Source organism: Aulonocara stuartgranti (assembly GCF_965226115.1).
Source record: "Aulonocara stuartgranti genome assembly, chromosome: 7".
NCBI classification, from domain to species: Eukaryota; Metazoa; Chordata; class Actinopteri; order Cichliformes; family Cichlidae; genus Aulonocara; species Aulonocara stuartgranti.
The window spans coordinates 52,067,591-52,211,769 of NC_138945.1; the positions used below are offsets into that span (position 1 = coordinate 52,067,591).

Consider the following 144,179-nt stretch of genomic DNA (forward strand, 5'->3'; position numbering starts at 1 on the left):
TTAGCACAGCTTTACTTTTCATCACGACAATTACCCAAAAGACAATCCCAATGCAATAAAAGCGTTGGAAAGAAAAATGCACAATAAAACAGTCACCGATTGGACTCCCAGAGCCCGAACTTCAATGTTATTAAAGCACAGTTTATTCAAAGATGAACTTTGAATATCCTTCAAGAAACTATTCCTGAAATCTTGCCCAAGAGGGTTTTGTTGAATAATAAAGGTAGTCGGGCCAAATATTGACTTTCAAGCTTGTTTGAATTTCACTTTACTTTTGCCTTAAATACTGTATTTCCATGCATCTTTGCACATTTCAATAAATTCCTGCGTTTGTGTCCCATTTTCCTTGCAAAAAAATAAGAAATGAGGGGTGATTCAAGACTTTTGCACAGTGCTGTGCACCTTGAGATCCATCATGAGAAACTGAACAATGAGTTTAAACATTGTTCCAGCACAGGCAGGGAACATCTGCTGATAGTTTAGTGGTTTGGAAAGCATTCCAGCAAGGTGATGCTTGGATGATGACACACAAGGAACTAGAATATCCTCTGTTTCTGTAAGATGAAGTCATTAAATCACTCCCTTGCTTTCTCTCTATATATTTACACACTATAAGGTTCAGACGAGAGCAACTGGGGAAGGGTACTGGGAACAACTGCTATTTGAAAAAACTCAGGTTTTTCCATTTAACGAGGCCACTTACTCTTTTTTGGACCTTTCAGGTTCTTTCTCTTTGATAATAGCATTCTGGCTGTCTGGGAAAGGCTAAGGTGCAATGGTGAATAACTGGCCTGAAGACCTGGCAAGACCAGAGGCCATAAACTATCCCCTTGATTCATCGAAGAAGGCTGTCCTGGGTATGAGTGGGAGCTCTGGCCAGACTACAAGAATACTAGCTGGCCTTAACTCATGTGTCCTCCTCCATCGACTTCCACATGTGCATTTTTGTACTGATGAAAAATCACTTGGTATGCAGTTTATGATAACCCGATGAAGTGCTGGGTTAGGCCGGAGATGTATGGGTCAAATTTTTCCAACACGTGGGTTATTGTGGATCTAAAACACTCTGTATTTTCCTTCTAATTCTCAGTATAAATATTGTCCAGTTCTTGATGAGCCCCATTAGAGCAGTTCCCTCTGTTACGTTTTAGCATAATGTACTCAGATATGTGCTTCTTATTCCCAAAGTGTAGCGGTAACAGTGGCGCAAATGTAGCGGTAACAGTGGCGCAAATGTAAAAGTAAGCAGACTTGGCCCATTTCAATCACTGAGCAGTTCATTAAAAACCCTCCCTCACATGGATGCACAGGGAATTCCTCTGCTCTGAGTTCTGTTTTGACCTAAATAGAAGACCACACCTACAAAAATGGAAACATGAGCTTCACAGAGTACATGTAGGAAAGTATATTCCTCAAAGTGAAACCATATGACTCAGTCCCTTGCAATTTAACTGCAACATAGCCGGTCAGAGGGAAAAGGTGTTATAGAACTCAGAACTGAAAATGTGTTATGGCCTTCATACATTTAGGCAATTCAGTCAATTCAGTCTTTGTCATTATTAATACCAGGTCCCCAGATCTCACTATGTGGACAGATTGGGTTCAGACTAAATTCTGACTAGCCACTGGTTTCTGTGTTTACATAGTTCACAAAGCCATTGAGAGATTCCTGTCAAATGCAGTTGAGAGGCAAAGCCACCATGTAGGTTCAGCTATTGCACAAGGACAGGGAGTATGTGCTACACGGTCCTTTAGCAAATCAAAATATCTGGCCAAAGTCTGAAGCATGTCTTCATTCAGCTGTTTTGTTATGTTCTGTTATGCTGGTAGCTTTAGCTGTAGGAGCAATAAAGGAAAAAGCTACAGTGATGCTAGGTTAGCATTAAGACTGGAAATGGGTAACTAGCTTATAAACTGTTTTAAAAGTTAAAAAAATATGCTGAAAATGATTTCTAAGGAACGTTGCATTCAGTATTTTAAGCAGAGTTCTCTATTATTGTTCACATGCACCAGTGCATTTTGAACAATTGAGCAACAATTGCTTTTACGAGTATCTTGCCATTACTCATCTGTGGCATTCAATTTGTCAGCGTGGTACTCAGAGTCATCTATTAATGTCTGGCTGCAGATGTTGCACATCTCCCTGAGCAGGGATTGCCTGCTCTGTCTCCTCAAAGTAGACAGAATCCCTTATCACAGCTTGCTGATCTCACCTCCATTAAGATGCACCATCTGCAGTACGACATCTCTTTTATTTCTTGCCGTCTATCGTCTGGCTCTGTTTGAGGCCGGATTTATGGGAAAGAGAAAAAGACTTAGACAAGCTAGATCACCACTGAGGAAGGTTTTTATTACTGCTCTCCTCTCCAAACTAAGTTTAGTTGTTCTGTGCTGATCAGCCTGATTCTCCAGCATTTTATACTGATGGCTGTCTATTTATATGTTGTTTTCTAATATAATTTTACTGCTATGAAAAATGCAAAACTCAGTGATGCCATTGGCCTGATAAATCAGCAGAATCACAGTATTGGCAGTGAAAAAAGTGTATTTCTGTAGATAAAGACATTTCAGACTAGGTTTTAAAGCAGCAAGTATTATCATGTTTTTCTACCTTTCCCTGTCTGCAGCAGCTGAGCTGTCAGGGAGAGGATAGATGGGCTCAGGGCCCCACATGTCAAAAGCAGAAGTTACTGTAGCGTGGAGAGCAAGCGCTTTTGGTACACCCTCAGATGGCCCACACTCTCACCCTCCTCCCAATACCGCCCTCCGCTTGTGTCTTTGAGCAGACACAAGCTGAGGGCGTGGGCTGTTTGGACACAGCTGGTGGACAGGGTTCTGACAGAGATCAGACTGAATCAAGCTTCATTGGTCAAGCAACTGGATCCCTCCCTTCACAAAACAAAGACAGCAGGATAACGTATTATTCTGCTTATTATGATTTCCTACAAGGATGACTCCATTGTGATGTTTTGGTCTTCTTCATACTGCTAAAATGTTTCAAGTGATTCATGCTGCTCTCTTGAAGTGGTACTGACCGCTTGAGGGCTTGGACCAGTCTGAGTTGTTTCAGCTGTGGTTTGTGTAGAGCAAAAGGGTGTAAATCCTCAGTGCAAGAACCCTACATAAATCTGTGCACATTCTCAAAGTTTGTTATAACTCCATTTTAGCCTTATGACACTGTACAGTTGGTGCTTTTATCGTGAAATAATCAGACCAGCAAAGACTATATTAATCTTAAAGTGACAAAAAAACAACATTTTTTTGTTGTTTAGTATGATACTCTACTCCACTCTGCAAGCTACAACTGGTCTTTTTTTTGGTTTGGCTTTTGGTGTTTTATTCACACTATGGTTTGGGGGAATCCCATTAGATAGCCCTCATGAACTGATGTATTCAGTTCACACACAATCACTTCTATTGTACATGTACTCTGGCGTCTACCTTATTTTCTTTTGTTCAGACTCATTTAAACAGACACTCTTCTGTTCTGCTACAATGTTGCTGACACGTTCTGTTTGGGCATAAGAGCCCAGATGGCTGCCTATAAGAAAGAACATTGAAGAAACAGTCTACAGGGTGACTCATGTCTCATTATGTCATTCATGACTCTGCTTCAATCCGCTCATCAGTGCTTAACTCATTAACAGTGACATCTGTCTACCGTTGAACTTTGGTGTCAATATAATAACAGACTGAAGGAGCACGTCGCGTTTTCCTCTGATGCCTTACTGTAAGGTTCACCAGGGTTAAACTGCCCCGAGGGCAGATTCATGAAGTGAAGCTTTTATGCAGAGTTTAAGTGTAAAGTCAAAAGTATCGCTGCTAAGGTTTGTTAGATTTTTTCTCTTCAGACAGTTTTTTGTCCATTTCATATGTTGGCATAAAGTGGATGAACAAAGCCCATCTTCTTGATGCATTCTCAATCATCCAGTTAAGTAAATCTCCAAAGGCTGATTCTGTTCATCTGGACGTAACGTTTTCAGTGGGAGAAACGTTTACGTGAAAAGGTAAAGACCATCTCTGAATTGAGGAGGGGGCCTAAGGGTACATCTTTCGGCCTAAGGGTACATCTTTCGCCATCTTACAATGCTCTGATTGCAGCCATTCCCCAACTTTCTGTGAATGGTACTCGTGGCCATTGATCAGTGGTTGTTGATCAATGGCCATGAGAATTTGCATAATCATGATGAAGGAACTGACTTCCCAGCCCATTGTTCCTTCATTGGGCTGGTTTCAGTCAGACTGTTGTACTGTTTATAAGATTGGGGAAACCTGCAGTCAGCTGAGACGGAAGAAGTCACTTGGATGAATGACGAAATGTTTCTCCCACTGAAAATGCTACGTCCAGATGAACAGAATCAACCTTCGGAGAAGCCCATCTTGTAAAACCTTTAGTTTAAAGTTATAATATGTAACATTTGCAAACAAATATTTCAGTCTGTAATGTTTTGTACGCTTACATCATCCCAAATGTCTCTAGTAACGTTAAAACCTTGAGAAAGTTTTTCTCAATACATGACACATTTTAATGGTCTTGTCTCTGGCATCATATCCACTTTAACCCAACCATCTACCAAGCTAACCATGAAGATGACTTAATCTTGCAGCATGACCACAGGTAGAAGAGTAGTTCATTAATGTTATCTAGTTGTAGCTGTATGGCCAGCTGACTCACGCAATAATATTTGGGGATACCACCAGAAATGACACTTATGATGCCTTTAGAAACCAAAATTCTTTTTAAAAAAAACAAGTGTTTGGGGGTTTTTTTCTTTTTGTTTTTTGTTGTATGGTGCTTACTGTTGTTAGAATATGTACCATGTAGAGCTGTCAAAATGTCAAACTTTGAAACAAATTGTCACCAACCTTTGCTATTGAAACAACACTGATACCAACATAACTTGAAACAGGCACACAGCCCCTCCCGCCACTAGCAGCTGAACAGTAGTGAACACTCTTAACTGATCACCTTAAACAGACATTGTCTTTTTGAGCAGTTTAGTGATGTTTGTAAGACCACTGTTTCAGCAACACTGAAGCACTGAAACAGTTATCATAAATGTTCAAATGTGTGCACACGTTAACATTAGGTGTTTAAATATTAGCAGTTAGCCACATTAGCCATCTGTTTAGTTAAGCTAGCAACTAGCATGTTGGAGCTACACAGCAAACTGTGATACTGTTAATAAACTGTTAATAGACAGTGTTAAATTCACAGGATAACATAGTTATGTTTTTCTTAAAGTCTCAGACTGAAGCTGGCGAACGTCTGCCAGTAGCTACACAGAATGAGTGGCCGTTTACCTTAACAATTCTATTTGATCAGCAACAAAATCATGGTGCCAAGTCACCAGAAACACGGGGAATAAACAGGGCTGCAGCTGAATATACTTGCAACACCCAGTGTTGTTGTCATTTTTCGTTTTAAAAAAATGCACTGACAATAGTATTGAGTATTTTCCTGGGTATCAACTTATCAGTATCAGACTGAAATTTTTAACATAGTGACAATACTAATTAGAATAAAATTACATTCCATAAAAAAATGATTTCGATGTATTGACATATCATCTTTACCATAAACAAATCACGATTTGCATTTGATGTGAAATCCTACAAAACCTATAACCAAAACCAAAGACCAAAACAAATGATTCTTGTCATCTTGGTGTAACAGAACTTTGCAAGTTTGATTTTTTTGTGTGCTTTTTTCTGTTTTTCATATAAAACTTATGCATATGAGATAATAACTGGATTGGCTGCGCTGAAGCTGTGAACAGAACCCTGTAATCTTCAAGCATGCCCCATACAAGCTTCCTCAACAACCCAGAGCTACACCTCTACACAAATTACACAATTTACAAAGGCTAAGTGTATCAGTTGCCACTTCCACACATTGCACCACTTTGTAGCTGACACTTGGTCTCTAGCAGTCATTACAGTTTTCAGTTGCATAGATAGCAAGTTTCATGAACGAAAAAAAGACAATGGTTGAGCATAAATAGAAGCTGAAACAATATGGAGGGAGAAACCTGTGTGGTTTCATCATCATAAGGGATTTCTTTCATATTCGACAGTCATTTAGCTCATTGTTCTCATAGAAATTTAGCATTGCAGCTTTAAAGCTTTGAACCTTTGAATGACATTTGAAGGGCAGCTTTATTTTGCTTTGTGCAATTGCAATGAAAGTTCCTGTTTAGGATGGATATTTTTTGCAGTCCCAACATCTCTTAGCTTGCTTTCACTCTCTAGAATAAACCACTGAATAATGTAGCCCAGGACAATACATATGTGCTGACAATGAATTATGCTCCTAGTTTATTCTGTATTTATGATCAGCCCCATTGTCTGACTCAAATGCAGTTTTACTGCTGGCTAAAAGAGGATAATATGTCTTCATCAAGAAAGGCCTTCAGAAAATACTTAAACAAGCTTCCTCCATCTGCAGCTGCGGGGAGCTTTTATTCTTCCTTCTTGGAGACATTATTTTAAATCACACCCTATTTAAATTTTGGCAGACATGTGTTCAGTGATGGACACAGCTTTTACACTAACCATCGCCTCACCAACTTGAGTGTGTGTGTGTGTGTGTGTGTGTGTGTGTGTGTGTGTGTGCGCGCGCACACACATAATCCACAGCTGAGTGCCCCAAATGTCTTAAGTAGGATTAAAGAGAGCAATGACAACCTCTTTTTCTCCAGGCTGATGTTCATCTCACACATTGTGTGTAAGACAGTGAAGGAGTGTCGAGTTAAATTGATGGATAAGCACTTGACCAAGAGAAAGGAGCAGATGACAGAGATGTATACACAGACGTTATGCTACACCAGCAGAGTAGCAACACCTTCTATTCCCCTGATGGATCCTCAGACTTGGCTGTAGCCAGTTATCCAATAAGCTTAAAGATTCTTGAGTGGTGGAGGACAACACCACCATCACCGATAGATCAAAATAACTGAGTGTATACGTAGTGTATCCGTACATTCATAATACAATGCTGGAAAACTATTGTAGGATTTATCTCTGGGTCTGGCTCATTATCAAGGCTCTGATCTTCCTGGGACTTTCTATGTGAAGTGAATGGGTGAACTTTGAAACAAAAAAAATACTGTTATAAATCAATTTACTTTAGAGTGCAGACTGAGAGATACACATTTGAGTTACTTGAGTTTATTTTTAAAAAATGTTGTTACACTAAAAAAAAGATTATTTGTTACTTATTGAACCAATAATTTGGAGTAAAATGTATCTGAAATCTAATTAATCATTAGGAAAAATATGCTTGTGATGAACTGAATGTATACCAGTCAAGTAAATTTGACCAACTTCTGTTAAATGTAAGTTTTACATTGTGCCTAAGTAACAAAATTATATCAAAATTTAACAAGTCGTCAAATTACTTAAAAGATATTTAGGCCCCAAATGTTGATTTTGTGTGATTTGAATGTGACCTATATTATATTTCTTTTAAAAAATCATTTTTAATTTAATACACAGTCTCATATTTAGCTTATTGACAGTATGCTCACATACCTTGATTGAATATTACTGTGTAAAACTTTGAATATTACCACTTCATCGCATGCTTAGCCATCAAAATCAGCTTCCCAGTTTAAACAAATTAAAAAGGAATAAATAAAGAATTTAAAGTAAACCAAGTGCACGTCTCAGGCACAGAAGTCATTTTGATAAAACCTGAAATATTAGCTGAGGAAAGTTAAAACCAGGAGCTGACTGATGCTTTTCATCATGCCCACATGATTCCGCTCTCAGTTGTAATCACCGATGTGTCATTTAACCAAAAAACATTTTCACACATGAGGCAGTTTTTGAAAATGAGTCATAAATATTCTAATGGTGTTTGTCTTTAACGTCACAGTAGACTGGCTCTTAATGGGCCGGCATGACCCTTGACTCTCTGAGTGTGCCTGCCTGCATGTGTGTGTGTGTGTGTGTGTGTGTGTGTGTGTGTGTGTGTGTGTGTGTGTGTGTGTGGCCACCTGCAATCCAGTAAAGCCTTCCACATGCAAATCAAAATGTGGCAAGTGTACAGGGACCTTGACACACAACAACACACACACACACACGATCAAAGGTAATGATTGCTTGGACTTCAGATTCAAGTAAATCCTTTCCTGGCCCAGGTGTTGGACAATATCCCAAATTACAAAAGATTCAAGTGTGTGTGGGTTTTTTTTACAAGCTCATCTCAAGGGAAAGTCCTATTTTGGGCTAATTAAAAGCTCAAAAGTTGGATTATTCCAGGCTACAGAAGTGAATTCTCTCTGGTGACACTGTTAATGAGCACAGTGTACAATAGAAGGCACGGTAGAAATGGTAATGGTGTGATGTGGCAGTAGAAATATCTCGATCATCAGGAGTACTGCACATGGCCCGGCTTTCTTTTATTGTTCCCACCTCATTAAATTTGAACTAAGATCATCCTGAAGGCAGCGGCGCCCAAATGACACCAGCCGACATTCACAGATACAGTGTGCCTAATTATTAGAGCGCTGACTGACAGGCAAACAGTCTTTGTGAAGAGACGCTCTAGGTCAAGCCTTTGTTACCACCTTGGTGTGTGTGTGTGTGTGTGTGTGTGTGTGTGTGTGTGTGTGTGTGTGTGTGTGTGTGCAAAACAGGGGTAGGCAACTCCAGGCCTCGAGTGCCGGTGTCCTGCAGGTTTTAGATGTGTCCTTGATCCAACACAGCTGATTCAAATGGCTAAATTACCTCTTCAACATGTCTTGAAGTTCTCCAGTGGCCTGGGAATGAACTAATGATTTGATTCCGTTGTGTTGACACAGGGTGATGTCTAAAACCTGCAGGACACCGGCACTTGAGGCCTGGAGTTACCTACCCCTGGTGTAAAACCATATAAAACAGAGAGCAAGAGCAAGCCGAAGAGACAGAGACTGAAGGACTGAGATATGCAATGTGTCACCCTCTATATTCAGGGATTTTTCCCCCCCAAAATCACATACAGTCGTCAGTCTTTGGTCAGCAAAACCAGCACTAGGACACGGTGTTTAACACAGTCAAGAAGAGGAGGGCATTCAAGTGTTATTAACAGAATCAAACATTTTTAGAAAGAGTTGAATTTGAGCAGTTGAGACCATCATCAACAACTCACAATAATTTTTGTTCAAATAACTTACTTGTGTATACATTTTCTTGCAAAGCTATTTCCTGTCCACCAAATGATGACTTTCTCTCAGGAAGAAACAGCCAAAAAACTGAGCTTTTGACAGCATTATAACAATAAGCAGTGAGATGTGCTAAAATCTTGGGAAATTGGTTTTAAATGGAAGGGGTAATTTCCCACAACTTCAGATTTACTTCTGTCATTCTGCCTTCATGTAACAGTGTGTGTACTATAATTCTTCTTCCTGCCCTGTTGTAGCAAAGTCACTGTGTTTCAAGATTTTTGTCTTTTCTTTTCTTTCCTTTCTTTGGCTAGAATAGTGTGTAAAAACGTTATCTTTCAAGGAGCTCGTATGGCTCATTTTGGTGTTCTGCTGTGGTTTGGTGAGGAGTATTTGTGGGAAATTATTTGAAAACAAAGAAACAGTTTAATGATTCTTGGCAAAAAGACAAATGAAATCATGCACAGTTGGTTTCACATATGGTGTCATGTAACTGCTGCCAGTAGAGAGCTCAGATAGATTAACACTTTGTTCTCAGTGTCCTTTCCACCCTTTAGAAGGCTGAGCACCCCCTGCTTCCTGGGTAATGTAGTGTAGTGGCCTGGTGAGAGCTGTTTAGATGGGTAGAACTAGTCCACTCCTGAGTAGGGATGGGTATCGTTTAGGTTTTATCCGATACCAGTACCAAACCGGTACTTTTGAAACGGTGCCGGTGCTTAAAGAATGAAGAACACACACTTTGTCCAAAAACCTCTCATGTTTAGCTGTTTTTTTGTAAAAAAAAAAAAAAAAAAAAAAAAGATAACAATGTTAGCCTTTTCTGCAGCTATAGGGGATTTATGGCATCACTCTTGGCTGGAAGCAGTGCTTAAACAATGGGAAAAAAACCACCAACTTTGTCTAAAAACCTCTCATGTTTAACTGTTTTCCACTTTTTCTTTGGTCATTTTAGCCTTTTTGGCCAGGGTGAAGCGAGTATCTGCCATCAAACAAGAAGACAGCCGCATGTAACTACGACGGTGTTAGCTAGTTCACCTTACATGCATTAATTTAATAACGTGGTTAGCCTACTCAACATAAATTACACACGAACAACATTAAGCTACTGACCCAGAGAAGAACGGCTGCTGCTGCCATCATCATCCGTCATCATTTCTGCTACACTGGCAGGGCTAGGGGCCAGGACTCTACTCTTTGGGTTCTTGGGGGATGTTGCAAACTCGGGGTCCGATAACAGGCACCACACCCGCAGTAGATTTGCTTGGTGTGAGGTCTCGCAGCAAGCTATCAAATACGGTGCATTTCTCGGCTTTTAAAAAACGCTATGCGTCGCCAGGTGTTTCATCAGATTCGAGATGTTACCTCCTTTGCACAGTATCAGCTTAAAGCACTTGTTGCAGGCTGCTGAGTTTGCATCTTTTGCTGTGAAGTACAGCCAGACTTTTGACCGCTTCACCTTGGGCATTTTTAATCTGTAGCTCTGCTCTAAAAGAACGTACGTACCCGCCCGCCTACTACGCTTGCAAAGGTAAAATGATTGGCTAGAATCCAAAGTGTATGACATCTCAGTAAAAAACAGCACCAAAATAAAGCACCGAAATGTGTGCTGCTTTTCGGTCTGGTTACTACCGTTTATGTCAGGTACCCATACCTCCTGTCCACAGTCTTGAGTTTTATACTCACTACTGGGGCGATTGTGGCTCGAGAGTTGGGCGTTCGCCTTGTAATCGGAAGGTTGCCGGTTCGAGCCCCGGCTTGGACACTCTGGGTCGTTGTGTCCTTGGGCAAGACACTTCACCTGTTGCCTACTGGTGGTGGTCAGAGGGCCCGGTGGCGCCAGTGTCCGGCAGCCTCGCCTCTGTCAGTGCGCTCCAGGGTGGCTGTGGCTACAATGTAGCTTGCCATCACCAGTGTGTGAATGGGTGGATGACTGGATATGTAAAGCGTTTTGGGGTCCTTAGGGACTAGTAAAGCGCTATATAAATACAGGCCATTTACCATTTATACACTGCTCAACATTCTTTCCATTCTCCATCATCATTTAATCAGACCACCGTGGACAAGTTGGAAGTTCTGTCATCGTGTCGTCCATATTTAGCTATGTGTTCTCTGCAATGTCAGTTTTTAACTTTTGTCTGCCTTTTGCACTTGTTTCACTGGCATATTTTTTACCCACTTTTTCTCCTTTGCTCCTGCTCTCCTTACTTGTCTGAGGGTTGTTTTGACATTCCCGCTGTTTATATCGTCCACAGGCACAACCATCTGCAGCTGACCCTGACCACACAGTGTTGTCCCTCAGGCGCAGACCCATGTTATTATCATCCACAGGAACATTCGTAGAGTGGAGAAAAAAAGAAGAAGAAAAAGGACCGTCAGGACCGCAGCAACACCAGTTTCGCATTAGGACTGCAGAGCTGCAGAAGGAAGTGTACACACAAATCCCTCATCCTGGCTCGGCGCTTGGTCGGTTAAATAAAACAAAGGCAAATTGCAAGCCCATGCTGGGATGGGTCTGCTGATAAAGATCTGTTAATGCCACATTTCCACAGGACAGACTGGTTGGAGGAACGGAGGAAAAAGAGAGTTTAATTGATTTCAGAGACAGCCCAAGTTTCCCAAAACTGTGCAGCACCTCCAATTGAAACATGCTCATCTGCAGCAGGTTTCTTAGCATGGAATTTAGGGAATGGGGCAAATTCCAGTAAGAGGCTTCAGACTACCTCCCCATTCCCTCATCAGCCCATCTTGCAGAGGTGCAGACAGAGTTGCACTGGCACAGCCCCAAGTTGATGATCCTGAGGATACTGATCTACAAGAACATGAAAAAGTCTGGAATGGAAAGAGTTTTTTTAGAGTAAATTCCACTGCCAACAAGGTACCACAAGTTTAAGTAAAATACAAAACAATCTTTGCCTGCAAATGCTGATAGCGCGAGCTTGGCTGTAAATCTGGTTATCTGGCTTTTTGCAGTCTTTAACAAGTCTTTAAAAAAAGTAATGTATTATATGTAAAGTGTCACCCAGAAGTGCAGCTGACCTCATTTCGGTAATGTATTCTTTTTGTGGTGGAACAAAGCTGTTGATGGTATTTTAGTGAAGCAATATGACCCTGCACTGAATTCCACTGGTGCACATTAAATTACAGCCTAGTGCCCCTGAAAGCTGCGGAGGATTGCAGTTGAAGATGTACAGCCTCTGTTATGAGGGAAACAGACTATCCACTGGGTCGGCACTTTGCAAATGGTTCCCATTGCCAAGAAATGACAGGATAAAGCTGGAAAGAGATTATATACAGCAAGCAAAGAATTTATGCATATAGCTTCCATCCAAAATCTTTCAACCATGGAAATTCTCAAGCTTGTTCGGGTAGTGTAGAGATGGGGGAATGTTCATCACTTTCTCTCTGGAAATTGAAATTATGCGATACCACTGTGTACAGTATATCTATACATGACAACTGCCACCAGCATAGTGTCAGTCTTCTCAAGTTCTTTCAACAAGAGGATAACTGCAGGCTTATGCAGGGTGAGATATCCCTCAGGACGGGTGCAGTCTGGAAGGCTGAAAGAGCAGAGTGTCAAAAAGCCACCAACAATGAAACCAGACACCAGAGCCGGTGTACTAGTTCGCATTGGACAAGGTCTGAAAATTCAGACAGAAAGTGTGATGGAGCAAATCCAGCACATCAGGAATCCTCAGTGAAGACAGAGGGGGAAAGGAAGGAAGGGAGACATTATGGAGACTAAATTAAAGCAGGGCAGAGTGAAAGCAGAGCTCCTCTTATGTCCCTTATCTGGGTAGCATAAGGAATCTTAATAGTAGTGCAGGTTGTGTGCTCTGTGCTATCTCACAGGCGACAGAAGACTGGACGAGGGAATGCAGCATGCCCAGTGGAGCCTCAGTCCACCCCTGGGAATTAATAGCAGAGGGATTGTAATGTCTGGGATAAGAATGAAAGGCTGAGGAAGGATACAGAGATGGGGAGGAAAAAAGCAACGGAAACTAGCTAACATCATGGTCTGATCATCTGACAACGTATGCCTTGACCATAACATTTAACAGGGAAACTTAGCCACACAAACCTACATGTGCAGGTCGCCAGCCAAAATGTGGGAAAAGAGAGCTAATGCTTTAACCTTAAATCTCTCTGCTGGTGTGGCACCGTGTTTGTCTTTCCTCCAGCGCTCCCAGCTGAAATTCTAAAACTCTTACCAACTCAGCGGCCCTTTTTGACTGGGAGGTATCAACTACTTTACCTTGTGCATGCATATTGCCTCTCCAAAGGGATTCAGTTAGAGACCCACAAACTGATCAAAGAACATAAGCCCTGGTATACAGATGCAAAAACACCATCTCTCTGATGGTTTGTTTTATGTTCAAAACCAAAACTGAATATATGTTTATGAGAAGGTGTAAAAATGAGGTAAATGCTGTTCATTAGAAATGGAAGAGCAGGCTTGAATGACTTCTTTATGGAGCTTTCCCTGTAAGTGAACATGACAAGTAGAATGTGTTGTTTGAGTCTTGTGTAACCGCAACAGCTGGATTAAAGGAATAGTTTTATTTTATTTTATTTTATTTTTTTGGCAGGGAGTGTAATATAATTATTCCATTTCTCTATGGTTTCTCTCTATAAGCTACCGCTGAAGGCTGGTTAGCTTAAATTAGAACCAAAAGTGGAGACCAGTTAATTGTACTTAATCTGTACAAAACTCTAGGTGAATATACAAAGAAAGGTAAACCTATTTTTACCATCTATTGTCCCATTTTATGCCGAGATAAGTTGCTGGCAGTGGATTTTTATGTATATTTTGAGCTGTAGTTTTCCTTATCTAGCTATCTGAAAGAGAAAAAACTGTACTTTGAAAAAGTTCTTTGAAATGTTTCCTCTATTACATTAACTTTTAGCTTTTGTCCAAGGTTGGCTCAAACAAAGAAAGCATGTAGTACCTCTCTTGAGCAATAGTTCTCCAGGCTTTCTGAAAGTTTTTCTTTAGACATTGGCTGCTTTTTGACTCACTGTCAGTCCATTTCTTTTACCTGGCCATTTTCAGAGGAATGCTTTTTTTTTTTTTTTTTTGGTCATTTTACAACCAATGTTGTGTCTACAGATAACAGGAAATCAATTTCAAACTGTATCTGTAGGCATTAAAGATATGCATAATTTGTTCCCATGTCTTCAGTTTAGAGTCTATGAAAATGCCAGCATGAACAGTTGACAGATATAAAATATTATTTTTGCATCAACAAAGTGATTCCAAAAGAGCTGTTAGCTAAAAACCTGCTGTGCAATGTATCCTTAAAAGGTTTGAGGAAGAAGAAGAAGACAAAGTTAGAAGTAACGGGCCTAAAAATCTATCTGCAGTATCTGAAAGTTTCCTTCAGAAACTGGAAAAATCCAGATAGGCCTGAGAGATACATCTGGTCCTTCAGTTGTTCCATCTATTGTTCACTGAAGCCTCGTCAGAAATGAATGATAAAAAGTTGAGTTATGACAAATAATACAAGAAATGGACTGAAAATTAGTGATAACAGGTCTTTCTGATTCAAATCATCATCAATATGTATAGAAAAAGTCAGAAGAGAGATACAACAATAAGTGTCAACAGAAATCTGTAAAACACGGTGGGGGCTGTGTCATGGTTTTGGGTTTTAGCTGCATTGTGGCGTCGGGGATCTTGGCAAAACTGACTAAGTTATGAACACAGAAAAGTACAAAAAGTACTTTGATTCACCGTACAAAAACATCTGGAAAGCATCTGATTGGTAAGGATAGCTTCATTTCTCAGCATGACAGTGACTCTAAACACAATGCAATGAAAACAAAGCAGGATAGAAAAACTCCTAATGTAACACAATCAGTTGTGAATTGGATTCCCAGAGCCTGGACCTCAACATTGAAGCAGTGTGGGACCATTTTGACAGAGAACAGAACAGAAGGCAGTCAACCTCCAAAGAAGAGCTTTGAATGTCATTCAAGAAGCCTGGAGAACTATTCCTGGAGACTATTTAAAGAACAATACAAGATACTGTATTAACATATATGTTTTCACATGTTTTTTTTTTAAATCCGATTTTCCATCCAAATACAAAGAAATGTAGGTGACTCAAAATTTTTGCATAATACTTAAAGTTAAACTAGATTTCCCCAAATCATTAAAATCACTACCACCATTAATGTATTTCAATTAACTGAGTATTTTTATTATAATACAACTTTAATCAGCAAGCATAAATAAATAAGGGCCCACTGTCAGTTTAGCCTATGAAGTTGCTTCAGTCAGCAATCTTCCAGAACACAGAGGAAAACGTGATTTATTATTATAACAAGAAAATTGCATCTCTGTTTGCTCACCGCTTCGGCTGAATGGTGTTTAAAAGCTTTCTTATCGATCAAAACTACTTGTACTTTGTAACTATATGTTACTATTCTTAGTGGAGATCACTGCTTAAAGCAACTTCGGGCAAGAAGATGGGCTTTATTACATAAACATTTTCTATTCTTAAAATCCTGAAAGTTAGAAATATAGTTTGGGGTGTATTTGGAAATTTGAAGTGAACCAAGAAAGGTAGAGTGGATTTAAAAATCTTCAAAACTGTGGAAGTTTTAGATGCATGCAGCTATAAACGACAGTTTGACCACAAATCTAATTAACTAGTTTATTTATTGTCACAAGAATTATTTGGTTAATGGGGGATGCTAGTGATACAAACAGGAAGTGCAGAGGTCACAGAGGACAAAGTGGAGCAATCAGTAACTACCAACTGTAGACCTGCGCCATTATGGAGCAAGAGGCAGTTAGTGACTAGAGGCTGTAGTAACTACCCACAGCCTGTTTCCTGACAGTGCATGTGGGCCATGAGAGCTGGGGGGGATACACCTTTGCTTAAAAAAAAAAAAAAAAAGGAAGCTTTTTCCAAGATAAGATTAAAGTTGTCAATGAAAAACAAACAGACTGCCTGCAGCCTCATGTGAAGTGGGAGCAACCGACTAAAATGTCCCAAGCCTCAGTCTCAGGCCGACGTGTGGATAAGGCCTGAGATTACAAAAGACTTCCAAAGTTTTTAAACGTGTGACTGTGGCTTGGTGGCAATAATTACACAAGTACGGAGAAAGCACAGAATCTGCTGAAAACATCTGCAGTTGAAGAGCCTGGTGGGCAATGGGTCACTACAACTTTTGATTAGCTATATCTTCATGTAATCTCTAATCATCAGAGATGAAGGAATCTGTACTTGAGGCAAAATATAATATTTCATCTCAATTTTCAAAATAAAATCAATAAAAACGTGATGAAGCCACAACAGCTAGTCTTGAGTTTAGTGGAAATCATCCCACCTCTATGAGAAGTTCGTCATTACTTCTGCTCATGTAACAGTTCCATAATTAACAGGTTGACAGCAAACAAGCCTTGTCTCATTTCTGTTGATGGTTATTTTGGGAGACTGTGAGCAAATTAGAGACTATAGAGGCTTTGACTACAAAGTGCAGCATGCCATTTACAACACTCTGGTATTAACAGGATGCGATAAACAAGTGAACTGTCATGACACCAACCAGAATTCCAATAATCTGTAGCTACTGTAGCAGTCTATTGCTGCTTCTCTATGGGTCAAGACAGGCAATTGGTATCTGAATAGCTTTCAGGAACTATAGCTTATTAGTTTAAAAAGGGATCCACGTGGATCCACTTTGTCAGGCTGTGATACGCTGTGCAAAAACCAATTCAAGTCCATTTTGGTGGCTTTTTGGGCCATCATCTTTTTGTCTCATATTTGATTACCACTTTTTGAGCAGCCATGGAAACTGGTCAAGGAGTAGCTTCTCTGTCTTCTAGTCCCACCTTTGCCTTCAGCCATCAGCTTTTGTTCTGGTCAACTGTTTATTTGTTTGTTTTTCCTGCCTTTGTTTGGACCGCAGATTTCCTGTGTAAACTCAAGGAAACTAGATCTCTTTGCAAAAAAAAAAAAAAAAAAAAGAATTCCCCTTCCAAGGTGTTTGAATGCATCTTATTGTGATTTTTTTCTCTCTCCATATGTTTGAATAATGTACCAGGAATAAGTGATTAAAAGATATCTCAAATTGAAGTTGAGGGGAATATCTGCATGCGATATGTTTATGGGGCACACAGTTTCCTTCTCTGTCTCTTATTCTCATGTATTCTAATATGTAAACATCCCAGTAGGTTGCAGGAAGTCATAACTTGCATCTCTGCAAAATAATTTTGCATAAAATAGACAAAACATGAAAACGTGAGCCACTTGATTAAGACCGTGCTTACACTACAGCAAATCCTCTCCTCAGCCATTCTTGCAACCGCACAACAACTATAATGCTGTTGACTTGTGGTCGCTCTAAATAAAAACTTGTACTTTTTCAGAAACTTAATTACTGTAATTTCAGACCAAAAATCAAATAAATCTAGTTTTATGCTCTTGAAAGTATGCCACTGTTTACTGCTCATCCAAATGCATTTACCCCTCAAAAAAACTATGCATGCAAGTGGGATTCACTGCAGCCAAACACAGAATTCCTGCAAGCATATAGAGCTGGATCTGTGGCTTGACTCTGCGACATGTTCAGTTATTATTTGTCCACTGAACTGAAAGTAAAGAAAAACAAAATATAAGTGGCTGCATATTAACAACATGAACAGTATGAAAGATCTGAGGGCTTCAGTTTCTTTAGTTCCTAAACTTGCTGATCCTATCGACACATGAACTGCTCCTCCATCACCCAAAAAAGGTTTTACATTACGAAAAAGTCAAATGTCACATCATCTGAGATAGTACCTGGAAAGTATGACAGGCATCTTTATGATCCACTTAATAAAGTAATGCTCCCTAAAGTGTTTTGTTTTAATTTTTTTTTTTTACAACACCACCATAAATATCTCATTATCCTCTAAATGCAAAGAGATATGTGACTAAAACAGGCTTGAACATTCAGGTCTAGCCAGTCCAACATTTTTGAACTCAGGCAAAAAGGCACTTCAAAAACAATTAGTTGGCTGAAATTCTATCGATCGGCTCTGGTGCCGGGCTAACAGTGGAAACATGCACGCTGTCTTCCTCTCACGTGTTGTGCTGTAACTTGTGCTTTCTTGCTATTTTTTCCTTCGCTTTTTGGCCTATTCTGTCCTATTTTCAAATCAGTTTTAAATGAGGGAGGAAAATATGGACCAGAAATAGATCAGAATCAGAATCAGAATCAGAATCAGAATCAGAATGGGTTTATTGCCAGATGTTGAGGTTTACAACATTAGGAATTTGCTGCGGTGCTTCAGTGCAAACAATAAGAATTAAAGTGCTATGTAGAAAGAAAGATATGTGCATGAGATATACATTAGATATATACATGAGAATAAGAATTAAGAGTGCTACGTAGAAGGATATATACATGAGTGCAGGTGGTGATCAGTGCCAGACATGAAATGATGCAGTGACACAGCGTAGGGTCATGTGTGAGTGGGGGGGACAGTCATGTGGTTATTGTTCATGTGTCCAACAGCAGAGGGGAAGAAACTGTTCTTGTGGCGAGAGGTTCTGGTGCGAATGGACCGGAGCCTCCTGCCTGAGGGGAGCAGGTCAAACAGACTGTGTCCAGGGTGGGAAGGGTCAGCTGAGATCCGGGCTGCACGCCGCAGTGTCCTGGAGGTGTACAGGTCCTGCAGAGATGGGAGTCTGCAGCCAATCACCTTCTCAGCAGAGCGCACAACACGCACAACAGATCAAATATCTCTAAATACATCTAAAACTCTTAAAATGAGCACTGATGCTAAAATGAGACACATCACAAATAAAGATAAGAAAGAAAAGTATTTTAAGGTTTCTTTTGTATAGGGACTAATTGGCTAGAGTGAGATCATATGATACCTCATTTAGATAAGCTTCAATCTATAATATGAAAACACATGCAGCTCTGATGGACAGACAAGCGACTGTGGAAAAGGGTGACATGAGTGTGATCCACTTGAGCTCACTGTGTTGTGAGAAGAAAGGTTGACCCGCTTTGAGCTCCCTAAACCTGTTCTTACTTTAGATGCTGTCAACTGTCAGAGCTACGTGCTGGTCACTGGGCCATAACCCTGGTTAGCCAAATATATAGTGTCAATTTGAATAAGAGCATGAGCCATAAAGGTGATAGGGCATGGAATTAAATTGATACAAGCTGTTGCATTTGTGTGTCATGTTTCCAAAGCCTCTCTAAAATATGAGCACTTTTAAGATTCAAATCTTTTTTAAGGACTCATCAGTTAAAAACCATGTCATAGTTCATGCATTAACATGTGTGAAACATAAGTATACTTAAAATTATTATTACAGTGATCAACCTTTTTGCATACTTTGAGCAGCACAAGCCTGAATTATTTACTGTTGTTTCATGCGTGTCCAAGCACCTGTGCATGGTTGGATGGCTAAGCAACAGCTTTTTGGGGTTATTAGGCTGATAGACTTACCTTCCATAAGTCTTTGTGGCGAGAAGGACAAACGAGTTTGTATCTACACCAACTTAAAGCTTGTACTTTTGAGTTGACTTACTTAATTATGTGCAGCACAGAAGTAGAGAAATTTAAAGGTGAGCTTTCTTGATTACTTAAAATAAAGACCAAAGTAAACTTTAGGTAAAGTCGACAAATCTTATTCAGTAGGTTTCACCCCCTAAACTAAGAGTTAAGGTAAGAGTTAAACTCCCAGGAGCATTTGTCCACCATGCTGGAGGGACTAGCCCGTCTCTGCTGGAATGGTGGGGGCTGCTCGTTTAAGCCAATAAGCAGCAAGCAACGCTAATGTCATTTTACTGTGACCGCTGAGAGGAGCACCGCAGCGCACCGCGCGCCGCTGAAACGACTGGGATGTGGTGACAGAGAAGTCAAGACCAAGCTCTCTCAGCGCTCCTCTCCAATGCATTCAGTATCTGGGGTTTAAGCTTATCGCTCTGCGCAGCTCTCGGTTCAGCTTTCCGGGACATCCTCTCTGGACTGTGCATCTAATACCAATGAGACGCAGCTTTTCTAACTTCGGGAATATTGGTTCTGGATACTTGGTTCACTGCGACTGAGCAATTTTGGAGGTGAGCAGACCAAGTCATTTAGAGCGTTTAACTCAGGTCTACCTAGTTTGTAAACAATCCCACCCACTCTGCTTGTTTTTTTGTTTTTGTTTTGTTTTTTATGATGGCTGTGTTATTTTTGCAGTTTTACGCTAATTACTCTAAATGCATCGGTGGAAAAGCTGACGATACTTTAATTTCAAACAAACAAACAAAAACTCCAACAACTTTTAAGCATTTGTGAAACACACGCACATACTCTGCAGAGACTATATGCCACTAGTGTCATCCACATAAAGTCAGCAAACCTGTTTTAATTTCCCTGCGCAGTTTTGGGGGCTTTTACGCAGCGACATCTCCAAAGAGACACGTTTCACTTTCCCTGCGCGTACAGTCACAGTAACCTCGTTTCTCTGACGCTGAAAAAACTTGACCAGAGACACTCGGACGTGGCGTCCCTTGGGCCTCCAGATGTATAGATTCAGCTGTCGCCTGTCACTTCGGTGACAACTGGTCGGCGCACCGTGACCGCTGCCTGTCCGCCGCCACAGGCTTCGCATAGCTGTCACGACTGTTGTTGAGTGAACCAGAACTTAGTCACACATGAGAAGTTAGTCCCACTTTTTTTTTAAACTCCCCCCTCTTCTTTACCATGATGTATGAGGTGAGAACGTCAACATTTAGGGTATTTTAACTGTATTTAAATAGCTACATGAAAACATCTGGAAACTTATTCTTGATAGCTTGTTTTGATCTGATATACTTTGTTTTGCTCTGTGTGGGTTTAAAACAGAGCCTAAAATATCGATTAAAAAAAAGCTTGAACTTAAAAAAGGGGGAAAGGACTCCAACCTTCTTGAGTGAATTCATCACTCCTAATGGACCTCTCACAGAGCTAAACATGCCATAAAGCCCTTCCTTTGGAGAAAAATGACACACCCTCAAGTTTCACATATTTCCATCCTCAGCTGTGATACAAAGAGCTAAACCTACGAGACACAGGAGAGCACATACTGTTTATATTTAACCAAGGCTGCCTGAAATAATAATTTGTCCTCAATGGACCAGGGGGGGAAGCCATTAAACCCTGAGCGTGTCTTTTTGAGGAGACCCACTTTCGACTAAGTGTAAAAGCAAGACTCAAACCTGAAATCTGTCACTGAGCACAGCGGATGAAAACAAAGCACTGCTGAGCTCGGGGCAGTTAGTCATGGAGAGCTAGGTGGAAGAGAGTGGTGTGGTCTTTATTTGGACACTAAATTGTTGGTTTGTGGACGTGATTTGAGACGTTGCATGGCAATTTAAGTAAGACTGGATTTAAAAGAATGGAGCACTTTGACAACACAAAGCAGGTATGTTTACTCCAGACTCTGGACAGTATCATCACAGTATGATTTCCAAGGTCATTTCCTGCTATAATTGTACCAGAAACTGTTTTCAGATATAACCCCACCCAGCCATTATTACCGCACTTTAAATATTTTTTTTCGCTCGCCAGTCCAGAAAAACATCAAACAAAGAAGTAGTTTGAGAGAGAACAGATATAAGTAGGAATAGAAACGGCAGCACAGAGAGTTAAGGTGGTGGTGTCACCTAGTGGCCAGATTGCAGGTTGACGGCTTCACTGCCTTGGAGTCAAGAGTTAACCAAATAAGGCAAACAATCTTTTGAATTTACATATAAATAAAAGTTTATTAGCACTTTAGTGCTCAGCACATAACAAAGACATATCAGTGTCACCACAGCCCACGTTTAAAGAAATTCAGGATCCAGTAGCTAATACATATTTTCATACTTTCAAATTAATGATTTACATTGTATTTCACTGCACATGGTACTTAATGTGTCAAATAATGCTGCATAGCCACTAAAATCTCTTACTTTACCGTACTGCAGGCATCAGTGTTTACTTGATTGAGAATGAAAAGGGGGCATGTGAGCTTATACTTTGAATGATCTGCTAAAGGTAAGAAGTCTCTCAGAATATTAGGTTTATTTATGGACTAAATGATTTACAAAGTGGTGCTTTTGGACCAGCACCACATGCCACACCATGCTTGTTCACGTCTCATTTGCAAAGCCTCGAGGTGCTTCAAAGGTGCCATTAATAGAATCAGAAGACTTTTAAAGTGCTTTGTGCAGGATTGTGTGTGAACATAAGGGGTGGGGGGTGTAGTTGGCCTCATCATCATTTTTGGACTCAGGAATGGGAACAGATTTGATCCTTCACAGCAAGCTTGATGTTTATGTGCACTTGCTTCATAACAGTAGATTATGTTGATGGTTTATTTTAGTACTACAATGCATTGCTAAGAAAAGGTGATGGTTTTTAGGAGAGAGAGAGATTGTAAGTAGGTGTTGGAGAGCGCTAGAGTCTGCAGAGCTAAGTGCGAAGGGGCAGAATTTAAGTCCTGGTGCCCATATGTATACGTTTCCAAATGTTGATTTAAAAGCCCAGCACTAGTGAAATTTACACAGAGGCCTGTTTGTGCGAAGCTAGAATGAATCACCTTTGCGTCCGCGTAAATTGCCTGCAAGCCAAACACTCTGGCAGCCTTTTATCCCCCAGACGTGGTCCAGCTCACCGCAGCGGGGCTAAAAGCAGAGCAGGACAGGGGCCGTGTGTTGTGAGGATCTGTCAGAGGAGGCCAGTCTTTCACGGCTCTGGATGGGGAGATGTGGCACTGGAGTCGAGTTGCCATAGACAAACTCCAGAGAGCAGAGTCTACTGACTGTAAACTGTTTGTGGTAGGTTGGCAGGAGATTGGAAGAAATATGGCTTGTTTAAACGCCGGTGGTCCCTGAAGCTGTGGTCACTGGGCCTGGCTGAATTGGACGGCGGCTCAGATGGTCAAGTTTAGGGCCCTGTGACAGTGTGATTGTGGTGTTTGGGATAACTATTGTGGATCCTGCTTCCTGTAGGACAGAATATAACTTTGTGCTTGCTATACGGTACAGTTCCCCTTGTGTAATTTTCAAACGGCATCATGTATAAGAGTGGGAAATGTGCCCGAAGCGGTGGCGCACATTGGATCCACATGTTAAGCATTATTCTAAAGTGATTAGAGGTAGTTAGTGATTTAGCGCTTCCAGGCACAACTCTGTTTATTGGGAGCTGCAGGATGATGTTAGAGGAAAACGGGTTTGGCTCGCAGACAGGAGTTTAATGCCCCAGCAGATCTTTTGCAACCACACAGCATAATTGTGCGACCAACCATCAGACCACCAAGATGATGAAAGTCATACTCCACACACACACACGTTTCTTTATCATCACCATGTATAGGCATGATGATCGGCTTTGGATGTATACTGCATGATAATCATGGTGCATTGCTAAGAAGCTGATTATCATCAACTGAAGGTGGAATAACAGATGTAAAGATACCAAATGTCAGCAACTTTTGTGGCTCTGGAAATTCATCTGCGCCAGACGGGAATGCTTGCAGAATGGTGTGATTTCTCTTTGTCCTCCACATCTATAGGGATCCATCCAAGCAATCAAAGCATCGCAGGACTAGAAGCAAAAGAAAACATATTACGCAGAGTTGTCATTAAAAAGCCCAGCTCACTTCCCCAGCACACAACGGGGGATTCAGTTAAAGCTTTCCGGACCCCCGGCTGAAAATATGCAAAACACACTCCCCCAACTCAGCCCCTTCCTGTGGCTCTTGTTCCTCCTGTTGGCATTGTCACAGGGGTGTAGTCAGTGAGCGTGGATGATATGGAAAAGGTCAGCAGGGTTTAAAAATGGACGCTGCAGGGCTGGGCAAGAGATTTTTCAGCTGACAACAAAGGTATTTCCGGGGAATTCCCCCCCCCAGAAAGGTTACAGTAGGGACAATCTGCCAGAATATTCCTCTAAGAAGGTTTAGTTAATAAAAGTTGCCATATTTTCCTCTACCAGTAATTAGGTTGGAAAATAAATGCATGCAGAGTGATGTATTCCCAAATTGCATAGTGCTGAAGTTGACTATAATAACTCATTTAAAACATTTCTTACAATATATCATACAAAGATTAAAAGGGACAAAAAGCAGTATGTCAATGCACTACCCCATTCCAGCTTTAGGCCTGTTTCACTTAAAGTTTTACATATTTTTGGCTTCAAAGCCGATCGTCCATTTACTGTAGTTTCAAGCAACACTATACTTCAGGGTGTCAGGGTTAGGGATATACATGGTAGCCAATTCCTAATCAAAGCCAATACTAAATGTTTAATAACTGAAAGTTCTTTCTCAAATAAACATGTAAGGTTTGAATATGGTAGAAACCCAATTACATTGCTATGCTAGATTCAATGCACCATACAATATTTGATAGAAACATAAGTGGATTTGAGGTTGGGTACAACATAAGATACAAGTGTCACAGCAATCAATACTTGCAAGGGCAAAAGGTCACCTAATGTATTGGCCAATCAAGTGCAACATTAAACCTGCCCAATATTGTGTATAAATCTTCCCCTAGCAAGCAAACATGTCTGGGCTTGGATGCAAGACCTCTGGGTGGGGGCCCTGTGCTGTATGGCAGTGGAAGCTTTGGGTCTTATGTGTTGCAGGGGTGGATCCTCTAAGCTATTTCTGGCATATCCCTCGCATTGTGCCATTGAAACAATGTGCAATTAGTGTCGATGTAGCATGGATATAGAATCCAGGACCCATAATTTCTCTGCAGAACATGCAGACAATGCTGATATTAATACTCTGATTAATTTTTGTTCAGTAAGAACTGAATTCAGTTGAAACATTGTATTAAAATGAAGAAAAAGATCCAGTATAGTTAAGCTGTGTAGCTTTAAGGGAGAAAAAAATGCCATATTCAAAGTTAAATCAAACTTCAAGTTGTTTAGCCAGACATTGTAACCAAAACCACATTTATTTTATATTTGTTAAAGAGTAAGAGCAAGAATTGCCTGATGTACTCATCATCCTCTTTATTTTGAGTCTGACCGCCATCTGACAGCTGTCATTTACGAAAATTCGATTTATGCATAATATGTGCTACCCGAATAATTTTCAGTAATCTGTTCACACTGAGAAAATGCATCACAGTAAAGGTGAGTAAATGTGGGTAACATACAAATGGGTTAATATTGGCAAAGGCCAGCTGAGGACATGTGTTGCAGAGGAGCAGCCTGAGGCCCGCAGTGGCTTCACCGAGCTGACGCAGAAACATTTCATTTCATTTGGCCACAACAACCCGATGGCAGCTCCTAGTGAGAGGCCAGTTCAAAGAGCCGGGTTTTTGTTTGCTGTGCTCACGCTGTCTTCCTGTTAGGGGCTGGGCTCCCAAAGAAAACAGAAAGCAGGGGCTCAGCAGATGTGCGCATCTTTGTATGTGACCTGTTTGTACAGAAGCACACTTCAGAGAGCTCGTTGGACATTTTTGGATCTGGAAAAGAAACATAACAGATATTATTAAACTCCTTCACGTGTTCCATCGCTGAAGATGGTTTGGTGTCATTAGTGACCTCAGTATTAGCAGCTCCAAAAATAACACGCTGATGCTGACAGTAACAGACACATTACATGCAAGGTTTCTAGGAATGGGATTTGCCCTAGAGGATTGGGATCTGTAATTTGGAGGGTGATAATGCAGCCAGTTTCGTCCCTTTTTCCATTCCACACATTTTGCCAACACACACACACACACACACACACACACATACACACACATACACACACACACAAGCTGATCCCAGCCACTAATGTCTGGTCTGTATAGCTGATAAACTGACCGAGGCTCCCAGAGGGCTTCAGATTGGACCTCTCCATGTTTACAGTGAAACATTCACACGCTCCAACTCATTTGTTGGTAAGCTGGACAGGTCATTAACTACTGAAAAGTTATACTTGCTCTAATACTCTAACAACTAATTCAAACCACAGATGTCAGCCTGACCCTAAAGACATGGCGACCAAAAATGGGTGTAAAGAATAAGAATTGATTTAATTCAGGGATTTAATCAGTGAGAGTCTTTTTATAATGGAAAGCAACCAATGGCAATTTTTTCAATGGGTCATGATGCACCAGCAAAATATCAGCCACTATCCTCAACACCGCTTCACACTTGACATAGACATTACATCACATTTCTATAAAGAAGTAGTCAATTCCTGACTCACATTAAGAGGAAAATAGAAATGTAAAAAGCACATATTGAGATGGTATAATTAAGGTTTTATGATTCTTAAAAATTAGAGTATTGGTTTGGGACGAGTATACAGTAACAGCAGAAAGCTTAACCTGGATACATGGCTGGAAAGAAGTCTTTAAAAGTTTCATGCTCATTGTTTCTCTCCTCCTTTTCTGCCTCAAAAATGCAATTTTCTTGTCTCGTAGACTGAAAAAGATCTGTATAGTCGAGTGATCATCTTTATGGAAAAGAGCATCTTTCATGCTTTAAGACAGCGTATGTATAGAAAGCCGGTATAGATTATGTCAACAAGCAAGATCAGGTAGAAACACAATGATCAATAATGCACAACAAGCGGAATACTAATAAAAGCAGCCCAATGTGGCAAACACATGCAAAGATACTCGTGTACAACTTTGCCTCATAGGATACAGGACCTCCAAACGTGTATAACCTCATGGTCTACTTCAGTTTTGCAACTACATTATACATGCTTAACTAACAAGCCAGTATGGGTCTTTCTGGACTGGATTTAACTTCAGCTGTACATTTTTTCCACCCCTCTTTTTTAATGTGAGTCACATGAGAAGGTGAAAGGGTCAACAACATCAGAGCAACGGGGAGCCTTACAGGGGAGATCATTGGGCCTCTCCTTTGCTCTTTCTGCTGTTTTACTACCACCTTAATGACTTAAATTGTGTCCAATTAAGCCGAGTTGGAAAGAAGCATCCCCGCTTGCAGTTGCAAGTTCCCTCTGTGCTGTGGCACTGGAGCATGTGTTTAATTAGAACGCTCTAAAAAGACTGTAACAGAGCGTTTCTTCAGGAATGTTAATCATTAGTGGGATCCTGACTGAGCAGCTCTTAACTGTTTCAGAGTATTGTTGGATTCCACGGTTTGCCTTTTGAAGCCAGGCTCAGGAAAATGCTTCCACGTGTGGGAGTTGTCAGCCACTTCTTCTTTGCTGGACCGCGTCGTCTCCTTATACACGAAAGCGCTTCATTTTAAAGTGTTGCCCGTGTTCATTCAGGTGACAGTTTGAACTGGTGGGAAGTTGGGAAGACAGGAAATAGTTCCATTTCCAGAGGAAGGATATACTATTGAACTTTGAGGAGAGTTAAGGAGAAAAGCCCATCAAGTGTGAGGGGCCGTGGTGCGTGCACGTGTGTTAGATTCTCTGAAAAATTGAGGTCATAAATTAAACCTTTTTGAAATTGGGTGCTGTTTTAAGAGGAGTAATTAAACCTTATCACGTGTCATATAAATTAACAGCTTTTAAGGTCACCAAGATCATATCAAAGCTCAGCTGAAGAAACAAGACGGTGTTAAAGCAGAGATTTTTTGGCCGAACATGCTGGTTTGAGGTGTTAATAGGACTGTTTAGCTATTTTATGTATATACTCGTCACAGTTTGCCCATGGAGACCACACATGAGTGGCTTTGCCCTTTGCTGATCCACCGCTTTTGTTAGCACAAGTGTGTAGTCTAAGAGCAGCCCATTCATCCTTAGCCTGCTCTGTGTGTAGACAGCCACAGGCTTTTGTTGAGTTATAGCATCCTCAAATAAAGGGGCTTCCTCTCTTTAACAGCCCCAGGAGCTCTGTCGCTCCACTTTCCATTGTTCCCAATGAGGTCCGGCTTTTACAACTGTGTGAGAGGGTGTCAAATTGAGGGTGAAAAACAAGGCGTCCCGATCGTGCGCGTCTGCAACGTTTGGCAAAGCACTAACGATAAAGCGGAGAAACAATGGGCTGATGCAGCATGCCGCGTACTGCTTATTGCAACTTGAGAACGTGTTGCATTACATCATACATGACACAACACCAGTGTGGCAAATTGAATAAAGCAGAAATTAATGAGTAAAGAAATAGTGTTTGTTCATAGATTGGTTCCATGCAGCCAGGCCCATTCATAGATCATCTGTTTCATCACTATTATATTATTGGTTTTAGACAATAGCATTACAGTAATCTAATAAATAAAACCAGGTGGCCTCTATTATCGACATTTTTTAAGCATCGTTAACTTTTGTGTTTCTATTTGGTTGATGAGGAAATTAGAATTTCAGCTGAAGTGGAAATGTTCACATGTAGTTGTAGCTCATTAGCAATAGAGTCCAATAAATGTTTTCCAATTCAGCACCCTTGAGAAACACGGGATCTTATGGGGTCAAGTATCAAATGAGCAGATATATCTCTTTAATTTTTACAAATGTCTCCTGTCAGAAACGAAGCTTAGATCTAAGCTTTGCCCTCAGCTGCCTCCAATGTGTCAGACTGAAACAGTAAAAAGGGGTTATGTGAGGGTTATAGGGCTAACAAGCCCACAGTCTGACCTGAGTTTGTCAGCGCCAATCTAGCTAAGTCAATATCAATGCGCTGACTGCTCCACCAGTTGACCTTTTCCTCCCTCTTTCAAGGCGTAAAAAGGATTGTTGTTACTGTAGGGTGATAGGCTTTTATTGGTCTTTATAACTGAAGCTTTTGTTGGGCCTGTGTCCTGCTAATACCCCTTGGCAAGTCATTTAAACCTTGAATGCCTACTTTTTATAAGGTGGCTCACACACTAGCGAGAGCAACTCTCAACAATAGTTCAGCAATAGCTGTGAGTTAGAGACTGACCTTCCATTTGCCTCCTTCGCTGGTAGTCCAAAACTTGACTAATACAAACAGTTAATAATGTTAATTTGTGCTAATTCCACTATAAGAATCACTAGTGGTAGATATAGCAATAATGTTTGACCAGATTCTTAGTTTTGTGTGTTCCCTGCTTTGGGATTGTGTTAAGAATGCAGATTTATCACAGGTGATGGTTCTGATGATCATCTTCCCTGTCCTGTCATTGTCAGGGCGTGCTAGTTCAGAACTACTTTGCCAGTAGCACAGGATGCTTTTTTTGTTTTGTTCTTCTTCTTTTACAGCAGTGAGAAGATACAGACCAGGTGTGAGATGCTGTTCAGGTCATTGTAAATATGACAGAGGAAAGGGCTGTAAATCCCTAGGGCCATAGATTTATGGGTCATCTGATGTTCTCACAGGTCAAGGGTCGGGGATCCGTGACTTGTCCGACTTTATATTTTTCAGCTATCTGCGGCGAACCTTGAACTGTGCAGCCGGCTACTTCTAACTTTAGAGTGGTGTAATCATAAATCGATACTCGCCACTCTGCACGTTCCTGGGTAGATGTCTTTGATGAGATGTCTGCACATTCATATCTGAGTTTCTCTCTTGTGGGAAATAAGCAGGTTATTAATTTCTGTATGTTGAGGAAATGAAAAACAATCCAGGTCTGGTGTTTTGCCCACACTAGAGGAACCATCTTAGCTTTGCATTTCATGAATCCTCCTTTTGGGGGACGGGGGTACATTGTGTTGTTCCTCTCCTAAAAGACTTGCTAATGGAGCATGGTGCTTAGGTCTTTGGATTAACACAAAGGCCTGAAGTTTGCTGTGAAAGGGCTCCTCTCCTCCCCGGCCTTGACTGCAACAATGGCTTTGTCCCAGTGCTCGACTGCAAGAGCACTGGCAGGGGTTAAATCCCGTACTTTATAAACAGAATATTTACAGATATAAGCTCCATTTTTTTCCATTGAAATGACAGCCATCATTCACCACCCAAGCTGTGATATTCTGGCACATAATGGTGTAAAGTATGTAGGCGTGTGGAGGATGGAAAAAGTGCTACTCAGATGGTGTCCATCATGTGCTAGAAATGAGTTGTTAGCCTTTTTTTAATATATGATTTATTTTTTTAAACAACTTTCTTTTTAAAAGGCCAACTGAGTATTTCGCATGTAGACAATGATTCTCCGCTTGATTAAGTTCAATGCATTACATAAAACGTTTTCTATATTAATCCTCAAAGAAAAACACCATTCACAGAGTTAGGTCCCAACATTGCATCTCCTAAGAACAAACAGCTTCTAAAATGTTTAGAAAGAAAGCAATCTGACCAGTTTAATAGATTCCTTGCTTCCTAGTAAAATGCCTTACTGCTTTGTTTTACAGTCTAAGTGTTTTTATACTCGACAGCAAAACCTCTCTGACGAGGAAGAACTTCTAGTGCTCTGGAAGTTATGTCCACCGTAAACATGTCCTTTTGGGCAAAAGTAACACTTTGATATTGCAATTAAACAACCACAAAAGGATGCAAAAGGTGCAACTGTCCAGAGTTTGACCTGAACCAGCAACTTTTATTTTCTGAGGCAAGAGGAAGAGGATCACATTCTGGCATTCCAGCAGAGGTGAAGGAGAGGCAGAGGTCAACAGTGTCCTCTCCAGGGAGTTTCACTGCGTGGGTGGATCTGTACGTTTGGGCTTTATAGATATCTGTCATTTTAATTCCTTCTCATTTGTGATAACGGAGTAAACATTAGGGTAATGATTGTTTTCACTGACAATACATATTATATTGCTAATATATAATATCTTAATTTTGAGCAACTATTAAGACCAGTTAATTCTGTTTATCAAATAGTGACCTAATCGTTTCATCTTGGAGATAACTTTGGTTACATGTGTGTGTTTAGTTTAGACAGTGTGAGGCTTTGTGGTTGGAGTAACTTGCATGGAGGACTCGTTTTGATTCACAACCGGATGACTGGTCTCATACAGAAATGCTGACATCACATTCAGGTAGTAGAAAAAGTTATTGTGATTCTTGAAACCAATCTTTCTATAGAATTAAAATACATATATATATCATTTGATCTAACAATAAGCCTACAATCAAAACTTTTGTTAGCAGACAGCTCTCTTTAACTTTACATGTAGGCACAAAGGAAATGTCAAACCACCAAATAAACCAAATCCTGACTCAACATTCACTGCCGTCCCCACATCTTTAAGCCGTTGATAGGGAAGAAGAAAGAAGAGCGTCATGTGAAAGCTGTTGTGGATACGGGGCGGTTAGCCTGGCAAAACAAGCTCTGCCATCACTGATGTGCTGCTTTAAAGCACGGTTTCTGCGAGCTCTACCAGCGATTCTCATTTGGGAGCATGTGTTTGAAGTACGAGAGGGGGGGGGCTGACTGAAGCAAGAGACGCCTCGCTCTGCCATACCCAGCCATGACTCGCTGCCTCTGAGTTTAAGGGCCGGGCTGAGGTTAAGAGGGCCGGGTTGGAAGAAAGAGGAGGGGAGGAGGAGGAGGAGTGTTTGACAGAGAGGAGGGTGGGATGACCATCTGGTTGGGCTCCTCCGTGTACACGCACATGCACACACACACCTCGCTCACTCTCTGACTTTATACAGTCTTAGCTTTGATATGGGCTGTTACTGTGCTGACAGCTCCGGTAGAGAAGCCTGGCTGCTGCTGTCCTGGATTTAGAGTTTAGAGGAGCTTACATAGATATGGAGTGCAGAACAATTTAGGACTGGATATAGTGGCGACAAGATCCGTTTTCTCTATTCACGTCAGGAGAGTTGGCCTACACTGAGGTAAGACCTGCAGGAAAATGAATGAGATGTAAACCGGTTCCTCTGAGAGCTTTGCTTTGGTTGTAGTGAGGCTGAAAGAAAATGGAAAAGTTGCACCGTAACTCCTTGATTAAATGTATTTGAATGAATGTGTGGATGGCTTGATTGCAAATGCATGTTTCGCCTGTAAAACATGTAGCACATCCCAAATACAGGCAATTTCTGGTCTTTGTGGAAGTTGTCTCTTATATACGAATCAGACTTGATTTTAGGTCTCATGCACGAGTTAGTGCATTTGAAGTCTGCTGCTGTGTGTTGAATCTTAGTCCATGCTGGCCAGCACAGTAGTGTATATCTCTGTGGGGATGTCACTCCCATCCATTTGGTCTTGAAAAAACACTCCCCGGCCACAAACAGAGGCCTCCATAAGCTGACCAAACTCCAACTCCTTATAGCACCTTTGCACTGCGTAACTTATCCTCCCGTCGAGCTCTTTTTTCAGTAGCATTTTGACCTTGACTTTTTCTAATCTGACTGGTATCAAATTTTGAGTCGCTTTTCCGGGTTTTGATTTGATGATGCTGTGTAGTTTTATTCATTTTTGAATCATAAATACTACTCAATTACAAGTTCAGCTTTTTAAAATGTGATTTATTTATTTATTTTATAGGCACGAGGCTTCTAGTTTAGCACAGGGGTGTCATTTTTCTAATGAACTTCATCTGGCCCAGAGGTTGGTTTTTTTGCTTCTTTTTTTTGACACTACATTAACGGCCAAAGGCTGACAGGCAGTGATTTTTAAATATTTGCGTGTGTGCAGGGAGATAAATAATATGCTGCATATTTTTCAATCTTGTTGGACATGAAAAATAAACTGAGTTTGTCTGACTTCAAGCTTAAGTATGCAGGGACAGTGAACAGAAATTCTTGTTTTTCTCTCCCAACTACAGCCTATCCTGCATTACCCAGCTAGCAGAAGCCAAGTTAAACAAGTAGGGCCAGCCTAAACTGACAGAGAACACTGTGTTGGGTTGTGTGCCTGTCCATCATCCACTTCCTAAAGAAATAGACAGTAATTCAGACCAGAAGTTGCTTATTTTTCCTGTGCACTCTCTCAAGGGCTGTTAATCCAAAGCTCCAGTGTCTGGATTTTTTTTGGAGGGGGGGGGGGGACTATGGTTTAAGTGTTGTCGAACACTATTTAAAAATGTCACTGTTGATTGTATTTATTGGTCAGTCGCTGCATGGGGTCCTTCAAGAGTTCTGTATTCAACAAAGCGATAAATAATGCATTGCACTGTAGTTAGGCGCACCACTGCTGTCGGGCATTACAGTCAGACAGGACGTTCTTCAGGGTGAACTCAAATAAGTGGTTGTTTTGTTCTTTAATGAAACACGTCTGAACCCACACAGTCACCGAGGTCCTGTTATGCAGCATTTGTGGGAATGTAAGCTCCATTGTCCGCTTTCCGTAGAACACGGGGCTCTTCCCTCCTTCAGTAAGTCGTGGGATGTTCTCAAATCAGCAATCACTGAAAACATTTCAAAGCAAGCGCGTCTGTTAAAGATTTCCCTCTTTCTCCTGGCATGACTTAACTTCCCTCTCCTTTGTGGAAAAAGGACATTAACATTTTCATACATGTCAGTCACCCCATTTTATCCTCAGTCTAATAGCACCCCCACTACCTTCTGTGGGTAGATCAGTCAGATATGCAGACCTGCAGCTCCCAAAGCCATGTTAACAAGCACCTTTACAAAGGAGTGAGGGGCTGTTAAACATTCGGGACTGCAGGGGTCTGGCTAGTGTGGGAGGAGGGCAGGGCAGGGGCTTGGGGGGTGGGGTGGAGGGTGAAAAGGGAAGGGGGGCAGAGGGTTAAAACTAATCTCACAAACCATAGATCCCTTGTTAGAGGAAAAAACTATAAAAGCCAGCCTGAGTGATGAGTCAGTCAGTATGAGCACGGTGAAGTTAGCTGGCTCAGTGCTTCTGTCATTCAAAATGTTAAGGAATTGTTTCGGGTAAAGCCAGAGGAAATGAACTGCATGACAGATAAAGGAAAAATTAGCATGCAACCAGCTGTAGATGTATGAGAAACTTTTTTTTTTGCTTAACACAGAGCTGCGTGAACGCCGTATTGCTTTCGAGAGCCTGGCTAAAGTTCAAGCCTGACATTCCTGTGAGTCAGGTTTGGCTGTGTGAGACATCCTTACAGATACCCAGCCAACATGTGAAAGCAAGAATTCCAGCAAATGTAGCACATGAGTGATTTTGTGCCTGATTAAAATGTGTGGCTCTGAAGTGAGCCTCTTGCCTCCTGACTGAACCTGCCTATAGTTAGCTATCTCCCACGTGAAACCCAAGCTGTTCTCAAACAAGGGCACATTTTTGTAGGTTATTTTGGTCTCATTTGCAAGTCAATAGATATGAATAGAACAACAGAGTGCCTTATTCCATCCCTAGCTCTCTCATCTGAAGACAGGTTATCTGGGTTCGAGGGCTTCGACTGTCATATGTGACAAGATAAAACGTGGCATCTTCAGGAAAAAAAATACTTGCAAAGGGATAAACAGACTCTTGATGGATAAAACCTTCAGTGACTTGACAAAGGCACCATTGTTTAGGGCATCAGAGGCATTTTAACGGGATATGTTATAAGCCAATCCGCCTGACCTGACACTTTATGGTACAAGGCAGCCTAAATTAACCCTCCCAAAAGCCCAGGAATCCTTTAACACCATTATCATCACACCTAACACTGATAGTCTATGACTGGATAAGCTTAAGGGGGGGGGCTTGTCAGTCATTAGTAGTAGCGATGCCACAGTGGCTGACTTGTCTTTGAGAAAGATGAGCTGATATGAACAGCCAGTAGCTGCCTGAACCTGCATGTCTCGTGGATCTGTTAATCATCAGAGAAAGGTCTGATATGCTAATATATCAGTCTTCACTAACACAGTGAATCGACACGAGCACCTGATTTTGACAAGGTATTGATAGTTATTTCTGTATTCTATGTATTTGTGTGTAGAGTAGCCTGTGTCTGCATATTCCTTACAGAGGTTAAGCAACATAAAATTATATAAAAAGCTTGAAGTACCTGCTGGAATGACCTGGATCTACTTTTTTACAACAGAGAGCAACGTTTTTCAAAGAGGTTCTGATCATCTTTTGTACTATGACGAAACATTTCTGTCGTGATGGGAGTGGTCTCTTCTGCGATGACAGTGCTTCCAGCCTCAGGACGGATCATTGAGTGGTTTGATGGACTATAAAAATGATATGGCTTTTGAGGTCAGCCAGCACCTATGGGAAATTTGAATTGTTAGACGGTGCTCTTTTACATCATCATCAAAACAAACAAAATATCTTGGAAAGACTGCTTTTCCATCCATCCGTTAGAGTTCCAAAGTCTCCCAGAATCAGTCTCAAACCTGTTGTGGTGGCACTGGTGGTCGATCTATTTATCATTTGAGCAGAAAGCAGATTTTAAGGCCCCTATGCTGTCATCTCTATGTTCAAAGGCTTGCCCTCGAGTGTATTTGGTTTTCTCAGCTGTCTCTCTGTGGCTCTCTGTACCTTTGCTGTCCATAGGGGTTCAAGGCTTGGGTAGGGGGGAAGTGGTGCAAGGGCCAGGCTGCTGGATGCTGGCTGGGCTCCCATTTGATCTCAGTTAGAGCTCTTGGCTAGTGAGAAATTACCACAACTGCACAAGCATTCATTATGACTGTGTTTTCGTGGTCCTAAATGCTTACAGGAGTCCAGGAAATAAAGTTATGGGATGACTGGAGAGGGATGAATAAAGATCAGGGCAGATGGGGTTGCCTAATGATTATTCCAAAACCTGGTTTGCTTGGAATTTACATGTCAAATAATCACTTTAAAGTTACTCTGGACATCCCTCCCTCCCTCCTTCTGTCCGGGTATATTCTGAACATTAAAGACAAATTAATAAATAAATTAAGTGATTTTATTTATTCGCTATTTCTTTAATTTTATCCAGCTTTGCACAGATTTAGTTTGTTTCTGCCTCATCACAACAGTCACGTCTGCAAAAGTTTGGATTTTCCGTAAGACATTAGTAACTGCAGACAAGACATATATAGAGGTCAGTACAGTTCGAGTCTTTTATCTCCCTGCTCTGTTTGTTGCCTCAGGTTATAGTGTCAGTATCAGTTAGTCCTATCCATCCATGTCAGCCTCTATTCATCTGCATTCATCCAGCTGCTTCACCTGTCTGGCACTGCGCTCACTGTCCATCTAAAAGATGAAAGAACGATCAGGCGCTCACTGTTTGTTTTCCAACCTGCTGCAATCCAAAGAAAAAGAAGAGATGAAGGAAGAGAGCAGGCTTGTGGACGCTTCCCATATGGTGGCCTCGTCTTAAAGCCAGGCTTGTGTTTATACAGACCTCGGGCTCAACTGATCAAGCTAGGATCAAATCCCATGTGTTGAACTCCACCCCCCTCCCTTGGGGCATAGCATCATCAGCTTCTCAGTAAAGTAAAATGATGACTCATACAGACATAAACCTAACAAATTATTTTAAACCTGCAGAAGATTAATAAGAAATGGTCACAGTTATAAGCAACTTCAAATAGTTTATAATTCTGAATAGTTTGTTATTGTCACTATAATGAGATAGAACATCACCTCATGAAGCTTTGGGAATTTCCTAACAATCTCTGCACCCCCAAAAACCACATGAGGAAGGCACGTGTTTAACTGCTACCATAATAGCGGTGAAAGGATGGAGTTGTCTTTATGAGTGCCTTTATGTAGTAGACTCATCACTAAAAGTAAACCAAAAAAGCTTGCTTAAATACCATTATGGGTTTTTGAGGGGTGCTGTGAGCCTCATGAAAGAGGTGGCAATGGTGTGACTCAGCAAGCGGTTAACAATCAGCGGAACAGCACTGACATGAGAGAGCTGGATTAAGATGTGAGGACGTAGGAACTGATGTCATGGCTTGATGACAAACATTTCTATTTTTTTTTCCTTTATATTTCTATCCTCTTCCCCCTTCTGTCCTCTCTCAAATCCCGGTACTTCCCATCTTGCTATCCTTTCATCTCACCTGTCTAGTAAAAAGAGAGCCCGATGAGCCTGGTGAGTGCAGCGGGGCTGGTGGCTGGCTTCCAGGGTGGGGCACGCAAGCGAGATTTCATGATGGAGCAGAAAATCAGTAAACTGACATCTGGCTTCCAGCGGAGCTCAACCTCTGATGACGACTCAGGCTGTGCACTGGAGGAGTATGCGTGGGTGCCACCTGGCCTGAGACCTGAACAGGTAAGCACAATGTGGCTTACAAATGCACCAGTTCAAGACGCTCTGAGCTAAGATTAATCAAGCCTGCTCCGTTTGGATACCGGGACACTGTTCTCTATAACTGTGGTATCAATTTCATTGGTTCGCAAATCATTTCCTCCCTAAATCAACACCACGAATAATGGTGTATCCTCCAGACAGCGAATAAAAACAGCCCTGACCTGATTTTAACTCCCTTATAGCCCATTTGCCTGGCCCAGATAAACGCTATTCACTGTGTGTTATACTGAATAACACACCAAGTCTCTGGAAAATGGCACCTATGGGAAGGACAACATATTTCATTAAGCTTCCTTGTTCTCACTGCTTGTGGCAGATTTCTCAGACTCTATGAGGTTGCCACTAAAGGGCAGCATGAGTATACCGCAGAGTTAGAAGCAGGACTTAGTGGGTCGAGCTAGGAATCGGAGTCTTCGCCTCCACAACCACAGGCAGAGCTGTTAGCCGTGTCCGTTGAGCAGTCGGTGAGATATGGCACTTTCCCAGATCCTCAGAATTTTTAAACTCTGCTCTCACCACTGCTTGGTGTTCTTTTCTCTCTCTCACTCAGTCTGTAGCCGTCCCATTGCCCTTGATCAACAACACACATGGAAGCAATGAGTGGGTGATGGGCAAGAAGGGAAGCGAATGCAGCAAAAGCCTTAACATGCAGGGTCTCTTGTTTTAGGAACCACATAGATCAACTGTAATGCCTTTACTGCTGCCAATTCCCTAAATGGGCTATGTATTACAGGTCACTACTACAGGGTTGAAACACCTAGAGCTTGGGTGCTTGCTAGCTGTTCCTCGGGCCTAGTGAGCTGGATAAGGGGTCGTAGCAGCATCGTGATGTGCATAATTTATGATGGTAGAGGTGGTTGTTGGGGTCTGAGGGTGATTGCCAGGGTAAATTGCTGTGCTGTTACCCCTCCTCTAGACAGTCAAAGCTGCTGGAAGTCCCCTAACACACAGGACTACGGCATCCCATCTCTTTATCTAGCTAACTGTGATGGGCCCTCCCTCATAAAGTTTAGTCTTTAGCAGTCGGCCCCAAGGGTCAGGGTGCTACAATTACAGCCTGCTTTGTCCTGTCCGTGTAGAGACAACCATATCACTGAAAAATATAACCCTTAAACTGATTTGACCTGTTGACCTGTCTTGGCTTGTTCAGCACAGATTTATGTAGACGATGATTCCTGCGTTTTTCATCGTCAAAGAGGATCACTGCTGTGTGTTGCACTTTTGAATTAAAGCTGATTTGGGGATTAGGGAAAAGTCTTTGATTCCACAAAGTCATTCTTCCATACATTCTACATAGCGCTATCCCAGAATGTGTCTCATCACAAATTAATGTGCTTGTTCTCTAGTTTCTTGGAAAAGAATTTGTGTTAATATTGGCATATTGAATCCGAGGCAATAATGATAATATATGGCTGCAATAAGACGGGTGAAAATTTGGGTTTAAAATTACTTTTGGGGCGGACCAAAACCAACTCTCTGCTCCTGCAAATAATAATTCTGAGCCATTGCTCAGTTGTTATATTAGTTGGAATGCATTTAGTTGTCCAACCCTAACCCTTTTTATTCAACCAAAAACATCATGTGTTTAACCTAATATTTCCCCCAGGTCCAGCTATATTTTTCGTGTCTGCCTGAGGACAAGATCCCATATGTCAACAGCCCAGGAGAGAAGTTCAGAATCAAGCAGCTCCTCTACCAACTCCCACCACATGATAATGAGGTGAGAATTTTTGGTGCCTGTGTGTGCAAATGCGTGTCTCGTAAAAATTCAGCCCTCACATTTGCACCAAAATTGCAGCAAAAACAAAAAAACAATTGTGTTTGAGTAGCTGCATTTGATGCTGCTCACTCATCCTGCAGTGCTCAAGCCTCACCATCTCCATTGCTATCCCACTAATGTGCGCCCATAGCGTCTCCATTGACATCACACTGGGGGATTTTTGTTCCGCAAGCTTGTAGACGTCCAGAGTGGGTACAATGTTACTTTTGACTTGATAATTTTATGATGTTTGCCGTGAGCCCCCACCAGCAGGATTCCTGCCATAGCAGTGGTTTTTATGAGGACCGCTCAGCGAGAGAGAGAGTGAGAGGGAGGCTGGTTGAAAGAGGCTTTATGTGATGCCACCACTGCAGTGGCACCACAGTTCGCCTCGGCTGTCTGTCTTCCTTTGTTGCCCACTGTCTTGATTACACTCTAAACACAGGCCTTGTTTGTGTAAACGTCTGCTTTCCCCCTTGTTAAGGACTGTTGTAAAAAAAAAAAAAAACTAAAAAAAAAAACAGGTTCTCAATCGGGGACTGTGGGTGGAGATATGTTGGGTGGTGTAGGAAGGGAAAGCTGGGGTCAAGAGTTCCTTTTGTTCAAACTGCTCTGATAAGCACTTCGCCCTCAATCCAAAAAGGTCACTTATATATACTATTCTCAGTAGCAGATTTTCAGGAAGCATTAATCATCCCAATTCTTATATCTATATCTATATATAGATATAAAAACCTGTGGTTGTGAAACTAGCCATCATATTCCTAACCAATTCCCTTCTTTCCCAGGTGCGTTATTGCCAGTCCCTGAGTGAGGAGGAGAAGAAGGAGCTGCACATGTTCAGTGTTCAGAGGAAGAAGGAAGCATTGGGGAGGGGCACAGTAAAACTGCTGCCTCGCAATTTTCTGAACAGCATTTGTGATCATGTACGTTGCATGCAGCCCATGTATTGTTTATAACACGATGATGACTGAGAAATAGACAGTAGTCTAGAGTTTTTGTGGAACTAAGGATATAAACAGTATTCTTATATAAAAATAATTATCCATGAATGGTATTAAACAAGGGTTTGCTACGTTTCCTATTTGCATCTCATTTTTGGCTATTTAGCTAATCTAGATCAGAAAGAAAGCTGGAAACGAGAGAAATGCTGTCATGGACTAAAAAGTGTTTGCTGTCTGGGCTGGAAAGGCTCAGTATAAAGTTCTTTTTTTTAAACAATAACCAGTGAGCAGCCAAGTGGGTGCCCATAAACTGATGAATCTCTGAGACTGCTGTTTTTCCTTTTCTTTCTCCTTTTAAATGACCTCTACCACCCACTCCTGTTCTTGTCAGTCAGAAGGACAGACATAAAATATGTTCTGCTAATCTGAGAACAACCTAGTGGGATTCCAGGTGCTGATGGAAGGCATGTTTTTTTGTAGCCAGACTCAGACTTTGTGTGAAGCTAAATCCATGCCCATGTAGGACTCAAACATTATTACAAAAGTATGACAATTGTTCAGTCTTAATGTGACTTGTGTTGTTTTTAAAAGTTGATAATTAGCGCTTTCAATTACAGTGCGGCGAAAACATCAACGGTGGAGAAATGGCCGTGTTTGCTTCAAGGGCGAGCGCTGGGCTGTGCTGGCACCCATCCTGCTTTGTCTGCTCCACATGTAGGGAACTCCTCGTGGATTTGATCTACTTCTACCATGATGGAAAGATCCACTGCGGGAGGCACCATGCTGAGCTGCTGAAACCACGATGCTCAGCCTGTGATGAGGTAGTACTAAGGAGAAAAAAACAGTGTTGCAAAGATAGATATTGCATCTGAAGCTTCTAAAGGTTGATGACCATTTTGTCTCAACTAATGCACATCTTTGTCCACAGATTATCTTTGCTGATGAGTGTACTGAGGCGGAGGGGCGCCACTGGCACATGAAACACTTCTCCTGTTTTGAATGTGAGACAATTCTCGGAGGTCAGCGTTATATCATGAAGGATGGCAGACCGTACTGTTGTGGCTGCTTTGAGTCTCTCTATGCAGAGTACTGTGAGGCTTGTGGAGAACACATTGGTAAGACAGTGATCTTCTGGAGTTAAAATACTATTTCAAGCAACAGAGAAATGTTAACTTGCTCTCCCCCTTTAACAGGTGTTGATCATGCTCAGATGACCTATGATGGGCTCCACTGGCATGCCACTGAGAGCTGCTTTAGCTGTGCCCACTGTAAGACCTCGCTACTGGGTAGTCCTTTTCTGCCATACCAGGGTCGTATTTACTGCTCCAAAGCCTGCAGTCTCGGGGAAGATGTGCATGCTTCCGATTCCTCTGACTCTGCCTTCCAGTCGGCGCGCTCACGTGAATCCCGCCGGAGTGTGCGCATCGGCAAAAGCAGTCGTTCAGCTGACCAGTGCCGGCAGTCACTCCTGTTCTCACCCTCTGTTAACTATAAGTTCCCTGGCTTGAGTGGGAATGCTGATGACACCCTGACCAACAAGCTTGCCCATATGAACTTATCAGATGAACACTTCTGGAGAGGCCGCGGTGATGAGAATGAGGCACCTGACGACCAGGAGGAAGAGTGGGCTGAGCACGAAGACTACATGACTCAGCTATTGTTAAAGTTTGGGGAACAAGGGGTTTTCCAGCAAGCCAGCGACTCTAGACCTACAGATTTCTGGATTGCAGAAAAGGACACCAAGTCAAAGCAGGTATCCTCAAAAGCTGGGAGTAATGGTGGGGGAGGAAGGGGAAGCCTTGCCAGCAAGAAGTACCAAGCTGACATGTACTGGGCACAATCACAGGATGGGCTAGGAGATTCTGCCTATGGTAGCCATCCAGGTCCAGCAAGCAGCAGAAAAATCCAGGAGTTGGAGCTGGATCATGGGGCTGGAGGAGGTTTTCAGGGAGAGGAGCCACAATGGTACACCGACTCTTTGGAGTGTATCACCGATGAATTTAAGAAGACAGACCAGAATGTCCGAGACTCTATGGACTCACTTGCTCTTTCCAATATTACTGGTGAGTAGATGGAACTCTAAAAATCAGATATGGAAAATAACATGATTTTATGCTATGTCAGTAGTTGGATTTTGATGTATTTTAGTGCAGAAATGTAATAAATTTTCTTTTCCTTTCTAGGAACCTCAGTAGATGGTGATAATAAAGAAAGGTCTATGGTATATTCCCTGCAAGGTTTCCATGAACTGGAAACAGAAGACTGTGAGAAAACCAGTAATATGGGAACGCTCAACTCTTCTATGTTACACAGAAGTGCAAATTCCCTAAAAAGTCTTGCATCTGAGCAGGAGGAGGTGGAGAATGTTCTAGCAGAAGCACCCCAGGAGGACAGACCCAAACCTCATGTCCCTGCCCTCAGAAGGACACGTTCACAGTCTAGGCCGCAGCAAGTCAAATTCTCGGATGATGTTGTGGACAATGGTTATTATGGTGACATTCAAGTGCGGCAGCCACCTATGAGTGAACGGACTCGGAGGAGAGTGTACCACTTTGAAGAACAAGGCCAGGACCTTCACTCTGGTCGCCAACAGCACCACCATAGGAGGCGTCGCAGCCGCAAATCCCGGTCTGACAATGCTTTAAACCTTTTGCCTAAGGAAAGGCCCCAGATGTGCAACAAAGCGGACCGCAGAGGGAATGCCCTCGGTTCCAAGGGGCACCAACCATTCCACGGTCACCCCCATTCTGCTGCCATGTCCGACTACAGGTTACAGGGCCAAGCAATGGGAAGGTTCTTGGGTCTATATGATGATGATGATGACTGGTGTTCTACATGCTCATCTTCCTCCTCTGATTCTGAGGAGGAAGGTTTTTTCCTGGGTCAGCCCATCCCTCAGCCCAGGCCGCACAGACACTATTACACTGATGACTTGCCAAGCTCTGTAGCAGGCATGTCCTCTGCTCCTTATGGCCAATGGACTAAATCCAAAAAGAAAAAAGGCCACAAAGGGAAAAACTGTATAATTTCATAGGCTTTACTCTGCTGAGCATTGGGCAACGATTTGCCACTCACCGATGCCCCTTTGTTCATCATTTAAAATATAAACAGTTTGCTTGCTATTAAATGCTTCACAGCACTCAATTTACCAAGGTGGTTGTGTAAGACACAAGTCCATATTTGGATTATTATAGGTGTGTACACTTGTATAGCATTACAAACTGATGGTAAAGTATAATACATATTTATAAAATATAATCTAAACTGTGTTTATTTAACAGTGCAGATATATTGTATATATTGTAGAAATTTTTTAAAGTAATATTTTTCTACCTTTGTCATTCTTTATACCAAATGGCATTAAAATTAAACAATTGGCTGTTGGTACAGAGTCATTTTTAAATATGGGTGTCAGAAATTTAAAGACAAACTGACATGACCCAGGCTCTGCAGATGTTTTTTCCAGGTTTGTGCAGCACCAACATAAAAGCACTGTGTATTAATAATTAGCCTGTTGGAACAATCTATTTATGGGTCACTGTACTGTAAGAAAATCATTGCAATCTGTATAAATGTATAAACTGGAATATAAGGCTAAAATAGGTATTAATTGCAATAAAAATCTCTATATATCATGATTTGATTGTGTTTGGTGTTGATTTTTTTGTGACCATTTTCTGAAAACACATTTAATTGATGTACTGTAATTGATGTAAACAAGGAAATACGAGACATCATTTATTTACAGGTCTCACATTTTATTTGCAAAAGTTTTAACTGCAAAGCAAAAAGATATTCACAAGCAGAAAAAAAGAAAATAAATGCATATCCTAAAAAATGCACTCTCCTGCACCAGTAAAACACATCATGAACTTGGACCCTTTGATAACTGGTGGATAATGCTTGTTTTTGTGTTGGTCTTAGCTGCACTTGTAGCCATAGCTAAAGGTAAAAATCATTCTATGTGCTACATTTCATGATTTCTTATTTTTTTTACATTTCCTTATCAGAAGATTTTAGCAGTAATGTTAACCAAGCTTCCAGCTGGTGTAAATGATGACATGTTTAGCTTTACATCAATTATAAATGCAATAACATTTTATGTTTCTGACAACACAATTCATGGTAAAAAAAAAAAAAAAAAAGCACTAAGTTATATGTCAGTTCACAAACTTGATTTTGACCCAAAATGCAATAGGCATTTCAGTCATTCAGTCTAGTTTTAAACATACCCCTTTCTATCACAATGATCCTGTTTGCACATAATACTGTACATGAGTGTTTTGTGTAAATAAATTGCCAGTACTGTTCTTTGAAGAACACAGTAAAAATATAAAATAGTTAAACACTTTAGATAAACTTTGCACATGGAACATTTTTCCACTTTTTTCAAATGGAAAGTGTTGAAACTCTATTCTATCTCCTCTTTGTTTTAGTGATGTGCGGCTTACGCTTTGGTGTCCGGCTGCTCTATTACTTCATCCAGCTCCTTCACAAAGTTCCTAAGAGCATCTAGGCAACGCTGTTTGATCTCCAGCAGGTTTTTGTCTAGTGGCGCTTGCAGCATTTTATCCAAGCTGGGCTCTTTTTCCACCAGCATATTCACCACCGTGCGAAACGTCTCACAGTCCTGTCTGTAATGCTGTAAACAAAACAATCACATCAAGAATGTCATTATGTATGCAATATCATAACACAACGAATAAAAAACAAAACAAAATCAAAGCCACATTATAAAGACATAATAAATTGTTCTATTTGAATGTTATAACTGTGCCCTTATCTTAAAGGGCTGATTTGTGAGAAGGATAGCTGCAAGAATGAAAAGAAAGTCTAAAAGGCAGAAGTGAATCCTGTTCTGATCTGAAACAGTGGCACTAAGAAGGAAGCTGAGCTGAGGTGGTAGAGTTGAAGATGCTCAGGTTTATACTGAGAGAGACCAGGATGGACAGGATTAGAAATATCAGAGGGACAGCTCAGGTCGAGCAGCTTGGAGACAAAATAGAGGCACAAGTCTGGTTTGAGCAAGTGAGGAGGAGGCATAGTGGATATATTGTGCAAAGGATGTTGAATATGGAGTTGCCAAGAAGGAGGAAAAGAGGAAGGTTTATAGATGTAATGAAGGAGGACATGTGGAAGGGTTGATGTGACAGAAGAGGATGCTAGCAATAGAATGAGATTGAGACAGTTTTTTGCTGTGGTGAGTAGTAAAAAAAAGAATATTATAGTCTTTGATTCTTTTTTTTCTCGTTGCCTCTTCAAAATAAAATCTTGAGTCTTTTGGCTTTAAAAGCAACGGATCTTTTTTTTTTTCAAATTACAAGAAAAGCAAAGGATGTCGTTTGGATGTGTAGTTACACAATGAAATCAATGAGAACTAAGCAGCAGCATTCTTTCACACCACATTGCAACAAGCTCTCATGTCCCATAGAGATTTTACTGCCAACCCAAAAGCTATTAAGTTCTTTATTGGAGTCCCAGGTGCACGCTGACAACATCTTTATCACCTGAGGGAAAATGGCAAAATGCAAGGCCCTTCACTGACTCTGCACAGAGGTTTAGGGCTACACCAGCCTGTTAAGGAGGACTATGGGACATCAGAGTCTTCCAGAGTTCAGCCGCAATCACATCTACAATCACGGTCACTGGAGAACTTGAAACAGCCACTCTGCAGGTGATCAAGCAGCAAATATATATCAAAATACAGCCAGTGCAAAAAAAAAAAAAAAAAATTTATATCATTTCCAGCTAGTTTTCAATTTTTTTGGTTATCTCAACTATTGATAACAACTTGATCAAACAGAAGACAGTCCTTGCTCAGTTTTGCACATGTCTGGAGACGTGACCTCTTTAAAGTAATGACTTAATTAAACAGTCTCAGCATCCTTATGTTAGAAGTACTACTTATCTGTGTCATGTTCAGACCACAAAGCCATTTTAGGACTGTGGGGTGTGCAGGCATTAGTTGCTGAACTAAAATTAGCCAACTGTATCTCATCTACTATTATCAGTCTGTTAAAATACAATAAAACACACACCATCAGCTTTGCTAACTTTGAAAAGAAAAAATGCTGCCTGTCAACTTAAATCAGTGTCCGTGCTTAAACAGAAAGTGAGGTTAACCGGTTAAACACTATATTCCAGGGTTCTGTCAGTGCTGGGGAAATTAAAAACCACAGCTGCTGTTTCTTTGCCTAGATACATATCATGTAATGTCAGGCTAACTCAAAATTGTGTATCCATCAGTCTGAAGCATTTAGAAATTTACTGCCATAACCTAACCTTACCCGCTGAGAACTTACCGTAATAAAAGTTATGTGTCTCCAATATGTAATTTGCTAAATCGTTTAACTGTCATTATTGTAAATCTAGAATATTTAAAAAATATAAATTTACCACAGTCAAAATCTGAGAGGGAGTTGAGCCAGGTGGGGCTTTAAACACGCGGAAAAGGTCAAAGAAACAAGAATAACATTCACTCCTGAACAATATGGATGGAAACAGATCACCACATGGGAGCCATTTACTGTGTTTTCAAGCAAAAGAGGCTACTGAGCGAACCTGTTAGAGAGGGGAAAAAATCCCAGGCGCTGGGTCTGGTTAAAACGTTATGTGAAAATTACACACAAAACTTGGAGAGTGAAAATGAACGGTCTTCATTGTATGCTGTTCTTGATAATTACAATTAAGTTAAAAAAAAACTGCCTACAGCCTCTTTAGTTATCCTTTTTATATCATTCCTCTCTCACTTCACAGCTGAACCAGCCACAGCATGTTCAGATGCCTAATACTCGCTTATTTGTTCATTCTCGCATCTTTAACACACCTTCTTCGCTTTAGACCATTTGAAACAAGGTTAAAGGAAAAATTAATCAAATATTAGGTGAGTAAATAACTATTATGAATGAATGTTGATGCAATATAGGTTATTATCACTGTATTTCAATATGCATTGTACACATACACACAAAGGGAAGGCTGTTTAGAATGAATCTGACAGAAATATCCCAGACTGTGGGAGATGTTTGGACTGCGGCGGATGTCTTAATGTCTGCAGATCATGTCATGTGAAATTTGCAACCCCACATAATGATAGACTTCAACCCGACCACAAGGAAGTGAGCGACTCACGACACGTGTGGCCACTAAGCTGAGGGTCAGCTTCATACAGCAACGCGTGGGCCCCTTTTCTCTGTCGACCTACAAAACCATTTGTCCTTCTAACAGTAGCAACTATTTTCTACTAACAAATTTATCTCCTAAGAAAAGATCTGTCCTCCTTGAACATTTGCACAAAGTAAAAATCATTTAGAAAAAAAGCCTGGTCCAAATGTGAGAGGAAACATGGGCTAAGTGAGACACAAACATGTGGTATAATGCCCAACGCACCAATCCCACCCCTTTAATCGCCTTCGGATTGATTTTGTTTGCCATCTTTCAAAACAAAGCCATGTCTGAGCTCTTCCCAAGTTACAGCCTTTCGTGGCAGTAATTACATTTTCACTTCATTATATCCCACAGACACTGTTTTCATGCTTGAAAGAATCAAAACAGACTTGAGAATGCTTCATTTGCTTCATTTTTCTGAAGGATTAACAACCGATGTATATGTACAACATACTGAACAACTGTGGGGAGACTATTATTTCTATAAGAAATGTTTCTATTTCGCATGAACTAATAGGAAGTGTGTTTCTGACCTCAGCATGCTCTTAATGTTGTGAGTAAAGGTTGCGGTGAGGTTCTGCCTAAGTTCCTTCTCTGGAGTGGGCGCTATGGGCTGATTTTTAAGCCTGATACTACGGGCCCACACAGGACGGACCGGAGCCCCAGGAGAAATGGCAACACTAGGGGCCTTAAGGAGGAGCCTTAAAAAGCAGGCTTCTGCCCAAATCGGATGTTTGTGGAGGTCCAGATTGTGAACATACAGACAGGAGTGTGCAGTGGAATAGTGTGTGGGGGCTGGGAAGTAAAGGCTTTGAGTGAAATTATACATACGGCTCTCACATGGATGTTTAGTGAGGCTCTGTTCAAATGAGCACTGATGCAGGCAGGGGTCCTGCATAATAAGGGAAGTAGGGTAATGACTTGAGGGCTGGTACACATTAGGGGATATTAAAAGAGCCATTTTAATCACTCAAGCTGCAAACCGGACCTCTCAATGGAGGGGCTAATAGTTGAAATGGATATGTTTCATTTGGGCTGATTGAGATGATGAATGTACTTCTAGGGAAAATCACTCCCAGGCACTTAGCTTTGGTGTGATATTGAAATATGGATGTTTTCTAAGTTTCTACTCTGTTGTTGTTATTTTACATGTTCAGACTTGTTCTGTGGTCACTTTAAAGAATAATAAACTGATCCTCTGCCCATCCGTTGCAACAGAAAAAAAAGAGAAGGAGTTATGCACTTTTAACTTAATGTTCACACACTCAGACTCTGATGGATGCAACTTGGTGTCCAGTATTTTGCTCAAGGATACTTCGACATGCAGGTTGGAGAATCCAGGGTTCGAACCACCAACCTTCTGAGAAGCACATTACCCACTCTACCTCCCAGGCCATCGCCTCCCTATGATGGCTTCAGACAGTATGTTATGGGATGCAATGAGTCACTGCATTAAATCTGTCTGTGACTGAATGAGCCTCATGCAGGGATGTCCACAAATGATTAAAACTTGTAGGAAAAAAAGCTCATTTTGAAACGACAAACATTTTTATAAAAAGAACACATTTTTTTAACCAGTGTATTGACTCAGTGGCCCGTCTCTGCTTGCTACCTGATCGGCTCATTTCGGCATTCCTTCAGAGTGACCGAGCACTATGTGGTTTTGACTGCGCCTGTGGCAGATGTTACAGTAAAGGCGCAGTTGAGGTTGCTGCCTCTCACCACGTCTTTAAATGGCAGGGTAAGCATGTGTGTGCTAATGCCAAGAGATGTACCACACTGTGTGTGGGCCGCCTGCATCCTGCAGGGCAATTCCTGCACTGCTTTAACTGGAATAGATAAGTAGTACTGTAGTGTAAAGTGATGAAGGGGATGGAAAAAGTGCAACTCCAAATAGCAGGCCGCGAGAGGCATCGCAAACTGAGGTGCTAAGCATTTTTCTGCTTACTCATCCTCTTTTTCTACAAGAAAAATATGATTCTCACATATAAGCTACAACAAGCCGAGGCATAGCTTGTACTTATTGCTCCATGACTTACAGTGATACATAAAGTCAAGCATAAAGTCACTCAAACATGTACAGCAACAGGCCACCACACATTGAGGTGAACCTATTAGCACGTCCCAGCTAAAAAAAGTGGTTCAATACGTTTGGTATTTAATAACTTAAGACATCAGCTTAGTTTCTTTCCTGAACCTGTGCCTATGTCCTCTGTAACTGGCTGATCTGAGTGGTGTATAAGTCAGTCATGAGTTGGCTTTAAAAAAAGTGAGAGAAACGAGTTACAGTGAGGCGAGTCTGAAGGTTTCACTGGCCAACAGGCGGTTCAGTACCCTGAAACAATACGCAATTAAGCTAATTTCTCTATTTCCTGTAAAATCTCAGAAATATAATCTCACCCTTTTAAGGTCAAAAAGATTTTAGTTGATGTCGTATTAAAGACCCAGTGATATGATGAATGAATAATGAAGGGTCAGCCTGAGCAAAGAGCCATATAGGTAGTTGTGGTTACCCTTAGTTACATTATCCAAAGCAACATATAAAGTAAAGTGAATTCACAGAAGGTAGACAGTTTCATGGAGGAAATTACTACCGTCTCAATTTCCAGAGCCTTCGCCTTAATGGCCTCCAACCGGCGAGCCTTGATGTCCTGCTCTGGTGTCAGCTTTGGCTCCATGCTGGCAGCCGCCGCCTCTTCCGACTCCGCTGCAGATGCTGAAGTTTTTTCCTGGCGGGCCAAAGGTTAAGGGGTTAGAGCCGAGGGCACCGCGTTTAGAAACTGGCTCTGATTTCAAAGTCTTTCAAATGGAGACAACTTTGCTCTCTTACAGGTGTTGAGTTCTTGTTTTCGTGTGTGTCTAATTATGCATGCCACATGTCAACAGTAAACAGAAATGAGGTTACCAGACAGGGTATATCGCTCTGATTACAGAGATAACCTAAAGGAAACCCAACCTTAATGTCCGTGAACCAAAGAGCAATTTTTGCTTATTATTTTTACAGTAACATGCTGATGGAGCTGCCAGATTTTTGCACAATATGTTTCACCCATAATAATCCAGATGCACACTTTTTGAGTTTTCTGTTAACTGAATTGAAATCTATTACTAAAATCATCATTTATATATTCTTTATCCTCCTTATCTGAGTAATGCATCCTTAAGATTGATAGGTTTCATTAACGCATTCACAGAACTTTTATTTGGCTCAATGTCCAAGATAAACCAAAAGAATATGTAGATCGTAATGGATATAAATTGTGAAGGATTACAGCCCCGAATGCAAATATTTTCCTCTTCTGTATTTGCAATGCAATAGTACAAGTGATATTCTGTAACATCTTCTCATAGCTTGTGTTACCTGCACTTTTTCCAGCTGTTACCACATTTGTCAGTGCATTCAGTTTAAGAGCACAACTATTTGAATCTTCTCAAAAATGTTTCTTTTACCTTTGAAGAGGCTGAACTGTGAGGGGACCCTTCCACAGAGCTGCTGGGAGTGTGGCTTGTCACCAGATTGGGTTTATCTGCAGAGAAAAGTAAAATTAGAGTAAGAAAATAAGCAGATAAGCATCCTGAGATAACTATCATACATCTGACTATTGTTACACAGAGGGACCCAAAAAATACATGTTAGTACCCATAAATACATGATTTAAAATCTGGTTTTTGTTGTTGTTTAGTCTTCTTTTTCTAAAGACACCAAACTCTCCCTACTATAATGCCCAATAATGGTAAAACACCACAAAATATTTTTAAAAGATATCCTGGAGGAAAATTTGTTTTTACAGTGAGACATGAGACAGTACCTCACTTATCACAGTGAACAATTTACCACAGCCTTATGAAGCAGCTGAAAAGTATAAGTCACAGTTTTTTTAATACTCCCTTGTTGGAGCCTCCTACACAATAGTGGTCATGGAGTTCAGCTGTGCCTAAACTGAAATATTGCCGTCTTTGGCTCCAGTGTGTCTAGAAAAAAAACAAACAAAAAAACAAATAGAAGCTAGCTGTTTATTTTAATGAAGGATACTTCTCATTTTGATTTAATTGATCTGAGATGAAAGCTAATTGGTGTTTTGCTGTGGGACTATGGAGTCTCCAGATGGCACCAACTTTCGCCGCAAAAAGGTTAGATACTGCGATAATGTTGCTCAGAGCAAACAGAAAAACTACAGTGTGAAAGTCAAGCACTTATAATAATAATGAACCATGTTAAGTGCAGAGCTAGTTATAACAGCCTAAAGCTATTGTGGGCTATTACACACTCTTACATGAGCGCCAGTCTGCCATAATCCATATGCAGTTTAATGTTATAACTGCTCATATAAACAGCACAAACATTCATGTAATGGAAGTAGTTTAATGCAGAATAGTTCTCATTTTTAGACTCACAGCCAAATGCTACATAAAGTAAGTGTACTTGTATTGCTTATTTCAGAATGTGAGAAAATTTGTTATATGTACCTGACAACAATTGACTGTAAAAATGTACTTGAACTAAACCTTTTGTGTTCATGACAAAGCCCAGTGTGCCCTATAATCAAACACACTTTTTGAGTACTTTGCTGTGCTGCTCTAATTAACATCCCAGATGGTAGTGGAGCAGGGAGGTGCATCTGTTTTCTCACTGTTTTATTACATTTTCAAAGGGCTGTAGAACATGAAGCTCAGCTTTTAACACATAAATACATTTAAGCCTCTCAGAAATCAAAGAAGTGGAGAAATTATTGTCCACACTTCTTGCTTTAAATTAATAACTCTGCTTGTGTCAGATCTCTTTAAAACATTCATAAATTTCACTGGCTCAGCACTGAAAATGATATTTCTGAAGCCTATAAAAGTCACAAAAGTGAAACTGAGTAAAATGACACACCCAGTGTGATTCTGAAGACAGTTTTAAGCTAGTGTATTTAATACATTCTGACTAAAAAAAGAGGTCAGGGTAGAGCCAAAGCCAAACCACCCCAAGCTAAGGGTACCCTTTTCCCAGCCTCTGAAAGTGTGTTTGGTGTTAGCCTAATTACCACCCTAACATTTTTCAGCACACCCTGACCCCACACATTACACACCACCTCTGAAAAACAGATGTTTCACCTGAAGCGGCTTAATTTGTTTAGACATTTTAATTATCTTTGTAAAATTGGGAGTGATTTCTAGTTTCACTTCAAAGGATATAACAGTTGCACAAAAAGTGCTGTATTAGGTAAGGCAACTTCACAACTCTCAACCTATCAATGGGCTTTTAGGTTTTTCTCATGCAAAATCAAAGAATGTGCTTTGTTATTAGATGTCCTACTATCTGCTGCCACACCGGGTCACACGAGCAAGTTCAACTTATAGGTCGAGGAGAAGAATTGATGTTGGACTATACACATAAAGTGGACTATGAGAAAGAGTTCAAATGCAAATGTGACGTTGAACAACCGGTGATCATCCATGTGAATATCAAGGTATTGTTTTCATAGACTGACCCTTGGTGACCAGTTCTCTCTACACACACTTCCTTTGGCATCTTTTAGCTAATCCCGCTGTGAATCGGTATGCGGGCATTATCAAAATCATTAAAATGAGCTATTTGGCATCCTCAGAGGATTTTACACTTACGCTTTTGCTGTCCCTGCTGATACGTGTAGCTTTTGTCCCCATCAGGTGAGAAGTTTTTGATGTTTGATCCGGAACGAAGAGGCGGCTGGCCTTCCCTTCTTCCAGGAGAGCGATCTCGCACAATAACTGTAGGCTGAGGGTTCCTGTACTCATCATGGTCCTTTCTATGGAGAGCAAACTAATGCCATAAATACTGGTGACCAAACAAACTGCTTACTGTATGCATAGAAAAGGATTACACAAAAGGCAAACTGAATTTCTCTTTATATAACTGATTGTAATGTATCCCACAAAGATATCCCAGATTGTGTTCATCTGGAAGTAGCATTTGGATAACAAAAAAGAAGCCACTTGGAAGAGTGACAAAATGTTTTTCCCACTGACAATGTTACATCCAGATGAACAGAATCGACTTTCTGTGGTTTCCTTATCTGAATAACTGAACATGCATCAAGACTGGATCGTAATTCATATTCCAAATTCAAGCTTTGTTTGCAAACAGTTAAGAGGATGTCAACACCCAGAAATGCACGTGAGGGCACTGACTTGGCTTTTCTGTCGCGCACTGACCTTTGAGTAGGGCCTCCCCGACCTCTGTTGCGAAAAGGGTGTCCTCGACCACTCCTTCTAAGACAGAACACAACAGGAAAAAAGGCAGATTTAAGCACTAGCAAATGAAGCAGTTTAGTTAGAAGCACATTTAACGTAATCTATGAAAGTTGAGTTCAAAATGCTGTTTTAGTTACGATTGCTGGTATTAAAAACAAATGTGCAGGTTATGCATCAGTGACTCCGTCAGATTGGTGATGGAAGCAGGAAAACTAATGAAAAAGACTTGAAAGACTCCGTGGGGTACTGATAAATTTCTGGAACTAAGGCAATCTTCCACTTTGGCAAAAGCAACTGTTGGCTGGAAAATGGACTGATTATGGTCTTCCCTCACTATGATCTGTCCTCAATTTCATGCAGCCTGTAGCTACGGTAAGAACGCACTGACACTAAATCTGTTCTTTATTTACCATTAAATACAATTTCGGAGCATTTTTGCAACATTTGATAGCCCCAGCATAATTAAATCACCATAGTTCCTTACACATCGACTTCACAATTCTCCAAACTCAAAGCTTGTGTTCAAATAACCTCCAGAACAATTTAAAGGCACCTGGCTGTCACGACCTCTGCTTGAACCCAATCCTCATCTCAAACAAAAAGCAGGTCTAACAAGGGCTCAAACTTTTACGACTCATGGCCTGTTTGAAGTAGCAGACTTAGCATGCCATTTGCCAAACACTGTCATTTTATGCCGTCCAAAACAAACATTAAAGGTAGAAAAAAGCTTGTGTATCTTATTTAGAAGTCAGAAAACAACAAAAGAGAGTAAAGCGTTTATCAGACATGCGTTCACAGACAAATGACATACATTCAAAGGTTCATGTCTGCACATGAGTGCTCTTCATTCTTATAGTCAAGAGTTAAATGTATAATTTCCAGTAAGTAATAATAGTAATTTGTATATTTATCCACGCAGGCAACTTTTAATTTAGAGAGCGACTAATTAGTGCCTGAGCTGTGTCTTTATTCCCCATCTGCATGAGTCCTGCTCGGTCTTACGGAGCAAAGAGTACCTAGAGTTTATATCTTGTGCTGGGATTGTAAGAGTAATTTTACATTTGTCAGCTTGGCCTCGTTAGTAACCTTTACATAAAACGAATCTGACTTCCAGCTCTTTGGTAATGATGAAATGACTCAAAAAAATGAGCTGTACCTTGGCAGAACAACCAGAAGCATAAACTTTCTCTAAACTAAACACTTCATTTACACAGTTCTGATTGTGGAGCAATATTACACCAGTGCTGCTGAGGAACTGACAGAACTCTTGGCTATGCATTGTGACACAAATAGGATCAATACTGAAATTTTTAGTCATTGCAATCTTTGTTTAAAATACCCTCCTTTTCTACTCACAGAAACACCTGACAGATCCAAAGTTCACATAAAGGCTCAGTAATTACACAAGCAAGTCAAATTAAATGGGCGTCTTCGTAATTTTACAGTTAAACAGTACAGAATTCCTTCTTTAGTTGTTGTGCAGTGGGTGAGACTGATATAAGTGGGGAATCTGGTAATTAACTGTGAAAATATTCACTTGATTTTAAAGTATTTTTTCATTAAACAAAAACTATAGATTTAGTTTAGAATTACACAGAAGGCAGGTTGTACTACATACTGTATGACCACTCTGTGCATTCTGGGTTTTTACAATTTTACCAAAATGCCTCATTTTAAAGTTCATCTACAATGTCACTGTCAGCATTTTACAAATTATGATAAATCTAACGTGGCAATCCAGCAGTGTCAGCATGAAAAAAACAGAAGGGGCAAATTTAAAAATGTGATATATGAGCTTACAATTTAAGCTGGCAAAATGCTTTTTTAATGCCAGGCATTCCTTCACAAGCTTTAAATAATATGCACCTAACAGAATTACTGCATCATACATATTCAAGATTAAATGACAACCTGAAATTATCTAATATTCATTTAGGAATATTAGGAACTTTAGGAAAATAAGGCCAGAAATTAAATAAGACCTGCTGCTCAGAGTGTCAGAGACATGTATGTGTATATGGGTGTGTGTTTGTGTGGGTGGGTGGGTGTTTAACTGTGGACAGAGTGTCCAGCTGTTTTTCCTCTCAGGGTGGGGTTGTCTGACTTAGTGAGTAGACACTAGTGGCCTTTGTCCCCTTCTGTAGCCTGGTATGACTCCTTGAAAGTGAGGCTTGGGCCTATAAACTGGTGGTATGTCGAAGTGGCCAACGAGAAAAGAGTGTCTGCTGATGTAGCTGCTAAGAAACCACTTTTAAGGAAAAGCAATAAGCAGGAGAGATTTGTTTGGGCCAAGAAACACAAAGAAAGGACATTAGACCAGGGGAAATCTGTGCTTTAATCTTATAAGTCCAAATTTGAAATCTTTAGCTCTACCCACTGTGTCTTTGTGCGACGCAGAAAAGGTGAAGGGATGGTCTCTACATGCATGGTTTCCACCATGAAATATGGAAGAGGAGGTGTGATGGTGTGGGGGTACTTTGCTGACGACACTGATGGGGATTTATTCAAAACTGAAGGTACACTGAACCAGCACGGCTACTACAGGATCCTGCAGTAATATGCCATCCCATCCGGTTTACGTTTAGTTGGGCCATCATTTATTTTTCAACAGGACAATGACCCCAAACACACCTCCAAGCTGTGTAGGGCTGTTTGACCAAGTAGGAAAGTGATGGAGTATTGCACCAGATGTGCTGGCCTTCACAGTCACCTGACCTAAACCCCATCAAGATGGTTTGGGATGAGATGGACCGCAAAGTGAAGGCAAAAGGGCCAACAAGTGCTCAGCGTCTCTGGGAACTCCTTCAAGACTCTTCGAAAACCATTTCAGATGACTGCCTCATGAAGCTCATCGAGAGAATGCCAAGGGTGTGCAAAGCAGAAATCAACGCAAAGGGTGGCTATTTTCAAGAAACTTTTTTGATGTTTTTCAAACTTTTTGTTTACTGCATAATTCCATATGTGTTCATTCATAGTTTTGATCCCTTCAGTTAGAATCTCCAAAGTAAACAGTCATGTAAATAAAGAAAAACCATGAAATGAGAAGGTGTGTTCAAACTTTTGATTGAGCTTACTTTTTAAAAGACAGAACTCTGCCACCATCTAGTGGTCAATAGAATGGATTACACAAAGAATTCATCAGAGTTGAGATCTGACACAAAGTAATGAAGACGAAATATAAAAAGCAAAAATTGTTGACAAATTGAATACCTTAAAAAAAACAAAAAGAATGAACATACTACCTTGAGCTTAACTGATGCCTCAAATCATCTTTGCTATAACACTGCTGAGAATACGGTGCCTCCTGAAAAAAAGAAAAAAAAATCACAATTTCAGTAACTTTAATGGCGAAAGGCCACAAATGCAGATTTAACACAACACAGATTCAGGTTTCTGAACCACACTTGCAAATCAAGTTTATCGTACACTTTGGTGGGGAGAGGAATTTCTACGGAAATTGCCCAAGTTGAGATTTTCATCAAAGCCTCGTTGATTGTTCGCTGGATAACTGCCGTCCTCAGAATAGCCTCTTCCATCATGGTAATCACGAGGACTTCCATACCATGGATCATCATTAAATCTTCTGTCTAATTCCACTCCCGGCCGTGGCATGTGGGACCTCTTTTCGACAATATTTACAACCCGCTGAACTGTCACCTGAAATAACAGCACAACACATTTGATATTTCAGAGCATACTATCCTTAATGCAGCATCAAATAGAATAAGAGAAACATGTCTAAAATTTCTGAGTGTCAAAAGACTTGGAAAGAACACTGACCTCCTAAAAAGTGGTCAAATACTCATCAACACATACATACTCTGTCTACAAGACTATAGTAATGATAACATCATAACACCAGAGATTCCTACTAATAAAATTCTTTTCACTAAATACAAATGAATTAGTCATGAAAAGCACATTCTCTCACCTCTCTTCCATCCACTGGTAAGAAGTGTTCTTCATATGCTTCTCTAATAAATGATTTTCGGCCATGTCGATATGCCACTGCAAAAAAACAACAACAAAAAAAAACATTTTAAAAAAGGGGATTAAATAGCTGTTTATCAATATAGACACTATTATAACATTGCTCTACAGTCAGCCAAAATAAAGACAACGTTTTAAAGAATGATCTTAATACATCAATGATCTCTCGTCATCACGGCCCTCACGGCCCCCCTCCTGGACCCCCTGCAGTTTGCATACAGAGCCAACAGGTCTGTAGACGACGCCATCAACATGGCCCTACACTTCATCCTGCAGCATCTGGACTCCCCAGGAACCTACGCCAGGATCCTGTTTGTGGACTTCAGCTCTGCCTTCAACACCATCCTTCCAGACCATCTCCGAGGCAAGCTTTCCCAGATGAATGTGCCTGATCCCATCTGCCGGTGGATCACTGACTTCCTGACGGACAGGAAGCAGCATGTGAGGCTGGGAAAGAATGTCTCGGACTCCCGGACCATCAGCACCGGCTCCCCTCAGGGCTGTGTTCTTTCTCCTCTGCTCTTCTCCATGTACACCAACTGCTGCACCTCCACCCACCAGTCTGTCAAGCTAATCAAGTTCGCAGATGACACCACCGTTATTGGGCTCATCTCGGACGGGGATGAGTCTGCCTACAGGAGGGAGGTTGAACGTCTGGTGACCTGGTGCAGCCACAACAACCTGGTGCTGAATGCCCAGAAGACAGTGGAGATTATTGTGGACTTCAGGAAGCACACAGCCCCACTCCCCCCCATCATCCTGACTGACACCCCCATCACCTCTGTGGACTCATTCCGCTTCCTGGGTACCACCATCACCCAGGACCTGAAGTGGGAGCCCACCATCACCTCCGTCATCAAGAAAGCCCAGCAGAGGATGTACTTCCTGAGGCAGCTGAAGAAATTCAACCTGCCAACACGGACGATGATGCAGTTCTACACTGCAATCATCGAGTCCATCCTCACCTCCTCCATCACCGTGTGGTACGCTGGAGCCACTATCAGGGACAAACAGAGACTGCAGCGTGTTGTGCGCTCTGCTGAGAAGGTGATTGGCTGCAGACTCCCATCTCTGCAGGACCTGTACACCTCCAGGACACTGGGGCGTGCAGCTCGGATCTCAGCTGACCCTTCTCACCCTGGACACAGTCTGTTTGACCTGCTCCCCTCAGGCAGGAGGCTCCGGTCCATTCGCACCAGAACCTCTCGCCACAAGAACAGTTTCTTCCCCTCTGCTGTTGGACACATGAACAGTAACCGTATGACTGTTCCCACCACTAACACATGACCCTACATTGTGTTCACTGCATCATTCCATGTTTGGCACTGATCACCACCTGCACTCATGTATATATCATGTATATATCTATCTATCTACTTAGCACTTTTAATTCTTATTCTCATTTTTATTTTCATGTCTATTTAAGCTTAATTTATAACAGTATTTATAACAGTATGTTTGCACTGAAGCACCGCAGCAATTTCCTAATGTTGTAAACCCGCTCAACATTTGGCAATAAAACCCTTTCTGATTCTGATTCTGATCAGAGATATTCTACTCTTTATGTAAGGCAGGGGAAAAAAGGTTTGATGATTACACACACGATTCTTTCACTACTCCTCTTAAACTCAGGGAACCCAGCCTGTAGACAACCCTTATCAGGTAGTGTGATATGAACAGGATATAGAAAACTAAAATTTTAAATTTTACTTTCTGAGCCCCGTTTTGCTGTTAGACACGAACTTTTCGGGTCATTTATGTGTGTGACATTGGAAGGATGTCCAAGGGAAGGAGACAAACTGAGAAAAACCTTACTGCCGAGAGTTGTGCTAATGCTGGCGCAGCAGAGGATGCTAGTGCATTCCCCCCCCCCCCCTCTTAATTTTTTTTTTATGAGTCTGTTTGTTGTTGTTTTTTGTTTTGTTTTTTTCTCTGCATTTTGCATTATTGTATGCTTTGCATTCAAACCTTTGTCTAATAAAAAGACTTTTGATAGAAAAAAAAAGAAAACTGAAATGGATGCCTGATGATCTCTCAAACTATTCTAGCTAGAAAAACTAGACTAGAACAAAAACTTCACTTCATGGTGTTTTGTGAGTTCTCAAAAGTGATGTTCTTGGCACAGACATCATTTCAAGCAGACTCTACAATAGGGCTGGGCCATATTATACCGTTCACGGTAATACCGGTATAATGTTAGGCAACGATAGGAAAATGAAATATCGCGATAGAATGGGAGTAAAACGCGCATGCGCAGTGCCTTTGTTTTCATACGCACATGGCCGATTGTTGAGTGAAACAGATGAACCAGAATTGGTTTGTAAAAATGGTGCAACTTCCGTGATGTGGAACTGGTTTGGTGTTTGTCCGTCAGATACACGACAAAGCACATTTTTTTGCAGAACATGCAAGCGGCCGTTGTTATTGTCGTATTTGTCGGACTAAGATGCTCTTAAATCTGGGAGTAATCTGGGTCCTAAACTCCGTATTCTTCAGGTCAAACAACACTGCAGCATCACTTAGAGTTAAAAACTGTCTAAATTCTTTCATCTTTAATAAAACGATCAGCATTGCTGCTTTACCAGGTGTAACTATGAAGTTTAACTTCCAGGCATCCATGAAAACTAAAGTTATTACATTTAACGGAGTTAGACGTTAGCAGGAAGCTAGCGGAAGTTAGCTCGCTAGTTTCGCTAGTTACCTAAGCATGATATAGCATGTTCTGACTGAGAGATTTCTGAAAAAATTCAAACGTACAGCTCTGCTATCACTTCCAACATAAATGAAGACAGGAAACTAAACAGCAGTGACGTTTGTAGGGTTACTGAAGTTGGGCTAGCTGGTATATAATGATGTGCTATGTGATCGCTAGCGACACAGCTATGTTAGCATAACATAAACAGTGAAGCTGGAGGACGAACACTAACACTTTTCCACTTATAAAAGTTAACGTGAAGGTTCTTCATGGTTAGAGACAAATGCAATCGCATGGCAGGATGTTGTAAACGGACCAAACTTCAGTCAGGAGAACAACTGAGATGATCCATCCACAATATGAGGTTAGTCATTAATAGACTGCAACAACATGGGAATAGAGCAGCTGCCAGAGAATTCAACATTAATGAATCAATGGTACAGAAGTGGAGGAAGCAAGAAGAATGAGTTTAATGAAACCAAGATGGCGCCGCGTATGGATGCCCTGGTGCTTCAGTGCGTTACTTTTGTTTTGATTTTGTGCATTTCTTCTGTGTCTGGGCACTCCTCTGGATACTCTTACACCAGAGAAGAGCTCCTTAACTGCAGGACTACAACGCCTGTGGATTTATTTCCAATATTTGTCGCATCTGCGGCAGATTTACTGCAGACTCTGATCAGGAAAGTGAGACGTCGAAAGAGAGGTAAGCGGGCCGGCGTACTCGTGCGTTTGAGGAGACGCGGACTGCGAACGGCCCTTCCTGGGATCTTCCTTTCTAATGTACGCTCACTCGGGAATAAGATAGACGAACTGGCCCTGATGAGAAGCATGAACAGAGACTTTGCCTCCTCCTGTGTCTTATGTTTTACGGAGTCGTGGCTCAGTGAGAACATCCCGGACTGCGCGCTCAAGCTGGAGGGCTTTCATCTGCTGCGCGCAGACCGGCAGGCCGCTCTCTCCGGTAAAACCAAAGGTGGAGGTGTCTGCTTCTACATCAATAGTGGCTGGTGCACAGATGTAACAGTGATTGCTCAGCACTGCTCTCCCTCTCTGGAATACCTTTTTATTCACTGCAAACCGTTTTATTCTCCGCGGGAGTTTGCTTCATTCATCCTGGCCGCTGTTTACATCCCGCCAGACGCGGATGCGCAAGCAGCTCAGTGCGCACTCGCAGAGCAGATTCTCCACATGGAGCGGACATACCCGGACTCTCTCATCATTGCTCTTGGGGACTTTAACAAAGCCAATCTGAGCCATGAGCTTCCCAAATACAAGCAGTATATTAAATGCCCGACCAGAGAGGAGAGGACATTGGACCACTGCTACAGCACGATCAGCGGGGCCTATCGCGCGGTGCCCCGCGCTTCACTCGGACTTTCTGACCACGTGATGATCCACCTGATCCCCGCGTACAGACAGAGGCTGAAGCTCTCCAAACCTGTCGTGAGGACCAAAAAACTGTGGAGCAACGAGGCTGTGGAGGAGCTTCGCACGTGTTTGGAGACCACAGACTGGGACACAATGAAGGCTGCTTCTAACAGCTTGGACGAGTTTACGGACACTGTCACCTCCTATATCCACTTCTGTGAGGACAGCATTGTGCCATCACGCACCAGGGTGAGTTATAACAATGACAAACCCTGGTTTACTCCTAAACTCAAAAAGCTGTGGCTGGAAAAGAGAAAGGCGTTCAGAAGCGGAGACAGGGACTGCTACAGAGAGGCCAAGTACAGGTTCACTAAAGAAGTGGACATTGCTAAACATCAGCACTCTGAGAAGATGCAGCAGCAGATCTCAGAGAATGACTCGGCCTCTGTGTGGAAAGGTTTTAGGAATATCACCAACTACAAGCCTAAAACCCCCCACTCCACTGATGACTTGCTCTTAGCCAACACCCTTAACGACTTTTACTGCCGTTTTGACGAGCCATCAGGCAGCCTTCACACCTCCAACGGCCCCAACAATAGAGACACTTTGGACACTCATTCCCCCACCTCTCCCCCCTCCATAGAGCCATCACCACCTTCAAACTGTTCACCTGCAACACCCGCCTCCTCACCCCACACAAAAGAGGATTTCACACCACCTCCTCCCACCACAACTCTTCATATTCATGAAGCAGATGTGAGGAAGCAGTTTAGGAGTCTGAATGCTCGGAAAGCTCCCGGCCCAGACGGTGTGTCTCCTGCCACCCTCAAGACACTGTGCAAACGAGCTGGCCCCAGTGTTTTCTGGCATTTTTAACTCCTCACTGCAGGCATGTCATGTGCCTGCCTGCTTCAAGTCCTCTACCATAATCCCTGTCCCCAAGAAACCTAGGATCACTGGACTAAATGACTACAGACCCGTGGCTCTGACATCTGTGGTCATGAAGTCATTTGAGCGCCTGGTTCTCTCCTATCTCAAGACCCTCACGGCCCCCCTTCTGGACCCCCTGCAGTTTGCATATAGAGCCAACAGGTCTGTAGACGACGCCATCAACATGGCCCTACACTTCATCCTGCAGCATCTGGACTCCCCAGGAACCTGCGCCAGGATCCTGTTTGTGGACTTCAGCTCTGCCTTCAACACCATCCTTCCAGACCATCTCCGAGGCAAGCTTTCCCAGATGAATGTGCCTGATCCCATCTGCCGGTGGATCACTGACTTCCTGACGGACAGGAAGCAGCATGTGAGGCTGGGAAAGAATGTCTCGGACTCCCGGACCATCAGCACCGGCTCCCCTCAGGGCTGTGTTCTTTCTCCTCTGCTCTTCTCCCTGTACACCAACTGCTGCACCTCCACCCACCAGTCTGTCAAGCTAATCAAGTTCGCAGATGACACCACCGTTATTGGGCTCATCTCGGACGGGGATGAGTCTGCCTACAGGAGGGAGGTTGAACGTCTGGTGACCTGGTGCAGCCACAACAACCTGGTGCTGAATGCCCAGAAGACAGTGGAGATTATTGTGGACTTCAGGAAGCACACAGCCCCACTCCCCCCCATCATCCTGACTGACACCCCCATCACCTCTGTGGACTCATTCCGCTTCCTGGGTACCACCATCACCCAGGACCTGAAGTGGGAGCCCACCATCACCTCCGTCATCAAGAAAGCCCAGCAGAGGATGTACTTCCTGAGGCAGCTGAAGAAATTCAACCTGCCAACACGGACGATGATGCAGTTCTACACTGCAATCATCGAGTCCATCCTCACCTCCTCCATCACCGTGTGGTACGCTGGAGCCACTATCAGGGACAAACAGAGACTGCAGCGTGTTGTGCGCTCTGCTGAGAAGGTGATTGGCTGCAGACTCCCATCTCTGCAGGACCTGTACACCTCCAGGACTCTGCGGCGTGCAGCCCGGATCTCAGCTGACCCTTCTCACCCTGGACACAGTCTGTTTGACCTGCTCCCCTCAGGCAGGAGGCTCCGGTCCATTCGCACCAGAACCTCTCGCCACAAGAACAGTTTCTTCCCCTCTGCTGTTGGACACATGAACAATAACCATATGACTGTCCCCGCCACTAACACATGACCCTACGCTGTGTCACTGCATCATTTCATGTTTGGCACTGATCACCACCTGCACTCATGTATATATCTTTCTACGTAGCACTCTTAATTCTTATTCTCATGTATATATCTCATGTATATCTCATGCACATATCTTTCTACATAGCACTTTTAATTCTTATTCTTACTTTTATTTTATTTTATTTATTTTTTTCACGTCTATTTAAGTGCTATTTATGACACTGTTTGCACTGAAGCACCGCAGCAATTTCCTAATGTTGTAAACCTCAACATCTGGCAATAAACCCCATTCTGATTCTGATTCTTTAATAAAGTTTGATTTATCTGACTGCTTTGTTTCGCTTAATGTGCCTTATAATCCCGTGCACCTTATGGTCCGAAAAATACATACTGCACACTGCAGTTTAATGTTGCAAAGCACCTCTTTTTAACTTCAGTGGATATTATACATGGTTATGCTCAGGATATGTCAGCCCATTTCTACTGGAAATGCCTTTTGGTTAAACTTTCAGCAAGGAATTTGCATTTGCACTGTTACATTTTTATAAAGCTTTAATGTACATAAAAACCAGCTTCTTGTTTAAGTGAAAATAAATGGAAGGTTGTCTTTTTGCGCTAGTAATGTTGTGGAGTTGTATTTTGTCTCGCATCAATTATATCGTCGGTTATATCGTTATCGCAAATTTTCAAATATATATCGTGATAAATATTTTTGGCCATATCGCCCTGCTCTACTCTACAATATATGTCTGAAAACCACACATGTAAACATTTAGGGTAGTTATAGCTCAGGAGGCAGAGCGAGTCTTCTGCTAATCAAAACATTGGTGAAAATAGGCTTTAAAGTCTATACTGATTCATGCAAATGTTCATTGCTTATGGATTAGATTTTATGGTTTTGATGGCCAAAGGGATGACTTATCACATAATGAGAATTTGTGCTGAAGCCTGCAGCTGCCATGCACAAGTGTCTCTCTTGTCTTCTCTCTTGTCTTTTTTTTTTAAAGACTAGAGTGCTTAAATCCAGAGATCTGATGGCTTTAAATCACTACTTGATGTTTGGCAAAATCCCATCTCATCAAACTAGAGGAAATAACAAAGGCATGTAAGTTAACACAGGGTGGCACTGTAAGTACTCTGGGATAAAACCCCAAGCTCAGCTCGAGCCTTTTGTGTGTGGAGTTTGCCTGCTCCCCCTTTACACCGGTATCCTGCCACAGTCAAGTCATCTGTTGAGTTAGTTGGAGATTAGTAAATGTGGATCTTAGAGTGTTTTGTTATCTGTAAATCTGTGTTACTCCTATTATGCCTGGTGACCTGTTCAGAGTCTCCCCTGCCTCTCATCCTCTGTCAGCTGGGACAGGCTCCACCCACCAGTGAATTGGTCAAGGGTTTGATAAGAGTTTAAGAAAACGGATGAGGGTCTACACAGACAGAGACAAATTAATCCATCCTTGGAAACTTAAGAGATTGAGAAACGCATAACAATATATCGCAGTCTCAAATGAACTTGCTCAGGGCACTGAACACAGTAGAAGAGCCAAAAACGTTCCCTTATGAGCTCAGATCTGTATTATAATGTACCAGTAACGCACCGAAAAGTTAGTATATTTACTTACTACCAAAAGAATGTTTTTGGTTCTCCGTCTGGTATTTTCAAGATGTTTCAGTTGCGAATGATGAACCTGTAAGAAAGAAAAAAGTATTTGGGGAAAGCAAACCATGCGAGACCACATCATAAGGCCATTTCTGTTAAATACTAAATACGTGACTCTGCCAGTTTTTTGTATTATGCTGCTCTAAATCAAGGACATAGCTGTTTTATCTATGTTATTACCAATGCTAACTAGCTAAGCTAACACATGAGGCGAGGTCTTCAGAAACTCACCAAGTAGTGATTTCTATGTCTCTCACCGCGACGTCCACATTATAGAATCCTCCTATCGCAAAAAGGCTCCCATAAATAGATACAAATTATACGAAAGTCCAAACTATTCAAAAGTAAAACCAAAACAACCCCAGCAACACTGCAAAGCACCACCCTGCACTGATTCTTGTTTTCTATTTTGAACAAATTTAATAACAACGTTCATGCCATCTCATAGCGCCACCTAGCGCGCCGGAGTATACAAATCAGAATACAATTTACGTTATATACAGTATAATAAGCCTAGTCCTACATGATAACCGTCTTTAATGGTCATTGATTTGTTTTATTCTTAAACTCTCTGCAATGTTTAATAAGAAAAATCATTTAAGCTATATTTTTGACTAAAATAAGACTAAACCAAACTTGTGACTAAAGAGTGTTTACTTAAAATGATACTACCCTTCCTTGAGTTTAAAACAGCTCCTCTTCTTACAGTAACCTCCAAAATCTCATCCTTACCAAACTCGTATATTTGTTGTTGCAAATATAACCTTCAGGACCCTACTTTCAATTAACTCTTCATTTTCATTTCATTTTCGTTTCATTGTTTTTTGAAAAGGGTTGTAAGTGTAAATGTGGATAAGTTCTAATGTTCTCAAGAAAACAACTTTTGGGTTGTTGTTTTTTTAACTCTGAAAGAGGGGACAATGGAGGTCTCCCCTCAGTTGTTATTATAATCACTTTTTTAAGTGTTGAGTTTTGAAGAAACTACTGAGATGTACATCTGAAATAATGTTTATTATTGTGTTGCTGCAGGAAACAAAATACGAGATGTATTACTTGACTTCGATGCAGCTGCTTTCATTTTGCCTTTTTTTTTAAATGTTTTTTTTATTAGTTGTGTGCATTGACTTTGCAGACTGGACGTGTGAAAAATGAAACAAAATCACAGAGTACAGTAACATAAACATTCACAAATACACTAAATAGATAAGTAAAACAGCCATTTACGAAAATGCACACTTATTTTGCCAACATAAATCATCATAGACGATGGAGATCATATTTTACTAGGGTTTGTGTGTGTGTGAGTGATTTTAAGAGATCATTTACTTCTAGAAAAAAATCAACCAATAATAAATAATGTGATGTATGTGTATTTGTACGTATGTGTTCAAGTACATGTCTATACTTATAGATATCTATTACTTACATAGTAGTAGAATAGTTGAAATGTATTACTTGCATATTTCCACAACCCTGTATCCATAATACATACTGTGTATGCGTGTACATAGAACCTCAGCTACCGTTGTATATATTGTATTGCATTGTATATTGTATTATCTTATTTATTTTGTATTTCTTGACTTTACATTCTTGGTTTACTCTTTTTATTCTTCTGCTATCTGTACCTGAGCTGTGGTAAAGTACACATTTCCCTGCCGTGTGTATTTTGTAGTTTGGGGGGGGGGGTATAGCAAAACAGATCGATAGGCTTTTTGGTTGAGTTTTATCTCATAAAATATTAACATTAAAGTGAATTACGCCTAAATATTTTTTTAGTCCTACTCTAAAAGATTCTATTCTTACTTAAAATCCTGTCTCGTACTATATTGAATATACCATAGCATTTATGCATTTCCATGCGGTTTACTGCAGTAATAAGACTTTTAATCACATTTATAGCGCTTGTGATTACATTTAAAGTGATTGGGTAAACCCGCAGCACGTGACCGCCCTTCGACAGGAGTTTCTCCGACAGCTGAGCAGCAGCTAAATGCGTCTTTTCACCTGTAACATCGATCCTTTTCAAGTCCTGTAAGACCGCGATTCTCAAAAAATGGGAGACAAGAAGAGTCCCACGAGGTAAAACTTTCACTAGTGTGTTTGAATTTAGACTTAAACGGACAATTCGTGAAGGCAAAGCACCGTGAATGGATGAAGCCGTTTTACTGAAGTGTTCATGGCGGCTGGCTGCTGGTTTAATACGGGGCAACTGCCTGTGTCAAGTGAAGACTCGCTTTGCTTCACTGACTGCCTTCTGAGCAGAAACTACTTCCTCGAAGGGTTAATTTCCACCAGCGGTAACCTTAGTCGCACACGTAGTTGGTGAAATCACCATTCCCGCTGTAAAACTGCCACTGTCCCTCTGTTTTTGTTTTGTTTCTGTCTGAAGGCCAAAGCGGCAATCGAAGCCCTCCTCCGACGATGGTTACTGGGACTGCAGCGTGTGCACATTCAGGAACAGCGCTGAGGCGTTCAAGTGCATGATGTGTGATGTCAGAAAAGGCACGTCAACTCGGTAAGAAAAACTGGACCTACCCCATAACTGCTTTAATTACCCACAGCTGTGCGAAACCTCATTCACGTAGTCGCTTTTCATTCTTTCCTTTTTTCCCCAATTTTTTTCTTTTTTACATTTGTGATGTTGACGCGTGACAACTTTATTTAGGCGTTTTTATTGGTGGCTGGGCTTACGACCTTAGTATTTCCCTTTGTTTTGTTTTATTACATTCAATTGAATTATACTTTAATTTGTAGTTGTAATATTGTGTCCACCTCATTCATAGTACAGAGGACACACCAAATTTTAATTATCTCTCATTATGGTACAGCTCTACAGCCTTACATAACCTTCCAAAATACTTAAATCAGAATAAAGCCAACCACTCTCCAATCAGATCAATATTTAACACATTGTCAGACTATGTCATATACTATATGACATATAGTATAATATGTCAATGTCATAGGCCCGTATGAGGAAGCAGGATTTCAATTTATTGGGGGGGGGGTTGGGTAGCTTTAAATAGGCTAAATTTTATTAGTCCTTTTTGTTCCAGTCTTTTTGACCAAAGCATTTGAAATCTTACCTATTGTGTCTGGTAGTCTACAGTTATTTTTTTATCTCACATCGCTGATTTTTTTCTAAAATTATAGTCTACTCTTCCTTTTGTACATCAACCGCTCAGTTGAAGTGTGACTGCCAGATCACAATGCCACCCCTTTCATGTAAGCACGCTTATACCTAAATCAGGAAACCTTGGACTAAATTTAGCAAGTTGATAATCAGTTTCCTGTGACCACTTATCTTGATCACCATTGTTAGGATAACTGAAATTAGGTAACGGATGGATACCATGGGTATGTTGAACTTGCTTCATAGTACTTTCCAGTTTCTACACTGGCCATGTGTCTGCAGGTGTAAACATAAAGCATAGGGTTTGTTCCTTGTGGGAAAGACTACAGAGGAAGAAAATTAATTGCAAAGGTGAGACTGTAAATGTATTTGCTTGGACCAAGAGTCAGGTCAATCCATTACTGAAGGTTACATAGAAGTCTAAAGACATCATGGCAAAAATAGATTGAGAATTGTCACAAAACAAATTCCACAGTGTATTAGAATTGTAACAAGTGCCTTTTTCACTGCCAAATGAAGCCATGGCAATTTGAAGAAGTAGTGAGAGAACAGCAAAAAGTCGCTAAATTTTCAGAGATTAAATTCTGTTGTGGGCGTGAACAGACAAGTCGTCATTCCTATTATACTTCTTAGAAGTCCACCTGATAGGGTGCAAGCGTGCGGCTGTCTGTGTCATTATAGTAAAACTAAAACGTGGCTGTACCATGAGAGCAAAACTCTTTACACGTTTTCCCAGCTGATGTAGACTGAAAGGTTCTTGGTGGAGAAGGAGGGTCTACAGTTGTTGCTCTGTAAAATACATTGCAGAGTTTATCAGAAATGTATATGAATCTGTGAATTCAATCACTGTCGTTTATGTAATATTCTATCTTTTTGTTCCAATGCTCCAGTTAAGCTTCAGCAGTTTAAGATTAAACCTTTGAATGATTCTACTTGCTTGGATAACATCAACTTGTGGAGCCCATTTTAACACACTGATGACAAGAGTTTAACACAAATTTGTTTTAATTACCTAATACACACAGTCAAGCAGTCTAAACCTCTCACTCACCCGACTTACTGGTTGAGTGATCTAAATATTCAGTTTAATTTTATTTATGTTGTACCAAATCACAACAACAGTCACCTCAAAGCATAAGAATATTACAAGGTAAAGACCCTACAATAATACAGAGAAAATCCCAACAATTAGGTAATCGTCCAGGAGCAAGCACTTGGCAACAGTAGGAAAGGAAAAACTCAGTTTTAATAGGAAGAAATCTCAGACAGAACAAGGCTCAGAGAGGGGCAGACATCTCCGTCGACAGGTTGGGGGGTCAGGGGAGGAAGACAGGGCATTAGTGACACTGTGGAAGAGAGGCAGAGATTAATAATTGATATAACTCCAAGTTTTGTTTTTTTTTTGTTGTTTTGTTTTGTTTTTTTAGAAAACCCCGGCCTGTTTCTCAGCTGGTTGCACAGCAAGTAAATCAGCAGTTTCCCCCACCAACACATCCCAAAAAGGAGAAGAAAGAAAAATCAGAGAAAGACAAAAGTGATAAAGAACCTACACTGAAAAAGAAGGGCTATAAAAAGATGAGGTAAAGAATTTGTTTTCCAAAGAAATCAATGAATAGGTCACTCTATTTAGTAATCCTTGATTTATTTTCTTTTTTGCTTTTCCTTTTCTTTTGCTACTGAAATGTTTTTTTACCCTTTAAGCTGTACTTAGACCCCATTTGTTTTGGGTTGCTTCAACAGGCCAAGGTTAAAAAACATAGACAGGAGCAGCGCCCAGCATCTGGAGGTCACAGTTGGAGACTTGACTGTAATAATCACAGACTTTAAGGAGAAAGCCAAACCCACATCCACTCCAGTAACCACTGCCTCAGGAGACCAACACAATCTGAGCGGCTCAAGTTCTGATAATACTGAACGAGGTGTCTCCAGATGCTCTTCGCCCCGTGGGGAAAGCTCGTCAGTTAACGGAGAGACTCACTAACATCCACAGCCCTGGTCAGCACAACCCATTCTCCTGCACTCTCAACAACCTCAGTCAGAGATTAAACTTCAAAATGCACATTATTTTAATAATACTATATATGCCACTATGATAGCATTCACTTTTTTTCCCCAGTGCCTTCCAATAGTAAAACAATTCAGGAGTCAATATGTAAGGTGTCTGCTTGGTTCAAAGACCTGTTGCAGCAAAATCTATCATGATGAACTGAGAAAAGGAACTGTAGCATTAAATCCTGGACGTCAGAGGAACTGCGCCACGTGCTGTGGCAACTTGCGTTTAACACCTCAGTGTCACACAAGCATCGCTTTCAGTTTGTCGTTACAGCACAGATTAAATGATGTATTGTGGAAGAAATGTGTCTTCATCTCACAATTGTAGCTCATCCTCTGAAAATTGTTGTGTTTTGCACTTAATGTCAACCTTTGTTGATGAGAATGTTTCTGGGTTTTTTTGTTGTTGTTGTTTTTTTTTTAAAAAAAAAAAAGCATTATAATTTTACCATTATCATAAATCATAACACTGTTGGTTTTTCTGGCCTTATCCGGCTGTCATTGTTTTTAATCCCGTTGAATGCAATAAATGTTTACTGTGTAACTTTTTAGTACAAATATTGATGAGCTATTCTCGGTATGCTTCTCCTTCACTTGGTAGAGTTGAGCATGATCTAATCTATAGACTGGTTTATATTGTAAAATGATGTTGAATAAAGTAAGTTGTAGATATTTGGCTATTTTTGTTTTTAATGATCAAAAAGAACTTAAATAAATTTCTGCAGTTAATGAACACAAATGCAATTTTGAGATGCTTTCATCTTTCCACCTGTTTATTCACACCCGCACGCACACACACGCCTCCCTGCTTTTCAGAGAAGTATTGCACATTTGACACGGATATAAAATATGGCGCATTAATGCATTAAAAATACTGCTTATACACCAGTAACTACAGGAGATTTAAATATGTACCACCACTTCATAAAGGAGACTATTTTGTCTAAGCTTTTAAGTTTAAAACTTCATTATTCGTGTATTCAGTTGGCGCTTTGAGCGTTCCCTGAATTTCGTTCAAGAAGGAATGATACTGATTGTAGAATCGTTATGGGTTTTTGGTTTTTTTTCTACAATGTGTGCTGTAATTGTGAATGACTCCACCTCTGCCCTGCATGTGCCACTTACTACTGTAAACTGTGGCGCAGTGTGGGTACATGGCTGATAAGACAAAACACGTGTAACAGAAGTGGGTGGGGCTGAAACTGTAAACACCAACTGTGCCTGTCTGCTTACTTTCTGACTTAATAATGCGATAAAGTAGCTAGCTGGTGATATGTCGTGTGATAGCTAGCTAAGCTTAACATGAAAATGTTTCTTTAACCTATAAAATCTGAAGCGCAAGATGCGATGCTATCTTCACACATTTCTCCTGTGCATGATCTTCGTCTTCTTTTCCTTTTTGTATGTGTTCAATCAGCTAGCCTCCACCTTAGAGGACAGAGACGGGTGGACAGTAAAAGAACACGGAATACCCGGCAGGAAAAGTCATGACACCGGGCACCTTCTCAGGAAAAGGCCAGGCCTGGAAGGCCTCCGAGACCGCGAAGAAGGGCTTGACAGGTAGCTTAGCTAGCTGTGTCAACCAATTTTACACTTAAACTACAAAAATTAGTAGAAGTTAGCTTTACCTGTTTGTTACAGCTTCATTTGCACCTTTAGCATATCGCTGCAGTTTAACGTTAGTTTACTTGCTTCAGCTAGCGTGTACGAGCCGATACATGTATTGTAAAACCTAGTTTACGTTAGCCAGCTACCAAACAAATAGTAATTTGGCGTGTTTTGGATAAGTTAAAAATGTTCAGTGTTTTAGTTGTGCTGTTTTTCACCACATAATCTGAAAACAACCATTAGCTACCACCTGTTAGCTTGCTAGATAACCGATAAGCTTAAGGTTAGCTTTAGGCTGGATTTAAAGAACCGCCACATGTTAAACAAATCTTAATGAAAATCGCAAAACACTACTGATATCCGAGAGAGAGATTTGATTCTGAGGATCCAAAAGATGATGTTTCTATTCTGTCAGGTGTAAGTCACAGTCAGTTTCTTACTGGAATCCATATTGGAGACTGCCTGCTGATGTTTGTGGAGTGAACTGCTTATTGGAATCATCTTTTAGGTATGCCTGATTTTGTGAAACTATGAATGATACATGTTGCAATAATCAACTGCCTCCAGCTTTACACTTTTCACCTACTTCTTAGATCCACAGTTCAGAGTACATGCTTGATAACTGCTGCATCCACAGTGTTCTGTGTGACTGTTTTTGAGTTTTTGCATTCCTGCTACTAGCACAGCATTAAAGCATTAAATCTTTCATTTTATGTATAATAAAAGGTTTTTTGTGGTATAATTTAATCAAGGCTGGAAACAACCAGTTCAAATTTGAGGTCTGAATAAAATATAACATTTTGCTTATTGTATTTGTGTTAATGGGCTTTCCATACAGTAAACATTTCTGTGCATACATGGAAATGATTGAATATGACAGGCTACATTCATTATGTCCAAACGTGAAAGCAGTAATTCACAAGAAGCACTTGAAGGCAGCAAAAAGTATGAATGACTGTTCTCTTCTGAGTCCCTCTGTTAAATCTAATGACAGTTCCAATCCTACAGGGCTGAGTACCAGTCAGCCGAGACTCACTTTTTCTTTTGCACTTGCCAGTGTATCCATTCTAATGTAAAAATAAACACCTAAATTTTTTTCTTCTTCCACCTCTCTCTTGACTCTTAGTGAGCGGTCAAACTCTGCAGTGAAGGCAGAAAGCAGGGATGAGAGGAGTCACCTGGCTGTTGTGGCCTGTGGCCCCAGGCTAGAGGAAACAATCACCATGTTGAAGTCTGCTGTTCTCTTCAGCAAAAAGCCTCTGCACTTTTACATCTTTGCTGAGGATGAACTTCACAAGAGTTTCAGAAACACTGTAAGCATATGTGGTTTCATTTGCTATGTTTCTCAACCCATCTCAACTCATAGCCCAACTGTTCCTTTGGAGTTTTTTTTATTCATGCTGTGCAACTTCACAACAATGGTCATCTCAGGCCCCTTTACAGTACAGAGAAATCTTTAATTGTGTTTGAGAAAACACTTGGAAACCAGCAAGTAAAAAACAAACAAACAAAAAGGATTAGCGTTACTAAATGTATCTTGAAAGGTATCCTAGCAGCCTTGGCCTGTAGAAACATACCTGAGGATTAATTCAGAGTCACCTTAGCGAGCTATAACAATACAAGGCTCAACAGATCTATGGCTTTTTGGCAGCTTAGCTACAATGCTATAAAGAAACCTGAGGTTGGTCTTGTTTTCCGGTGGAAATACCAGGTTTCCATGGCAGGTAACTTTTGTCACTTTCTGTTCCTGTTTTCAAGATATCTGCTTTAAAACAGCAGTCCCCAACCGTTTTTGCGCCACAGACTCGTTTATGTCCAACTATTTTTTCACTGAGTGGCCTTTAAGGTGTCGTGGATAAATACAACAAAATAAAACCAGTACCAAAAAAATTTTATTCATAACACATGGGAAAAGACCCAGGGAAACAGAGCTAATGATAAAAAAAACATAATGATAAAAACGCGGAAAACCATAAATTTCACACCCGAGCCTCAACTCTCGCAGCCCAGTACCAAACAACTCACAGACTCGTACCAGTCCGTGGCCCGGGGGTTGGGGGCCGCTGCTTAAAAACACACATTTGCAAACTGTATCAAGGAGCTAGTCTTCTACAATTCATTGTTTTCAGAGGAGAAACAGCATTAAGTGTCCAGTTATGACTAAGTAAGGAAGAAAGTAAAGTCTTTACCCAGTTTTTGGTGCTTTTTGTTCTAAAGACAAAGATGCATAATGAATGAAAGAGCTCAAAAAGAGATGCAATTAAACATTAGTGCTTTTCTGTTTTTTGTTTGGTTTTTTTTATTTTTTCAGCTGGAATCGTGGCCTCGGAGAGTTCGGGCAAGGTTTAATTCCAGCATCTACCCTATCACTTTTCCCAAGGAGAATGCAAGAGAATGGAAGAAACTCTTCAAACCCTGTGCCTCTCAGAGGCTTTTTCTGCCAGTAGGTATCTTTTTACATTCAGATAGCTTAATACAGTAATGCTTTTTCAGAATATACTAATCTTTTTTTTCTATATGTCTTTTGCAGCTGATTCTGAAGGAGGTAGACTCCTTGCTTTATGTAGATACAGACATTATTTTTCTGCAGCCAGTAGAAGACATGTGGGCTCTGCTTTCTCAGTTTAATTCAAGGCAATTAGCTGCCATGGCTCCAGAACATGAGGAACCACGTATCGGCTGGTACAATCGTTTTGCCCGCCACCCTTACTACGGCAAGACAGGCATCAACTCAGGGGTCATGCTCATGAACATGACACGCCTCAGGGAAAAATTTTTCAAGGTAAAGATAAATCTGTTGCTTATTAACCAGCCTAATGGTTATACCGCATTGTGTCATGATATATGTGAAAGTGTATCAGCTATTAAAAAGGGTTTGGTCATGATATACATTTATTTGTATTTGTTTTAAATGTTATATACCTATGTGGTATGTGACTTTTGTTGCCATGATGCCAGCTCTCTCTTGGAAATGAGATTTTTAATCTGAATGAGATTTTTTACCTGGATAAATAAAGGATTAATAAAATGGCCTTTAATATACAATATCTAAATAAGTACTGTTTTTAAAACAAGGACTGCATTAGGCATGTTTTTCTCAATTCCGTGTTAGTTTTGCATTTTGACTGAAACCTCTAGAGCTGTCTAATGTTCTTAAATCCTTAGAAGTAGCTGTTCTGCACCACTAAAATTGACCAGCTGAGGTCACTCTTGTAATTCAATGCTAAAGCTTCCTAGAGAGCTCGCTGACAGACAGTCCCTTTCCTTTGCGTGGATGGGAAGTGTTCCCCAAATGATTGATTGGCTAAAATGGCATGTTTATGGTTTCTAGAATCAAAATGACACACATCCCTTCTGCGTTTTGTCGTTCCAGAATGACATGACAACAGTTACACTAAAGTGGGAGGAAATGTTGATGCCCCTTCTCCAGAAGTATAAGCTCAACATCACCTGGGGTGACCAGGACCTTCTTAATATCATATTCCACCATAACCCAGGTTAGTGCAACCACATACATGGCGTTATTGTGTGTCATGATAGTTAAGTCAGACCAGCAGACAAAGATTAATTAAAGAAGCTTCTTCTTTTGGATGTTTACTGTCAAGTACAAATTTCAGGGATTTCAATGGTTTTCTTTTGAATCATTGTCAACCCACTCATCTTACTGTGTTACAGAAAGCCTGTATATGTTTCCCTGCCAGTGGAACTACCGTCCAGACCACTGTATCTATGGCAGCAACTGTCAACAGGCTGAACAAGAAGGTGTCTTTATTCTCCATGGTAACAGAGGAGTTTATCATGACGACAAACAGCCAGCATTTCGAGCTGTCTATGAAGCAATTCAGAAGGTACGGGCATCTTCACAGAAGTCTACCTTACCTTACAAGGGGAACAAATATTCAAGTGTCCTTCCTTCTTACGGAAAACTCTGTTCAGTGAAGTATATGAGACACAGCATGCAAGAAAGTCAGCCAAAGACGCAGATTGAGAATCCAAGCTGTACACTAAAGTAGCTAAGAAATGTTGCTACAAAGAACAGCTGCACTTATTGTCAGTGTTTCAGTGGTTCACAGTTTGCAAATATCCCTCAAAACTATGTCAAGAAATGTAATTTATTGAACGGTTTCCGAAGCACAGACTCCAAATAAACAGCAAATATTTTGCCCCGAGTCTTCATCAAGGAAACCTCTCGGCTGCGAGGGTAAACCCCCTGCTCGGGACAGCCGCACACGCCTGGGGGTGGGACCTGGCAGTCAGCCAGTGAAATTTGCCCGTTCAGTGATGCTGCCGACTCTTCCATCTTTGGCTTGGGGCGTTAACGTTGTGTGGATTGTGATCGATCAGTGGTTTCTTGTAAACCTAATGGGGTTTTTATCAGAAGTTTAATCATTTAGAAACACGTTACAAGTGTCTGTTTATTTCTTGGAATCTTTAAACCGCAATCATTCAAAGAACAGACACAGTTTTAATTCATAGAAAATAAACAGATCATGAAATCATTTTTATTTGCATGTTAATTTAGAAGTTTTCAAATGTAAGAAATATTTTAAAAAATCAAATATGAAAATTAGCCACATATCTGAAGGTATTAAAACATTTATTCTTCCAAAGGTTTACAACACATTCTTGAAATAACTGACTGGAAAAAGTTAGAAGATATTTAATATATCATGGGACATGTTTATTCTTGTGAGAAATTGCTTTTTGAGGGCAGTTTTGTAGGAAGACCAGATTATTTTGGAGAAACATTTGCCAGTTATTACATTATCAATAAGCACTGCAGGTCAGTGCTTTTCTCTTATAGATGCTTCCATCCACGAGTGCTTAATCAATAGCCTGTTAAACATTTTCATCATCCTGTCTTTGGTCTTCCAAACCAGGCATGTCGGCTCCATCCAGTTTTAGTCAGTGAAACGGTTGCTTGGTATCCTATTAACTGCAAGGTTAAAAATTCAAGCCAAAGTTGTTGCTTCTCAACATTTAAGGCATTTATTCAAACATTTTCACATGCAGTTTAGACAAAGAGGTCATTTCACTTAGATTTTATACCACTGTGAACACAAATGCCTGACAAATCTACGCAAAGCTGAATTTATTTAACTACTATTGAATGTGGCTGCTTTCCAGAAAAAGGCTTTTTGTCACTTTGTCCACAAATTGGGTGAAAGGACTGAAACCAATTGTCTGTCAATATTTTTCACTTTGTTAAGACTGACTGTATATCTTTAAATACAGGTCACAAACATGTATTTTAACCATCTAGATCATTTCTTCAGGGTTGTGAAGATTTACAGCTCCTCTGGCTATGCTGTGTTTGGGGTTTTTTATGTAATGGAAGACTCATGTCACAGAGTGTGATTTTTTTTTTTTTTTTTTCTTTTGTTCGGCACTGATGACACAAACAGTGTACACCAATCAGGCTTTAACACTGTGAGCACTGACAGGTGAAGTGAATGACACTAACAGTTTCTTTCAAGCCAGCAGAGGCAGTGTGATGCTCTGTGCAATGTTCTGCTGGGAAACCTTGGGTTCTGCCATCCAAGTGACTGTCACTTTGACATGTACTTAAGCAATACAGCAGACATTGTAAGCTCGTCATGGAAATGGCATTTCCTGGTGGCTGTGTCTTCTTTCAGCAGGATAATGTGCCCTGCCACAATACAAAAGTGGTTCAGGAATAGTTTGAGGTGCGTAATGACTTTAGGGGTTGACTTGGCCTCCAGAACTCAATCTATTCGAGCATCTGTGGGATGTACTGGACAAACAAGTCTGATCCATACAGGACCCACCTTTTAAAGGATGTGTTGCTAACATCTTGGTGTTAGATACCACAGCACACCTTCAGGGGTCAAGTGGACTCCGTGTCTCGATAGGTCTGGCCTCTTTCTGGCAGCAAAATATTAGGCAGGTGGTCATAATGTTATGCCTAATCAGTGTATGTTCGTAGGATTAGTCTGTTTTTGGTTTTTTTTGGTATTTTTTGGGCGTTTTGATGTAAATAACATAGGTGTGATTTTTACCCGTTTGAAACAACTGGCTAGGTCTGATTTTGATTTAACACCTGTAAAAAGTGTCAACATAGCATCTTTAAGTCTGGACACAGGACACCACCTGGAAATAAAGACTGAACAAAAAAGCACCTGGAAACTTGAAATGTGTTTAAGCTTATAGGCCTTGAAAGGCTAAAATGCAGCACTTGTATCATAAGTGAGCAAGCAGAAGAGCCTGAGAGCTCTTTCACTGTTTTGCTGGCAGCTCCCCTGCGATCTGCTCATTTTGATTTCAGCTTACCGTTCAACATGCAGGCAGCTATTGGGGGGAGCAAGGGAAGCTTCATTAGCTGGTCTCCATCCATTACCGCCACAGGGCCGAGCCAGGCCGCTATCAGTGCGGGCAATGTTCTCAGCCATTAAGAAAACGAGCAGGCTTCATTATGGGGGCACTCGGTCCTCATGCTTCCATCAGTCTCTCAGACAGCACAGAAACACATACAGCACATACCATATCCACAAGGATTTAGGAGGCAGAGGAGTGCTGCGGATTCTCGTTAGTAAGCAAAAAGTTGAGAAGATGTTTCTAAGATAAAGGGCCGTGTTTCACAGTCGCTGTATTGGAAGAGAGATCTGAAGATCTTTTAAAAATGATTCTCCTTTTGTTTTTATCTTTAGCTGTTCTGCTCAAGTTTTCTTTTCTTTTTTTTTTTTTATCAGAGCGTTCAGTTGCTTCAGCTCCACAGTCTCCTCCCACTTTGTTCCCACTCCAGTCTTTTGAGGCTATCATCCCAAAGCTCGGCGCAGGCAATTCTCGAACAAACTCTAATTTCGATCCAACCGAGACCCCCTTAGTCAGCCTAGTTCCCAAGGCAGGCTCTCTCTCAGCCAGCAGAGGAGCTTGCAATAAAGGGCACTACCATTACCCAGCCAAGCCCACAGAAGAGTTGTAAAATTTTTAGTGCTGATGCTAGTTTGAGACATCATGATGGCTGTGTGGACAACGCACCCGCCACATCCACATAAAAATCAATAGGAGGCTGTTAATGGTATTTTATTGCCTTCTGCACTATATGAAAGATAATAAAGAAAGTGCGCTTTGAGTAATGTAATACTTTGCCAAACTCGAGTCAAATAAGACATTGTAAAATAGTGATTTCCCTTATTTACTCGAGCAGTAAAAGATTGGTGCACCTCAATATAAAAGTGAAAGGCACACATTCTTATTTGCATACCGTACGTGACAAAAGCCTTGGCTGCCAATATTCATTCACAGAGGAGGCTGAAAGTTTCTTTTTAAAATTTTTTTCTCCCCCCCTTTGCTGTTTACTTGGCGATACAAAAGCGTACAATAATGAAGCATATCTGGAATGCAGCAGCTGTAGTTTTCCCCGACGCTGTCACGTCTTATTAAGCCCATTTGCGAATAGTTGGGGTAATAGATATTCATCACTCGAACACACTCTGAATTGACAGATACGAATCAAAAACAGAATGTTATTTTGTCTGGAAGTGACGGTGATAAATGTGGCACTTAATTCATGTGAGATGAATGTAGTTGTCATTGTGCTTTTTCTTTTCTTTAAGCTGTCACAGGAAACAACAGGTGTTAAAAACAAACACTTGTGCTGCTTTTATTTATTTATTTTAAAGGCATAAAGGCAGGAGAACGAGAAGAGCTGCATTTTAAGTTGGTGCAGCAGCCGAAAACGACGTGGGCATGGAAAGAATGCAATTAAAAGGCAGTTTTTATTGTTTCATGTCTGAAATGAGGAGTAGGAAAGCTGAACATGTTTACTTTTGATCCTAGTACCAATTCGGCGACAACTTGGAGACCTCGCTGCTTCGACCGCTGGAGACGTCGCTGCAGACAACCACCCACACCTACTGCGGCAGAGCAAGTCACTTGCTTACAAAGAGGTTAAAACAGAGCATCATGTCTGTTCAACAAGACGCCACACAGAGAAGAAGGTGATGATGGGGGTCAGCAGGTGTAACATCAAAGAAACGGTGCCTAACATCTCTTAGGTGAGACTAGCTCTTCCTTTGTTGACAGTGAGCTGGATCAAAAACAGACTCGGGTTAACAACGAGTCATCATTTGTTTACAAACAGTCTATCAAGACACTGGGAATGCAGAAGGGTAACCTGTTTTGAGATTGTATTTATTTTATTTAGTCATTTTATTCTAAAGCCAGTGTTGGTGCATATCCATCAAATGAACACAATGGGTGTTAAATGTGGTATAACTGTAGTGGACAGTGCACTGATGCCACTTTGCCCTGCAGAGATTTTTGGACTTCATGGCCAAAAAGAAAAAAATTTTTCTGTATGTCAGACAATCAGTTTGTATTTTTGTTTTATTTTAGAAGCTACAATCACTTTTCATTTCTGTACTGATTTTTATGAATAAAAAAAGACTTATCAAGAGTATTTTATTAGATTTTTATATTCATTTCTACTCCAGTTTATTTCACAGAAAAGGGATGCTGTCATTTTCAGGTACTATTTTCCGCTACTGTAGATGAGAATGTTCTTCTGAGGAAAGCACTCATTGAGAATATTTTAAACATTTTCATCAGTATTTATTTTTGTTGGATATGTGCATCTGGAAGAAATTTTGATGTCTGTCTTAAGTTTTTAACAGGGGTCTGTCATTTCATGTACTTTGATATGGTAGTTTTCAATACGTCGTGTATTGTATATTGTCATAGCATATCTTTCTTTTCATTAACTTTACAAGTAACGACACATTGTCTTATTACGGTACAATATATGGGACTGTTGTTTTTAATTAAACCAGCTGGCATGAATGTGTATGTTAAAAAAAACCGCACAGCTGATTTAAGAAAGCAATGATTGTAACAGATGTTTGAACATTTTACTGCAAAACTGGAGTAAATATTTTAAATGCATCTCAGTTGTATGCTAAATAAATGTTTTATAAATAACACCCTAATGGTGCCCCCATTTTATTTAGGCATATATAACCAAAACACTACAGTGCTCATAAACACATTACTCATAGAAACCTAATGATCCAGTGGCCCCCACTGAGCAAGCTCTTGGTGACCATGGTGAGGGGAAAAAACACTCTCTTTTATCAGGAAGAAGCCTGTCGCAGGACCAGGCTCGGGGAGGGTGGCCATCTGCTGTTACTGTTTGGGGTAAGAGGAAGGAGAAAAGAAGAACCTAGAGAGAGGACAAAGTCTTTGTAGTATCTGTGCTTGCGGTGGAATTCAATTGAAAATGCCATAACATTTTCAGTGTGACAAAGATTAATGGTGTGCGATTTTTAATTTGAAAGAGCCTATTGTTGATTTAAAAGTGCACAGTACACACTGTGTAAAGTATTGCAGTGAAAACTTTTCGTTTTTGTAATATGACAAGCTAATTCAGGTGTAAGTACATGACTGTGGAAAAGACGAGGCTCACGTTAGGACATTGGCTGCTTTTTCACTCATTTTCAGTTCAGACCTCATATCTGATCTTTTTCAGATGCAATGCAATTTAAGGCAATGTATTTTGTATTCCACTAAACATTGACCAATAAATCATTCAAGCATTGAAGAAAGCCACGTAAACCCCTTGGTTTACGTGGCTTTTTAATTGCCACAGACAAAATAGAAAGTTAGCAGACTGATGCTAAACCACAGAATCTGTTCAGATTATTTTAGCTGATTTACTGAAAAAACACAGTTTGACAACCATTAATTTCAGCCTGTGGTGCTTGTTGGGGATTTTGGCAAAATTAATGAAATAATAAATGCAGAAACATAACATGCATTTCCATTTGCAAAGCAACTGGTTGATTTTTCAGCGTGACAATCATCCCAAATGCACTGCCAGCCAGGAAAACGATAACTGGACAGAAACTAGGTGAGGACACTGTCAGTCATGGATTGGCCTCTCCAGAGCCTCAACATCATTGAAATTGTGGGATCATCAGAACTGCATAAAAGACAGCCAACATCCCAAGAAGAGCTTTGAAAAAGCCTGAAGAATTATTCCTGAAGAATATGTAAGAAATGACAAGAACGCTTGCCTAAGACAGTTCTGTGTGTGTTAAAGAATAAAGGTGCTCATACCAAATATTGATTTTAGAAACATACAAATGCTGTTTTGCCAAATAATAGATCAACATATCAATGCATCCATTTCCCATTTTCCTAGAAATCTATATAAAGAAATGAAGGGTGGCTCAAGACTTTTGCACAGTACTATATGTTCGTAGCAACTGTACATCCCAAAGGTTTCATTTAAAAGATAAAGCTTTTCACTTTCATGCATTTTATTTTATATTCATTATTCAAAGTCTGTTGCATCAGCTGTACTTGTTGCCCACTCACTCCACACAAAAACTGAGCCGTGTCCTCAAAGGCAGCAGCAAACTGAAAATAATGAATCAATGTGTGAATGTGAAGACTTCAGAAAGTGTTGTTAGAGGCCAAAAAGGAGCTGATGTGTCTGGGTCAGTAGCCCCTGGCTCTTCATTTCACAGGCAGATTGACAAACGTGCACGGCATAGGCAATAGGTCTGTGTGATGAATTTAAAGTGGTCTCCATGCCAAGAAGCGGTGAGATATATCCATTTTCTTCTGAAGTGCGCGCTGAGCGGGCAAACGTTTTCTGTGTTTAAGGAAAGAATCATGCGTTCACAAGTTTCATCAGTTAACTCTGAAGCTCAATGTCAGGATGTGAAGCTAGCTGGAACCATCAACAGATTTGCATCTCCACTGTAAAGTTGAAAGGTTTCGTTTATTTCTTTGGGAACTCATAATTGGTAGATCACTCATAACTTACTTACTTGTGGTCGATTAAAAGCCTAAAGCCTATAAATTGATTATTTATATTTTCAATATAATACAAACACAAATCACTCTCAGCATTACTGAGTTTGCTTTTTCATGTGGATGAAAGTATATATTGCACTTGGGCCTGCAAATGAAAAGAAAAAAAAAAGTCTCCAAAACCCATTTCTTTCATGAAGTGATTATACATTCGCAGAATATTTAATATTAAATACCCCAAAGTGCACCTATTAGTGAGATGGATTACAACTTCAAAAGGCAAAGCGTGATCAGTTTTTAGTAGGAAAGGCTAATGCTGCTACAGCCTGGTTGCACTCCCCCTGAGTATAATGGTGATTGAGAATGGCCTCATTCTGTTTTGGTCTAACAGGAACTGCCAATGGATTATTCATGTTATTGCTTGGAACACTTGGCCCCCGTGATGTTCAATAGCGATTTCAAGCCTGGGCATAAATTAAAACAGTCAGCGGCAAACTGGATCAACACATAGCAAAAAGGTTTATAAAATAAGCATCATGCACTCTTGGGAACTGTAAAGTTATCAATTTCATCTTTACAAGAATAAAATGTGGAGCCTGGATTAGCAATAGTTAAAGTTTTTGCAAAGTGAGTTTCAAGAGGACAGTTTTTGTGCTAAGATAATTACACCTGCTGTTGATACAGTTTATACAGCATTCCCCACTCCCAGAACTACAATTCAGTGAAATAGTCACTTAAATGTAGCCGCAAATGATGCCACTTCTACACATGCTTGTGTTATAATACTTAAAGGGTGCTTAAAGCAATGTAGAAATGAGACTGAGGATTATTTGGTGGATAAGCTACATGTGAAGATGTAGCCTTACATCTGGGACTCTCCACTGGTTGAGTCGCACGCATTGTCGCCTTTATTGTTTTAGTCATTGAATGCTTCTATGCAAGAGTAACAAAGTGGTATTAAATGAGTGTATGGGTAGGCACTATCTGGTTAAAATAAAAAGACATTAAATAAACATGTTTTAACATTTTCTTCTTCACATTGTAATATATTTTTGAATGTTTTAAACTGTTTTTAAAACAAATCTATACACATATGTATATATATTTAAAAAAATCTTATTGTTAAAGTTCAGACTCTCCAGTCGGTACTGTTGGAAGGCCCGTTTGCCTGTGTCTGAACTGCCATCTTCAGGCCTCTCTACAGATATACTATGGGGGTCCGTGTTGGGGCTACCTAGCTACTCATGTATAAACAGAAAATTGACCTGCAGCTATTCCAGCACTGCCGAAACTGCATGTTTTAGTTTGCAGTCATGCTGAAAGATGAACTGTTGCCTAGTGTGGAGCAGCGTCCTCAATGCCCTTTCCACATTAGCCAGGTGATGATCTGGTATTCACAAAATACAGTGTTCAATTTTTTGTCTTAGATTTGAGAATTTTTACTATCACAACCAAGATTGATCAGGAGCTGCTCAGGTAGTTCTGGTAGGCTCTCCTATCTCTGCAGTAGACGTCTGGAGCTGTTAGAGAGGCAGTTTGGTTCTCGGTCACTTCACTGACTGAGCGCCTTTAAATGATTATTCTTTTCCAAACTTTGGGAAGAGTGCTGGCAGTTGGAAACTTATTCCATTTCAGAATTAGGTCACTTGCTAGGCTTTTTTTGACCCGTATCATGATCTATGCATGGGTGCAGTTTTATACTAGCGGTCTACAGAGAGTTACTTGGCTTGGTTTTTGTCTTGGACTTGTTTAATGTATGACCTTATGGACTGAACTGTGTCCAATCAGTTCATTTTGGCACACACTAGGAGAAACCAGTGCAGCTCCTCACAAGGCTTAAGGATAATTTCGGTGTACACAGTGATGAGTCTTAAGGCTTTCAAAAATGACAAATTTCAGGGGGTTTTCCATATTAAATGTTTGAACAAATATGTAGAATGCACAAAAGTAAGAGGCTATAAATACATCATGAATGCACTGTACAGTATAGATTTGTTAGAAATATTAGCATCAAACTTCTTGCAACGACTGATGAGGCTCTCATTGCAATGAATGTTGCATATTAAGGGGATTTTAAGGAATGTTTTTTCCTTATTGGATGCAAGTTACAGGACAGCACTTCAGTGAATGTAAGGATCCAGTTAGTCAAGAGAGGAACTTGAGAGTCATTCATGTATTTTGTGAGTTTGTTAAAGTGAACAAAGTGACCTATCAGAGCAAGAATGAGAAGTTTATCACAGCTGAATGGATCGGGTAGAAAATCAGTTTCTTCCCCATGCATACATCTCCCTTGCTCCCTACCCTTCCTGCTGCAATAGGATATCATTTAACGAGCGAACATTTTGATCAATAATACATTTGCCTGCACTGCTGAGACAGGTATAATTGTGCCGGTATGTCAGGGTTTAAAACAATTAGTGTAATTTACCGTTGAGCATTAGCTATGCATGGATCCTTCAGTATCACGCTGAGAAGTAAATTTGCCACTGTAAGCAGAACAAGATGAGAAATACGCATATGCAAATACAACGGAATTGCTAGTTCAGTGCCTCCAGTCAGAAGTATGGATATCACCTTGTCATGAAATGAAGTTCTGTTTATGACAAGGTATGGCTTGGGTGCTGACTAAGTCTTCCAGTGCACTTCGTTAGGCACAAAGTGACTTTTGCAAGTATTGACAAATGGAACTATGAAGTTCATTTAAGCTTTGCCTGAACATGGCTACAGATCTACAGTCAAAATCCCCAAAACAGAGCACGTGCAGTGCTTTAAGCAGAATGCTAACTGTGGCATTATAACATACATTTAGCACGGTGTCCATCATCACAGGTTAGCGTGTTGGTATGTTAAGTTCTGGCAAATAATGGAGATGTACTTGTACTTCATTCATTTTGTTAACTTAAGTCAGTCTTAACGAGTGTTATGTTCTTCAAATGTCTTGCATCACATAAGTCAGTATGTACTAAATGTCCACACACGTTTATGCTAATCTGTAGAGTGGTTGTTAAGCTAGCTATTAGCTAGCAAAAGATTATGCCTAGTTTAACTTCTCTAAGCTAATCTCGATCTTCTAAATCCCTTCAATCCATTCCTTACTGAACATAAGGTTATCTGCATGGATCAATGTTAAGACAAATAATCAATACCACCATCTACCCAAGCTCACATTTAGGAGCCATAAACAACACTTGAACAAAGCCCCCTAAAGGGCTGTCACCGTCATATGCAAGACAGCAGCGCATGTTTTATAGATGCTCAACATTCAAATACACAAAAATAAGGACGTTATTGTTATTCAGTCTCACTCCTATATCGTTTTTTAATGGCCAGGTTGTAGTAAATGTCATTGAGATTGAGCAGTCAAAGTGCACAACTAATATCGTCCATATTACGACTCATAAAAGAGGATATCAATCACTCGGGCTGACCTTTTCCCTGATAAAATGTCTCATCAATGAGCTACATCCTGCTGCCTGAGGGCTAAAGGACTATTGGCTAAAATCAATGCCTGCCAAGAATGGTTGGCGAACAAAGTCCTCCGCGATTCAATACTCAGCACTTTCTCGATTGTTGACACTAGTGACAAGCAGCATTAATGAACTGAGTGTTTGATTAACTGAGCGACCGTGCACGGGCATCTGGAAGGCCACTTTCGTGCACCGACACAGCAGCATCATCTGTGGCCATATTGTACATTGTCTGTGACTTGACCGAATGCCAAGAATGTGCTTCTGCTGATTGCTTGTATACAAATTAATGTGTAGCTGTGTCTGTGTGCATATCACTGACCTTCAGGGGACACTCCAAAGTCTTACAGTTCTATATGCTGAAGTTTTAACACCCTCTAAGCTCTTCGATCACCATAATGACTTCACTGTCAGTGTCTACCGTTTTCCTTTTTGACCCAAATCCCTATAATTGCTTAATAATTACAGTGTACTGTGCAAACTTTGTTCTAGGAACTTGTTTGTTGAACAGTTGGCTTTTCCCTTCATCTTTTTAGCCCCCCGAGTCCTCAGTCCCCTCCAGTGTAGGTCATTTAATTGTCTTACACATCCACCCCTCCTCCCCTGGCATTTCCTAATGAATCTATCTTTTCTAGGCCCACCCAGAGAGGTTGCCTTCATTGACTATCGGAGCAACTCGACCTGTGTGTGGAACCTTTAATTGTTTTTCCCACAGTCTGACAGCAGGCGGCACATGATGGATTTGCCAGAACACTTATCTCTGACATGAAAAAAGACAGTCTATGTATTCCTCAAAAAATATTTGCTATCAAATGAGACCTTCTGCAAAAAATCCAGCTCAGTCAGCACAAATCAATTTTTTTTGTTTTAATGTGTGCATTTCTTGGCTTGGTTTTACACCGGTGTCTCATTTGAAATTAAAAGTACATTCAAAGGAAATCCCTGCGGCTACCGTTCCTCAAACTCCACAATTTACCACAAATCTCTTTCCACCTCGTGAACAGATTGCCATGATGGAAGTGTTAAATGAGCTAGGCTCTCCAGGAAAAGACGTAGACATGCCCCTCATGTGAAACCTATTATAAAAATCGAATCTCGGAGTAATTTAGCATTATATTTTTTTGCACTCTAAGGCATTTGTAACAGCGAAGTAGATTGATCAGGCACATTACAGCAACAATGCAATTTAAGGTTACCAAGCTGCAAAAGCCATATTGAGCTGTATAGTTTCAGCTAACGAGCAGAGCACAAGTACTCCAAGAAAGACATTTTTCAGGCACCGTTATTTATGTTCAAGGGCACTTTGACCACAAAAACACAGAGATGGTTCCTCATCAAATCTCCTGTAAGTCATTATCATTATTTATGATGCTTGGAGGATTGAAAAGCCTAATTTATCAGCGATATGACTGATAGTCAGTGAAGGCGTATACTATTAAGACATGAAAATTTTACAAAAATATTACTCACGAAAACCACATTCTGACTGAAGCCAGTGTGACTTCTTAAGGTCAAAATCGCCTGCATTGTGAGTACTTACATTCAGATCCCGTTATCAAAGGCAAATTTGTTGTCCTACACAGTGCCACAGAAAATGAGCTGATATCTGCCAAATAAGTTTAATGGAGAAAAGTTAAGCGCACTTAGTTCCCATAACCTCAGGATTAAAAAGGACTGAGAGCAACTGCCTTCATTTTATAAGCTGTCCATCATGAGCAGAGAATAACTAGATTTCAGTTAAAGGAGAAAATCTTTACTGTTACGGGACTGAGAGTGAGTTACTCGTACGTGTCTTAAGATTTGACTTAACTCGGTTTCATTATCTCTGTCCTGAATGCATGGATTTCCTTTTAGCAGTGCCTGGCAGCCATTCAATGTTCCATTGACTCGGTACGTTCTCTATCGAGGTATCCAAGGAAAATCAGTCTAATGCCCTGATGCGCAGTCAATTCTAAAGAGTTACACTGAGTAAAAAGTTTCCATTTTGATCCCTGGCTGATCATTCCTGCATTAACACTGCATATGTAAAGCACGTTATCAAATTGCATTAAAAGTCTTTAGTTGTACTCTTGTCTTATTCCAAAAATATTGAATGAAGAAATGCACAATGTGTAAATAAAAGTGTGTAGGTAGAATGTCTTTATTTTGTAATAAAGATTTGAGTGATTTTGCAGATGGATTGCGTCATTATATAGCACATGAATGACAATTTAATAAGAAGATTAAGCTCTAATCCTGTTTGCGGATCACTGAGGTTTACTGTGTGACATTGGAGGATAATCCAGGAGGCTTCTCAAACAATTATTTTATCAACATACAAATACTGATAAAATAATCCTTTGTGCCATTAATGTGGCTGGAAACATGAAACAAGGTTTTTTTGTATAAGCTTGTACATAGGCTAACAATATCAGTCACCACAGCTATAGTTACCTAATCATGCTTCTCTAGGATTGAGAGTGTGAGGAAATGATTTGCTCCAGCATCTTAATGACCACTCAATTTTTTTAAAAATAATAATTTTCCAACTCAATACAAAATAAGAGAAGAAAATCTTATTTTGTATTTATTATTCTGTTTAAGGTGAATGGCAATTGGACATCAGATAGATAAGCTTAGCAGTCTCTTCCAAAGAGAAGCAGGTGCAACAGTTGCATTTTGGATGGATGGATGATAAATTTAGCAAGCATCGCAGTTACTCTAAAAAAGTGGCAAAATGGGGCACCTGTTAACAGCTCCTTTCTCATTACAGCTCTGTGGCAGTAAAACCAATTCCACTGGCAAGACCTTTCTTATGATCCCCTTATCAAATTAAGCTTCTGAGCAGACCTGCAGAAGCGCTTAAATTGCTTTCTGACCTTTATCTATATCTCCCTGATTTAAGGTGAAAATCTCATGGGGTCACTGTTTTAAAAACTCTTACACTGGTTACAGGCTATCTATGTGCAAGAAGCTTTTTTGTAGTGAAAACTTTTACCATCCTTTGAAAACGCTCTTAGGAGAACGGCTGTCTTTCATGTTATCATCCCGTCAGCAATATAATGCTACACTACATAAGTTTGATAGTCTTCTAATGTTAGTAAGGCAGGTTGTTTTCACTCTGTGTAGCACATCAGCATCAGTGATACTAGAGCTGGGCGATAGAACGATAACGATATGTATTGCGAAATAAATTTTCCTCGATAGAAAAGTTAAACTATTGTGATAGGCCTCATCTCTGTTGTCCTCTTTAAAAAAAAAAAAAAAAAAAAAAAGAACAACAGCCAATCCAAATTAAGTAGCGCAGAGCCGAACCAATCACAGCCGCAGCGTCACGTCACGTGACTTGTTACGTGCCGCACATGTGTATTTGTTTGGGAAGCAGCCAACGGTAATGGAGGAAATGAGTGTGCCGACTAGAGAAAAATCAACCGAGCATGACCGAAGAGAAAACAGATGATGGTTCCAATGCCGGAGAGATTGTCGAACGGAAGAGCCATAGAAGTTCCGTAGTGTGGAGGTATTTTGGCTATTTCAAGTCTGACAAAAAACAGAGTAGCTCGCACTGTAAACTGTGCCGAAAGCAAGTCTGGAAATACAATAGACCAGTGCATGCTCAATCTCTGACTGGAAGCGCTAATTCGTCATTCGGCTTTTGTCAGACTAAAGTAACTGTTAAAACTGTTTGAAAAGCTAAGCTATACAACAAGGAGAGATTGAGAATTTCCTTTTAGTTCTCAGTTTATTTGATATTGACAAAAGTTCGTCAATTTTGTCTGTTCTTCTGTAAAACAAACTAAGATTTATTTTTAGAATTAATATTTTGGAATTGGAATTAATATTTTGGAATTGACAATTTAGTAGTCTGTTTCGTTTGTTCTATTTTGAAACTTAAACGCTTTAGCGGCTGCTTTTGTGTAGTTTGCAATATTTGCCTTTATTTATCTGAAAAAGTCTCATGTTCCTTAAGTACATCCACCCTGTTGAACTTATTATGGGAAATAAATATTTAAATCAAAACAAGCTGCTGATTATTTCACATTTTACTTGTGAGCAACATCACATTTAAATCTTACAAATATAGTTATTTGGCTTATATCATGATATATATCGTTATCGCCTGAAATGAAAAAAACATATCGTGATATGAAAAAAATCTTATATCGCCCAGCTCTAAGTGACACTATTATGACAATGCACGTATACATTTAGCAGTGTTCGGTTTTATGAGCATGAATAGCCGCTGTTTGCAGTGAAATGTGTAAAAACAACCAATCTAGCTTGCAAATATTGCTTGAAAGCAACAGTAGCTCCATGGATGGTCACATAATCATTTATAATGGATGTGATCAAGCTCACTGGCAGAAAATAGCTCTCAATTACAAGTAAACACCTGACTGTGTCTTTATAAATTAAATGCACATTCATCGAGATTCAGATTAAAGATGTAAACATCCTCCAGGTGCCTGTCTGGAAGGGGACTGGCTTGTCAGCCCTTACAAAATGATGGCACTTCCACTGATTACTGGTAATATAGCAGCGTTTTCTGCAGTGCTTTCTGCTGCAGTCTCCCCCGTTTTGTTTTATAATGAATGGTACTTTTGAGCAACAGAGCAGAAAGCAATAAAACATTTGGCTTCATACTACCACTCTGAGCAACCTTTCACACCACTGCACTTTCCTTTAATTTCATTAGAAAAATGTATAATTGAGCAGAGATGGGAATGAAACAACTCAGCAGCATGATCTATTTAACGTACCCGCGATTCTGACCAAATTAAAATCAGCATTTTTACAGCAGAAACAAGTTTGAATCATCACACATTCATCTCAAACTCGACAGAGCTCTATCTGAATTCCTAATTCAATTAACATTTATTGGAGATTCCCTCTAATCATAATTATATGGTCTGGCATTTATATGACTTGTCCACAAAGAGCACCGTCGCGTTTAATCCTCTCCAGCACGTTGTCACGATTGTTCCCTGACTCCAAGCGATAGCTGTAATGGAGCTCCACACATGTTAAGAGCAATGATTCAGCTGATATAATATGATTGTTCTTTCCATCAGCCGGGCTGAAGGTGTGAAATGGCAAGAATGCGTGGCTGAAACGAAGCCAGATCTGGATGACAATCAACAGTGGAGGCTTTATTATTATGTTAAACCTCGTGTGACATATATTTCGCTCTCGCATTTCATTTTGATTTTTCACACTTGAATTATTCATGAGGCCACAAATGACTAGCTGGAGAAAACCATCAAGCATAACAAAAATGTAAAAGATACGTAACTCAAGTTGTGTGTCCACTCGTTTTATTTTATTTTCATGTGGAGGAAAGAAGATCCAAAAAATTAAGACTTCAATTCTACTCGTGCTGCCTTCTGGGATTTACCAAGTCTTGCCACAGTGACTAAAGTAATGATCCCCTTTACTCAAAATACCACTATTCTGGTCTCTGTTGTGACAGGGTTGGTTCACAGAAATCCCTCCTCTCCTCTCAGTTGTGTGTCATTATTATTCCGGTTTCACATCCCAAGAGAAATTCTCCCACCGGAGGCTGCATCTCCAGTTTTTCACACGTACTCTTCAATCATATACAGTGAATTTAATTTTTGTTGAAAAAACAACATCGCCCTGGTTTGTTTCTGGCCTCTGCTGAAGTCTGTGACGACAACATGTAGCTGAATAGAAATCTACTTCTACTGGAATGAGAGTATGTCTTAAGTAGCATCAGAGAGTCAGTGGCCAGGCATAGGTTGGAAATAACTGTTTGACTAAGTCAAAAAAAAAGAAAGAAATTGCATCACGCTTTAAGCATTCATAAACAGTGCCTTAATTTGGCTAGGGTCAATGTCATTACTCGTAGCATGAGGCAATACCTGGACCCTACAGAGCTGTACAGGTAGTCCAACTCCTCCTGGATACATCCCATTAAAGGTTTGCTCTTTTGTGCAAGGAGGAACGGTATGAGCACTGTCGGAGCGCCACAAAATGACCTCCCACAGTCCACTGGTGTGAATGACTCTGACCAAACAATCAGAAACAGACTTCAGGGTGGCCTGAGGGTCCACCGTCCTCTAGTCAGCCCTGTGCTTACTGCGTGTCACCGTGGAGCCCGATTGGCATTTGCCAGTGAATATCAGAATTGTCAGGTCCACCACTGGCGCCCTGTGCTTTGCACAGATGAGAGCAGGTTCACCCTGAGTACATGTCACAGACTGAAAGGGTCTGGTTTGGCTTTTATGATGGTGGAGAACATTATCCTGGCTGTAACATCATTCCGCATGACCGGTTTGGTGGAGGGCCACTGATGGTCTGGGGAAAAATATCCATGGACGGATACACAGACTTTAAGGGGTTAGGCAACGGCACCCTTACTACCATTAGGTGTCATGAGGAAATCCTTGGATTGCCTGTCAGACCCTATGCTGGTGCAGTGGGTCCTGGATTCCTCTTTATGCACGGCAGTGCCTGGCTTCATGTGGTGAGAATATGCAGGAAATTCTTGGAGGATGAACAAACTGATACCATTGACTGGCCCCCAACGCTCACCTGACATAAATCCAATAGAGCACCTCTGGAACATTATGTTTCAGTCTGACTCCACCAGATTGCACTTCAGACTGTCCACTGATGCACTGGTCCTGATATGGGAGGAGATCCCCCCGAGACATCATCTGTCACCTCATTAGGTGCAGGCATGCATGTGGAGGCCATACAAACTACTCAGTACTATTTTGTGTTGCTGCAATGAATTTTCAGCAAAATAGGCATTTGTTTACTTTTCATGGTGTCTTTGAATTCAGCCCTCCATAGGTTGATCATTTGTATTTCCATCCTTTTGTTCGTGACACATTACCTCAACCTTTTGGGATTACCCAAATGAGCATAGATAACCATCATAATATTTTTTTTCCCATTGATATCTGATATGTTTCTAAAGTGTTCTTAAATTATTTTGAGCAGCACATTTGCTTTTTTTTGATGGACATACAGAACATCCCTAAATGCATCCCCAAAGTGTGGAAACGCCTTTAGGCAAGTCATCCATCAGTTAAAGAACAGTACATATTTAGAAATTCAGATAATGTCATCTAACTGACCTCTGTGTGTCTGGACTTTGGGATGACATTGACATAAATGAAAAAAAAAAGAAAAAAGAAAGCAAACATGTAAGTCTTCTGTAAATGACCATTTAAAATGTACAAAGGCTATGTACATGAGAAAATGGTTGTTAATATATTTATTGCATGTTTGCCAGTGTATGTTTTTGAGAATCCACTGTATTTCTCTTTACTGAACTGAAATGACCTACAGTAGATTTCAATAAGACATTTTGCTACAATATAACCCTTTCTCCTCCCCATCTATCCACTATTAATCAATAATGCCTCGCTGCAGAAAACAACTACTTTATAAAATGCTCTTTTCCCTCATAAACGTATTCGTCAAATAAAAACATTCAAAGAAAAGTTCAAAAATAGCTGTCTCTGTAAAAAATGCCTTCAATCCAGAAAATCTTTTGTACTCAGTGTTGCTCTCCCCCAGTCATGCTCCAATGGGGATAGAAGTGTGGTGAATGAATTTTAAAAAACCTCAACAGGAGACAAAACTGACTTATTAAAGACAGAACCATTTAACTACTGCGGTGGAATATCAGGGGAGAATGTGCACAAAGCAATGAAGGTGGGAGCAAATGGCTCTCCTGAAAAATAAAGCATTCACAGCTTGAGTATAATAAAGTGGGACCTCTTCATACAGCTATTTTCTCTACAACATTTAACGCGCATAACTGACTGCCGGTGCCCTTGGCAACATCAAACTGAGCTATTGAAAATCCTGCATCTGATATTATAAATAGAGGAGAAAGAAAGCTATGAATCTATGATGCTTTTATTACCAGATTTTAATCACGTTCAAAAAGCACTTCTGAAATATTAACTTTACATCTTGTCTGCTGACTTATTGATCACCCCAAACATTGCAGCGGTGAAATATTCCCCAGCACCAGTAACATTTTATAAGAAAGCACTCATCAACATGACAAAGAGTATTCTGTGAACTAACTTACATTTAAAATCCAACTGATTTTTTTTATTTTTATTACAGTCTAATTATCTCCAGAGTGATTAAAAATCAAGCAAAAACACATAATTGACGCTGCTCATAGGCAAATTCCCACATTCAGTTTTATAAGAGCTTAGAATAGAGAGCACACATACAGGCAGGCTATTGAGAATGTCATGTTTTACTACTTAGTTTGATGGTAACAGTGTTTTTTGATAATAGTGCTTTTGACTTTATTTAATATACTTGACTTTAACCACATCACATTTAATTCTGTCTGGTTGCATTGATTTTTGCTCAGTTTGTTTTATTAAAACATAACTCCTAGCATTTCAGTTTGTGAAAGCAACTGTTCTTCTCCAATGTCCTTAATTCAGTTTCATAAAGTTCTGAGACGATCTCAGAGTGATTCAGAAAGAATGCAATTTGGCCTTTTTTTCATGAAGGTGTCAAGTTTATGTTATGGCCCTGAAAACACTCTCCAGCTAACTACTGACTTCATAAAGACACCTGTTTCTCACTAACCTTCTCCTGATTGTCTTTTTCATAGACTGCGACTTAAAGCATGGCGCAGTTTAAAAAGCGGTTTAAGGATATGGTTTTTACAGGGTACAGGGAAAAGGTAGAGATTTGATAGGGTGTTCTTGTCTAATATTTTCATGTGTGTGCGCATGCACGGGTTTGTTGGTATGGGTATATATGTATGTGTATATGTATGTATATATATATATATGTGTGTGTATGTATGTGTGTATATATATATGTGTATATATGTATATATATATATATATATATATATATATATATATATATATAAATTGTAGGTTGTGTATCCTTCAGGTGTTAATGGGGTTATTGAAAATGTGTATATGTGCGTATGTGTGTATATACGTAGGTATGGATAGATAGAAACATATATGTGTATATATTTAAAAAAAAAAAAAAAAAATTACACATAACATATAATGTAATTACAAGGAGGTATTTCTGTAGTCTATTGATACTAGATAGTGGAAAAGGGGTGGGATTAAATAAGCTTATGCTTCTTCCTGCTCCTTTTTGAACATGGACGTTATTTGGAGTTGTGGTTGCTCATTTTCCTTTTGTTTGCTTTGTTCATTTGTCTCTTTTAATTCTATTTTTTTTTTTATACTTTTTCAACATGTTCAAAATAAAGATTCAATCAATCAATCAATCAAACATCAAAAGTTATTTGGTTGGTTTTTGTTTTTTTTAAATAATTGTCAAACCTTTTCTCGAAACAGAGACTTTCCTTGATTGTCCATATCAGTCAGTATGCGTGATCAAAGGAGCCACTGCACCATATGACTAAATAAGTAGATGTAGGTGTGAAGTAGGTGACCAGTCATACATGCTTATAGCAAATAAGGGTATAATTAAAACGAAATAGCACGCCATATTATTTTTTCACTAGTCAGGTAGCCAGGTGCTGGAAAGATTCCTAGGACATTTTAGTCCATATTGACATGATAGCGTCACACAGTTGCTGCAGATTTCTCAGACACAAATCTCCTGTTCCACCACATCCCAAATGTGTTCCATTGGATTGAGATCTAGTGACAGTAAAGGCCACTTTATTACATTTTATTACATTGTTATCATTAAGAAACCAGTTTGAGATGCTATGAGCTTGTGATGTGGTGCGTTAACCTGTCGGAAGCACCCATCAGAAGATGAGCACACCGTTCTCATAAAGGGATAGAGATAATCACCAACAACACTCAGGTAGGTTGTGGCATTTAAACAATTCTCTGTTTCTACTGAGGGCTCCAAAGTGTGCCAAGAAAGTATCCTCCACACCATTACACCACCACCACCACCAGACGTGTTGATGCAATGTAGGATAAATCCATCTTTTCATGTTGTTTATTCAAAATCTTGACACTACAATCTGAATATCGCAGGGTTAGTGCGAGTTACTGTTACCTTCATATCAACTCAAAACAGTCTGGCCCTTCTCTTCTGACCTCTAGCATCACCGAGGCTTTTTCAACCAGAAAACTGCCACTCACTGGATACTTTCTGTTTTTAAGACTATTCTCTGTAAACCCCAGAGATGGTTGTGTGGGAAAATCCCAGTAAATCAGGAGTTTCTGAAATACTCAGACCAGCCTATCTGACACAAAAAACGTTGCCATGTTCGAAGTCATTTAAATCACATTTGGACATTACTCTTCTTTAGTCTTAAGCAAAATAATAAGAGCCTGAGATTTTACTCAGTTTAACTCTAGATGAGATATTATAGTACTTTGCGCAGATGTCAACGCTTAAAATATTTTTATTAGAGGCTGCCGGGCACATGTTTTTCTTTATCAAAAGCAGTGCAGCCATTGTTGAATATTCAGTCTTTGCATTGTGGGTTAATTAGATGATCATTACAGAGGCACAGGAAATCAATTTTCATCATATTGTTTTAAGGTAATTGCTCTTAGATAAGCGTATATTCCCCAGAGTTGAACTCAAATGAAATCACAATACCACAAAGGCAACATAAGTTTAAAGCCTCAAATCGATTAGTAAGGTAATTAACTTGAATGAGCCACAATGACAAATGATTAACTAACAACCCATACTCAGATGAGACAAGCCGCTATTTTGTAGAGCAGCATTACTGGAAAATGAAAGTAAACTGTGCATAATGGACAGTCAAACATGAATATCCAGAAATTACAAACAAGTTTTAGATGTTTTCCTGTGACAGTAACTCATTTCATGTCTCTGTGCCACTAGTCCCACTCCAGTCTAATCACACAGCTCATCTCAGCAGCAAGTCATCTGTTTCCCTGATCTGAGAGCAACAGCTGCCCAATATTTTCTGTCTTCAGCAACTCCCAAAAGCCGCTTTTTTTTAAAGTCCACTAAATAAAAAGTACTGGCAAAGAGACACTTCTCTATCATTTTCCCGGGGTTATCCTTTCCTTCATTTTTTCTTCTGTTGTTTTTTTGTTTTGTTTTGTTTTTTAATCACAGCTTGATCAAACTTGATGCTTATTCTACTACTATTACTCTTGTTGGCTGATGGCTCTGTCTTGGACATATGAACTTCAGTTGTTTCTGGTTTCAGAACAGGTAATGCCAGACATTTAGATGGATTTCATTTATACTTGACTAATAGAAATATTTCAACTGTGTGGACAAATTGTTGCTAAGCTTTAGTATAATCATTCAGAATTTTATGGGATGCTGTAATGTAATTGCCATTAACATAACTGGCAGTTTAGACTTGAAGAAATGACTCTTGATTCATTATTTCAGCCTTACAGTGCATCATAAGTTACATTTCCCTGAATCTGGAATATTGTTTACCTCTCAGACAACAATGTTATTACTGCATGCTAGGGCTGTTCGATATAACGATATATATCGGATGATGATATAAAAACGTCTATCGTTTCATTTTACACTATCGTTTGTTTCGTGGTGTCGCAAAATATACTGTTTACGGCAATAGTTTTTCATCGTTTTGATGGTCACTGTAGTGGTTATATTAATTTCTTAAAGTTCTCTCTTTCTGTTATATTTAATATAACCACACTACGGACGGACAAGCGCCTGTTTTTATGCGTTGTCGTTAGCAACAACGACGGTAACACCATCGCGTGTCCGCTTGTTTATGTTCCACATAAACCTTTCACAATAAAGCTCAAGATCCTGTTGAGACTTTTCAAAATAAACTGAATCACGTCAAAGAGCAGATTAATAGAAGTAAAAAAAGAGCCGCCAGGTGCTAAAAAATAAACCTTAGACTCAAACGTTAGAACAGGCTTTTCCCCGCAGCACGCCGTGTAATAAATACAAAGAAAACGGCAGCCGTTACAACTTATGTCTAAAAATGTATAGTTTCATGCATAGGTTAAAACACTCGACACCAGCTACATGATGCGCAGCTGGAAACACTTCCCGCAAGTCGAGCTGCCCGAGATTCACAGAATTTACAGAAAATGTTACATTTTTGTGATTTATATCGTTATCGGACGATAGAATTCTTATATCGGGATATGAGATTTTGGTCATATCGCACAGCCCTACTGCATGCTTTACCTGATAATTGAATTCTGTTTAGTCAGGGGAACAAATAATATTTAACACAAGTGCCTGGATACCCTCATGGGACTAAGAGTCACATTAGTATCTCTGTGGATAACAATGTGCGTTCATATGAAATATAACAATGCATCACATATTGAAAATATAACATTTCCAAAATTTATTTGGTCTGCAGACATGGGAATGGTTATTGAAAACCCAGTTTTTTTGGTACATCACACCAGCTCTTGGTTATCGTCAACTGACTGACAATTAATCTGCAAGAATCTAATAATCTGCTGAATAACCTTCAGTAGGCCTAGAAAACTGTTCTGAAAGACTACTTGAACTCTGTTGCTGTGTTTAATATTGAAAAATGTGCAAACTTACATAAACTGCTGGAGCTATCTCCCATTTTCCTAGCAAAATATATAGAAATGAGGAGTACTACATATCATGGGTCCATTCTGCCCTACTATGAGCTGTGACTCTCTTATTAGTTGTATCGACAATATCAACTGACACTTAACCTGAAATCGTCCTGGTCATTTATTTTTATTAGATGCACATTTCTAACCTTCAAGGATGAAGAGATGTGGACTTTCTGTTATGCTCACTGCAGAATCACCAGTTATACCTTTCAAATGATTGCCACTCAGCGCATATGCATCACGCTTGCTCTGCACTGCTCATTTTATCTAATGCGTGGCTCTTCAAATGCACACAGATATCAAAGCAGTGAGAGTTTGTTGTTCTGTGAGCCTTGGATTATCAAAGCTGTCATATTACCATATTTACTCAAGCAGACCTACTAGGATGTCAGATGTGACTTGTTTATTGTCCAAGCTTTATTGCACTGCCTATCTTTCTCATTACATCCTGACATTGCAGTAATTTGAAAAGATTTGCTTCTTAGACAATGGCGCTCCTGCATATTCTACGTTGCACATGTGTTCCCTGCTCTTTTTGCCTCCTGGGTCTCCTGAATATGAATAGACAGGTTGAATGAAATGATGATATCTCCAGCTGGTCCCTGTGTCTGAAGTCCATAGCTGACAAATAATGATAGTTTACCCCCACATCAAAAGGTTCATTATTCCAGACAGTTTCAATACATTCATTACATGGAGCCGTTCTTTACTCTTCTGTTTATTCCTTTTGTAAAGGCTCTGGCAGAAGGTGGCAGATCTATTAATGAGTGCTTTAATATTCCTCTATCATCGTCAACAAACCGAGTACAGACTTACTAATGGGATAATGGTTTTGTAATAAGTTATATTGTGATGGGTAACTGGATACTCACTTAATTTATTCTGGAGCTGCAACCCCGTAGGCTTGTTTCCAAGCAGTATTGAAATCAGAATGCATAGCTAATCCCTTCATGTCATATCTATCCTGTAAATGATAACAAAGTAGACTTACTTAAATTCCAATTATATGTTAGAAAACCTATTAATGACATTAATATTCCCTGCTATTTTCATTATAACAGATTTTACTTCATCATGAACTGTTCTCTACAAGCATTAACTTTAGCTAGACCAATATATTTTTTCATGTTAGTATTTCAAGTGAAAATGAAAATGTTTCTATATATCTTTAATAAAATGGTCAGTGTGGCTGCTTTACCAGGTGTAACAATTAAGTTTAACACGCAGGCAGCCACGAAAACAGAATTTATTAAATTTAACGGAGTTAGAAGTTAGCAGCAAGTTAGCTCACTAGTTTCAACCCAAACATGATATAGCATGGTCTGACTGAGGGATTTCTGAAAAAATTAAAACTTACAGCTCTGCTGTCACTTTCGACATAAACGAAGATAGGCAACTAAACAGCAGTGGCGTTTGTAGGGTGACTGAAGGACTAGCTGGTATATAATGATGTGCTGCGTGGTGGCTAGCTACAAAGCTATAGTTAGCATAACAAAAACACAGTGAAGCTGGAGGATGAACACTAACTTTTTTCTACTCGATAAAAGTTAACATGAGGGTTCCCGATAGTTAGGGACAAATGCTATCGCCTGGCAGGATGCTGCCAAAAACGGACCAAACTTCAGTCAGGAGAAAAACTGAGATAATCCATCCACCATACATACGAGGTTAGTCATTCATTAATTGCTGCATGGGTTGGCTGTAGTTACATTGTAAGGATTTAAAAACTGAGCTTTAAAATGGTGATAAAAACCGAGAGAGGCCGACAGTGATCACTGCCTTTTTTAGGGGCTTGTTCAGATTAAATAGAAAAGATACAAAGCATTAAAACATGTTAAAAACACAACAGCCTTAATAAAAGCATAGTTAGGACCAGGAAGCAGGATTCATCACGTCATTACTTAAAGACCGCAAGTCTTGACAGCAGGCATTGCCTCAACAACTCCTCCCAGATGACGTAACGCTTGATTAAATTATACTTTTTTGCAAAAGCTTGGTTTAATTATGGATTTACTTAAGGAAAATAGTAGCCCAATTAACAAAATAATGAATAAATCCAATGCAGAGGATTCCAGTCTTGACAAGCAGTAGTAATAATTGGCATGCTGTATGAATTAAATCTGTGCTTGAAAAACATTCCATTAAATTGTTAAGTGTTTGAAGAAATTGTAAAGTTGGAACACTCATTTCAATACATTTACAACGCTTTACCAAATTAAAAGACACTGCCAGTCAGAAAAAAAACCCTTCCTCAATTAAATAAGTATGAATGCTAAAATGGTTTCCATTGTTGATTTGTTTTCAGTTTTGCTTCTATTATTAAACCAAGCATTATGCAAAGATTGACTTAAAAGTGGTAGAACTCTTCAGAGCTTTTCAGAATCCTGCAGCCACCTATCAGGGAAAAATCAAACACATATCCTGGTGAAGAGATGATATGGTGAATTTATTAAGACGCCAGACCAGAGGAGAGTGAAAGGTGGTAGCAGAGGGAGAATTGAGCCACTAATAGTTGCATTGTCTTTGTTTGCTTTAAATATGACCCGGAATAGTATGGACCCATTGACTGTCACCTAACTTGTTTCTTTTGACATGTCATTTTCTACTTGTATTGCAATATTTTATGAATACAGAGTAAAACAAGCAGACTTGATGCATCCCACTTTTTACCTAAGGGAGCAACAACAGTGCTGTGGCATACCATTAAAACAAAGCAATCTGGGAGAAATTCGTGAATATCTGTCATGGCTAACAGTGGAATTTATAAAGTCTATAAAAGGTGTGTAAAAACAGATGCATGGCTGTAACGATCAGTCCTTATGTCCACAATCACTTTGACCAACTGTGCCAATTTTGTTTTTACAGATCCACGAGGCATGTGCCAGTACTTTGTGGGCAGGATCAATTTCAAAATAAAAGCTTTCATACACACAGGCCACTTGCTCCAGCATTTTCCATCTGCTGTAAGGTTGTTTGGCGCTGCTGAGACCCCCTGTACAATTCAGACAGGTGCCTTTCCCCATCCCGCATGCAGCTGCCAATGAGCCTGTCAGCAAACAGAGGAGGATTTGGCATATAAGAAAGAACAGCTGTCAAGTGCTAATATACAGTCCCACTGAACTGCCAAGGCCTCTCTGGTACACATATGTACTCTCATAGACATGCTCAACCTCAAATTTCACCCCCTCTAGGACCCCCAGTCATCCTTGCTGTCTTAATTCTAAATCTGGCTTCAGTGTCACCACCACTTGTGTCCCTAATTGAGGCAAAACATACAGCTACAGGCAGCTCTAGCTAGCCTGTAAGTGGATGCTGATGGGCTGTTTGGGGCAATAATATCTTCAGCTAAATTTGACAAATGAGTGAACAGTGTAACTATGGTCAGTATAAGCTAATGATTTCCAGGTGTTAAGCAATAACAAAAAAATGAGAAAATAAATCAGTTAAAACCATTTAAGTTTCTGTCCTTAAAGGGAGATTGTGTTTTAATATTACAGTTTCAACCGCTGTGAGATAAGACTCAAGGCTTTTACCTTTCATGTTAAATGCTAAATATCACTTTGCTTTATCTTGTCTTTCAGCTGCTCACTTTATCAGTTTCCAGAGCAGATCATCTGCCTCCATCTGACTTTATTCTTAGCATCTTCTGTCACACCAACCCTCTGCAAGTACTCGAACCTCCTCTGTGGTCTTCCCTTCCTCCTGCCTGGCAGATTTAACATCCTTTGACCCATGTAGCCACTATCCTTCCTCGGCACATGTATTGACCTTCCTTCTCTCCATCTCCCCTTTTACCAGTCAAAGCCCCTACATTTAGAGTCCCTATTCTCATCTCCAGACTCCTGCCTTTCTTCTCTCTCGCTGACTCCTAACCTTCCCCCACTCCTATTGCTTTGCCTTTAGCCAACAGTACAACAGCACCCTGTTGGCCAACAGCACCAATCAATAGGAAGACCAATCTTTATGATCTGAATGTTTGATTTGGCCGAAAGTTTACACTGGATGCCTTCTCTGAGGCAACCCTTCCCATTTATCTGGACTTGGGACTGGCACTAGGAGCACAGTTGGCTTGTGGCCGTTGATATAAAGTTGCTTTATATTAATTTTAAATTATTTGTCTGTAAGTATACATTATTAGTCTGCAGTACACTTTGGCTTTCTATGATTCTCCTGCAGGTACAGTACCATCTAATCCGACTGCGGTTACTCAAAATAGGCAAGACTTTTCAGTCATTTATACCGCTGCTAAATGACTGATACAATTTTAAACATGTCTGACATCAAGGAAAAACTGTATTATGAACATTGGAATCAAAGAATCAAGGAAATTCTATAAAAATATCCATTTTTAGATCAAAACTAACAGCCTGTTCACATTTTATGTCTCCATGTCACATTTTATGGCACAGTTTTTATACAATACCCAGATAAATCACACAAAAACCAGACAAACTGTTTTCATTCCAAATGTGGGCCCTGGCCAGGTACACACCCTATGATGCCACATTAAAGCTGCAGGAGTCTGGGGATCTGGAAACGAGATGATTGAGCAGGAAGTAGGACATGCAACAAGGGGTAAAAATCAGCTTAGAAAATCCTCAAGGGGCTCTGAAGGTATCTTCATTCAAACAGTCACCACACACACTAGCCTGCACGTACAGATGCAAGGCACAATGGAGGCTGTTGTGATCCATTAGAGGCATGATAAGAAGGGTGTGTGGCAGGAAAAAGACTATAGATCTCAATGCAAATTCTCTGCTTTCGTGACAGAATGAAAAGACTATTCTTTAGGGGCGAGCACGCTGGTGTGGCAGCAGCGGGTGGCTTCAGTGGGGTGAAAAAGGAAGTCTGGTAAACAAGGATTAAATGATGGCGAGTGTGCACCGGAGCTGGCGGCATGACATTTCTGCTCTGTGAGATTAATAATGAAGGAGATTACAGGCATCTCGATGGGGACACACAAATGAGACCAAACCCAGGAAGATTATTAGAAGGCTGACAGGCCCCATCAAATAAGGGTGAGCAGACAGCTGTTGTGAAATTAATATTTCATGGCCTTCCATCAAAGACTGTGAAAAGGAATCTTCCTACGTAAGATGTGGATGACTTTATCGCCAAAAACTGGGGTGTCTGGGTGTTGGAAGTATGTGTCGACTATCATTGTAAGTATATAATGAGCTAAAGTGTGACTGTACCCTGAAGGGAGAGGGCATGAAATATTTATTTCGTGCACTATACGGAGGGTTATATAGTTTTTGAAAACCGTGCTGCTAAAAACTATTGTTCTGTTAATCAAACGACTTGCCAAAGGGAGCAAATAAGGCGAGGCAGACATATCTCAGTTAGGAGGAAATGGGAGATGGCAAGCTCAGGTCAGGAGTGCCTTAGATGGTAATAAAGATCGTATATAAAATCTATAATAAACTCTCATAGAGCCCAAAACAACTTTGAGGCAATTTTATATTCAGCTGTATCCATTTTCAAAAATGTTACTGACACAGACACACACTTACAATTGTCTGAAGGCAGAGTAACACGGCTGAACACATACCCTCTTTTTATATTCTTCAAATGATGTTGTAGTGAGGAGTCTTGATACAGACTGACAGTGAGACAGGATCAAACAGATGTGGATTGACAGGGGAGTTTAATTTGCAAGTTTTTTCCCCTCATTTAGCTGTTAGTGTTGATTTTGATTGCTGACAGACGCGTTAGCAGCTACCGCTAGCTCCTCTCCTACCAGCAAAGCACCGAACTTGCTCCTAATAGATGTCTCATAGACCCGATTTATCTCATATCTAAAACAGACAATACATTTGTTCAGGCAAAGCCCAAAACGTGTCATTGTAAAATAGCATATTTTTTCACCTTTGGTAATGGGATGTGTTTGACATACTGTAGATGTATTACTGGCTAAACAGTCACCACAGAAAAACAGAAAATTTTCTTTTGACAGGGTGAAATGTGTGTTAGTATTTGTGCACGAGCCCAAATGCATTACATTTTCATCGTATTATGAACTCAATAAAGCATAGAGCAATGCAGCACCATAGTGTAAATAAAGGGCGTGAAGCATCAAACAAAACATTTAACAGTTAACAGGAATTGTGTTGTTATTCATTAAGTTTGCAACAGTTTTCAGACACTAGTTAACACCTTACACAGAAGACAGTAATCAGCTGTGGATGCTGTGAAGCAGACCGGCTCTCACGCTGTTGTTTTATTCACTGCACTTTCATTAGCACATGTAGCACCATTAGCATATGACAGCACCATTTCTAACTACTCAAACATCTTTTTTCTGGAGCATTGTGTTTCTTAAAAAATAAATACATGAGAAGAAAAAAAAAATCTATCTATACATATACAGTGGAACCCCGACTTACGAAATTAATTCGTTCCCGAGGGTCTTTAATAAGTCGAAGATTTTCGTAAGTCGAAGCACCCATCGTGCCTTTTGAGTGAACGATAGGCTATAGGCTAATTGCTAACTGCAACAACAATACGTCGTTCAAGTGGAACAGCAAAGCGTAAGTACGAAAGCCAAGGTGGTTATCACATGATTTGGAAGGCATTGTGGACATTGTAGGCATTCTGAGCTCAGCCAATCAGAGCTAGCGGATTTTGTTACACGGGCATTTTGCCGTAACACGGGCAGAAATATTGCCGTTCAGTGCCTTCGTAACTTGAATTTTTCGTTAAATGGGGTATTCGTAAGTTGGGGTTCCACTGAATATAGTGATAAGTGATGTACGGGAAAAGGGGCACAAGTGGTATAAAGCATTAAATATGCTGACCTATTCAAGTCTGTGGTAGACAGGTAATGGTTACCATCCATCCCCCCAGACCTCCTTTCTACTTTTTTTTTTTTTTTAGCTCTGTGTAAAACCTCCATTGTTCATGTTAGTTACTGCAGTCACTAACAGGTGCTTTCACGATGTAACTGTAGGGGTTGTAATAAGCTTCTTCCACAAATGATTAGTTTCTTTTCATGTCACACTCTGAACATGGTCAAAAGCAGGATGAATTTTATAACCAGCATACTTAGGTTCAGGTAACCACACTAAATTGCTACACTGCACAGGTCTCACACTGCCAGCGAAGCTCTTAAGCAAAATGTACATTCTAGCTCACTGATGACTATAATGCAGGTGAGCCATCTTCAAAGTGCCCATATAGCTCATTTACAGCGTCATAATTTTACTATGATGGTCGGCCCAAACACATTTAGGTTTTTAATGATCAAAAAACATCAAATACCTCTCCTCAACCTCTGCCTAAAAGCTTTTAGCTGCTGTCTGTGCAAGAGCCCCCTTCCCAAAAGCCCATCTGAACTGATGAAAATGTTCTTTTGTATAGACACCATCATATAAGAGCCCTTTAAGGGATAACAGCTAACAAGACCTTGGAGTTCAAGTTCTTTAAACTAGAATTAAACCCAGATAAGAGAGACATTCCTGCACAAGTCACTATAATACACTATGCATTCATGCAATGGCCTTACCATTTCTGATACTACTTGCATCATGAGGTTTTATTCCTCTGCAGCAGCTGAGGCAAAGACTCAGGCCTTGGCGAAGCTGTATGTTTGGTTATGTTTGCTTTTTTGCTAACAAAACAACTGTAAAACTACACAAAATTCATGAAACATGAAGAAAATGGGTTGCATGGAAAAAGAAAGACCTGGACCAGGGTCCCATTCTTTGAAGCTGGATGACACAGAATGGGGGGATGTCAAAGTAAAAATAAAGCATAGGTCTCTATAACCTTCATTCTACTGACACATTTAACAATCAGGTTTCCCTGGGAATCCCAAGGATAATTTCCTGAAGTTAACAAATAAAATAATAATAATAGTAAAATCTATTTCTTCTCAAAATATCCTCAGTTACTAGCAAAAATCCCTCCTATGGGTGGTTTTTACCAGGCGTGCTGTGGGGTTGGTTTTTTTTGTTTTTTTTGCTTCTCTTGTGTATGGCACAGACATATATGGTAGCTTATTATGAATAAATTTACTGGCAAAGTCACAAGGAATTGGAAATATAGAAAAACAAAACTGAGACATGACAAAGAAATTAGAATCTAGTTGGTGAGATAAGGATTAAATTCTGAAGTTTTAAATCAGGATATAAAAATAATCTGTTCCATACCAGGTCTCAAAATTAGATAAATACAAAACATATACAGTCTCATATACTCTCATATACAGTGTATCATTATTTATTTAACAAAATGTAGGCTAAAATATAGAAGCAGAATGTGAATAACTAAGTACTAACTACCGGTAAGGTGCTGATAAATACACTTGAGTAACTGAACATCAGCAAGTATGACCATCTATATGAGTTTTTGCAGATCTGGAGCATTCACCTGTGTGTTAGCACAATGGCACAAGAGGAAATGTCACAATAGTTGCTGCCCATCAGTCTGGGATGATTATAATGCCATTTTAAAATGATTTGAAGCCTGTTATTCCACAGTGAGAAGGATTATTCACAAGTGGAAAACATTCAAGACAGTTTCCAATTTTCCCAAGAGACAGCTTGCCAGTAAATTCATCCCAAGATCAGATCATGCAATGCTCAGAGCAACAGCAAAAAACCCAAGAGCCTCATCTCAGACTCTACAAGCCTCAGTTAGCATGTTCAATGTATAATAACAGTACAATTAGAAACAAAAAATACAAGTATGGCCTGTTTGGAAGGGTTGCCAGAAGAAAGCCTGTCAACTAAGATAATAATATGTGAATATTAGTTAACAAAGTGCTTGTATGAAAGTTTGCAAGATTTTGGATGAAGTGCAAAGTATTTTGAGTGCTCAATTAGAATGGAAAAGTGTACATAAGAACCAGTGCATTTACTACATTGTGTTGTGGGCACCATAGATTAAGATGGGAGAGAATAGGAACGAGCCATGCTTTGCGTCCATGCTGAGCAAAGAGAGATGGGTAATTAAAAGGGGCCATCTGTTAACCACTTTAGCCCCATGCCCCTAGTACCGGGGACAAAAAGGAGATCACTTTAATCGGTTATAATAACACAGGGTGAGAAAGTCCTGACATGTGTGGTGTCCACAGAAACCTCTGGATCTCAGCTAAAATCACATACCATTTCTACAACCACCAAACACAACGAAAACGAGCCATGATTAAACGAGCAGTTATGTAAATGCGTACAAGTCTGCTAAACAAACAAAACCTAACAGGAAATCCTTTAAACTTCATGTAACCGGCTAAAGAAAGGCCAGTTATCTTCCAGAGCTATTACTGACTCCACACACCAAGTTTCACCACGCTCTGACCAGAATTCACTGACTGAGCCGCAAAAGAAGACCACAAAAACACATTGCAGCACAAACGCGCTAAGACAGAAATTGGCTTACTGTCCTGATTTCCTCAGTTATTTTCGCCGGTAGCCACGTGATTATCCGCAGTTACCACGCCTAACTAGCTGCATCAGAGCCATTTTCCGTCAACAACCTCAATTTTAGACCCCCCTACAGACACATGACTGGACAGATTGGTTGTAGTGACGTGAACGTGACATTGTTACTGTGATCCTATTGGCTCAAACGATTAAAAAGCGGTGTCAATCATGTAGATTAACCAAAAGAAACCAAAGTTACAGCCCCTCAGCGTTTAAAGGGCCAGAGGCCAATTAAATGCTCCATGAGCACGGGAGACAAGGGCCATTGCCATGTAAATGTGTGGTTAATTCTTCAAAAATATATTTTTAAAAAAGCATTTTCAGGCCTGTAAATAAATTTCATTAATTTCTGCTCTTTAATACCTAAAAAATTCAACTGGCATGGTGTCCAACGTGTGCCAAAATTGAACATTTTTGTACAACGTCTGAATATTCATGTATTGACAGTGCTGTAATTTTCACGGTTTCATTTTAGAAACATAAATCTTTGCACAGATGATGTTTATATGAACTGAGGCATATTTTTAAAAGGGTTACATGCTAAAAATAATTTTTTTTAAAAAAGGTGAGGATAAAATCTACTTACTTTTTCTGTGTTCTAGTCTCAGTAACTTTGACACAGTAATTTTATCTTGCCACTTATATTCCATCTAAACAAATCATGTCATATTAATCCATCTTGATTGTGTTGTTTCAACACAATATATGTTTGTAAGTTTATGTTAAACTTACAAACATATATTAATTAATTAACATTAAAATTCCACTAATTTGACTTTTATTCAAACAACTTGTTTGTACCAAGTTAGTCTAATTAAATTTACAGGGAGTGTAGAATTATTAGGCAAATGAGTATTTTGTCCACATCATCCTCTTCATGCATGTTGTCTTACTCCAAGCTGTATAGGCTCGAAAGCCTACTACCAATTAAGCATATTAGGTGATGTGCATCTCTGTAATGAGAAGGGGTGTGGTCTAATGACATCAACACCCTATATCAGGTGTGCATAATTATTAGGCAACGTCCTTTCCTTTGGCAAAATGGGTCAAAAGAAGGACTTGACAGGCTCAGAAAAGTCAAAAATAATGAGATATCTTGCAGAGGGATGCAGCAGTCTCAAAATTGCAAAGCTTCTGAAGCGTGATCATCGAACAATCAAGCGTTTCATTCAAAATAGTCAACAGGGTCGCAAGAAGCGTGTGGAAAAACCAAGGCGCAAAATAACTGCCCATGAACTGAGAAAAGTCAAGTGTGCAGCTGCCAAGATGCCACTTGCCACCAGTTTGGCCATATTTCAGAGCTGCAACATCACTGTGCCCAAAAGCACAAGGTGTGCAATACTCAGAGACATGGCCAAGGTAAGAAAGGCTGAAAGACGACCACCACTGAACAAGACACACAAGCTGAAACGTCAAGACTGGGCCAAGAAATATCTCAAGACTGATTTTTCTAAGGTTTTATGGACTGATGAAATGAGAGTGAGTCTTGATGGGCCAGATGGATGGACCCGTGGCTGGATTGGTAAAGGGCAGAGAGCTCCAGTCCGACTCAGACGCCAGCAAGGTGGAGGTGGAGTACTGGTTTGGGCTGGTATCATCAAAGATGAGCTTGTGGGGCCTTTTCGGGTTGAGGATGGAGTCAAGCTCAACTCCCAGTCCTACTGCCAGTTTCTGGAAGACACCTTCTTCAAGCAGTGGTACAGGAAGAAGTCTGCATCCTTCAAGAAAAACATGATTTTCATGCAGGACAATGCTCCATCACACGGGTCCAAGTACTCCACAGCGTGGCTGGCAAGAAAGGGTATAAAAGAAGAAAAACTAATGACATGGCCACCTTGTTCACCTGATCTGAACCCCATTGAGAACCTGTGGTCCATCATCAAATGTGAGATTTACAAGGAGGGAAAACAGTACACCTCTCTGAACAGTGTCTGGGAGGCTGTGGTTGCTGCTGCACGCAATGTTGATGGTGAACAGATCAAAACACTGACAGAATCCATGGATGGCAGGCTTTTGAGTGTCCTTGCAAAGAAAGGTGGCTATATTGGTCGCTGATTTGTTTTTGTTTTGTTTTTGAATGTCAGAAATGTATATTTGTGAATGTGGAGATGTTATATTGGTTTCACTGGTAAAAATAAATAATTGACATGGGTATATATTTGTTTTTTGTTAAGTTGCCTAATAATTATGCACAGTAATAGTCACCTGCACACACAGATATCCCCCTAAAATAGCTAAAACTAAAAACAAACTAAAAACTACTTCCAAAAACATTCAGCTTTGATATTAATGAGTTTTTTAGGTTCATTGAGAACATGGTTGTTGTTCAATAATAACATTATTCCTCAAAAATACAACTTGCCTAATAATTCTGCACTCCCTGTATTTAAAGTCATGTTATATTGTTTAAACACTTTGGCACATCAAAAGTCAGTCTTGTTACATGAACTTGTAAAATATTTGTTTGTTACACCAGTGATAATCTTGTTGAATGAACAAATGTAACTTATGTCTGTAGTGCATGTTGTGTTCATATTACATAATGTTCAACAAAAAAATTCAACGGATTTAGAGCAACTTCCAATCCACCCATCCTCTTATCTTTATCTGGGCTGCGGAAGTGATAGGGTAAGAGGGGCAGGGTACATCCTGGACAGGTCGCCAGACTATCACATAGAGACAAACAACCGTTTGCACTTTAACACCTTTGGGTAATTTAGAATCACCAATTACCCTTACCCTAATAACGGCATAACTTTTAACTGTGGAGGAAACCAGAGTACGCAGAGAGAACCCATCGCAAACTTGGTCAGATTGTGGATTTGAACCCAGGACCTTCTTGCTGTGAGGCAACAGCACGAGCCACCATGACATTGAGCTGTCAATACAGACTCAACAAAAGAAGGAAAGCTATGCTTGATGCAGAATTTCCTTTATGTTTTTGTCCTTGACAAGTTAAACCATAATAAATAGTAATACATACACGTGCTGTGTGTATGGTTGTCTGCCTCTTATAACCCCAGGGTTTTACATCTCGTGTCATCTTGTGAATTTCGTGAGTCCAAGCAACTAACCACTCTTCCTAGATTGTATCATGTCATCTGAACAAGAAAAAAATACGTTTTTGAATTTCATGCACATCCAACATGATTTAATTGCGTTCACCATAGAAACATTAAATTATTTTGTTCAAATGACAAGTTAGACTTTTGTAAATATAACAACCACCCAATTTATTTTTTTTGAGTGTATAAGAAGCATTTATCATATTTTGAAAATGGAGAGTATACACACAATTGCAGGATTTAGCCTGAGTGCTATTATTACTCTGTCTCTACCGTAGTTATTCTGCAAATGTGTTGTACAGTGACATATAAGTCTTGGAAGTCATAAAGCTTGGAATTCAAAGGAGGCATTTTATGCATCTCCAAGAACAAAAGTTTTTGTGTGCACAAAAGCTATGCAACACAATGCAAGCACAGAATAAATGGAAAAAAACAAAACAAAACTCTAATCTACTTTACAATGAATTCATGAAAACTTAAAATGGTCTATTATGAGAGATGTGCGTTTGCACCCAAAACTGTTGTACTGCTTATATGTTTTTGATGGATTTTTATGCTTTTACCATTATGGCCCATTAAACTCCTATTACGGCGCATATGACGTGTGAAAAAGGTCCACTAGCTTTGAATGAATGGTATGTTATATATGCACTTATATTCTTTTGATTATCTTTTGATTAATCGTACAGCTGGTTTTGCTTTATGTCTCCTGTTTTCCAGTTTTATCTGACCAAAGCCTTTATTGAAACATTTTCATGTGCAAAAAGAAGATAACAGAGTGAAAAATCAGGATATTCATATTCTGGAAAATCAAAGAGCTTTTTGGATCATTGGTAAAATTATTGCAATGCTTTAGTCGCACACTATGGCCCCACATTAATGACTATCAGATCCTTTCGTGTTTGTGATCATCAAAAGAAATATTAGCCAACCTACTGAGCTCCCACTATTGAATGGAATCTAATTTACAATATGCTTACAAGTTCTTTTTATAGTAATATGAGGTGAGCATGTGCATTTGTAAAGGACAGAGGACTATGTGATAGAATGAAAGAGGATATTGAAAATGGCTAATATTCATATGTATTAGTACAATATAGTATTCTGGTTTTATTAACTGGGATGTCGAATCGAGAACAAAGCCAGTCTGCGCCCTACACTCCCTATTGTCTTTCTGTCTTTGTTACATCAGCGTTGAACAGTGGTAGGCAAAAAAAAAAAAAAAGTTTCCTACTCCCGAAGGTGCTCAGATTTCAGGTAGAGTACTGGATGGTAGTTATGGTAGTAACCTTAAAATATCATCAGAAACCCATAAAGATTATGTTTCATATATTTCACAAAATAAGTTTTGTTGTTTTTATCATAATAGCACAGCAGGAAAAATCTTGAACAAATTATAACACATTTATCAAAAACAGCTACATTTTCTTTTTTTTAATTGTGTATTTTCAGGCTTATTTACTATCAGTATAGTTTTCAACACTTAATAAGGATATTAATAATTGAGTTGAAATTTCACATCAAATTTTAATTAATCTACCCATCAAAAGTAATGCTATCAGAGGGCGAGAGGTGGTGTACGTCCTGGACAGGTTGGCAGTCCATTACAGGGGTAATACAGAGAAACAAACAACTACACACTGTCACATCCACACCTATGACCGGTTTAGAGTCACTAATTAAAATAATAAAAATGTCTTTGCACTGTTAGAGGGAAATCCATGAAGGCACATGGAGAACATGCAAACTCCCAACTAAAGGAGGTTGGGACTCAGAATCTTCTTCCTGTGAGGCGACAGCAAAAACGTGCCCAATTTTCTGATCCTCTTGTGGACCTCTAGACCACATTAAACACTCCTGCTGTTTTTAGATAGCTCATTCTAACATTATTTCTGTCTGTTGTAGCAAGATCATATCACTCTCCTGCCAATGTATCTGCAGCCAAGCAAGGGAGAGTGACACAGCACACTCTTGCGACTGTATTTACAAGGACACGAACAGTAAATATTGTCATCTGCTGACTCTTCTGTCTAATACAGTTTCTGTGTTGTTTAAAAATTGCATCTTAAAAGACGAATACATCAGTTATGTTCATATTGGTAGGGATGGAAATCAAGGGCAAAGTCACTGTGCAATAGAAGGAGGAATGAATTCAATATCAAACTGAACAGAGCGGTGGTAATGAAATGTACACAGTACCTCAATATTAGGCATATACATAATACAGGGACCACAGGCAGTTATCTTTGCTGGTAGTTTGGGCTGTAACTAATAGCCTAATTTACCTCACAAAGATGCAGGACCAAGGTCTGACTTATCTATTCAGATGCTCAGACTTGCCCATAATACTCATTTCCTGCTTTTTCTGCTGGTCTAAACAAAATAATATGCACTTAAGATAATGAAAACGCCCTACGCTGTAATGTCTATGTACACCAATCTCCTTAAAATGCAACTAATACTCTCAGCCAGAAGCAATTTTAATTGATTACAATGCACCAGAGTGGTGGATGCTCATAACTTTACATTCTTTATGAGATCCCTTTGTTCTCGATGCACTTATATCCCCCAGGTTCCCTAAAGAGCAGAGGGCACACCTGAGGAGTTTTAAGCTCAAGGGTATGTTAGAGGATTATTCAAGAAGTAACAGAACTGATGCAAGAGAATACAATGATTAAAAGTGAAATTTACATATTGCAAAAGCACATTAAACTTAAACACCCTTGCACAGTGTACTTGAACAGTATAATGCCTAAACTCAAATGCATGCCTTTTCTTATCTTCAGATGACTAGAATACAAATATATGTTGACTTGATTAGAAACATTAACTCAGAAGTTGTCAACAATATTCAGACCCACAGTATTCCATAATTCAGTGTAGCTGCTTCACCTTTCAAAGGTATCACATCCCTGTTACTCATACCAGCTACCAGGCTAAGGCACATGATGTGCAAAAAACATTTTACACGCTTTCGTTGGTTTTAGTATGATTGTGTGGAACGTAGATAAAAGCACTGGGCACTCCAATGATGGAATTCACCTCCTAACATTAGCTACAGTATATGTAGCCTATATTTAATTAATATATCTAAAGGCAAAGCTAACATTACTTGCTATTATTTCATTAAAGGTGCAGTCTGTCATTTTTTGAATTTATTTACTAGAAAAAACAATTCTATGCTATAAATATACACTGATTAGTGTGTCACTTACGGCAGCAACAGCTAACAGTGGCAAAAACAGCAGTGCTTACCAACAGAAAAGTTTAGGATATTCTCAACAATCACCTCGTTATCTCTGGCATGGGACACAATGAGCCTCATTGACAACCTGTATTTGACTCCTTACACAGGTTTTATAGGCTCTTATTGAGTAAATAAACACAGACACCCAGCATTTTGACAGCTAAGGAAAAGACTGCTAGACTACAAAACAGAACTCAGCTGACTAGAGTCTGCGATACACTGACATCTACTGGCGAGATTTTACACATTGTACCTTTAAACTGAAATGTAAATGTAAATGAAGCTTCAATATGTGATTTCTGCCTGGATTGCAACAGATTTTCGGTTGTGGTAAAGACAAATTGCATAATGCATAACTTCTTTTGCTAGCAGATTCACATCTGGCTCATGCAGCCATTGTTGTCTTTGCATACTGCAGTTATCGGTGGCATTCACGGAGCACATTCTCACCGTGTGCCATGCAAATAGGAAATTCAAAAAAGCAGGATCAGGGTGACAGTGATGTATAGCCCATCCGCTATTGAGAACACGAATACGTATTGCAGTGTATATTTCTCCCAGTGAGGATTCTGCTGCTACTTTATGATTCTGCACTGTTAGTGAAGCTCAAGAGGTTGATATCGAAACTAACAGCACTATTCCAGCAGCACCTTCTGATGTGTCTGCTCAAATTTGCTTTAAACCTGACCTTCTCTTAAATGCACCAAGGGATATGACACATAAAACTAACTTTTTCCTATTAACAGAAAGAAATTAAAGCCAGGACAAAGAAGGAGGGATGTAGGTTTTTCTATTTTATAAGATTCTGACCCATTTGTGTCATTGCAAGGTGATGATGTTGCTTAGCTGACTTGCTCAAGTTAAATTTAACTTTACAACAAAGGCCATTATTGCGCTTTCGCTATGACTCCACCTTTGTTGTCTTCTTTTTCAAAACTCAGCACTGTCAAATGGTCTGCAAAGCACTATGAAATCAGTAGCAATGAATCATAAAGCTTGCACAGACATCTGAAATCTACAGTAATAAACTATAACGGTCCAGTCGAGCTTCAAGGTCAGTCTCTGTGAAAAAGGCTCTGCTGTGCAGTCAGCTACATCTTTGTTTTTTGTGGGAATTCACTAAATCCTCACCAGCCACCAGCGTCCTCCGGACAGCGTCACACCTTGATCAGCTTACTTCAAAGGCAACGCAGGCCGTTCTTTAGGAGATGAAATCTGCCTTTTCTTGTGTAGCTACAAATTATACTTCAAAGGCGTTAAAATGATGAATGAACTGTTAATGCACATCATAATAGAGGAGAGAGGTGCGCAAATTAATGACTAAAACAGAGAGGAGGTTTTCAGCTGCAGAGCTGATTTAAGTGGTTAATTGGGAAAAGGCACTTTCAGCTTCGGTGTGTGGAATTTTCCCAGGCCGTCTCCAAACAAAGCATCAGACGAGATGAGGCTATTACTGTTTCTACCTCAGAAAACAAAAAGCTATCATTAGCAGATTTGGAAAGGCAGCAGGTAATGTTGGGCAATAATGGCATTTCCTGAAGATGGAGCTTATTTCTAATCAAAATAACAAATCGGGAAGAACTATGAATAATCACCTCTGTGAAATAATTAAACAATTTTTCCTAAATCACTAAATATTTCAACGGAAGAGCAAATCATAAAATGTGTATGACATGTATGATTAGTCAGTTGGTACACCTATAAGCAAGCTGACTTACACAGTGTGTTAAAAAAGAAGCAGTGCTTATACTTTGCGCGTGTGCAAAGATCAAGTCAATGAGTAATGACTCGTGGATCATTCCCAGCTTCGCCTGTGGGAAAGCCTGGAAGCAGTGAAGAGCTGAGCTCTGACCCACAAGGCCTCCTGGCAAGATTCTCATTACTCACAGAGCAGGTGTCCCTCTACTCAGAATGCACTCAGGAGAAAAAACCCTACAGTGGCAGAAATACAGAAATATGAGTGCATGTAGAGTCTCACTCTACATGCAATTTCATTAAGAGGCACACCAGGAGCCAATTAAATAAATGTGAAGACAAGAGAAATTATGAAATTCCTTCATGACAGGACTACATGGTGTCTTACATATGAATATGAAATGGTAATTGATGAGCTCACTATAACTAATAAAAAGACCCTCTACTTTCTTGTGATGCTGACACCTAAATAACATGAAAGGCGGTGGGGGGAATAAGTGTTTACATTGTGTAATAAATTGGAAACACATCCTGCGCACTGACTGCTGACATTATTTATTAATTCTAAACCTGAGTGAGGCAATCGCAGACTGAGAATTATAATAGTAATTTCTATTGGATACGGACTCTGACCCGGGGCTCATGAATAAGGGGAAGAGGAACTTTAAAGGAATGTTAATGGGATTCACAGAGACAATGAATGTACAAAGGTTACTATCCGGTTGTTCAGTGATGACGCGACGAATCCTACTTCCGGGTCTAAAGTAGTCTGCGTTTAATATGGCTTTTGTGTTGTTAACATGTTTAATGTTATGTATTTTCTTCTATTTGATCTCAAAAAGCTCCTAAAACAGTCAGTGATCACTGTTGACCTCCCTCGGCTTTTATTACCGCTAATCATTTATTTAAGCTCAGTTTTTAAAACCTTAGGATGTAACTACAGCCCAGCCCATGCAGCAGTATATGAATGACTAACCTCGTATTGTGGATGGATTATCTCAGTTGTTCTCCTGGCTGAAGTTTGGTCCTTTTACAGCATCCTGCCATGCGATTACATTTGTTCCTGACCACCGAGAACACTCACGGTAACTTTTATCGAGTGGAAAAAAAAGTTAGCTTGTTTATATTATGCTAACGTAGCTGTGTCGCTAGCGGTCACGCAGCACATCATTATATACCAGCTAGCCCAACTTCAGTAACCCTACAAACGTTACTGCTGTTTAGTTTTCTGTCTTCATTTATGCTGGAAGTAATAACAGAGCTGTACGTTTTAATTTGTTTCCAAAACCCCGCAGTCAGGACATGCTATATTGTATTTAGATAGAAGCTAGCGAGCTAACTCCCTGCTAACTTCTAACTCCGTTAAATGTCATAAATTCCGTTTTCATGGATGCCTGGATGTTAAACTCAATTGTTACACCTGGGAGAGCAGAACGCTGATCATTTTATTAAAGATGAAAGACTTTAGACAGTTTTTCAACTCTCAGTAATGCCACAGTGATCGTTTGATATATGGACCTGCAGCGGAGTTTAGACCCAGACACGGCTAGTGACGTCAGACTGAACAACCGGATTGTGTTACATTTGTGTACAGCATAGAGTTCGCATGGTTGACCACACATGTCAATCTTTTCCACCTTGGAGGCAGGAGAAAAAAAACAGGACAAGTGACCTACCAGGTAATGGTAATGGAGGTGAAGACTGAAAAAAGTTACAAAGAAAAAACTATTGGTAGATCCCAAATTGAGCTTTCACTGAATGTTAGTATATGACTTGTGATGGGAAGTGTGTATGTGGGCCTGAGTTAGCAGCAAATGTGAATTTGTGTCGTACTTCTTTGATCCAAGTGCAGCATGATGGGTGAATTAAAAGTCGTTTGAACCATTGTTACATTTTTGTTTACATGTAGGATTTCAGCCGTGGTAGCGGATTGTTGAAGTGAGGTTACGTTTCCACCGACTGGGGCATTAAATAGCTCTTGAAATCTGCAATGTGTGTCTATGAATAACATAGTAACACATATCTTTCCACAGTAAAGAGTATTACAATATGTTTTAGGGAGTATTATACACGTTCTAATTGCACTTCCAAATAGTACATATCTGAGACTTCGACAGTATGTAAGATAAGATAAGATAAGATAGAACTTTATTAATCCCTCGGGTGGGTTCCTCTGGGAAATTCGACTTCCAAAAAGCACAGCAACGACCGAAGTTACAGTTACTTCAGTTTGGTTCACCCGTTTTATGAATAATGAATTGTAATTAGAGCTCTAATTATGCTCTGAAATATTCACAGGTTTTTGCTTAATAGGTCTCCAAATGCTTTTGGCTGGGGTGAAAATGAGACAACAAATGACACATAAAACTGGGGGTGTAGGAACACAGGGAGAGAGAGTCCAAATGTTTCTAAGAAGCAATAAAAGATCTCTGCCAGTAATGACATGCAAACATATCCAGCAGAGAGTTTGAGCACGCAAAGCTGTGATGAAGCAAAGGCTGACACAGTAACACAATAGATAATTCGATTTTTCTAATAATTCTATTAATAAAACTATAACATTTTTAATGGCCTGTTTAGCAGTGGCGTGACTTGATGGATGGTGGTTAGTTTGTTGTTCCTCCATTGCCCAGATAATTTTATTTCACGGTCACAAATGAGCACCAGGATTTTTATTTGTTTATTTATTTTTTATATTGATGCTGATTTTTGAATGTAAAAAGCTAGGATGGCTAAACATAGAAGCTGTACTCAGATCCACAACCAGTGTAATATGGTGTATTTCAAAGAGGCAAATCAACCGGTTTCCCATCCAGTGACAAGATTTCTTTCTTTCTTTGGATTTCTGGACTGTCATCATAAAATGTGATGTGATTCTGCCGTACTTTAAGTTGCTGCTCCTCTCCATACCATTACCAAAGTATGAAGAGTGGGTGGTAATGAACGGGTGCCTTCCTATCACCTTGAATCAGTCTGGTCATTCTACTCTGACCTGTGGCACCAACAAAGCATTTTCACTTTTTTGGGACTCTGTAAACCTGATTGATTGTTTGGGATAATCCCAGTAGACTGTCAATGTCTGAAATACTCAGTTTAGTCCATCTGGAACCAACAACCATGCCAAAGTCAAAGCCACTCAAATCACCTTTCAATTCACTTCAGTTCAGTTCAATTTATATGGTACCAAATCACAACAACAGTCACCTCAAGGCACTTTATATTGTAAAGTAAAGACCCTACAATAATACAGAGGAAACCCCAACAGTCAAAGGACGCCCAAAGAGCAAGCACTTTGTGACAGTGTGAAGAAAAACTCACTTTTAACAGGAAGAAAACTTTGGCAAAACCAGGCTCAGATAGGGGTCTCTGCCGCAACTGGTTGGGAGTCAGCGGGAGACAGGGGGAGACAGACTTTCCCATTCTGATGTTTGGCTTGAACTTCACACAGTTGTCTTGACCCTGAGTTGCTACCATGTGATTGAGTGATGGTTAGCTGTATCATAATAGATAGGTAGATTGATTCTTATTGTATTGGACTGTTGTTTATAATATTCCTGTGTACTTTTTTGATTTTAAGATTTTATTATTCTTTTTTTATGGCGTTGCACTGGTTAGCACCCTCATACTCCTGCAAGATCACTGAGGACTGAGGATCGAATGCTCCTCGCTGGCCCGAGGTCCAGATTAAAGCACAGAGGAGAGCAGGCCTTTGCTGTGACTGCTCCTAAATTGTGGAACAAACTGCCCCTTCACATCAGGACCTCCCCAACATTAGACACTTTCAAAACCCATCGGAAAACCCGCTTTTGGCTCAGAATGAGTTTGTACTACTTGTTTTGTCTTATTTCTTTCTCAAATCTTCTCATTTTATGCTTCTTTTTCTTAAATTTTTATCATGTCTTCCTATGTTTTTATCTCTTTAGGTTATCTTAAATGTACAGCACCTTGGTCAATAGCTGTTGTTTTAAATGTGCTGTTTATATAAATTTGACTTTGACTTAGTATGACCTATTTGAGTAAACAGCCTAAAAATATGTGTAAAAAAATCACTTTTCCTCACAAGGGACGCTTTAATGATTATATTAATTATATTTAAACTACAGGATGAAATATTTACTGAAAATTGTTTTTTGGTTGTTAACTTTAATTCCGGCTTTCCTTACTGCAACTACTCCAATACGTACTTTGGCACAACAGCAACAACAACAACAACAAAAAAAGCTGGAAAACTTTTGTTCTTAGGGTCTGGAGAGTTTGGTTCCCTGTGATCGTGCCATGTGTTACTCTTACAGATAATAAATGTGCAGATCTTGATTCCTGCTGCTGTTCAGCCTGTAAAAACCACCCAGTAGCTGCCACATGTGGATCTGAATAAACTGGTGTTCTAAATATTAGTTTTGTCAAGTTTTTGTTTAGATTTTAAGGAATCATGTGCAAAAGCAGTCATGTCAGAGATGGGAGATGCTAGCATTTGAACATAGGTGCAAACCAGCAGCCTTCATATGTTAGCATGCATAAACCTGTGACCATGATAAACATTAGCACAAAGCACCACTGTGTTTCATAGAGCAGTCAGCTGGTTCAGCATGCTTCATCTTATGTTATGACATAAAAAAAGATGGAGAGCTGTCCTAGAGTCGTTTTTAAGAATATCCTGATACACAAAGTGATTTTGTCCTCTATAAAGGAACTAGCAGCTGATGCACTGTTGCCTTGATTAAAACATTTAAGCATTAGAACAGCTGGCTCAGCACTTTAGCAGTCTATCCACAGCATCCATAAGCATGCGGCTGCATCTGATGTGACAGGGGCAACTTCCTACAGCATAACAGTTATGATACTAAAGATCAAAGTTGCTATCAATTTCCAAAGAGACATGTAGAGATGCGTGATCGGAGCCAATTAGCAGTTGTTTCTTGCCTCTGAGATTATCAGGGAGAGGGAGCACTGTAAAGTACAAAGCACCATCATGTGTCAAGTGGATCTGTACATCAATAAATATGGGCCTTCCTGGCTGAATAATGAGGGAGAATTTGTAGTTTTTGCTGTTCAGGGAATCCTAAAGGTTATCGGCAAACATTTATAACAGAGGCAATAACTTTGTGTGTGTGTGGGTGAGTGGGGGAGGGGGTGTCGAGGAGGAGATGAGCCACTGCTATCTGCTTGACATTTCAGTTGGTATGGGTATTTGAACTGCTGGTTGGCTCTGACAAATGCCATGGCTGTCACAGGCTCAGTTTTAATTACACCTGACTGGGTCTTTCAGGGGCTCAGGGATGAACTTAATTAGCTAGCAAGCACTTGGCTAGTTCTGGCACTGGTTGGTACAACCTACGCAGTTTCTTCTCTGGCTTTCCGTTGGCATTTTAATGGTCTTGGTCTATACAGGCTGGGAGAATTAACAAGCGAGAAGAGAGCAAATGGAGTCGAGGAAAAATGGAGTGAGTCTGATTTTCAACACCAAGTTAAATTTAATGTATGCTAGGTGTATAAATGGAGAGCTTTTAAGTGCCACTCGATATATTAAAAATTAAACTGCACTGACCATAGAGTACAAGCTAAAATCACCCAATGGGATACACCTTGGCATTATAAAACAGTATGTTCAGTAAATTCCATTAGGGGGGCTTTCCTAAGCCGTGTGTACTCTGGAAAATGGGAAGGTCAAGTCAGAAGTTTACCACTTTTTTCATATGTTGCTCATGTAGCCTTGAATTCACCAGACAATCCCCATCATTATTTTGGGATGGATGCTAACATGGACTGCACTGGGAAAGTCGACCAATCCAGCTGCCTCAGACATGAAACCTTTGCATAATTTCAGTAAGAAAGCTCTATATAATAGCTTGCAAAAATATGTTGTGTGGTTTCGGTGTTCCCATAATTCTGGGACAGTGTCTACTTCTTCCTCTTTCACCTGCTCCCTTTAGAGGTCACCACAGTTGGTCTGCCTGAAGCAATGTGTTAAGTACATCTTGTCACCTTCCCTTTCTGTCACAAATCACCACTGACAGGTGTCTCCACTAACTCCATGCTGCCTGCACTCTCTGTCATTGCATTGGCCATGTATATGAACTTGCCTGCCTTCAGTTTTACAACCTGTCTCCTGCTCATTCACTCACATGTGTTTTGTCTTGCTTCTCCTGACTTTCATTCTTCCTTTCTCCAGGGCATACCTCCACCTCTCTTCCACCTGCTCCCTCCTCTCACTACAGGTAACAATGTCATCTGCAAAATGTCTGTGAAGGTTCTCCTTCATCCAGGTCAACGTAGTCTTCTTTCCAAGCTCCTTAGAGCAGCGGTCCCCAATCCCCGGGCCTCAGACCGGTACCGGTCCGTGAGTCGTTTGGTACCGGGCCGCGAGAGTTGAGGCTCAGGTGTGAAATGTATGGTTTTCCAGGTTTTTATCGGTTTTCAGCGTTATTTTGTTATCGTTTTTATCGTTAACTCTGTTTTCCTGGGTCTTTTCACGTGTGTTATGAATAAATCTTCTTTTTTTCGGTACCGGTACTAGTTTTATTTTGTTGTATTTATCCGCGACACCTTAAAGGCCGGTCCGTGAAAATATTGTCGGGCATAAACCGGTCCGTGGCGCAAAAAAGGTTGGAGGACGCTGACTTAGACAATGTCATCTGCAAGCATCATAGTCCACAGATACTCCCGCCTGACGTCATCTGTCATCATGCAAACTAGAAGGGGGTGAGACCCTGATGTAAATCCACCCCGACTTAGAACTGATCTGTCAGTTCTACTACACAGCTCCCAACTGTCGCTGTCCTCATACATGTCCAGCACCACCTTCACATTCTTCTCTCCAACTCCTGGCTTCCTCATGTAGTACCACAGTTCCTCTCCACAGATCTTCACATGCTTTCTCAAGATCCACGACGACACTCCTTCTGAACTTCTCTCTGTGTAAATTAATTGTATTTCACTCATGGAATAGTTTACTTTAAAAAAAAAAAAAATCAACAAGACCAGTTTCTTAAAATGGTTCTCAGTTAAATGAAAACAAAGTACAAACCAGTATTCGGGCAATATGGTATTCATGACACTTCAATTTCATCTATAGCACATGACAGATTGAGATAATGTAGACACCAGAGTATCCCAGTAGCTCTCCCTGTGCGTATGACAAGGCCATAGCGATGATTAAGTGGTTGGCACATTTTAATGAACACAAAGCCATTCAAGTGGAAGCAGATTTTAATTGAAATCTCCTTCTGTTTAATAACTTACCTTATTCACTGAGTCATGTTTCAGGAGATATAGAAGGTGAATGTGTGCTGAGTGAACAAGTAATTCTGTTTCACTTCACAAGGCTGCTCCGTGCCCTGGGGGGGGCTTGCTGTACTTTCTGTCACAGTTCACTTTTCCTGCTTGCACCATTTCCCAACAACATCCACCTCTCTTCTTTATACACTTCCATGCACAATTATCACACAGAAATTGGACAATTCATTAGTATTATGTCAAGATTATGTTAGCAGTGTGTTAAGGTTCAGTGTTGTTCACCAGCATTTTTGTTTTTGGAAGTTTTTGGCACCAACTAAATTCAAATTTTCTTAATGAAAAAAAAAAAAAAAAAAAAAAACACAGTCCAGTGCAAAGTTATATAAAAACCCAATAATTTATTATCATTTCTTTTGCAAAGATCACCATTATAACACATTTTACCTGGCTACAAATGTTCCACCTACGCTTTACTTCAGACCATCAGACATCGACTTAAAACGTTACAGGACTTGGTTTTCAAAAATTTCAAATTTACAATACTTCACTTAAAAAGTATTCATTTGGATGGAGTTTACTATACACGTAACTGGACTATAAGACTTTTGATAAATGGCAACCCGTTTATCTCACCAGTTCTAAAATGCTGTGTTCTGAGTCCTGCTCAGTGGCAATCATCCTAACACCACTTTGATCTAACTGCAAATATGAATCAGAACTATTATACAATATATATGAATGTTTCCAGTTGTCAAAAACTCAAATCATACAATGTATGAATAAGTCTGAACAAAATATCTCTGTTGCAAAGATACACAGACAGTTTTGCGGTTGAAATCAAGTCGCCACAGAACTGGCAACTTGATCGCCGTTGATTCGTGTCTGGTTGTTAAGGCTATGCTGAGTTAAGGTGTATGTGGGAGAGTAAAAAGTACTGATATGTAAAAGCTATGGGAAGGTTCATCTGTTGTCATACATGTAGAAAATAAACCCACAAAATAAAACTGAATACAAAAATTTTACCCAAAGCTGCCAAACCAGACAAACAAAGCATATCAGGACATTTTTTTTAAATGTCCTCTTTACTAATGAATCAAAAGTATTTAAAAGTTTTAAGACATGTGATTCTGTGTCCAAAACTGTATTTCCCCACTAAACTGTTAGTGCAGCAGCTTTGATTTGTTCCCAATTTGTAGCTTTGTTGTTGAGGTTATAGAAACAACACGTGCTTTGCTGTAAAATGAGGTATCCAACTTTTTTAAAGATGTTTTTGCAAATTGCTGATAACAATTCAATTCAACGTGCAGCGCCAAATCTTTACCCCCTCCCACCTCCTCGTTTCCATGGGAATTGTCTTTAAAATTCAGGACAATGAGGAGTAACTATGTCCACGTCTCCTTTGCTTTGAATAGGAGACAAAGACTGCATACGTATACGTTAGTTTGTATTTATTTAAAAAAGTAAAAAGCAAATGACCGGCTGATGCTCCATTGGTAAGTGTGCATATTACATAAAAGAAAAAAAAGTCTCTTAGAACTGTCTTGAGTTAAGTGGTTACAACATAAATATGAAAATAGAATTGAAAAGATAAACATGTTTCGCGTAAAATAACAAAATAATTGTATTGTCATTGTATCATAGAAAAAATGCTTTTTCCCACAGAGAGATGTGAAAAAAACAATCTTGGAAAAACATCAAAATGTCATGATGCCGCTGATAAATTCTTTACAAAATGCTTTTTTTGGGTTACAAAGTGTGAAAAATATTCCTATTGTCCATGTAAAAATGCCACATTTAACGAGGCAAGTATGTCGTACCACATGGGGTAGAATGTGTGTGTTTGTTTTGTTTTTTTATACAGTAGTGACTGAAAGGAAGGCATTGTGTACCTTAGCTCCCTCTGGGGCCTTGGTACCATGAGTCATCAGCTCCTGGATTGTCATCCAGTTATCCAAGATCTTCTTGTTGCGTTTCTTCATCATCTTCTTGTGGCTGAGCTCTATGATGCTGACTTCCTTTCGACCCTCACTGCTGCTCTGAGGGTTCTCCCTCAAGCTCTCCAGCCGACTGCGCTGCATGAACTCTCGCCTCTTCCGCTGTTCTTTCGCTCTGACGAGGTGCTGCTTTCTTTCCTCTTTACTCCAGTACCTCCCCATCTTCATTTCACTCATTGCGTCGTCATCTGTCGTCATTCCCCCGCTGCGTTCCTCTTTAATCTTTAGGGCTCGCTCCTTCAGGATCTTGTCTCTCACAGGCCTCTTGGTGATGTAGCGGGTACCGTCACTACGGATCTTGACCTTCCACTCCATCTTGGGCTCTGTAATGGGCCTCTGAGGCTCTTTACAGACGCTAAGTAGACTGAGCTGGCTCTGAGCGTACTCTACAGCTGAGCGCTGTTGTATTAGCTGCATGTAGCTCTGGTAGTGGCGGGCGTGAGCTGGGATGTTGGTCTGCCTCTGCTGGGAACTGTGAGAAGGTGAGAAGTATGGATTTCGGGAAGCGCTTTGGTTTAGTTTCCCTCTGCTCTCTTCCTCAGCCTGAGGTGTTTGGTCTGACTCAGAAGGATTGCTGTGGTCAGGGCTGCTGCTCTTACCCAGGACTGGAGCGCGGCACGCTGGGATGGGGCTCAGGCTAAGAGAATGACCAGCAGCGAGGCCGCTGCAGAGGTTCCTCTGGTTTGTAAGACTAACCATTCTCTGGAGTGAGTGCTCCGGGGAGCGGTCCATTGCCAGAGGGGTGCTGCGTGAACTCTCTGCTGTGTTGTAGGCACTGGAGCTGTCCTTGTCCGATTTCTCTAGCCTCTCGTTAATGTCGGCCAGCTTACCCTTTGAGGGCTCACCGCGGTGAAAGCTTTGGATTTTGGTGGAGGGTGTAGAATGGCCCACTGAGGGAGACTGCTGACCCTTACGAAGTTTGTGGGCCTGCATGATGTTCTGACATTCAAGCTCGATGCTGCGCAGTTCCTCATTGAGCATACGCAGCTCGTGCTGTACCCCCGCCTGCTCCCCCATGCTGCACTCAATAGTGCTCCGGCGGCTGTAGAACAGGTCGTACTCGCCGCTGTTGCGTATTTGACATTTCAGTTCCAAGAGCTGCTGGAAGCGATCACCTTCTGCTTCATCGTCATCCTCATCCGTTTTGTCGTCTAGCCGCATGGAGCTGGTGGTAGAGTGCGTGTCCCGACTGTCTTTCAGGCACTGGGACAGACGTTTCTGGATATGTGCCATGACATTATGCTGCGAGTTCCCCATCCTGTCCTTTATGCTCAGTACATTGTCCTTATGATGAGGGAGTGTGGAACAAGTGGGCTTATCATCCTCTGTTCTCTGAAATAAGTTGAAGAGAATCAGCGTGAATTACTTCTAGATAGATAACAACTATGGGATATGCAGCTGTGTACAACATAAACATGCGTTGTACATGAATGTGCAACAGCTACGCTCTTTTTGAAAGCAAGGTAATTAAACCTAAATGTACAGACTTTCTGTTTGGTAATACAGAAACATGCTTATTCTGAATTTATTCTCTGATTTAATCATGGAGCGAGGGGGGAAAAAAACAATAACAAAAAGTCACAAGAACTTTTTAAGAGTTCAAGAAGTGCATCCCTCTTCTGCATTCCCCTGAAGGAATACATATGTTGTTGTGCATAACTCTGTTAACCAGCTCTGTTACTTCAGGGAGTGTCTCCTCTCTGCCATGTCTTTGAAGTCCCATTTATATGGATTTTTGAGGTATGCTATCCTCTCAGCAAAACAGAATTTTAAATCACGGTTACTAATGTTTGGAATTTAAATGGTTCAACGGTCCCCCTCCATAAATATTCATAATCGGAATTTAACGCTCACATTTCACAGGGAGAAGCTTGTTTTGACTCGGTTTTGCAAAGAAAGTTGATGAACAGTTTGTCTTATGATAGAAATGGCATCAAAGATAATATTGGCTGTGTATAATGATCTGTCGCAATGAGCTGTCCTTTTTTTTCTCCTTGCTGAGTTTTAGAAGCTTCAGAATTTCTTACATGGAGATAAGCTTTTTCATTCACTTGCTCATTACTGGCAGGGTCAATATGTCTCGATGCTGTCTGACCTGTTCATTCTCCTGTTCCTCTTGTAAGGCAGCTAATTCCATTTCCTCTCTTTGCTGCTCCTCCAACATTTCCATCTTCAGTTGCTCCAGGAACTCGCTATGTTCATCATCCAGCCAGGCTTCTTCCAGCTATAGGTGAAGGAAGAAGGAAAGCTTACGGTGAAGGAAAGGGTTTAGGCTAGTGGCTTAGTGACATTTTTGTTATCCTTTTTGGGTAATAACAAGCGTCATGATTCACATTTGACAGATATACAGTCCTCATCTTTTAAACATGGACTCTAATCGTAGAATCAGAACCACGTAACTTGATGGCCACCACTTTTAACCTGTTAGGCCGTATCATCCACATCATCCATCATCTGTTTGTACATCTGATGCAAACCAAATGGTATCCATATCTGATGACTTCAGATTTACTACTAAAATGCATTTAATTAAAGAGCCTAGTATTGCTTCCAGTTCCTCTGCACTGCGGCAGAGTCCTTCCACTTAGTTTGTCATCGGCCCTGGGCCTGAACTCACTCCACATTAGCATGCCATTAGCTTTTATGGCTTACCGTTGGAAGTCAATTACAGTGGCGCTACATAAAAATAAAACATGATGAGGTCTCAGTCGTGGCTTGCAGTAGGAGTGGTTACATGTGGTGGGAGGGCGTTGGTGGCTACACCAAACTGCTGAGGTCTTCTTTGAGCAAATACACAGTACAGTACAGTAAAAGCCTGAATTTGAAACCATACAGGTTATGTAAACTGTAGATTATGTCCAGACAGTTCAAAAGCAGCTGGGTTATCTTAGCTCCACGGTTGTTCTTTTGTAAGTCTTTGTCACTTCAAACTTAGTTTCTTTTCTTTTCCAAAGACAAGTCGAGGAAATTAGTTTTTACTATTTGACTTCAGTGCATAATAAGTCAGTGTGAGTTGAATGTGTGATTATTTCTCACCTGCATCTCAGGTCTGGCAACCAGCAGTATGATGTTCCTGCACTCGTCACTGGAGAGTGCAGCCATGGCTTCCTCCCTGTCCTGTACATCCTGGCCATTAATCTGAAGACGACAAACACGATTAAGACCATATTAGGTGAAACACAAACAAGCAAAAATTTCAACACAGGCACGAACACACAGGTTCATCGCTCTAATGCAAATGCCCTTAAGAAAAACAAAATGCCACACTGAAACACATTGGACAGTAGTGCCCTTTTCCTGGGCAAATTGTCAACCCTCTCTGTAATAAATCTGGACCCAGCAGCGATTATGAATGAGACACCGGCCGTGGGCTGACGGAGGTGTTGTGTCCACCAAAGCAGCATACATACATCTAGCCGTACAATTAACTGGCCACTGACAGGTGGCGTCCATCTTTTTGCAGGCAGAGTAATGGCCCTGTCACTAGTGGATAATAGTGCCAGAGTACCCGTCTGCCTCACAAACCTACGCACACCGCTTCCCTTTGTTCAAATCAGCCACACAACATGTACTGTTGAGACAATTAGACCAGTAGCACTCATGGATCCACTTCACATAGCTATTATAGGCCAGGCAGACTATTTCCGTCTCTCTCTTTCCCTCCCAAGATGGTCAAATATATATAAAAGAAACAGAGTCTGTACAACTTTCACTCACTTAGACAAGCTGTCTTATAATTTCTGTATAAAGTCTTCGGCTCTCCAGGCATCTTGAAGGAGTTTTAAAGCTCTTCTTTGGATGTTGACTGCCTTTTGTTTTATTCTTTGTTAAGATGATCCCACAGTGTCTCAATTATGCTGAGGTGGGGGATCTGAAGAGGCAAATTCACGACTAGAACAACAGTGTATTTTTTCTGTCCAGATATAGTTTTACTGCATTGGCAGCGTGTTTGGAATCACTGGCATCATTCCAAAAGACCGGTTGCTACTGATTTTCAGTTTACTTGTTCTGTAATTTGGTAAAGCCTCAGTCTTTTCTCCCTGTTTCCCATCTTTAACAATGGCTTCTTGACAGCCACCCTTCCACTGAGACCATTTCTGATGAGGCTTTAGCAAACAGTAGTTGGCTCAACCGGCACATCTCTTAGGTCCTTTGTCGGGTCTTTAATTAATTTTTTCCGTTTCTCTAAAGAACACGACTTTCAGAAACTGTTTATCTGCTGTAGATCATTATTTTTAGCTCTCTCATTTCTTCTTTTGTCCCATATTTTTAAATGTATTTAAGGAAACGCCACCATGCTGAGATATGCTAAGTTTTTGGCTAACAGGTAAGAATGACCATGTTGCTGCAAAAATATTACTGTGTACTGTGCATTTAGTTATACATTCAACAAAGAAATTGGAACAAAAAGATGAAAATCCAAATTAAAATAGGTTCTTTGATAAGTTGTCTGCTATGTGCGGATACAACAGTTACTGTTTTATGCTGCTATAATATGCCCAGCGATGTCAGGAGAGAAATTTCAGGGGTGAAAATAAGTGAAAAAGCAGTCAATGTCCAAAGAAAAACTTTGAAAGATCTTGAGAAAGTGTAAAGAACTATTGCTCAAGACCACTTTAAAAAAGTATGGCTCCTTGGAAGCAAAATATGTATGTTGGAAGCATGTTTTTTTTGCCTGGTGTTCAAGACAGACAAGTGAAAAAAAAGATGAAATTGTCTTTATACAAGGGTGCAGGTTTAACTCTCTGGGATGAGCAGCTAATCCATAAAGCTAATGCAGAGCCCTGGGTTCCATCTGTTCCATCACAATAAAGGGAAGACAGCCCCAAAATTGCTTCCATACAGACACAGATTATTGGTAAAACATACAAGTCCAAAATTCTGGAGGTGGTATCTCAGATGTTTTCAGTTTGTTTTATGGCAACCATGAATCCATTAACACTGGCTTAACAAGCTATTATGAAGCTATTATGGTGACAAACACTGTAATCGCATACCTATCCCACAGAAACAACACGATCCAACCCAGAGCTCTAACAAACGTCGGTCCTTGTCAGTAGCCATTCCAAATCTCAAGCCTGGATATCTAGCTAGGGGCTAATAGCAGTTACTGCCTCTCAGCTATCCCACAGGAGGCAGCAGCACAGTGTCACTCCCAACCAGAACTCTTAAAAAACCCTGCTGGTGCTGAGTCGGTAACTAAAACAGCCAGGGGGACATTTCTCCCTCTTTAACAGTCACAGCGGGTGCAAGTTCCCCCTTTAATGTGCTGCCATTAAAAATGAATGGGCTCTCTTGCTGGGAGACAGTGGTTGAGTGTGACAAAATAGAAGAAGAATTTTATTTTGAACCTAATAAAAGCCAGTGTGGAGGTGACCAGCGAGTGCTTTACTGCACCTGTAAAATGCGATCCCCCTCCCGGATTCGTCCATCTCTGGCAGCGATGCTGTTTGGACTTATCTGTGAAGGTGGAGAAGGCACAAAATTATACATGAAACACTTTCAATCTTCATTCGAGAGAGTCTAGATGTGGCTGGAAGTATTGTGTGATAGCTGTCCAGACCATTCCCGACCATTTGATGTGTTCCTTTTATTGTTTCCTGAAAGCCTGAGGAAGAAGCTAAATCATCACCTTTATCATCCAAGACATCGATTGCACCTGCCTCAGTTATTATTTTTTTGACAACTTGATAAAAAACAAGTCTCTGCATATAGCATCTCCAGCCCGTAACTCAACTCCAGTACATCGTGCACCTGCTCCTCATGTAACTAATGCTAGTCAACAAGAGGGCAGAGCACTCTTTCATTGACCAATCAATCGGCATCTGGGGCCATTCGTTTCACTTTTTCCTATCAGATAAGATCTCGGCAGACAAGGAGGTGTTCAAGCACTCCATCTTCATGATAGTTCACTCCTACACAGAGGGCCGCTCATTAGACTGGGACAGAAGTCCCCAGGCAGGAATTAGTGAAGGGCTGGAGGAAAAAGAGGAAATTGAAGGTAATTTCTCAGCAGTCAAGGAGAGAACTTCAGATCGTGAATAACTTACAACCGTTTACGTGTTGAAGATGACATTGTTAGTGGCAAAACCGCTGTTTACGGAATGAGTTTCTTAGCTTTGCCTCTTAGCTTTATTCTTTTTTGTACGTTTGTTTCCTTTTTTAACTGTTTTTGAACTGTGAGAGGAAAAAGGGCAAGAGGCTCTGGCAGAGCAGTAAAGAAACAGCAGGTGAACTGAAAAGTCTAGAGAATCAGCCACATGTATTCACCCACTGTGCTATGAGACAGTAAAATGGAAAATGGCCATTCAACAATCTAAATTTGGAAAATTCTACTTGTTTTAAAATAACCTTGTATTCTTCCCCCACTCAACTCCCAGTGCAGCCAGCATACAGTGACATTCAGACATCTCATGTAAATGCAGTGCACTCCTCTTAGCCCTACTTTTTATAGAGTAAACACTTAAAGATGCTGCCAGGAGCCAGCGACCACAGTGATTTATATTCTACTCAGCTCTCAAAGAGAACACCTTGCATGGTCCAAGTCGACTTCAAACGAATTTGAAAGTTGAGGAGAGCGGAGAATGGCATTTTCTATGCTTCCAACAAGTGGGAGAAAAATAGTCTCTCTCTTTACATGTATGCCAGTGCCTGCTTGTTGTCAGCTGCACTGAGACTGGATGAACAACAAAGACAAGACCTGAAAGCACTTCTGTGTTTTTTTTCTTCTTCCTCTTTTTTGTTGTTGTTTGCTGTCTTGGCATTCATTTTGTTTCTGGTGAACTGACAGTATGATCACGCACACACAGATCAATGCTAAACTGTTCAGTAATGTCAGATTTGATAAAAAGAATTCAATTTTAAAACTTCACCAAATAAAGAAATTGTTGTTTCTTACATTGAAGATGAATATTAAATTTTGTGTGAGATTTTTCATTAGACATTTCATCAAAGTACTGATGAGGGAAGATACTTAATATTTAAGTGTTAGAATATGTATATACTGGAGTATGCTAGAAATATCATCTTTCAAATGGTTAGCAGCCCTAAATCTGGTTGCTGGATTAAAAATGGCTGTCAGGAAGAAGATACAGGATACATAGTGTCTCATTCATTACAGATTTTGGATCCTTACTCTCATCCGTCTGCTGTGCTGTATTGACTACATGAACTAACACAACACAAGGGCCAGTAGAGTTTTTACTTGGCATGACTGAAAAGGTCCAATGACTACAATGCTGTTCCCTGTCAGCTTCTCTCTCTCGGTCTAGATTTGTGCAGCCTTTATCGCACTCACGGCATCCAAACGAGCTGTCGTCACCTTGGTTAATGTCATCGTCACCTGTGTCATCAGCTCGAAATGATAATTTTTTATGTTTGTGTTTACAGATGTCACCACATAAAAGAAAGATCTCCAGTCTCTTCTTCACACTGAGGAATGCAGATTGTTAAGTTAAACACTAAGTTATGATTGTGTTGAAACAGGACAAATTTGGATTGCTGCATCTCATATTCTGTCTGATTTTGCTAGCGTTGGTGCCTCGACACACCATCTGTAACCGTTTTGGACACAGAGGGTTAGCAGGCCGGTTTGAAAGACTGATAGAGCACGCAGGTTAGAGGGGTGGCTGTGGAATACATGGCAGGTCTATCAGGCAGGAGACTGCAGTTCGTGACTTGTTTTAGAGCTTTGTGTCCTGAGCTCCGTTTTCCCTTCCCCTGCTGCTTAGCTTGAGACATCGAAAACTTCACGATTGGGGTGAGGAAACTGCCTTTGTTTAAAAATGACTGAAAAATGACACTTTGACAGCACATTTAAATTTGATCCCAGAGGGTACTTAAAAAGCATCCCAGTGTGACGAGTGGAAGCGAGACCCTTCCTACTACAGTCTATAAAATGGTTACATGTATATGACACACATGCCAAAGGACAGCTAGTGGGTATCTGTGAAACAAAAGGGCAGTAGTTGATGCCCTAGAAATGAGCAGGTACTGATTCAGGGTTTTGTGTGATTGTGTACATGCCAGTGTCACAAAACCCTTGAGCTTAGTGACTAATGTATGAAATTATGTATTCACAGTACTCACACTCAAGGTAATTGTTTGCAGATGTCTCGTATGAACGTCTTTATTTTATTTAAGTGCGGGGCAAGTTATCTACTCACCTCGCTAACATAGATGGCCACATCTTCTTCTTCATCTGTCCTGTAGCACAGAGTTAGGCCCAGCTTCTCTTGGCTGTTGAGTCGACACAGTTCTACTTCCTAAGTGGAAAAGAACGGAAAAAAAGATCAAGAAGATGGAGTGATTTTACTAAAAGGTTTGGAGGGTCCAAGAGACAGACTCCTCTAACCTTTAAAGGAAGAAACACAAACTGAATGATGTAAATTCTAAACACTTAACGTAAAAGCACGAGCTTGGCAATGGCTACACAAACACAAAGAGGCTGTTCCACTGATGAGGTCCTTTAAGTTCAGCGCAAAATAAAACTATAAGATTTTTGAGTCTGGATTTCCAACTTTTCTGAGGTTTTTTAGGATTGAAAGTGTTTGATCATGAAAGACATTCTTGGCTCTGTGAGTTTGATCGGAGGGGCTTTGATAAATGTCAGAGGACTGAGTTTTTCTCTTTCAAGTCTCTGCTAAGTTATAAAATATTAGACTATAAATAAACTATATGCTAATGACATCAGAAATACACACTTGCTACAGTACTAAACTACTCCTCCGTGTCCTGTGGGGAGAGATAAACAAACTATTGACTAACAAATCAGTGGTCTGCAAATTTCCCAGGAGGCTCTTGGATTATAGCGTGGTACCCTGGTGAATACATGAATTATTCGTCTTTAATAAACACTAGTGGAAAAAAAGTAAAAATCGCACAAGTTCCCATCCTCGTTTTAGCTCCTCGTTTTGGTGGAGCTTCTTTTATTTTCTTCAGTTTCTAAACTCTTAAAACCACTTTGCACTCTGTTTCTTTTAGCCACTGTGCAGCCAAACACGGCGCAGCACAGGCCTACACTCCATCTTCAAATGCTCAAACATATCAAGGGTGTTGGAGGGAATCAAGTGTGAAATGGCCTCTCCTCCCAAGGTCTTCATTAGAGCAGCAAAACACTCTCAGCAGCAGGAACGAGGTGGTTGAGTGAAGGGGAGGATGGTGGGGGCCGAGAGAAATAAGGTGGCGGTGAGGATTCTGGTGGGGCTCAGAGGGGTCTCAGACAGAAACCGTGAGAGTCATTTCCTCTTTGACAAGGAGCAGGTTGGCTGGTTACACGTGTCAGATGTGGCGGACTTTCCAGAAGTGGATGGGTGGCTTTGGGGGAGGGGGGGTGGGTCTGGCCATGTTGGCATGAGATGAGGGAAAAAAGGGGGGGAAAGGCCAATGGCTGCTGCTTCTGGCTACCCCTACTAAGCTGTTTTTGAGACCACACACACACACTTCCTCACATACACACAAACAGACCTTTAGGCTAAATTCCCATTTTTTCCTGCCCCACTGCCACTCATTTCTTCCCACACACCCGTATCTCAGCTTGTCACACACACGGTGACAGATCATTGACGTGTTTTTGGACCAGCAACCTGCTGCTGCTGGGGTACACAATCCCGTAGACTCACACACACACACACACAAGCAGTTCTCTGCGCACATCTTATGCTTACACCTACACATATTCTCAACAGAGCACACATTCACACATGCAGAGACAAAGAGCTTAAGGAGATCTGCATCATCTGAGCTTTGTGATTTTTTTTTTCCAGCATCTCCATCTGAGTGGGAGTTTAGATCTTTAATTGAGTGCCTCAGAAGCTGCGGCGGCGCAAAATCCCGGCTGATGCGTTAGTAAACAACACAAAAGCAAGAAACTTTACCTGTAGATTACCTGAACAAAATAAACTGCAAAAATCAATCATTAGTTAAATTAAAAATGTTTCTAATGAGATATCATGCTATTGTTGGAGGAGATACTATTAAAGAAGCACGGCTCCAGAGGCAGTGGAGCAGTCATGGAGGTAATGGGGAGCCAAGGAGACAGTGCATATCTGGCATGCTAATATGATGTGTGAAATTGTGGGATATCTGTGGGAAATCACTAGCAGCGTCTCTGAGACATCTGCCTAAAAATAAACCACACAAATTAATTGCCGCGACTGAGGCGAAGCAGCAGCGTGAGCAGGTAATGCATCACCCCTATCTGGCTCCGTAAAACAAGCTTAAACTTACTTCTGACTAATTAATAGCTAGATATAGTGCTGCAAACCTGCGGCTAAATGATCAGAGAAAATAGACTGGCACCATTACTACATGGTGGATGAGGCATCAAATCTGTGCGTGTCTAATGATGTGACCCCATTTTATTTATCAGATGTTCTTTTTTGCCTATTTGTTTTAAGAATATATTGTTTGGAAAAAAAAACACCCACTCACTCTGAAGCTTCTGCAAAAGGAGGTTGACTCCTGAACCATCAAATGCATTCGGCAATCACTGCCTCTCGCTTCTCTTTTCATTTGTTTTTTTTCCTCTATTTTCCAGGCGAGCTCTCTGCCTCTCAGGAAGGAGATTGCAGCACGGGGACGAGGGCTGACAGTAAATTAATGACTGCGATGGCGTGATTAAGGAGAAGATTGCCACCAACCATCAAAGCACATTGGATGCTGTCATAATAATCGCACTTTTGATTACCAATAATTGAAAAAGCAGCCAGAAATGTGCGGATGGCTACCGCTGGCAGGGAAATTGGGAGGACTATCTCTGTGCTTGGAGTACTTCATGTCTGCAGAACTCACCTGAGGTAATCACAGGAATGGTTACTAATATAGTTTTGCCCCCACAGGCATGCAGGAATTCTAGGAAACGTATGTTTTAGTGCATAGAATCTCAATACAAGATGGTTGTAGCCACCATGATGGCACCAACCGGTTTGTGATGTTAGAGCCTTATTTTACAACCGTACATGAAAGGAAACTTTTAGCAATGGCAAACGGCCTGTATTTGTATAGCGCTTTACACTACATTCAGTCATCGACCCATTCACACACTGGTGATGGCAAGCTACATTGTAGCCACAGCTGCCCTGGGGCGCACTGACAGAGTCGAGGCTGCCGGACACTGGCGCCACCGGGCCCTCTGACCACCACCAGTAGGCAACGGGTGAAGTGTCTTGCCCAAGGACACAACGACTGAGACTGTCGGAGCCGGGGCTCGAACCGGCAACCTTCCAAGACGAACACCCAACTCCTGAGCCACGATCGCATTGATGCGTAATGCTCGATGACTGGAGTCTCCGTATTAGTCTGCAGCTGTAAAAGTTTGCTCTGCATGTGTGTGTCTAGCTGAGAAGTGATTTAAAAAAGGCAGCATTAAGATTTTAATACTTTTACAGCCATCGTTCAGCCCGACAAGGGGTGAGCACTTGTGAGCACGGAAAGTTGCAGGTGTTTGTTAAATGTTTCACTCGATACCTTCGGGTCAATGCAAGTTGAGGCGTTTTAGACAACTAGGGTGGATGACAAGGACATTTTTTTTTTTTTAAATTTTGCAACATATTCATACGAGTGTGTGTGTTTATACAACACCAACAGACCGCAATCAGATGAAGGATGCCTCTAAATACACAATTATATGCCATTACATGACCGGCTATAACCTGTAATGTGTAATGATGTCAGGTTATTTTGTGAGGTCAGAGAATTCAGCACTTGTGTTTTTATAACTTAACATGAACCATATAATGGAAGGTTTCCTGTGTCCTGTCCATATGTCCCCAGACCTGGATTAAATTACTGATCTGCTCTCTTGCTTTGTTAGGTACACATGCGCAACTGATTGTTAATGCCAATATCTCATTAAATCACATGGCAGCCACTCGGTGCATTTAAGCACGTAGACCTGCTGAAGTTCAAATAGAGCATCAGAGTGTGGAAGAAAGGTGATTTAAGTGACTTTGAATGTGGAATGGTTGTTGGTGCCTGATAGACTGGTTTGAGTATTTCAGAAACTGATAATTGAAAAATGTTGCCTGGGCTGACGAGTTTCAATTTCTGCTGCAAAATTTGGATGATGAGCTCAGAACTGTGTGTAAACAACACGAGAGCATGGATCCATCCTCCGGAGATGCTGGTGTTGGTGCATTGGTATCAGGATATTTTCTTGGCACACATTTGGCCTCTTAGTAGCAGTTGAGCATCATGCAAACACCTCAGCTTACCTGAGTATAATTGCTCACCATGTTTATCACTTTATGACTGTGTAACCGTCTTCTGATGGCTGCTTCTAGCAGGATAACACACCATGTCACAAAGCTCAAATAACCTCAATCTGGTTTCTTGAACATGACACCAAGTTCATCGTATTCAAATGCAATTATCCAACAGAACACCTGGTAAAATATTATTAGCACTGTGGATGTGTCACTGTGTGATTTTATCGTGTCAATATGGACCAAAGTCTCTGAGGAGTGTTTTCAGCACCATAATAAATTTGCACCAGACAGAATTAAGGCTGTTCTGAAACTAAAGAGAGTCCAACCTGGTACCAGCACGGTGTCCCTTACAAAGTGGGTAAACTATCAGTCAACATACAGTAAGTGGAACAACATCAGGGTAGTATAAAACCCTGCAAGCATTTAAAAAAAGAAAAAAAGAAAGTGGAAAGGCTGCAAAGCACACAGAGTATAATAGGATTTGCTAATAGCAATGAGGCGTAAAAAGATGCTTTAATACATTATATTTGTTCCGATTTGACACTCAAGCCTCTGCGATTCAAATGGGTGCACAAATCTCTTTAGGATGTGAAGAAACAGCTCAACCTCAGTGGGTGAAAACATTCAGAACAAATTCAATGTAACAAATAGGAGGAGGGAGGGGTGAGCAATCATCATACATCAGACCAGAGGAGCCCTCGCTGACTTTGTGCTCACACCTCAATGACTCGGAAATAAAGAATATTGGACCAAAGCGGTTAACAGACACAGTCTGTTTATCACTTCCTGTCCCTGAATCAGTGATTCTCTAATGTGCTAGAGATCATTAGCCTCCAAAGCATCACCTATCCTACTGTTTCCCTTACTTACACTTTGGGAAAGACGCATAAGCAAAGATTTTTTTTTCCTTGCTAGCAGCTGCCACACACACCTCACTTTAATTGGGTTTGATCATACTCAGTCAAACAGCTCCCTCGGTTTCTCTTCCGGACACATGAAAACAACTTACAAATCTCAAGCAAGAACGGGTGCACTTGGAAGTTTTCTACTTTATCTTGTCGCCTTTTGAGGGCAAAAGCTTTGGTCATTTTCAACAGAAGCGAGGACTGTGATGCGACTGATTATCTCGCACTACAGTGCCCCTGGGATTTGTCCTTAATAGATGAGCACAGGAGAAATGTGTTTGCAGGAATGTAGATGTACACTTCACACCTGTGCAGGGATCCTACTCCCATGCATACACTTTTGATAATAATCCCTTATAGCTAATATTGACCATTCCAGTTGCCACCGATATCAAGTATCAGTCTTACCTCATACTCAAACTCCTCTGTCCTGTCTCCATCAGCGGGTACAGGGGAGAGGTAGTCAGTCCCTTCGTAGTAATCCTGGTCCATTGTATGAAGGGAATGACAGCTGTCAAAAGGGATGGACAGGGAGCCAGGGAAACAGAAAGAGGTGGAGATTTTGGTGTAAGCAAGATGCTTTTCCTCAGTTTGACAGTGACAGGACTTAGTTGCTTTTGTCTTAGCTGAAATCTGAAGAAGAAAGGATTTGTCAAGAGCTTTCATTGGTGCTGGAGTGTTAATAACAGCATATCCACATACTGTAATTTGCTTCCTGCTCTTGACAGACAAAACCCCCCACATTGTAAAGTGTAATTCTATTATGCCTCCCTCAGTCACAGAACAAAACAGCATTGTGAGGGCCTAACGCGATGAGCAAGCTTTGGTGCCGCACAGGATAATCACGGTGGACAAAAACCTCAAAAAGACACTCTGTCGAACACGTTGAGTGATGTTTCCAGGGGCTGTCTGACTCCCAGATTACCCAGGACTGTAAAACTGTCTCAAAACAACCTTCCAGTGATAAAAAAAAAACAAAAAAAACCAGACTGGTAAATGTCAGAATGCTTGATGGCTCAATATTATTCATGTAACAGCATTTGGCAGTGGGAGCAAAGAACACAATTACAAATTTACAATCTAGCCCCAAATATAAGATGCCAAAACCTTTGTTATAGCTATAAAACCTGCCGTATATTGGATTGTGCACCTGATCTCAGATGAAGAGAAGAAAATGTGAGTTTTATGGGTCACATTGATTACATTCTGACTTGGCCTGGGGCTGTGAGGATCGGGCATACATTCCTTTGTGTTGCCTAGCTTTTTTTATTAGCCCATTTGCTTTAATCACCTTGTAAACCTTCCATGAGGCAAAATAATACCCCAAGCAGCTCCAATTAAGGCCAGAAGTTCCCGTGAGGATTTCTATGGTGACACTGAGTATATATAGATATATATATCGTGCATGCAAGATACTTACCCAGACAGTTTTTTTTAAATAACATCTCCAATATTGACACACAGTTGCTTTAACTGACTGAATACTTACGCAAGCTTCCAATGACAAGAAATATACAACTCAAAATGTGTAGTGTTTTTGGAATTAATCATCTACTGTACCAAACAATGGGGCAGTCTTAATTTCTCGGCTCTGTGCAATAAAGCTGCAGTGTTGCTCTTGCTCATTCCCTCGAGGTGAAACCTAGATATTCTTTTATGCTAAACTTTTCTTGTGCACACTTTACTTCTCCTCTGAGATAAACACAACACATAACACATAAATTAAATGCCAAAAGATGAAATAAGGAGCCATGTTTCCTTTGTTGTTTTCCAGCAAAACCTCTTGTTGATGCTTCAAACTCTGGAGATCTTTTAATGGATTGCTCTCACAAACAATAAAAAAAGGGGAAAAAACCCCCAACTTGGCTTTGAAGTGATGTACAACCCAGCAAACGCTTGAGCTGTTGAGATACGATCAGTCTCACATCCACAAATTATACATAGTTACATTAGTTATATTTTCTCTAAATATAGAGAAATTTAACTCAGAACATATTTAGTCTGTCTACTGAAAAAATAATCTCTGTTGACTTATTATTGCAGTTTTTCACCTGCCACCCAGCTACAACTATCCCCCTTGTAAATTTTTAAGTACACTGGTAGTTCAGATCCTCAAAGTCTAGAGGACGTTGTATCTATAACAACATTTATTTGTGGTCTTGGACTTTATCTGCCTAGTGATACATGTAGCACGCTTGGCTAATCAGAACCACTTGAAACTGTCCATAATTTGTCTTTTGTTTCTTTTTTTCCCCATTTCCTCGTATTTGTGAAGCAGGAAATGAATGGTTCTAGGACGCCCATTCAAACAAATCTCTATTTGTCAGAATAAACTGCGCGTCTGGTTAGGCAATTTATTTATAATAAACAGTCGTCCTCCAGACTTGTAATGCTAATCCTACAAACGCTGATATTTCTGCTTCATGGCTCAATGACATTGCTTATTTTCCCCCATCCTTAATTATTGTCAGCCTCAGCCAAAGTCAGACAAGGACACAACAACAAACTCTGTATCGCTATCTGCTGCAGCAAACCTAAAACTTCATAGTGGAGTAAATCTAAATAAAAAAATATATATATCAAGAAATTATATAAAATCATTTGTTGCTATGCTCATAGTCTGTGAAAGCAGGGCTCCCGATCTTTTTAAGCTTTATATTTTCTGCATACCTGTCAGAGAGCAGGAAGGGACAGACGTCAGGCACAGGAGGGGTTGAAGGCCGGAGTTTTGCCAGCGCCATGATGTGTTCAAAGGTGATGTCAGTCTGAGTGCACACATCCACCACATGGATTTCCTGAGGGGGGCCATGGGGGCGCCCGCTGGGGGTCCGCCGGATGACCTGCACCACGACGGGGTCCTTGGCAGGGCGAAAGGCTTCCACAGTCTCTTCATGGCTGGACTTGGACAACTCTTTTCCATTCACCTGAGAATAACAGTGAAAAATTGCATTCTTTTGTGCGCTTATTTTGACAACTTTTTGGCATAAAAATGTGTAAAGATACTATAAGCACAGGTATCATTTAAGTGGTTCTATAGTCCTGAATTTCGCATGTGAATACTGAGACTAAAAACCTGGGAAAAGTGACATAAGCTCAAAGCCTGCTGCATGCTCTACTCTAAGCAGTGCCCTTCACCTGCACCAACGGAGTACTGTTTAGCAGTAAAAATGCACCACATGTTAAAAAAAACCCTCAATCTTAATGCATTCTTCTAAACTTCTCTACCCAGTGTACTGACTCATTAAAGGTGGAGACGATGTCTTCTCAATATATGATCAAAAAGGCATCTTAATGAATATAACAGTGGAGAGCATGCACACAATCAGTGTGATGCAACATAATTAGGCTGTTAGATCAAAACCCAAACGGCCTCTGTCCACTCATTCCATCTTCAACCTCATCTCCCGAAAAAGAACTGGATTTTCTGGCAGACTGAAAACCATTTGCACTACAGCTGGAACGTATAAAGAAAATCATTGCTTCATTTAGCACCAATAATTTCTTTGCAGGAGAAACTCTGGCTGTGGAATACCCCAGAGAATGTGCTTTGGTATAAATGCTCAAGCCAGAGATTATAATTTAGATAACAGCAGAAAAGTAAGAGGGAAAATAAGGTAGACGCAGGATAATTACAGTTACTGTTGCATTTAAATGTGGCTTTGGAAGGGAGTATTTTGCTCACACTGCAAACTTAAATTAGTTAAAATGACAACTATGAAGTAAAAGAAGGCATTTATATTCACAAGCGTCAGCTGTGGAAAGATACAGCGAGCCTGGGAAACTCAAAAGCGGCAGTGTTTCTGGGCCTGAATTACAAACTCTTTAAAATACAAAGTCGTGGCAGAAATAAACACACACACACACACACACACACACACACACACACACACACACACACACACACACACATATTTCTGACTGTAACAAAATGACCTAAATTCATAAGCAGCTGGTAGTTTTACAGCAACTGACTGTGTGCATGTACTGCCTCTAAACGAACATTAGAGACAAAGAACGCACCTGGGAAGTCCGACAGAGGAGGTTTATATTTATAAACCCAAAAATCCCACCACCAATTCTTTACTCCTGCGTTTGAATGAAATGACTCAATGTGCTTTTGTACTGACAGGACCACACAGCATTAACCGTGTGTAAAGCATGGATGTTTCCAAGTCCTCATAAATCCCATTTGAGCTATACGCAACTAGTTGGATTGGATTATAGAGGCAAGCAAATATTTGTCTTTTATTTTATTGTTATCATCACTTATTTGTAATTGACTTATTGGCTGATAGAAAAAGCCAGAACAAAGTCCCACGACTCAAAAGTTGACTACACCAAAAAGTATTCACCTTATATCATATTTCACAAGAGTTGGAACCTGAGATTTAAAGAAAAAAAAAAAAAAGACAGTCGAAGTGCTGCGTAATCATCTTTAAAGTTTCGAACAGCTGAAACTATCCAGATAATGAAGACATATATCTAATATCTCGAGATACCCTAAGGAAAAATCCCTTAAGGGGACTCCAGACTCAGTAACCGCTCCATTATGTGCACAAATGAGCAGAAAAGACTAAAGAAAAAAGAAGAAGAAGAAAGAAATATCCCCATTTGGCAACTCCCAAATTGGGCAATTCACACATACGCACATCACCGACATCCTAGGACACCATCTGAGGAGTAGTAACACTTCTTCTCCTTCAAGGAGCACTTTTAGTAATTTGTGACTACACTACACAAGAAATGGAGAGATTTTATGAAGAAAGACCCTACAGCATCATGTGGACTTGCTTTTTTCCTGGTAGCATTAAAAGGCTACCCCACAAGTGCCACAGAAGACAAGTAAATAAATCTTCATCAGCACAGCACTGCTATAATTTCATCTGTTTGCCATCCCCATAACTAACACCATTATGTACTGGCAGTAAATATAAAAATATTTATAGGGGGATAAACAGCGTAGGACAATGAATATTATAACTGTTATGCCACAGCAGTGCTGCTCTACTGTTCTACTTAGTTCGTTCCTGGATGCGTCTGTGTTATTCCTTTTAATTCTCCACGTAAATCCCCAGAGACTGAGGGATGCCCTACAAAAAATAAACAGCTTCTTTTCTCAGCAGTAACTGTAGCCAGAGGTGGGACCAAGTCATTGTTTTGCAAGTCTCAAGTAAGTCTCAAGTCTTTATCCTCAAGTCTCAAGTCAAGTCTCAAGTAATGTCAGGCAAGTCAGAGTCGAGTCTCAAGTCACTGGTGTAAAAGTCCGAGTCAAGTCACAAGTCTGAAACTTTGAATTTCAAGTCCTTTCGAGTCTTTAAAAAAAAAAACGAAAAAATAATGTTGCAGTTATGCTAAATGTAAATATTAGACCATGTAATTTTTTAATCTGTGTTTTTCTCAACACATGACAAAATAGTGAACTTAGAAAATATACACAAATTGTGAAATTGCACCTCTTTAAAATGCAGCTCAATTAAACCTAGCTCCAAGAATAATTTTCACTGACAGTTCTGAGATAAGCTGCATGTTATTCTTGGATGCGGTTGTAGGACCGGCTTTAAAATCGCATGACAAAAATATCATACATATTAAAAAAAACTGAATCACCAACGTAGCCTGGACAACATTTGCTAGTTAGATGAAGTCAGCTATCTCATCTTAGCATATTTATATGCATATTTATAATCATACGGTTCTTGGAGTGAGCGCATACGATCATGAAGTTTAGTAACTTCAGGTCACTGCAACAAGCCCAGGTACAGTTTACCGACGGATGGGTGCAGGACCTTGAAATGCACCGTGTAGAAAGTAAAGACCA

General features: G+C 40.4%; 5 protein-coding genes and 2 long non-coding RNA genes across 10 annotated transcripts in view; 5 read left to right on the forward strand and 2 right to left on the reverse strand.

Annotated features, from left to right (window-relative positions):
* The first annotated feature begins 19,892 nt into the window (after nucleotides 1-19,892).
* prickle1a (prickle homolog 1a) lies at nucleotides 19,893-43,419 on the forward strand. 3 transcript variants are annotated; one of them, XM_082539783.1, is made up of 8 exons: nucleotides 19,893-20,219; nucleotides 36,836-37,039; nucleotides 38,685-38,798; nucleotides 39,626-39,763; nucleotides 40,399-40,602; nucleotides 40,710-40,896; nucleotides 40,975-41,844; nucleotides 41,965-43,419. In XM_082539783.1, exons 2-8 carry the CDS (start codon nucleotides 36,851-36,853, stop codon nucleotides 42,813-42,815), a joined length of 2,553 nt encoding a protein of 850 aa, XP_082395909.1. In that variant the 5' UTR covers nucleotides 19,893-20,219; nucleotides 36,836-36,850; the 3' UTR covers nucleotides 42,816-43,419. The 3 variants fall into 3 exon arrangements, with proteins under 3 accessions (XP_082395909.1, XP_082395911.1, XP_082395910.1); XM_082539785.1 differs by lacking the exon at nucleotides 19,893-20,219 and adding an exon at nucleotides 21,168-21,550; XM_082539784.1 differs by lacking the exon at nucleotides 19,893-20,219 and adding an exon at nucleotides 31,589-31,772.
* Nucleotides 43,420-43,518: 99 nt separating this feature from the next.
* Nucleotides 43,519-65,445, reverse strand: LOC309710383 (uncharacterized protein). The gene is made up of 10 exons (XM_082539786.1): nucleotides 65,254-65,445; nucleotides 64,985-65,050; nucleotides 57,096-57,172; nucleotides 56,591-56,821; nucleotides 56,407-56,468; nucleotides 53,126-53,182; nucleotides 52,556-52,719; nucleotides 50,399-50,475; nucleotides 49,543-49,677; nucleotides 43,519-44,423 (listed from the first exon to the last, which is right to left on the reverse strand). Coding segments are annotated over exons 2-10 (999 nt in total). The 5' UTR covers nucleotides 64,986-65,050; nucleotides 65,254-65,445; the 3' UTR covers nucleotides 43,519-44,228.
* A 1,505-nt stretch (nucleotides 65,446-66,950) lies between these two features.
* LOC309710824 (YY1-associated factor 2-like) lies at nucleotides 66,951-70,882 on the forward strand. Its single transcript, XM_082540630.1, has 4 exons — nucleotides 66,951-67,104; nucleotides 67,415-67,540; nucleotides 69,586-69,738; nucleotides 69,899-70,882. The coding sequence occupies exons 1-4, from the start codon at nucleotides 67,079-67,081 to the stop codon at nucleotides 70,137-70,139; spliced, it is 546 nt and encodes a 181-aa protein (XP_082396756.1). The 5' UTR covers nucleotides 66,951-67,078; the 3' UTR covers nucleotides 70,140-70,882.
* An 88-nt stretch (nucleotides 70,883-70,970) lies between these two features.
* gxylt1a (glucoside xylosyltransferase 1a) lies at nucleotides 70,971-80,259 on the forward strand. Its single transcript, XM_082540629.1, has 8 exons — nucleotides 70,971-71,770; nucleotides 72,234-72,326; nucleotides 72,945-73,131; nucleotides 74,130-74,261; nucleotides 74,349-74,600; nucleotides 75,192-75,315; nucleotides 75,494-75,666; nucleotides 79,619-80,259. Exons 1-8 carry the CDS (start codon nucleotides 71,553-71,555, stop codon nucleotides 79,781-79,783), a joined length of 1,344 nt encoding a protein of 447 aa, XP_082396755.1. The 5' UTR covers nucleotides 70,971-71,552; the 3' UTR covers nucleotides 79,784-80,259.
* Nucleotides 80,260-116,510: 36,251 nt separating this feature from the next.
* LOC309710081 lies at nucleotides 116,511-119,643 on the forward strand. Its single transcript, XR_014277650.1, has 3 exons — nucleotides 116,511-117,108; nucleotides 117,618-118,143; nucleotides 118,244-119,643. It is a non-coding gene; the product is annotated as an uncharacterized lncRNA (long non-coding RNA).
* A 1,669-nt stretch (nucleotides 119,644-121,312) lies between these two features.
* Nucleotides 121,313-141,098, forward strand: LOC309710082. Its single transcript, XR_014277651.1, has 4 exons — nucleotides 121,313-121,464; nucleotides 122,193-122,238; nucleotides 135,788-136,046; nucleotides 141,039-141,098. It is a non-coding gene; the product is annotated as an uncharacterized lncRNA (long non-coding RNA).
* The window catches only part of LOC309710080 (PDZ domain-containing RING finger protein 4), a 116,538-nt gene continuing 96,014 nt past the window's right edge, over nucleotides 123,656-144,179 (reverse strand). For both annotated transcript variants that reach the window (XM_082539275.1, XM_082539276.1), the window contains 7 exons: nucleotides 141,032-141,285; nucleotides 138,770-138,872; nucleotides 133,416-133,514; nucleotides 130,648-130,710; nucleotides 128,287-128,388; nucleotides 127,346-127,474; nucleotides 123,656-126,582 (listed from right to left, as the gene is read on the reverse strand). In XM_082539275.1, coding sequence (XP_082395401.1) covers nucleotides 125,110-126,582; nucleotides 127,346-127,474; nucleotides 128,287-128,388; nucleotides 130,648-130,710; nucleotides 133,416-133,514; nucleotides 138,770-138,872; nucleotides 141,032-141,285 — 2,223 coding nt within the window. In that variant the 3' untranslated portion in view covers nucleotides 123,656-125,109. The remainder of the gene's footprint in view (nucleotides 126,583-127,345; nucleotides 127,475-128,286; nucleotides 128,389-130,647; nucleotides 130,711-133,415; nucleotides 133,515-138,769; nucleotides 138,873-141,031; nucleotides 141,286-144,179) is intronic.

What these genes read in the sequence shown, in the direction of transcription:
- prickle1a (XM_082539783.1), top strand. Translation starts at nt 36,851, where the DNA reads ATGAGCCTGGTGAGTGCAGCGGGGCTGGTGGCTGGCTTCCAGGGTGGG. An exon ending in TCCCACCACATGATAATGAG is followed by an intron (nt 38,799 to 39,625) that starts GTGAGAATTTTT and finishes CTTCTTTCCCAG; the next exon opens with GTGCGTTATTGCCAGTCCCT. An exon ending in GATGCTCAGCCTGTGATGAG is followed by an intron (nt 40,603 to 40,709) that starts GTAGTACTAAGG and finishes CTTTGTCCACAG; the next exon opens with ATTATCTTTGCTGATGAGTG.
- LOC309710383 (XM_082539786.1), bottom strand. An exon ending in TCAGCAGGGACAGCAAAAGC is followed by an intron (nt 50,476 to 52,555) that starts GTAAGTGTAAAA and finishes TTTTCTCTGCAG; the next exon opens with ATAAACCCAATCTGGTGACA. An exon ending in ACAGTTCAGCCTCTTCAAAG is followed by an intron (nt 49,678 to 50,398) that starts GTAAAAGAAACA and finishes TTGGCCCGCCAG; the next exon opens with GAAAAAACTTCAGCATCTGC.
- LOC309710824 (XM_082540630.1), top strand. Translation starts at nt 67,079, where the DNA reads ATGGGAGACAAGAAGAGTCCCACGAG. An exon ending in GACAAGAAGAGTCCCACGAG is followed by an intron (nt 67,105 to 67,414) that starts GTAAAACTTTCA and finishes TTCTGTCTGAAG; the next exon opens with GCCAAAGCGGCAATCGAAGC. An exon ending in AAGGGCTATAAAAAGATGAG is followed by an intron (nt 69,739 to 69,898) that starts GTAAAGAATTTG and finishes TTGCTTCAACAG; the next exon opens with GCCAAGGTTAAAAAACATAG.
- gxylt1a (XM_082540629.1), top strand. Translation starts at nt 71,553, where the DNA reads ATGCGATGCTATCTTCACACATTTCTCCTGTGCATGATCTTCGTCTTC. An exon ending in CGCGAAGAAGGGCTTGACAG is followed by an intron (nt 71,771 to 72,233) that starts GTAGCTTAGCTA and finishes CTATTCTGTCAG; the next exon opens with GTGTAAGTCACAGTCAGTTT. An exon ending in TTATTGGAATCATCTTTTAG is followed by an intron (nt 72,327 to 72,944) that starts GTATGCCTGATT and finishes CTTGACTCTTAG; the next exon opens with TGAGCGGTCAAACTCTGCAG.